The 144,179-nt window shown below is 43.5% G+C and overlaps 4 protein-coding genes across 6 annotated transcripts; 2 read left to right on the top strand and 2 right to left on the bottom strand.

The window, feature by feature from the left end:
* Nucleotides 1-29,451: 29,451 nt before the first annotated feature.
* LOC130483431 (smad nuclear-interacting protein 1-like) lies at nt 29,452-30,525 on the bottom strand. The gene is given in 1 exon segment (XM_056856191.1): nt 29,452-30,525. A coding segment is annotated over 1 exon segment (1,074 nt).
* Nucleotides 30,526-31,618: 1,093 nt separating this feature from the next.
* On the top strand, nt 31,619-46,058 carry AKIRIN2 (akirin 2). Its single transcript, XM_056856263.1, has 5 exons — nt 31,619-31,859; nt 41,394-41,534; nt 43,688-43,837; nt 45,063-45,134; nt 45,382-46,058. Exons 1-5 carry the CDS (start codon nt 31,646-31,648, stop codon nt 45,390-45,392), a joined length of 588 nt encoding a protein of 195 aa, XP_056712241.1. The 5' UTR covers nt 31,619-31,645; the 3' UTR covers nt 45,393-46,058.
* Nucleotides 46,059-50,215: 4,157 nt separating this feature from the next.
* Nucleotides 50,216-108,661, bottom strand: ORC3 (origin recognition complex subunit 3). Of its 2 annotated transcripts, none has more exons than XM_056856145.1 (20): nt 108,624-108,661; nt 108,209-108,260; nt 104,341-104,438; nt 102,980-103,124; nt 93,478-93,582; nt 91,801-91,955; nt 89,668-89,804; nt 86,695-86,854; nt 85,600-85,713; nt 76,461-76,594; nt 75,751-75,814; nt 66,163-66,279; nt 65,286-65,365; nt 62,626-62,759; nt 57,561-57,634; nt 56,324-56,421; nt 54,612-54,753; nt 51,857-51,973; nt 51,300-51,373; nt 50,216-50,370 (listed from the first exon to the last, which is right to left on the bottom strand). In XM_056856145.1, exons 1-20 carry the CDS (start codon nt 108,645-108,647, stop codon nt 50,265-50,267), a joined length of 2,130 nt encoding a protein of 709 aa, XP_056712123.1. In that variant the 5' UTR covers nt 108,648-108,661; the 3' UTR covers nt 50,216-50,264. The 2 variants fall into 2 exon arrangements, with proteins under 2 accessions (XP_056712123.1, XP_056712124.1); XM_056856146.1 differs by having other exon boundaries at nt 57,561-57,631.
* A 4,134-nt stretch (nt 108,662-112,795) lies between these two features.
* Nucleotides 112,796-139,803, top strand: RARS2 (arginyl-tRNA synthetase 2, mitochondrial). Of its 2 annotated transcripts, XM_056856400.1 has the most exons (19): nt 112,796-112,865; nt 114,387-114,486; nt 115,191-115,274; nt 118,121-118,218; nt 119,002-119,057; nt 121,593-121,676; nt 127,186-127,262; nt 129,076-129,234; nt 130,298-130,404; nt 130,597-130,689; nt 130,879-130,939; nt 131,670-131,746; nt 132,278-132,402; nt 133,503-133,570; nt 133,651-133,760; nt 134,610-134,708; nt 135,297-135,371; nt 136,671-136,734; nt 139,668-139,803. In XM_056856400.1, the coding sequence occupies exons 1-19, from the start codon at nt 112,810-112,812 to the stop codon at nt 139,752-139,754; spliced, it is 1,680 nt and encodes a 559-aa protein (XP_056712378.1). In that variant the 5' UTR covers nt 112,796-112,809; the 3' UTR covers nt 139,755-139,803. The 2 variants fall into 2 exon arrangements, with proteins under 2 accessions (XP_056712378.1, XP_056712379.1); XM_056856401.1 differs by lacking the exon at nt 112,796-112,865 and having other exon boundaries at nt 114,435-114,486; nt 118,125-118,218.
* Nucleotides 139,804-144,179: the final 4,376 nt, after the last annotated feature.

Raw genomic sequence — 144,179 nt, 5'->3', positions numbered from 1 at the left:
TATATATCTAGTTCTCAACATGGCCCCAACTGTGGATACTTACATCTGCAGATTGGAACCATGAACAGACAAGACAGATCTTTCTACAAGCCAGAGAAAAATCCTCCATTTGCAGAAAATCTGAAGGAAAAAAAATGGGGGGGTTGTCCCCCACCTACCCACCCAGGTAATAGAAGCAGTGCCTGTACCTTTAATAAAGGAAATCTCAGTGGCCACTGAGGAGATTGCCAGGTGGTGGGGGAAAGTGCCATCACGTCACATCTAACTTATGGAGACCCATGGTGTACAGGCACCAGTTGTTACTGTTATAGCCAAAGGGATTGCAGCAATTATACTTGGTTTCAAAGGTTATTAACCTGGGATGTAATGCAGGTTATTTTTGCAAGGCAGATAAGTCTCAAATGGAAAATCCAAAGCATGCATAAGCCTATTGGTGATAATTACCCCTCATGTATATTTAAGACTACCATCAATTGAAAAGGATATAATTCAGTAAGGGCAGGACTTTGTCCTCAGAGCAAAACCCCAAGGAGACTGCTAGGTCCTTATGCAAGGAATACATTGACAGGAATTCCTTTGAGGGGAAATTTCCTATGGCATTGTGTGGTTGCCCCAGGAACATTTTTGCTTTCACTGCTGTTGATTTGATTGTGGAGTACTTTATGGTGTAGATATAGTTATAATACTTGACACTTGTATAGAGCTTTACATACATTATATCTTTTACCTTTACAACAAGTAGTAATACCTAGGTCAACTCACAAGATCGCTAATGTGGTATACTGGTTAGAATGTTGGACTAAGATCCGAGAGACCCAGGTTTGAATCCCTGTTCTGCCATAGAAGCTTGCAGGTTGATCTTGGCCCAGTCACACACTCTCAGCTTGACCTACCTTACAAGGTTGTTGTGAGGATAAAATGGAGGAGAAGAGAACAATGTAAGCCACTTTGGGTCTCCAATGAAATAAATAAAAGTGCCCTTCATTCTACTACATGGAGGGAGGGCTTGCAAGGGACTCTTGAGGGGGTTGGTTCTCTATCAGGGATGGCTGGTCTATCCAGAGTCAAAGATGAAGGGCAGGTTTTGCCTTCAGGGCAACAATATCCAAGTGTAGTGCTCTCCTTTTCCCACAAGAGTAAATAAGCCAGTGGCTGTCATAGCGTGTCAGGGGCTTTCACCAGGAGCAGAAGAGCGGCACGGGTGTCAGGAGCTATTTAACCTTCTCCTTTCTAACATTTGTTCTTGCAAACTCCACTCTCCTAACTGCTCTTTCACCTGCAGGGGAGAATAGATATTGGGTCCCCACAGCTCTGCCCACACTGACAGGAAAGAAGCTGCGGGGTGATTTTGAGCAGGCAAACTGCTGGAAGGGAAAAGCAGCTCTCTCCCTCCACACAGTTCTGCCTTCCAAGGCAGCTTCTGAGGCTGCTTTTCATGTAAAAAAAAAAAAAAAAGGAAAAACAGAGACATGTAAGTGGGTGTAATGTGACGTTCAGCCCAGAGGAACAGTTTTAAGTATCTGGTTAAAAAAGGAAAAGTGAAGGTAGTCCCCTGTACTAGTAATGTGCAAGTGAGCCAGTGTGGTGTAGTGGTTAAGAGCGGTAATTTGGAGCGGTGGACTCTGATCTGGAGAACCGGGTTTGATTCCCCACTCCTGCACATGAGCAGCGGACGCTAATCTGGTGAACAAGGTTGGTTTCTCCACTCCTCCACAGGAAGCCAGCTGGGTGACCTTGGGCTAGTCACAGCTCTCTTAGAGATCTCTCAACCTCACCTACCTCACAGGGTGTCTGTTGTGGGGAGGGGAAGGGGAGGTGATTTAAGCCAGTTTGATTCTTCCTTAAGTGGTGGAGAAAGTCAGCATATAAAAACCAACTCCTCCTCCTCCTCTTCATTGCTGACCCATGGGGTGATGCCACATCACAACATTTACTAGGCAGACTGTGCCTACAGGGTGGTTTGCCTTCCCCAGTCATCTGCACTTTACCCCCAGCAAGCTGAGTACTCATTTTGAGGACCTCGGAAGGATGGAAGGCTGAGTCAACCTTGAGCCGGCTACCTGAAACCAACTTCCATCGGGATCCAACTCAGGTCATGAGCAGAGCTTGAACTGCAGTACTGCAGCTTACCAGTCTGCGCCACGGGGCTCACTCATAAGTATCTGGTTACTGATTTATTTATTTATACTTTTATGTGCTAGATTCGAGTTCAGTAGCAGCTTAGAGACCAACAAGATTTTTGTCGTACGAGCTTTTGTGAGTTAAGAGTGCCCTGGGCGCTCTGACTCTCAAAAGCTTGTATCCTGAAAATCTTGCTGGTCTCTAGGGTGCTACTGAACTCGAATCTGGCTCTTGTTAACTTCTGAAACTATATTTCATTTTTATGCGTTGTTTTATGATTAGAATTTTGAGAGTGTAAATGTTTATGAAAAGTTTGAACTAGTGGGGGAAGATGAGGCTGTTAATGAAATTAATTAATTTTTTTTAGCTCTTGATTTTTCACAACATCAGGGCCACTTATGTTAATGTGAATTTAATTTAGATCCAGATAATTAAACATTAATTTTCATTAATGTCCTCAAAGCCTGAGGCAAGAAACAGCTGCGTCATTTTCTCTCTACAGTCTGGAAACATCAATTAAAAAAAACACACACAGCAGGTTCAAATTAATTTATTTTCACCTCTCTTTACATCACCCTCATTAAAAGACAAGAGTCACAGCTAGCCAGAGTGGCCTATTCAAATAGCTCCAGCTTTTCTCCGCTGACACATTACTCAACTCTTCACGCCGAAATGTCTAATCACTGCATTCATTTAGTGCATATCCCAGACCGAGCCTAAATCTCCACTGATGAGCCAAAGTAACACAGTGTCCTGTACAACTACCATCAATTCCTCTTTCTAGCTAGCAATGTTTCATTGTTAGAGTATCAATATTACAAAAAAATAAATAAATTCACAGACCAGCAGACATAAAGAACAAGGTTACTGTTAAGAAAATGCTAATGATAGTAAGCTGTCCTCTATGTGATATTAAGATTTACTATATTGGTGAGGTCTGCATTATCTGTAGAGCATCTGTAGAGACCACGTTCTAGGAAGCTGCAAGAGTATTGCTCTTGTGGCTGAAAGCCTACCTGGATTTACTGCAGCCTTGGATGGGTATTTTATTTGGGCTGTTCATTTTCAGTTTGCTTTGTTCTTTAATAACTTTATTCTTTTTCTTTATTATAGCTTGTGTCCCTGTTTGGATTGGATCCAGATTTGAATCCCCACCCTGCCATGGCAGCTGGCTGGATGACCTTGGGCCAGGCACCCTCTCGCAGCCTAACCTACCTCACAGGGTTGTTGTGAGGATAAAATGGGGGAGAGGCAAAAACCGTAAGCCATTTTGGGTGGTCACTGGGGTGAAAGGTGGGGTATAAAGGAAATAAATGAAGTAAAATAAAATAATTGTTGTACTGTTTAATCATTTCCATTGATTTCAGTGGGAAACACATTTCTGGCTGTGTGTCTCCCATTCCCCATTCAATTGGGGTGATGTTCATAAGGATTGTACCCCTCGCTCACGGGATCCTCTGTGCCAAGTATCTGGCAGATATGAATAAGGCTTCCCATTTTTGAGGCAATCGTATTTCTTATTCAAATAGTAGACCCACTAGGGTTGCCAGTTCCCTCTTCCCTACCGGTGGGAGGATTTGGGGGCAGAGCTTGAGGAGGGCGGGGTTTGGGCAGGGGAGGGGACTTCTATGCCATCAAGTCCAATTGCCAAAGCGGCCATTTTCTCCAGGTGAACTGATCTCAATCAGCTGGAGATAAGTCGTAATAGCAGATCTCCAGCCACTACCTGGAGGTTGGCAACCCTAGCTATAGGAGTAAGATTTACATGGGGTTTTCCCATCACCCCACATTCCTCTTACAAGGAAGGGGAGTGGTTCTTGGACACCTGGTGTGTCTGATTTATTTTCAGGACAATGCATTTCATTGTTTGCCTATTTTGTGGGATATCTCCTTATTGTGAAGTATGCTCCACCAAAAAGGTGGGACTCAGTTCCTACAAATCTATTTAGACTCATGTGCCACTGATAATACAATGCAATGGTTATCGATCTAAGTATACGTAACATGCAAGTTAGCACATTAGAGGGGGGCATTGAGAATGGAAAGGCCACTGGTGGGTGGAGAAGTGCTTAACCCTTTCCCCACCTGCCATTTTTCTGTTCTAGATTACCCAGTCATTGACTCTCCCTCCCTCCCCCATATGATTTCAAGTTAACATGCACGGATAGCATGCTGAACGACCTGATTCAAGTTTTTTAAAAAGCCATGGGTAAAATTACAATCACTTTTGGAGGTCCCATTCCTTTCAAGCCCCTAAAAGACAAATATATAAGACCCACAAAGTAAAATTATTTCCAACTTTTTAAGAAAATGAAGGAAATTCCATGGGGCTGGTGGGTTTGTGTTAAGGGTTTTAAGGGATGAGAAAGTTCTTACCCACTCAGCAATGTCTTTCCTGGCTGGTTTGCAATGAATCATCACTGTTTATAGGACTCCAGCATGCAGGGAGCCCTGAGGCAATCTGCTTGGGAAGGATGTGAACGAGACAATTACATGGCATGGGTGCTTGAGGTACACCCTGCTTTAAAAATATTCGATTCCAAGGCTGAGAATTTTGTTCAGCCAAGAAATCGACATGTGGGCTTATCTACACCAGATATTTAAACTGGTTGGGGGGGCAGTCTTTGGAGACCCTAACACTTAGAGGGGTACATGCTAGGAGTTGCCCTCAAAAAACTCTTGGCACCCTTAAAAGGTAAAGGTAAAGGTCCCCTGTGCAAGCACCGGGTCATTCCTGACCCATGGGATGACGTCACATCCCGACGTTTACTAGGCATGATACAGGAGATTCTGTTGGTGCATTTATGATTTGGAAATAAGTCATCCAAACCCAAAAGGGTGTGGTAGCCAAGGTCACGGTGTCCTATGGATGAGTTAATTTACTTCATGCTAAACTGAACAGTATGCATATGCAAAGTTGTATATGGCACCTTATCTTTGGGGGATGGGGGAGGGAGAAAGAAACTGCATAACATTTCCACTGAGAAGTTCTGTTCATTCTTCCCAGTGATTGTTCCCTTACTCCAACCCAGTATTAAAGAAATAATAAGGTGGCAGAGAAAGTATTTCAGGTTTCTTTCTGCAAAGCACATGACGAGAAGAAAAATATCTTCATATTATCTTAAAATATCTTAAATAACTTACAGTGAGGGGGAAAAGTATTTGATCCCCTGCTAAATTTGCCCATTTGCCCTCTGACGAAGAAATGACCAGTCCATAATTTTAATGGTAGGTTTATTGTAGCTGTGAGAGACAGAATAACAACAGGAAAACTCCCAGAAACCCAGAAGACAAAAGTCAGAGATTGATGTGAATTATAATGAGTGAAATAAGTATTGATCCCCTATCAACCAGCCAGATTAGGGTTAGGGTTCTGCTGTCAACAGAAGCAATCAATCCATCAGATTCCAAACTAGCCACCATGACCAAGACCAAAGAGCTGTCCAAGGATGTCAGGGACAAGATTGTAGACCTGCACAAGGCTGGACTGGGCTACAAGACTATTGCCAAGCAGCTTGGTGAGAAGGTGACAACCCTAACCCTAACTGTCCACCTCCCTCGGTCTGGGGCTCCATGCAAGATCTCATCTTGTGGAGTTGCAATGATCATGAGAACGGTGATGAAGCAGCCCAGAACTACACGGGGGAAACTTGTCAATGATCTCAGGGCAGCTGGGACCATAGTCATCATGAAAACAGTTGGTAACACACTATGCCGTGAAGGACTGAGATCTTGCAGAGCCCGCAAGGTCCCCTTGCTCAAGACAGCACATGTACTGCTCAAGATCTGCAGTTTGCCAGTGCACATCTGAATGACCCAGAGGAGAACTGGGTGAAAGTGTTGTGGTCAGATGAGACCAAAATCGAGCTCTTTAGCATCAACTCAACTCGCCGTGTTTGGAGGAGGAGGAATGCTGCCTATGACCCCAAGAACACCATCCCCACCTTCAAACATGGAGGGGGACATATTATGCTTTGGCGGTGTTTTTCTGCTAAGGGGACAGGACACCTTCACCACATTGAAGGGACGATAGACGGGACCATGTATCGTCAAATCTTGGGTGAGCACCTCCTTCCCTCAGCCAGGGCATTGAAAATGGGTCGAGGATGGGTATTCCAGCATGACAATGACCCAAAACACATGGCCAAGGCAACAAAGGAGTGGCTCAAGAAGAAGCACATTAAGGTCCTGGAGTGGCCTAGCCAGTCTCCAAACCTTAATCCCATCGAAAATCTGTGGAGGGAGCTGAAGTTTCGAGTAGCTACACATCAGCCTCGAAATCTTACTGACTTGGAGAGGATCTGCAAAGAGGAGTGGGACAAAATACCTCCTGAGATGTGTGCAAACCTGGTGGCCACCTACAAGAAACGTCTGACCTCTGTAATTGCCAACAAGGTTTTTGCCACCAAGTACTAAGTCATCTTTTGCAAAGGGATCAAATACTTATTTCACTCATTATAATGCACATCAATCTCTGACTTTTGTTTTCTGGGTTTCTGGGGTTTTTCCTGTTGTTATTCTGTCTCTCACAGCTACAATAGACCTACCATTAAAATTGGACTGGTCATTTCTTCGTCAGAGGGCAAACGGACAAATTCAGCAGGGGATCAAATTTTTTTTTCCCTCACTGTACGGTTGCCTTCCCTTCCCCTCTCCACAACAAACACCTTGTGAGGTAGGTGGGGCTGAGAGAGTTCAGAGAGAACTGTGAATACCCCCAAGGTCCCCCAGCAGGCATCTTGTGGAAGAGTAGGGAAAGAAACTGCTCTTAACCATTACGCTACATTATTTATAGTCCACCTTTCTCACTGGGACTCAAGGCAGATTACACAGAGTGAGTCAATACAATCAACAGGATGGGACATTTAGTAAACAATGAAATAAAATTTGGGTTGAGAGAAACCGAAAAAACAGAACTGAAGCAAACATAGGCATTAACATGACACATAAAATGATGCAAGATTACACAGTAGGATCCAATTTACAGCAAACTGTACACAGTAGTACAGTCCACAGCCCCTAATAATTTGTCCAAGTAACTTTGTGAATAATTTTGTACAGTGCTATCCTGTTGCCCATGTAGAAAAGCCCTCTGGAATAATTCTGTTTTGCATAGTTTGCAGACAGCTATAGCATCATAGGCCTGCTGTTCTAGGGGAGGGGGGGTGTCAGAAGCATTAGTAAGTTTGCATGGATCACTGAACACATGGAAAGGTGATTCTGGGTAGAAACAAGTCCTTGAGCACACCTGCCATTGTCCTCTTGGATTCTGGCCAAGATCATCTCAATCTGGTTTAATAAGGAGGAAGGAATATGGAAAAAGAGCCGTGTGGCGCAGAGTGGTAAGCTGCAGTACTGCAGTCAAAAGCTCTGCTCACGACTTGAGTTCGATCCCAATGGAAGTTGGTTTCAGGTAGCCGGCTCAAGGTTGACGCAGCCTTCCATTCTTCCAAGGTTGGTAAAATGAGTACCCAGCTTGGGGAAAGGGAAGATGACTGAGGAAGGCACTGGCAAACCACCCCGCAAACAAAGTCTGCCTAGTAAATGTCAGGATGTGATGTCACCCCATGGGTCAGGAATGACCCGGTGCTTGCACAGGGGACCTTTACCTTTAATATGGAAATGGAACTTTGATGAATATGAAGTGATCTGCCATGAATTTCTCTGATAATCAGATAGACTATTGTTTGTATTTAATGGGCCATAAGAAGTTTCTCTCAAGGCATGTTCTGAGCTTTGAAAAGCTGCCTCGACCATTATAACCATGTTTCTTTTGTGCAATTTCAGGCAAAATGCCCAGAGCACTGAAGTGAAACCCAAACCACCGTCACTTTCACTCCTCCATCAATACACCGCCCATGGAGAAAAGCAAGAAGCCAGTGAATAGAAGGGAAGGGATTGACAGTACCGATTAAAGAAACAAGTTTCTTACAAGCTGGAAAAGCTATAGTTCATGTTACAAATGGATGTTCATAAATTGTTATCATGTAACTGAGCAAGCAGAAGACTTTGGAGAAAACGGGGGAGGCAAGAATGTGTGCAATGCAGATAATGTCATACACCGTCAGTTGCTTTGTCTTAAGTGATGGGGCAGTTGGGATAAAAAAACAATGCATCAGTCTTTTCCTGGCTAGGCAAAAGTACCTAATAGAACTGGAAAGAGCAACTCAGCATTTTCTTCAGTGTACAAGCAGTACCTGATGGGGTCATGGAGGTTGAGGAATGTTCTAAATGCAGTGCAGTATATCCGTAATGTCATGGTGAATACTCTTTTTCAGCGATGGGAAAAGTGGAACATTTTGTCCTGTTTTGTAGATTGTGAACATTCTTATCTGCAGCATTGTGGGAGAATTACAAAATGTCTGCATATATAAGGATGACTGACAGTGCAATCTTACCCATGTATACTCAGAAGAAAGTCTCATTGAGCTCGATGGGACTTACTCCCTAGAAAGTGGGTTTAGGATTGTGGCCTAACAGTGGACTTGGTCTGGAAGAACTCTGAAGAGGATTTTGCTGTAATTATTCCAAGTCCTAGGAACACTTACATATAAGTCATGTCGATTGAAACCAGTGAAACCTAACACCACGGTCACACAGCCCGGATAACCTAGAAGAACCAAGAAACCTAACACCTTTTTACACATTCAGCCTATTCTGTGGATCTGCTCATTTTTATGTGTTAATGGTGTTTGCATTTACTTTCCCTCATTTGAGTTTTTAAAAAAATGCTTAAAATATCCATATTTGTTTCTTCGTCAAGATTCCCTTGCACTCTGAAGGAGAAATAGGATCCACTTGCATATTCTTTACCTCTGCTGAAGTGCAGGAAAATGACTTCCCTTTGCCTAACTTTTAAGTTCTCCTTAAACTGGAGAAATTATGCAACTCCAGAAAAGAGTTAAAACTTAAGGGAAATGTTGAAAAAATAAGTAGGATCTGAGCAGAACTGACAGAAGAAAAGAAGACATTACACATGAGTAGAAGAGCAAAGACATCTAACAATCATGTCAAAACATGGGACATCAAACATGATATTAGGCTAGGGTTGCCTCTCAGTGGCTGGCGGGAGACTGAGAGGGTGGGGACATGGGGGTCACTGTCAGAGTGATGGTGTGACATCACTTCCAGGCCAAACTCTGCATCAACGCAAAGTTATAGGATTACTGGAAACTCTATGTTTTTATCATAGAATTTCTGGTGAATCTTAGAGTGTTGAGTCAACACAAAGGCATCATTTCTGGGTTTACCCTGGGTCATCATTTCTGGGCTTGCAGTTGCTCCAATAGTCATTTTCAGAGCATTTTTCCTTCCACCACCCTGCCACTCCCCTTATTGCACATAATGTAGAATCCAATCTATATATTCCCCCTCCCAATCAGCTCAACTTCTAAATATACACTAGGAGTGTGCACCAATTTTCCCCAGTATTTTTTGGATTCAGGTGTAATAGACCTAAATTTTTTCAGAAAACCTGAAAAAGCCGAATCCCCATACCACTATGGGGTTTCCCCCGACTTTTTTCGAATAGCCGAAAATGTTTGGGTCCATTAAACCCTGTGGGAAAACTTTGTGGGGCTCTGGGGCGGGGCAGTGTTTTAAGGTAGAACCACCACATTTTCAGCATAGCTGCAGGGGACTCTCCATACAAGAACTCCCACGTTTGGTGAAGATTGGGTCAGGGGATCCAATTTTTTGGGCCCCCAAAGAGGGTGTTCCCTATCCGTCCTCCATTAGAAACAATGGAGGAAAATTTGGGGGCCCATCAAATTGGACCCCCTGACCCAATCTTCACCAAACTCAGGGGTGCTTTTAAGGAGGGGCATCAGCAGCTATGTTGCAAATTTGGTGCCTCTACCTTAAAAATACCTCCCCCCAACATTCCCCCCATTAACTAACATAGGAGCCGTTCCCTTTCTCTTTTATAGGGAATGTCTCCATGTTCCCTTATCTTTCTGGGGCTCTGCTTTTCAAGGTAGAGACACCAAATTTTCAGCAGAGCTGCAGGTAGCTCTCTTTATGAGATCCCCCTTATTTAGATAAGATTGGGTCAAGGAATCCAATTTTATGGGCCCCCAAATGGAGGAAAACTGGGAACCTATAAAATTGGATCCCCTGACTCAAACTTAACCAAACTTGGAGACTCTTGTAAAATCTGGTGCCTCTACCTCAAAAAACAGCCCAGAAGAGCCCTGTAAAGACTCACCAAAGAGTGCAATGTGGCTGAAAAAAAATTCCTACCATTGCGAGAATGGTGGGGAAATTGGTCTCAGCTCGATTCTCTGGTCTAAAATTGCTAATATACACTATTATAAGAAAAACTTACAATTCAAAGGAGAGGGGACCCAGTGAAAATGGTCCACCCATGAAGGCTCATGGATTCAACAGTGTTCCAGAATGCTCTGGTGGATTTTAGGATTCCAAACACACTTTGTTGAGGCAGTTGTGGGAACATGGAATATGGAACTCCTAGAAGGTATCAACAAGATTGCCCCATCCTGAACCTCTCCTATCCTTGGATAAAACCCAGCCCCATGAGGAGCAGAGTGACCTAAAGAGGGCTGGGAGATGTCTAGAACAATACTCATGGAAAACTTGTACTGAATCCAACAGAGTGTGTCATAGAGCTCCTGGAAGACCTATGAAGCAGTGTTACTTCGCTGCTATCATTGCATCAGCCAATTCATGTCCATCCCAGTTGTTTAAGACATCTCGTTATCTACTCACTCCTAAATCTGAGAGCTTATTTTCTCAGGAACAGAAAATTAGTTGTGATGTCTTTGCAAAGCTGACAAAATCTCTCGAATACACTGTGACTTGAAGAAGAAGAGTTGTTTTTTATATGTCGACTTTCTCTACCACTTAAGGGAGACTCAAACCGGCTTACAATCACCTTCCCTTCCCCTCCCCACAACAGACACCCTGTGAGGTGAGGGAGGCTGAGAGAGTGTAACTTGCCCAAGGTCACCCAGCTGGCTTCATGTGTAGGAGTGGGGAAACAAATCCAGTTCACCAGATTAGCCTCCGCCACTCATGTGGAGGAGTGGGGAATCAAACCAGTTTTCCAGATCAGACTTCACCGCTCCAAACCACCGCTCTTAACCACTACACCACACTGGCTCATGCTGACTTGGATGCTGGTTGTAACCTGGATCACACAGCGTGTCATCTGGTCTGTTTATGGATCATTTTGACTCAGTGGTGGATGTGAACATAATCCTGGGATCTGTGAAGGCTTCCTCTTGTGTTCTAGATTCTTGTCTATCCTGGTTGCTAAAATCATGTAAAGTCCACATAAATGAGTCATTGACATCTATCATAAACCTGTTACTGACTCAGGACACCTTCCCTTGGCCACACAGAGGCAGGCATCCATCCCCTACATAGAAAACCATCCCTACGGGAAAGTGATATCGCCAACTATCGCTCTCTTTCTCATTTGTCCTTTCTAGGCAAGGTGATTGAGAGAGCAGAGGGTCCATCACGGTGCCAAAAACAATCTTATTGCAACAATTACTCTGCAGTCCCAAGCAGGTCTACTTAGAAGCTCTTCTCCTCTGCTTGCAGGAATCACTTGTACAATCTGCTGCTGTTGTCTCCTAATACTGTGGTATCTAGAACCCCAAAATGTAAAGCCTTCAGTGATTAAAGTGAGCAGAATTGATAGGAAAGGGCTAATAGGCTACTTCCATTCTGGGACACTTTAGTGCTCTTCAGTCATTCTCTTTCCTTAATTAGTTACAATCAGAATTGAAACTGGGTCGCCCATAATGGATTGAGTTCACTGGGTTGCCCATAATGGATTGAGTTCACTGCAGTCAGAGGAGATTTCTTGTGCTCCTAGTAATTTTCCCTTCAGCTCTTTGTTTTACAGCCTAATTACTACTTGTTCTCTTATGGCCCGGGCACTCATGAATTAATAGTTTTATGTTCTTTTTTGAAATTATGATAAACAATAAAAGGAGTAATAGTTTTAGCTGCAAAGTGAAAAACAGTACTTAATTTCCCAGCACTCCAAACAAGAACTGATAATTAATGACTGATTCAGGACTTCTGCAGCTGACTGTGAGAGAACAGGAAGTAATAAATTAAGCTGGGAGCAGAAGGAAAAGACAGCCTGACACTGAAATTGTGGGTGTTAAAAAAAACCCCACAAAGTGGATCTGGAAAAAAAAGACAAGAGAATAATTTGGAGGGGGGGGTGTTGATACTGGAATGCAATGGATTGCCAGCTATGTTACCTGGAAACACTGTTAAAATCAGTCAATGAACGATGACAATTCCATATTAAACAACAGTTATGGAAGCAGCCCATGGTCTCACTTTGTGGGGTCCCCTAAAGCCAAAGCCAACCATGTTCATTACAGAATGCTGAAGTAACACTATGGGAGTTTTAGGGAAAAAAATTTCCATTCACATATTTTCTATTCCTCACAAAAGCTCCACCAAAGAAAATATTGCATTGGAGGGATCACCTTTTAATCAAACCAGGGTATACTCATTATTAAAAGTGGGCCCAAGAATTGTTGACACATACACACTTTTTAAAAACATGCATTTAACTTCTGATGTCAATGCTCCTGTGCTATTATGCAATATCACACAAAACAGCACACGGGCAAAACAGAAGGCACAAAGTGGCAAAGAATAAATTTTACACTGGCTAATAATACCTCTTGTGTTTCACAGCAATGCCTCGCAGGAAGACTGCAGAACATGTCACACTATTGATTCGCCTTCTCCTATGTTGTCAGACTTGATTGTCTCAATATCTCCAAGGTTTGTCATGCTGGAACAATAGTGTAGCTCATCAGGATACTTTTTCAGACCAGGATAATATCTACAGATTGGGGCAGGGACACACAACAGTAAAATATAAGCATCCAAATGAAGGCTAACCCAAAGGGAGCCTATAAGCAAAGCGTTTTCTGCCAGAGATGGAAAAGCAATGCAATTCAGAAAACAGCTGTTTTAATTCTGGACTGTTTAAATAAATAAATTGGGTGGGCCAGGAAAATGTAGAGCTTTACCTTTCTTCATGATTCATCCTTTCAGGTGCAGACAAAAACTGCACTCTCTAGCCTGTTGTCTTTGTGGGTGATACCTTTTATTAAAGATGGTGACGCTGGCTTCTGAAATTTCCACCTTTCAGCTAAACTGGGTGTGGTGTATGCAATGATTGATTACAATCTTTAAGTGGGGAGAAATTGGAGCAATCTTGTATTACTGGCATGTTTTGTAGAGACCAAGTTGTCAGCTTCCTTTTCTTCCATTTGTAAAGACTCCTAAACAAGCAGGGGAAATTAGCAATTCGTGGTACTCTAGGGCCCTAATTTTCCCAAAGAGGTCCGCCATATCCTGATAAAATACTTTTGTATATCAACAATTTGTAAGAGTGTTGTAACTTTATATCAAAAGAACAGAAATGTGCTCTCATTCTCTCTCCTTGATCATCTGTTGTCAAGTTGGTTCATAAGTGCTTTATTGTACTAGTGTTACTATTGTAAAATCCAGTCCTGATAACTGTGTAGGGAAATCCCTGAATATCACAATTACAATGCTTTTTCTGTCGTCGTCCCCAGCTGCACCATTCTAGGAATGGATAAAATCTAAGCCCAAATCACACCAACTCTTCAGCTAGTACAACTAATTCAACTGCATTAACTTCTAAAATTCAGTTAACACTTGAAAATATTTGGTTCTGACAATTAAGTTGGTACTTCACTGTCTAGGATTCATTTCCTGGGCAACAGGAGAGGTAGCAAGAGAAGAGAGTGACTCAGCAGTTATGTGCCTGATGGGAACAGCATCCAACCAGAATGATTTGCTGATATTCTTGCTTAACAGGATTGTCTGACGATTCTGTACACGGCATTTCTACTTTCAGCTAATCAGGCTAAAGTTGGAAGGCACATGAATTACAATACCCACAGAAGCAAAACAAGTCTTGGTCTGGACAGTGCCTGGAAGGGAGATCCTCCTGGGATCTCTGTGTATTACCTGACAGCAAAAGGGTGGGATACAATTGTTATCATCAACATTAGCAGATTTCCGATTCTCTATAAGTACAGGTTCTGTTTTAATAAGCTATTTCTTTAACTGAGGCTGTGCCTGCTTGGGGGGGGGCAGCATGGTTTTAACTGTATTTGATTGTAGGTAGGCATGGTTGCACAAATAGGGGAGGGGGATTTACTGGCTAGCACTTTGCCTTCCCTGGCAAAGCCTTCCCTGGCAAAGTCTTCCCTGCTTTGTGGACTGGCGGGGACAGAGGTAGAGGCTTAATCCTCTTCCCTCAGCAATAGGGATTGTGCCTACCCTGTGGGGAAATAACACAAGCAAACATTTTGTGGCAGCTGATTTCCTGGAAGGGCTATTCAGATGGATGGGCAGGCATACAGGAAGAAACTGAGGCTTTGATCACCCTGCTCCAACACTAGACACACTCGTAAGGAACCAGATGGGATGCAGGAGACCATGAATCAGGATCGGATCTCTATAAGAGAGCGAACAACCGACTGAGGATCTGAGATTTTCCAGTGTTTTTAATTTCATGTAGAAGCAGGTTTGCATTTTCCTGCCGCTGTTTGAACATCCCTATAAAGGTGTGTGTGCGTGCGTGTTGATTGGCACACCAATGCATATACCTCTGTGGGTCCTAGGGTTGCCAGCCTCCAGATAGTAGCTGGAGATCACGTGCTATTACAACTGATCTCCAGCCGATAGAGATCAGTTCACCTGGAGAAAATGGCCGCTTTGGCAATTGGACTCTATGGCATTGAAGTCCCTCCCCAAACCCCACCCTCCTCAGGCCCTGCCCCCAAATCCTCCCACCGGTAGGGAAGAGGGAACTGGCAACCCTAGTGGGTCTAGTATTTGAATAAGAAATACGATTGCCTCCAAAATGGGAAGCCTTATTCATATCTGCCCCAAAAACCTCCCGCCAGTGGCGAAGAGGGACCTGGCAACCCTACCTATATTATTACTGCCTTTGCCCTTCCAAAAGAAGGGCTGCCAACATCCAAGTGAGGCCTCGGGTTCTCCTGGAATGACAACGTATCTTCAGGCTACAGTGAAAAGTTCCCCTGACAGGCTGGGGGCTCCTCCTCCCTCGAGGAGGTTGGGCCTGGCATGGTGGCATCATGCTGGCACACTGGCTTCTGATAAAAACTGGAAGTTGGGTTGACAACCTCCAGGATGGTGGCTGGGGATCTCCTGGGATTGGTCTCCAGGTGACAGAGATCAGTTCACGTGAAGTAAATGGCTGCTTTGGAAGGTAAACTCTATGGCTATTGTACCCCATGGAAGTCCCTCCCCACCCCAAACCCCACCCTCCTCAGGCTCCACCCCCACAATCTCCAGGTATTTCCCAACCCAGATCTGGCAATGCTAAGAAAGTGGCCTCTTTAGACACTCTAGAATTCACAAACGCTCTGTGGTAAAACCAGAGAGTTTTTGTAAATTCTAGAACATCCACAATGTCAAAATATTGTCGAAGGCTTTCACGGTCAGAGTTCATTAGTTCTTGTAGGTTATCTGGGCTGTGAAACCGTGGTCTTGGTATTTTCTTTCCTGACGTTTCGCCAGGAGCTGTGGCAGGCATCTTCAGAGGAGTAACACTGAAGGACAGTGTCTCTCAGTGTCAAGTGTGTAGGAAGAGTAATATATAGTCAGAAGGGGGTTGGGTTTGAGCTGAGTCATTGGTTCCACATTAACATACCACACCCTCATTAGCACATTATCTTGATTCTTACAGGACAATGATTTGCACATTACCTTTAATACTTTGCAGGACAGTGACTACAAGAAACAATCCACAATGTCACTTCTGTTTTTTTTTAACCAGAAGTGACATCAATGCACCAGTGCATGCTACCTTCCCCGCCCATTTCGTCCTGCCAGCACATCCTTCCATATCAAGCAACCTTTTTATTTTGCAAAACATCAGTCCGTTATCTGATAGTGCAGAATTTGGAAACTTGTCCCCCCAAAAAAACCACTTAAGACAAGCCTAGACTTTTCAGCAAAGAGAACTTGAGAATTTGGGAATGTTTTGCTGTGGTAAGATGGGCAACTTCATCTCATCAAACAATCCTACCCTATAACTCAGTCAGCAGAAGCCTGAATTTTTCTCTCATGTTGACCATATTTCCCAACCAAAGTAACCAATGTCTTCAAGAAAAGAGATCAAGCTTCTCTTCCTCAATTTTGCCTTTATCTCTTTATAAATCAAAGCATAGTCATTATATATAGATACCTCCAGCAGATAAATTATTGCACTCTCCTCATGATATTGGCTGCTTGATCTGATCAAAGTACAAGAGGAAGAGGAGGAGCCACCCCGCACAGTTTGTTCACTGCAAATCACCATTTCCCACAGCAGGTCTGGAAGGTGTCTGAGAATGATTTTGAATAGACAAATGGCAATGAGAGGGGAAGAGGGGCTTCGGCTCAGTGGTAGAGCATCTGCTTGGCATGCAGAAGGTCCCAGGTTCAATTCCTGGTATCTCGAGTTACAGGGACTAGGCAAGTAGGTGATGTGAAAGACCTCTGCCTGAGACCCTTGGAGAGCCGCTGCCAGTCTGAGTGGACAAAACTGACCCTGATGGACCAAGGGTCTGATTCATATAAGGCAGCTTCATGTGTTCATGTGACTAAAGAAGGCTTTCCCTGCCACTCTGCTACTCATGATTGCAGCCACCCAAGTTCCCCCCCCCCCATAAAACCTATTTGTGTTATGTCTCATTTGGCTCTAAGATTAGGGTTACCGACTCCACACTGGGAAATTCCTGGAGAATTTGGGGGTATATCCTGGGGAGGGTGAGGTTTGGGGAGTGGAGGGACCTCCGTGGGATTTAATGCCATACAGTCCGCTCTCCAAAGCTGTCATTGTCTACAAGGGAACTTCTCTCTTTAGTCTGAAGTTGAGCTATAATTGCTGGCTATATCCAGGGCCCACCTGGAGGGTGGCAACCCCACATAAAATGTATTGTTCCCAATCAGTACATTTCATGTATCTTTCGTGAGTACCACTAGAAATAAAGGCCCTGCATTCCTAAACCTGTTATGGCTTCCTCTTGAGCCACTCACCTTTTTTAGTAGCATGTAAAAGTTGGCATAAGGTATCATGAACAAAGCAGCACACATCCTGATGATTCAAGGTCTCTGAATAAGCAGATGAGAGGCTACAAACAACTTAGGAGTTTTTCTAAAGAAGAAGAGTTGGTTTTTATATGCCAACTTTCTCTACCACTTAAGGAAGAATCAAACTGGCTTACTATCACCTTCCCTTCCCCTCCCCACAACAGACACCCTGTGAGGTAGGTAGAGATGAGACAGTGTTACTAGACCAAGGTCACCCAGCTGGCTTCATGAGCAGGAGAGGGGAAGATCAGCTTTGAAACAGATTCCAACCAGCTCTCTGTCAACAACAGATTTCATAACAAGACAACAGTATAGTAGATAGAAACAATGCAAGCCACACCAATGTATCAATGATAGTTTTTTGGACCATGTGTATGCATGCTGGTTTTGTTTATCACTGCATATAGTACATGCCATGCTACCATTTAAACAAATAAGGCAGGTCTCTGCCCCAAGTAGTGTACCATCTCAGTAGAAATGGCAGTCACCCCTTTCTAGGGTTGCCAACCACCAGGTACTAGCTGGAGATCTCCTGCTATTACAACTGATCTCCAGCCGATAGAGATCAGTTCACCTGGAGAAAATGGCCACTTTGGCCACTGAACTCTATGGCATTGAAGTCCCTCCCCTCCTAAACCCCACCCTCCTCAGGCTCCACCCCAAAAACCTCCCACCAGTGGCGAAGTGGGACCTGGCAACCCTACCCCCTTCCCACCCCGCCTGTCGGCTCCTAGACCAGCTGGCCTGCCTTTGCCTTGCTCTGACTTGGCCGCTGGTTAGCTGTTTGGTGGCAGAGGGCGGGGCACCTGGGGCAGCCTCAGCTGTGCTGGGCCCGGGACTGCCCTGAGTCCCCTTGCAGCTCGGCAATGTGGGCCTCACTGCCCTTGCAGCGTCCAGTGTGGGCAGCAGGCTGTTTTCACCAGGCTGTGGCGACAGCTGTATCTCTACCACCCAACTTTGGGGTCCCTCACCGGTCTCTTCCTTTTCCCAATGGCCCCTGTGTGTGGGTCGCAGGGATCGGCTTGGCTGGGCTTGGCCAGCAGGTGAGCATTCATGGCGGCGACCATTTCGGCAGCTTCTCCAGTAGTGGCATCTTCGGCAGCATCCCCTCTACTCTCAAGGTGAGCTTCTGGGGCCAGGAGAAGCCCAGGACACTGCAGCTGGAGGCCGTCCTGGGACAACATGTGTGCACAACATGCATGTACATGCATACATCTCTTTCTAAGGAAGTACGGTAACAATGTGCCCCATGTTAAAAATAAAGGGGGAACTGAACCTGGGGAAACACATGTGCAAAAAATAATCAAGTGTACATCGTACAAGGATTGTACACATTCACTGTAATGTGTACAGAGGGCTTGTGAATAGTTTTTTGTTGTTATTATGTCTTGGTCTGAGGTGGTGCAAGTGGTCAGTCGGTCAAGTCTTTATTCGGTACATAACCAGCAAAGTTGCAAAAAGTCTAATACACAGGTATATCTAACCCGCCATCCAAATGCAATGGATGGGATATAAACCCACAATAAAATTTAAAGCTGACTATAAATATAAAATGCACGTATAAAGCCCAACAAATCACCTAAATAAAGTTATCTTTACTAGGTAGCCCTTCATTTAGGTCACCACTTTATCTTTGCAAATTTTAAGGGAAGGTGCAAGTGGTGGGAGCCAAGATCTATGACCCCCCCCCCCCAAAAAAAAGCCAGTGTTCCTCAGTGGATGCTGTTAGGAGATGGTCCCCTGAGAGCTATCTAGAACCCATCAAAGGTTGGAGGGGAAGGGGCAGGAGCTATTAAAGTGACTGAGAGATGGCGAATAAAAGCAGATGGACTTCTTGTGCTTGGCTGACACACTCTCTCCTTTCCCTCCCTTAAATTCACTATAGAATTGCTGTTAGCAGTGAAAATCATACAGAACTTCAAAATGTCATCTGACCCTTTAATCCATATATAGAAAATCTTTTTTTTTTGTCCACTTCAGGATGCACATGGTTATCACCCGAAAACAAATAAAGCAACCAAACGTCAAGCTACCCATGACCTAGAGAGGAAGTTTGTTCTGCTGCTTTCCTGAACAAACAGCTTTGGCATTTAGAAATGTCCTTCTCATCCTTTAACATTTACATAAAATCCATAGAAAAGCTCTATAGTGGTCATGTTTGACATGCTGTGGCAGCCTAAAGCTGCAGTCCGCCGGCCACAGCCTTTGGAGTTGTCCCATAAATCATGTCAATAGGATTATACTGGAAATAGGTAAGCTGCGGCTTGTTGGGCCTTCTGTATTTTCTTCACTATGATAGAAAGACAGGCAAATACAGACTAGCAAAAGGCCCATATTTGACAGGAGGAGAGAGATGGGAAGAGATAGAAATGCCTGTTGTTTCCCTTAACTTTGTAGCCTATCTGTATACAGGTGTATCTGTTTCACCACTTGGCCATATACTAAGAATCCAACAACTGTGGCTTTCCAATATTTGTACACAGGATAAAACATATGCACCATGTTCACACGTGGACTTGTACATGGGTATACATGTTTTGCCCCCTGCACTCATGAGGCACCTATTGCCAACTCTGTCTTAGGACACGGAGAAATTTGCATCTCACTCAGCAACCATTCAAGCTTCCTTAGGGGATGGATCTAAATTCCCACTTTGAATAAATATGCTAGACGAAAATGGCTACCTGCAGCCTCTTGATTGAAGAAGACAAATCATTTGGCATTTGAAGATGAGAAGGGAGCGTGTCTCCATGCTGACAGGGAGAAGATAGGGAGAAAAGTGTAGAACAAAAGTACCATCAGAAGATATACAACTGTGGATAGCAAACATTTATGCATCTGAAGAAATATGTGAACAGATGGGGCAATGATGGCATATGCAAAAATTGCAGGAAGAGGAACTTATTGGAGACCAAGTCCTATGATGAAAGGTTGAAGGATCTGGGTATGTTTCGCTTGGAGAGAAGATGACAGAGAGGTGATATAATAACCATCTTCAAGTACTTGAAGGGCTAGAGGATGGTGCAGAGTTGTTGGCCCAGAAGGTAGGATCAACCAATGGGTTGAAATTAAATCATAAGAGTTTCTGGCTGAACGTTAGGAAGAACTTTCTGACAGTTAGAGTGGAACAGGCTTCCTCGGGAGGTGGTGGGCTCTCCTTCTTTGGAGGTTTTTAAGCAGAGGCTAGATGGCCATCTGTCAGCAATGCTGATTCTGTGAAGTTAGGCAGATCATGAGAGGGAGGGCAGGAAGAGTTGCATTAGTGTTTGGTTCTCGTTGCCCTTTCTTACATGCCCATGGTAATGCTGATTGCCACTTTGGGGTCAGGAAGCAATTTTCCTCCAGGCCAGATGGGCCAGGGATCCTGGAGGTTTTTTTTTTTTTTTTTTTGCCATCTTCTGGGCATGTAGTAGGGATCACTGGGGGTGTGGGAGGAAGGTAGTTGTGAATTTCCTGCATTGTGCAGGGGGCTGGACTAGATTAACCTGGTGGTCCCTTCCAACTGTATGATTCTATTATTCTACTTCACTTTGGAAAGATGCAGAAGATGAGAGACTCAGTACAGGATGGAAAATGTATCGTGTACAGCCCAGTGAGAAGGATGGACATTACATGCCCTGTGATAGCATCTTGAGACTTTTAATTATTATTGTTTTTACCTGGCTAGTAAAACATTCATTCTAGCTTAATCACGGATCCAATTGGTTTGCTTGCCTTAGGACTGGGAGACAAGTTTCCTTAGAGCATAGGAGGCAACCTCCACCCTGCCCCTTCTGCAGATATGTTTTTTTTTTAATGTACAGAGAGACATATTACAAGCATTGCTTATAACCACCATTAAACAGATAATTTAGCATGAGGCCATAGGACCTTCATAATGAACAATGGAAAAATTAATGCAGGGCTCTCTAATTTTTCATCCTATGCTGCATATAAATACAGTATCATGCATTCAAATTGTCTCTCAAAATCTTTCCCAAGAAGCACCAGTGTGAGCAGAGGCCCAGGTGTACCTACATGCTCTATTCTTGCTACTGTTGTATTTTAGAGTGTTGGGTTACAGTGAAGGCTGCCTTGACTTGTCCCAGTGTAAAGATTAAATCCACTCTGGTCTAGAGAAGAGACATTAACGGAAAGGGACATGACTTCCCACTTACAAGGCCATAGCTGTGTCTACAAGCTTTTTTTCTTGTTACATGTTTAAACCTACTGAATGCCTCATTTGTGCATAAAAATGTTGGGGATGATTATTGAATACATTTTTTGCAACTGTCAAAAATACAAATGATACCAAGAAAGGCTACTATATCACGCTTTCCCAGTTATTCCTCCTCTTCTCCCAGTTTCCAAAAACAGAATTTAGTAGTTGTGGTCTAGTTTAGAGTTACAGATTACCACTAATTACAGAGAAAATGAATCAATTTTATTATTGATTTGAGCTAGAGTTCCCAAAGCCCTATAAGATCCAGTCTTCCTTTTCTAGGAGCAAATGCTACCAAAGCCCAATATTGTACTTCTGAGCTTTATCCTATTGATCATTGGCTTTAATCTACAAAGATTCAGAAGCACACTTTGGTTTCTCACAGAACTCCAGAATTAAAGCAAAACACACCAATGAATAACATCTGTACAAACCTAACCTGGAAGACCTACGCTCTCCTTAGAATGTGTAAGGACTCTCCAGTAGAGAATTCTAGTCCCCTCAGGCATCTACTGTTCCAATGTATTCTGTTTTGGCCAGAGTGATTGCTGTCAGACTAGTTTAGGTGTGTAGGATAGACATACCCTCCGGCTTCTTTACAAGAGATACTCCAACAAGGTTTTGTATTTCCTTCTTTTGTTGAAGGAAAGAATGTGCAGCTGCAACCCTCTTTTGTTTTATATAACGTTTACAAATGGTGATGCCTGCGAACCACCCAAATTACTTGCTTGGAAATTTGAATGTGCTCTACTTGTTTTGATCCGAGATGATCACCCAGATTCTCAAACTACCTGTATGTTCAAAATTTTAAAGCAAGGTGAATGTCAAGTTTGTGTCTTCTCTTTGAATCTGGGTAGTCGGTAGCATTTGCCATCGCAATATGAAGTCAATGTTGTCACAAACTCAGAATTTACTGTACTGCTGGCCAAGTCAGATCTGCCCCAATGTGAGGGGCAGGGGATGCACCAGTTGGATATGAGATGTATGTTGAATGTCTGCTGCTTTTGCATCTGTGCAGTTAGACAGCCTGCTGGCACTAGCAGCTGCTGTTGATGCATGATGAGTCGAGGTGTTGTGGTGCACGGCGTACACTGATGCTTACCTGTGCAATTTTGTGCTTTCCCCCATATGAAACCATAGTTCTCAAGTTGGAAGTATAAGAGCACACATGCACAAAAACATGTGTGATCTGCTTTACAACATTTAACAAACAGGCTTCACACCAGACTCAGGACACAAACTGGACACGCTAAGCCACATGGCTTCACTCTTGTCATTTGCGAAGCATGCAGAAGCATCCATTTAACATTCCCCAGAAAGCAGCCATTGGTACAGAACAATCACAGGGAATTGTTTGACACACCAAGAACAGGCAGAGGTACACAGCGGGTTGCATCAGACAGGGCATAGGGGGAAAATAGTGTTTGGCACCCTAAGGCAAGCAGGCAGAAGTAGGGTTGCCAGCTCCAGGTTGGGAAATATCTGGAGATTTTGGGGGTGGAGCCTGAGGAGGGTGGTGTTTGGGGAGGGGAGTGACTTCAATGCCATAGAGTCCAATTGCCAAAGCGGCCATTTTCTCCAGGTGAACTGATCTCTATTGAACTGATCAGTTGTAATAAATAGCAGAACTCCAGCTAGCACCTGGAGGTTGGCAATCCTAAGGCAGAAGGGCAACGTGAGCACCAAAACTTGCATATGCCCCCCCCCAATGTAGGCAGTGTCATACAAAATAGGGATGCGCAGTCAGAAGTGTGCTAATCTGGGTCTAATAAAATTATTTATGACATCTGGAAGGAATCAGAAACCTTTAGGTCTGACAGCTATTCTGGCAGCTGACTGCCTGGTTTCAGCTTCTCAGACAACAAGGGACAGAGGGACTGTGGTGGCAGGAGGAAATAGTCTTAACACTGGTAGATAAATGTGACAGGAATGTTGGGAAGAAGATCCGCCTGACTGGCATTTTTCTTCTCCATATTTCCACTAAGCATTGCAAAGTCTCATCGGCTGTGAGAACGCTTTCTGGTACTATTTAAACCATCTGTTTAGCCAAGCTATCCTGTTATAGGGATACATGTCAGACAGGCAGGGGAAAGGCTCTGCTTGAATCTTCTAAAAGTCCCTCCCTAACCATACTGGGCTGCATCCAGACTACATTTTTTTGCTAATGGAAGGTACTTCTGTCAGCAGAACAGAATTTTCCTGCCCCCCTTCCCACTGCAGCCCACTGATCTCCCTGCAACACTGCCCTTGGGACTCCTTGCATCAGAAAGGGGGAATTGGCAGAAATTACTCCTCCCTTTCCGTTAGTGGAAAATTTAGTCTGATTCCAACTCATCAGTCTGTCTGCATGTTCATCAGCATATCCGCTAGGAATATTCATTTGTTAGCTAATGCAAACCTGAACAATCAATGTCAGTAAAGGAAACTACTGACATTGGTTAATATTCATTATTCTGGTGCCCGGCTGTCTGCTTTAGAGAGCAAGCTGAGTTCAGACTTGAAGGGGCAGGACAATGAAATTGACTGGAACATTTGCGATTAACAAAGTAAAGCAGGTCTTACACCAGAAGTGGCTTTGCATAATATGTCAGTGTTTCCACCAATCACTGTGGGTTTGAGAAGGCCGTTCTTGATTCTTTATGTGAACAACGTCTCCAAGCCAGCATAAGTTAGTTTTGTTCTCAGAAAGACCATGGGTTTATATGTTCGTCTTTGGTCTCTGTGCAGCCTCACATTGGGACTGTGCCACCAGGTTTTTTCTAGCTTTTAGTCTATAGAGGGGGCGCCCCTCCCTCTGGAGCATGCACGCATGGCTTCCTGCCAAAACGTCACATGTCCCAAGGAGGAGCGCCCCTCTTCCCTCAGTTCCTTCTCTGCCACCGCTGCGAGAGGAGCTTTTCTAATGTCGTCATCTTTCTGATAGTTTGTCCTTCGTACATGAGTTTCTCAGCTCTCCCTCTCTGGACTGAGACAGCACTGGTTGGTCAAGTCCCAACGTATTATCACCTCACAGACTGTTTTCCTTGTTGTTTTTCCCCTCATTCATTCCTGGAACAGATAAGGCTAGCCCCCATGGCTTCTGAGGCCCTATTCAAAAAGTGAACCAAAAGCAATACAAAAATGACCCACTCAGACGAACATGACCTCTTGGGAGAAGGGCACAATGTTATAGCCTCAGCAAAGCAATACCATGCAAAATATAAAGGCTCTTAATTTATGAAGCATTGTCTTCGAACTCTCGGAGTTTCTGTTCAGTTCTCCAAGGAAAAGCTTCATGAGATTGCACTTTCAAAGACCAGGCTCTCAGATTTTCTAAATTATAGCTGTATCAAAATTCAGCCAAACCTCTGTGTACATAGCCAAACTGCTGAGGACATAATCATGTGCATTTTCTAATGCCACTGTATTAAGACCCCAGAGGCTGCTGTCTATCAGTATTCAACAGTAGTCTCCATGGGCTTATGTATTCCCAAAAGCTCTGCTACTTCCTGTGTGATTCGAACAAACTAATCAACTGTAGGACACTGTAGGACACTGCTGTTGCTGAAAAAATTGGGTGCATTGAACTGTAGTATCTTGCAGAGTGAATCATACACCACAGGGCTGGTATCTTCAAGATGTACAGCTTTAGAATCCATTTGGTTACAAAGAGCATGGTAAAGACTACAGTAGTTATAAACATTTGTAATTTTATCTCTTTTGGGGATGTCACCTTGTCGACCAGGAAATAGAGCACTGTCTTCTGACCTCCTTTGTTTAAAACAAATAAAGACAAGCAACCTCAGTTTGCCATGAGAGAAACTGTATCAATGTCACTTGGCTAAACCGTATTAATGTAACTTTGCTAAACATGTATTAATGTCTGTGAAGTCAGGAGGCTGAAGAAGGGTAGAACATGGTCTATAACACTGTATTAATGTCATTTGGCTAAACATTAAAACCATTTTCTTCACCCAAAGAAAACTGACAGCCAAAGCAGACTTTTTTCATCCACACAGCGCTTTTCTGAATCCCTTTCATCCTGATATATTTCATAGAATCATAGAGTTGGAAGGGACCACCAGGGTCTAGTCCAACCCCCTGCACAATGCAGGAAATAAACAACTACCTCCCCCCCCCTTGTTTATAAATATTTGAATTTATGGAATTGCACTTCTTGGGTTTAGCTGAGGACACAAAATCTGATGCAGAGATCATTTGGTGCCAGAAGTTATAAACATGTATTTGATATAAATCCAATTTGGAACTCATTACCTACAGTCTGAGCCCTCCATTGGCAGCATATGGGAGCACCAAGCCTATTGGGGCATTATGCACAACTTTTGCCAGGTTGGTTTGTGTTTGGATAATTTCTGTCAGCAGAAGATTACTATGGCTTCTTTGTGAAGAAAGTAACTGAGCCAGCACAACAGCAAGAAAGCCTCACGTATGCAGTCGTTTCCCCTGGTCTTCCCCCCTTCCCTGAATTTTACAGTGGTCTGGAAAACTCTGCTATGGCAGAACACATGAAGCTGCCTTATACTGAATCGGACCCTTGGTCCATCAGTCAGTATTGGCTACTTGGACCAGCAGCGGCTCTCCAGAGTCTCAGGCAGAAGAAGTCTTTCACATCACCTACTTGCCTAGTCCCTTTAACTGGAGATGCCAGGGATTGAACCTGGGTCCTTTTGCATGCCAAGCAGATGCTCTACCACTGAGCCAAGCAGATGCTCTACCCCTCCCCTTGTTGCTCATGTTTATGAAACTGGCAGTGCTTCCTCAAATATTAAATACTGATACAGGAAGAAAGGCACGGGCGTCTACTGCATTCAGAGTTCTCCCTTCACTGCTGCTATAGCCCTTTTCAGACCAGCTCGCCTAATCTACAAACAAATTCATCAGGGATTAAACTGATTTTCTGTTTACCAAAGACAATCCTATCTTGCTATTAATGATCAATCATCAGTTGCTTATGGCGTATACCTTAAGCATAGACTTTGCGAGTCCAGACTGTTCAATATTCCAGACTTCACTATTCTGCAAATGTCTAGTCTGTAATATGAAGTGTTGTGGCATAAACAGCCACTCCTTCCAACTTTAAGCCCTTGCCCCTAACCTCAGATAGATGGATAGAACTCTGCAGTAAAGAAGGGCATCTTGCAGAGGCTCTAAGGCACGGTCATCTACATTCAACAGATAAACCAGAATCTGCACCTATAGGTACTTAAAAATGATCAAGAGATGGATATTATCATCCAAAGCAAATTTTGAGGCTCCAGTAGAAAGGAAGAACTGATTATTTGTCTATCTGCAGTAAATAGTGACAGAGTTACATAAACTCTGCTGGATAAATAAGGTTCACTTGTAGGGTTGCCAGGTCCCTCTTTGCCACCAGTGGGAGGTTTTTGGGGCGGAGCCTGAGGAGGGCGGGGTTTGGGGAGGGAAGGGACTTTGATGCCATAGAGTCCAATTGCCAAATCAGCCATTTTCTCCAGGTAAACTGATCTCTATCGGCTGGAGATCAGTTGTAATAGCAGGAGATCTCCAGCTAGTATCTGGAGGTTGGCAACCCTACTCACTTGGGTGGGGCTATCATATAGGATTGTTATACTCTATGTTGCTGTATATCAAGATGAGAGAGAGAGAACCTGAGAAAGCATCAAATAGATAGATACTGGGAAAACATTTTCAATTATCATGCAAATACAATAAAATCATATATATAAACCTTGATGTTCCAAAGCAGGCCTGACCTCTAAGGAATCACTACACAATGAGGATGTATTTGAATACTTATGAAAGACTATTCCAAGTCCTGCTGCCCTGGAAAATAAACTTTTCCACCAATGAGGTTGCACAGAATCTCAAAAGGTATCAAGAAAAACCACAACACCTTTTTAGCAAACATTTACCCCTTCATATTTCATGTATTCCTCAAGAAAAAAATGGGATTGTCTCACCAATTCATTCTCCAGACAAGTTTTATTTTTACAATTAAAAGTTAATACTGGAACACTATTAGAATGAATAGGATAATAATAGTAGTACATGTTCAAGCATTTGGGATCACAGCAATTGCAAACTAGACTTTTCTGTCATAATGTGCCATCCGCTATCTCTATTGAAAAGTGTAACCGGGGTGTGTGTGTGTCAACTATATTCCAAGTGAATAACTTTGATTAGCAATTTATAAATGGATTCAGTTTTATATTCTTTACCTAGCGGTGAATACTTTCATAATGTGAAATTTAAATGCATTTTTAAAACTTGCAAGGCTTTGCTGAACAAATATTCTACTCTATTTATTCAAAAGGAAGATGGCCCTGAATGTAAGATCACCACATTAAACATGTTATATGCAAAAATTATTTTATAACTTGATATAACTGTACTTTGTATGAGAATGTAAGACAACCCTCTCTTTTTATGGCATAGCTGTGAAAAAGCCTAGACCTGCACTTGAGTAAATGCTGCATTTTGCCTGGAGCTTGGGTTGTCAACAACCAGGTAATAGCTGGAGATCTCCTGCTATTACAACTGATCTCTGATAGAGATCAGTTCCCCTGGAGAAAATGGGTGCTTTGGCAATTGGACTTTATGGCCTTGAAGTCCTGCCCCTCCCCAAACACCGCCCTCCTCAGGCTCCGCCCCAAATACCTCCCACCGGTGGCAGAGAGGGACCTATCAACCCTACCTGGAGGGATCATTTGAACCACCCATCCTGTTACCCATGCCCACTGGCTACTGAATATGTGGTATTAGCTTTGCATTGAGGTTTAATTCTTGTAACCTGCGCTGTCCTTGCAACATGCTAATGGCTACAAACAATGGCCCTTAGCTGTTCTCAAGAGAATCCCCTCTCAAGACATTCTTCATTCCCTCACAATAACACTGGTTAGAACCGGTGCACAGCCAAATGCCTACTTCTTAGTTCCCTGCTTTTTACCAACCGAGCTGGGGTCATCATACAAAGTTCAGAACATGGAGCCCTATTGACCTCAACAGCTGGTGTTGGATTTGTGTTTCTGTACAAGAAATAATGTTTGTCCAGTTACAGTAATCTGAAGCAATATTTAGATCAGTCATTTTTTCCAGTTGTGACTTAACACAGTAAATATTTATGGCAAAAGTTATTTTCCCTATATGCTGCTGCATAACTCTTCACTATTAGTATATTTTGTTATTTACAACATTTCCATCCTGTCTTTCTGCTCAACAAAAGCAGCTAACAGACACAGCCCATGACACTAGAGTAGCATAGTCTGGTGAGTAAGACCCTGCTCTTCCCCCTGCCCTTCAAACCTCACACACACCAGGAACGCATTTGCTTTCATTTAGGGCAAATCTCTTTCAGATTCACCATTTCTCCCCTGTGTGACACTGGGATAATTCTGCACCCCTTCATATAAAAATCAGTGAAACAGTGTACATGAATTGCTTTGAATGCTAAAGGAGCAAACCTAAGAAGGTCCTTTACTGAGGAGCTGCTAGGCCACATGGGCATCCAGAACTTTCCTTTCAATTAATAAGAGCCACCATAAAAACAGTGGTTTTCTTCGCTACCCAAAAGTCCAGCACCACAAAAGCCACATGTGTACGATGAGCTCCTGAAATACAAAGTCAAGAGACAGCAGACTTTAAGGCAGAGAGAGACAAATGGGCAGTGAGACTCCAGCACCACAATAAGGATGCAGATGCCAGATACTTAAAACACATCAACCTTATTAATGAGCAGTATTTAATTTAGAATGGCATTTTTATTTAGAATGTCTTTGAATTAGTATTGAGACAAATAACATTAGGCATAGAATTAAATTTAGAAGCAGTAAAAATCAAGTCATATAGAATTAGTGATATTGTACTATAGTTTCTGTAAAACAGATCCTGTTACTAGCAATTAATAGGTTATGGGTATAGGCACACTTTGGAAGGGTGGTTTGGCTGTATGTATGTCACTGTATGTATGTGGGTTTTTTTCTTTGTTATTTTTTTTTAAATAAAATTTATTATTAAAAAAATAAGGATGCAAGTGCTGCTGCAGGAAAAGTTCTGTCCACCTTTCTGGCCTGTTGTCTTGTTGATTCTTCATCCTCTTCTTTGTCGTCGTCCTCCGTCTTCTGGTCCACCTCTGAAGCATCCGATGATTCATGTAGGAGGACATACTCCCTGCTGCTGAACCCAAATTTCAGGACATCCTTTTCTTTTAGTTCATAGTAGTGCTGAGGTTCAATGCGCTGGTTGTTCAGAAATGTGCCATTGCCTGAGCCAAGATCAATGAGGTAGGGTTTTACTTTCCGACCTGTTGTGCCGTCAGGGCGAGTATACTCCACAAGCCAGTACTGAAAGACAGCATGCTGTTTGGAACAGGAGGGATGGTTAATAGGAATATCAGCAATGCATCTGTGTCTGCCCAGTAGACAGGTACTCTGCCTGTGAATGTACGTGACCGGAAGACCTTCATCATTCTTAAAAGGATAGAGGTGCCACCGTTTCTTTGGAATGCGTGCTTCAGGGGGCTCACTGTATTTGATCACCACTCCACGGAAAGTGTTGATGTCCTCCACAAGCACACTAGACCGTTCAAAGCTTGGTTTTTCTTTGTTCCCTGATTTTTTTTCTGTGTTCTTACTATCGGGTTTTCCTGTGTTTTGATTCTCCTCATCACCACTTGCTTCCATCTGCTGATGATGTTTACGCCGTAACTCATTATAAAACTCCCTTTGTACCTGCTGCTCCTGGAGATGATCAGCTTCCTTTTCGTGGCTACCAGGATATTCTCTATGGGGTTTCCGTCACCTTGAATGGTCTCAGTGTCTGTCTCTATCTCCACTTCTTCCCCATCTGTGCCCCGACTCAGAATGGTCCCGATGCTGACGTTCCTTATGTCTCCTTTGGGAGTGATCCTGTGGCTCCTGCTTTATTTTGCCTATCACCTGATGGGGGCTTCGACTCCCCTTGCATCTTTTATTCGAGGACTTGCTCTTCTTTGTGGAAGCCAGCCTTGCTTCCTCTGGCGGGCTAGGCGGCGAGTGGCTTCCGCGGGGGCTCCGATTCCTGCGCCGCCAGCACTCTAGTTCCTCCATAGTGCCACCGATTGCCGTCCTTGAGCTTCGCCTTCTGTCACTCGGTATTTCAGCACGATAACCATTTAAAGGTATACATTTTCTCTACATTTTGTGTAATATATTTAACAAAGTAGGAAACACAACCCAGAACAATAATACCATTCAGAAATGTTCTAATTGTTCTTCAGTACACTGAACAAAGAAATCCAGAGATGCTGAAAATAAATTCCTACATCTACCTCTCCTAACTCTGGAGTATAAATCTAGAAGTCATCCATTACCCATTCATTCATTCATAACGCTTCATAATCAGCTTCTGCCTTTCAGGTCCAACTGAATATAGACAACTTTACGTTCCCTCTTTCCCAAGCCCCACAGAACACTATAAGCAGTCACACTTTCTACAGACAACAGCTCTTTCCCTTACCTATCTCCTATGGTATAGTTGCATTCAAATAATAATAATTCCTTCATCCCGTCTAACTAGCATTTACAGTACAAACCCTGCTATAGGGAGTTTTAAATGCTACCTCGGAAGTCAAGTCTTCTGCGCGATGCATGTCGGGAAATGTGGTTTCACTCTCTCCCCCGCCCCCGGGCGCTTTTGTATCGATAAAGGCGAAGGCACCACAACTCCCCTGATCCCTTGCGGCAGCCACCACCCCCGTCCCGCGCAAGCGCGTTGGCGAGGGCTGCTTTTTGAATCCGCGGCGTTGTTATTGACGCCATATTGCTGGTGTGGAAGAGTCACAGAGGGACGCGGCGCCCGCTGCCCGCCGACGCCATCGCTCTTCATCGGCGGCCCGAGGCCGGGTAGCCTCCCATCCCGCCGCCCCCGCCGCCCCCCACACCCTCCCGGACACGGCCCGGGGAGGATTTGCCACGGACGGAGCCCCCAGAGCCCAGCCGGGGCCGGAGCTCCGGGCCGCTCCCTGGAGACTGAGGCGGCCGGCGAGGAGGAAACCCGAGGGCGGAGCGGTGGCGGCCCGGAGCCTGACGCGGCGCGCGAGCGGCTGAAGCGGCGCCCTCCCCGCCCCCACCCCCACCCCGAGGCCGGGTTCTTGGCGGAGAAGGCCGGGCCGGCGCCGCCGCCGCCCCCTCCCCCCTTCCTCCCCTCCTCCCCCCACTCGGCCCGGCCATGGCCTGCGGGGCCACTTTGAAACGGACTCTGGATTTCGACCCGCTGCTGAGCCCGGCCTCGCCGAAGCGGCGGCGCTGCGCCCCATTGTCCGCCTCGGCGGCGGCGGCCTCGTCCTCCTCCGCCTCCGCGGCCTCCTTCGCCTCGTCCCCGCAGAAGTACCTGCGCATGGAGCCCTCGCCTTTCGGGGAAGTGTCCACTCGCCTCACCACAGGTAAGGCAGAGGCTGAAGCGGGGGGGGGTGGAGGAGAGGCTGGAGGGGGGGCCGCCTTGGGTGGGGCCGGACGTGGAGGAGCCGGCGAAGGGGGGAGGGGAGGAAGGAAGGAAGGGAAGGAAGAAAGGCGGCCCGGGGCCGAGGCCTGGTGGGGGTTCCGGGGAAGGACGGGCCGCCGCCCACCCACCCCCCCCCTTTTCTTCCCCCTGTCGGGTCCGCCGAAGCCCTTCGCTTCGCTTCCGTCGCCACCTCTCTCTCCTCACCTCCCTCCCCCCCCCTCCCCCGGGCTGGCTTTCGCACAATGGAAATGGCCGCCTCGCCGCGGTGGGGGCGGGGAAGCGGCATATACGGGAGAGGCCGCTGAAAGGGGGCTGGTAATGGGGCTGAGCCGGTGGACGGGCGAAGGTGGGGGTGGGGTCTTTAGGAATGAATGCTTAACGAAATGAATGCTTGTTTCCCTTTAAAAAAAGGGGGTCTCTTGGGGCTCCGCCACACCTTTCTCACCGCCCCCCCCCACCAGAGAAAGAGGAGGCAATTACGGGGGGGGAGGAAGAAGAGAGAAAGAGGAACTGGAGCAATCTCCTCCGGGGAAGCCGGCATTTCGCATGGCCAATGTCTCCTCCTCTCTCTCTCCTCTCCCCCCCCCCACCCCACCCGATTGTCTGCTCTTCTTTCTCTTCCTCCCCGGCCCAGGCAATCGATTTGTTGCAGCCATTAACTCAGGGGCGTGAGTGCGTTGCTTAAGCCGAGACGGCAGTGCCGCCGCCGCCTCCTGCAACTCAAACACCGGGGGGGGGAGGGAGGGAGGGGGTGCGGAGCGGGGTCTGTCATCAATCACGCGCGGTAGGCCGCTTGGGCAGTGCCAAACAAAAGAATTGCCACCCCACCCCGAATTAAGGCCTAGTCTTCCAACACTACCCGCAGAGGTCAGCCCGGTAACAAAAACAGTTGGGACTTGATAAGGGAGCATATTGTTTGTGCGTTGAGTGATTTTAAGAAGTCGTCCATTACGATGAGGAAGCATTTTGTACGTTCATAACAGTTAAGAATAAACCAACATACCTTTTTCCGAGGACGCACTTAGCAATCTATAATATCGTTATCAGTGTGTACTGTATAAATGCTTTTGGCATTTCCGTGGTCAGTCCACAGAGTAGTTGATTGAAACAGGTCCAAGCTGGAGACTTAAGCGGCCTACCGTGCGTTAAGAATCCATAATCTTTTTGGTTTTGAGATTCATATTTCCTTTTTGCCATTTTCACCATTCTAGATTGAAATGTATTTAATTTCATGTTGATTATCCTCTTCAGTTGAACGTACGCTCATGTTCATAGGACTGTGGTCTTTAAATTACTTGTCATGATTATTTGTGGTAGGTAATGCAGCTTTTTAATTAGTTTCTCTTTCTCAAGTGATAAGAAATCTTGTTAATAGGAGTTTTGTACAACTAGTCTTCTACAAAATGGTTGTAGTTGTCACATGGCAAACAGTTGTTTGAATTGGTCCTTTGATCCCATATCTTACTAAACTTTACAGAATGCTCAACCTAATTTGAAGTTCACTAATTACAATATATTGAAATTAACATTATCTTTGAGGCCAGGCTGCATTTTTAAATGTTTGGTATCATGGCCTGATATGATACCATTAAAATCAACAGTGGTATAAAATGTGGACCCCAAGACTAGCCTGATCTCATCAGATCTCAGAAGCTAAGTAGGGTCTGCCCTGGTTAGTATTTGGATGGGCGACCTCCAAGGAATACCGGGATCGTGATGCTGAGGCAGGCAGTGGCAAACCACCTCCAAATGTCTCTTGCCTTGAAAACCCTACGGGGTTGCCATAAGTCAGCTGTGACTTGACTGCAAAAAAATAAATAAATGTGGAGGGTGTATCACCCCCTAAACACCTTTCTCATGAGTAAATTCTGCCAGTGGAGCATAATTGTGAGACTTCAGGATTATAGCATAGTATGAATAAAACAACTAAACATTGGTAGTATGAGGAAGGAAAGCTGAGTTATTTAAATGTTTTGTATTGGCTGAGAAGAAGAAACATCTGTACTGTGATTATTTTGTATAGATGTGAGTTGAAAAACCGATTCATTGATTTGATCTGCAGGTTATGGAGGTGTTGGTGGGTAGGAGTATTTCCTGGAGGCTCTTGAAGAATCCATGTTAAGTGTATAATTGCTTAAAGATGTGATGGGTCTGTCATGGATTCCAGTGTAATTAATATCCTTTTAAAGTAAAATATGGAGAACTTATTATGCCACATGAACACTATTGAAACTTCTATTAATTTCTAAAATGCTAATTGTAGTGCAGAAAATAAATCCAGACAAAGTGGAATCAGCTTTAAACTTAATTGGAAGGGGGATCTGAAGCAGCTAAGTTTCTTCAAAGGAAATCTCGACAATATGGATCTCTGAGTAAATATTTGCAACAATTTGAGCAGTCTGATAAAACAGTTATCAAGCCCCAAACTGTTAAATATTTCCCAAGACAACTGGTGCCACATGATGGTTTTTTGATTACTGGCCACTTGTGCAGAAATCCTGTAAATGTTTTAGCCTCGGTCTCATTTAACTAGTTAGTAAATTAAAGCATGGCAGTTGAGGCCTAAAATGTACTTAATATGCAAGAAGGCCCAGAAGCTGTCTAGTAGTGGACCTAGTATTGGGGAAAAATTTAAAGATCAATTGAGGTGTTTATGTGCATTGTTGAATGTCCAGTAACATTGGTTTCTTTGTGTGAAATGTACTGTTCCTTATATAGATATGATGCAAGGCTTGGCCACAGTGCTGTCACAATGTCATTTTGACTGCTTTTGGTATTAACAGTATTTACTCAAATTCAAGACTAGGTTTTTTCTTACGTATGCTATCAAAAAGGAGGGGGTTGTGTTCACATACAAGTACAATTATGTCAGGTATTTTGTGGGTATAATATTTTAAGGGAGTTGATCTTTCTTTGGGTTAATATAGTAATTGCTTTTACACTAATAAAACTCTAAATACAATGTATATAGCTATATAGAAGATCTGAGGATATCCTGTATACTGCCAGCATACTGCATAACTATATTGTTGGCCCTGTTTCTTGCCAGAGCTTCATCCCATTTAACTGCTGTAGTGCACGCATCACAGGGTCCCACTGGTGCATCCACCATCACTGCCAGTGCTGAGATTTGGTTACACATCTTAAGAACAAGTAAAATCTCCCAGAATTGATATGAAGACTGGCTTGTATGCCATCTAAAATTCTGCAGACAAAAGGGACAGGGAAACTACTAGATCCTCGGACTCCCCCACTCCCCCAGCAGCATTTTGGGGAGCATTTTGAACTGTAACAATGGGAGACAGGGAAGTCATGCTCTGTGGATGGAAATCCACCTGTAAAAATTTTATGTGGGATCCAAGCCTAATTCTAGAAACTTTTGTTCATTCTTGAAAACTGCTGTGCTGTTTCAACAAGTTAAGCCAATGGCATGGCTACTAATTAAAAATATATACTGAAGATCTGAGGATATCTTTTATGCTGCTAGTGCCCTGCATAATATTTTGGCTCTTGAGAAACAAGAGCATAGTTAGTATTTGTAAAGAAATGCTGTTGGTGGAGCAGCAAAGAATGTTCAAAACACATATTACATCAAATGGAAGCTTTATATTTGGACAGCTTGTATATTGCTTTTGGTAGTCTTGATGCTGACCTGGCTTTCTTTATTTCCTGTTGATTTTCTATGTATTCACATCTGAAGAAAATATTTCAAGAACTTGTAAGCCAGAAATCTAGCTACAATGCATAGAGCATTTATGTAGTCAGAGCTCACATTAAAAAGTTTTCCCTATTTTCTATATCAACTGTCAAAGTTATGGCTATATAGTTATTCTGTATTTACAGAACAGACTTAGAAGTATGCCAGACTTCGATAGCATTCTTGTACTGTGTATAGGCTTTCAAATAAAAATTATTTGATAAAGACAAAATCTATCATTGTAAGTCTCTGATTGTATATTTCTTAGCTGAGATGGCAAACCTGTCTTGGCTATGCTGGCTCAGACTCCCAGCCCCCCCCCCCAAAAAAAATGTGCAGGGGTGTCAGGGAGAAGGCAAGGCTAGGATCCTCCCTGATTACTATCTTTGAAAACTAGGCAAAAGTAAATGGATCAATTATCAAAGCAAGAATATTGCAGGACCTCTGTTATACTTGAGTTACCAGGCATGTTTCTGAGGTTGTATATTTCTAATACTATTACGCCCTTGCATGCATTTTACACTTGCATGTTTATCACCTGATTTGCGTATGGAAACAAGCCATTGCAAGTCTCAAAGCACATATAAAAGTGTATGGCTTCCAAACAGTCCTTTTCAGTGGAGCAAGTTCACAGATTCACCTGTCACTCATTAGAATTGGGCCTAGCATCCAGTATCCTGAAGTTTTATGATTTGAGCAAATAAAGTATCTTGGCCTCATCTCATATATTCAAAGCTAATGTGGCTGTGTCTTGTATTAAGTGTAGAAATTCCTGTACTTCAAAATAAAAATGTAAACAAAGTAATTGGTAGGAAGTATAGTTGCATTTCTATGGGAAAACAGTAACTATATCAGCAGCAAGAGTAGAAGGAGGGAAACGTTTTTGGCAATAACAGGGAAGAGCAGTGAACTGCAGGTCAATTGCCCTTTGCAAAAGCCTTATTCAAACCTATGTGGAAATAGTTTATATTCCCCAGTTACATATACTATACTAGTTTCCAACCCATCTTCAACATTAAGTTTCCAACCCATCTTCAACATGAGACCGCTTCTTTTTACAATAGGATTACATTTTTCTTCACTCCAGCCAAAAACTAATAAAAATAGTGGTTTCATTGGTATGGCCAACTTGCAAGTTTTTCCAGTTGGCCAGTGATCTATACCAAATCTTCTTAAACTGTGGGTCACAACCCCATATGGGGTCACATAACAATGTGGGGGTTGCGAAAAATTTGGCAACAGTAAAAGGTTTCTTTATGATTTGTTATCAGTAAATGTTTGATTTGTATACCTATTTTATATACCTATATACCTGGGGTCGCGTAAACATTTCTTGGGTGAAAAGAGGTCGCAAGTGGAAAAAGTTTAAGAAGCCCTGATCTATGCTATAACTAAAGTAACACCTCACAGATGTTACTCAGTGAAACTATGCAGGGATAATGAAGATTGGATGACATTGCAGCTACCTTGGAAATGCCAGTTCTTTAATCTTAACTATTACTCATTCAAGTACAGGCTGAAATTCGAGGTGACAAAGTAATTGCGATAATTTAGAATGGAAGTGGTGTGTCACCCTTATTGAAATGATGAACAATAAAAGATGGTGTAAACAATAATTGTTGTTTAATAGAGGTTATGTATTCATTGAACCAATATGGAGGTTGGAAGTAACAAATTATTCAGGAGTTGCTTAGGAGTTTTGCCATGGTGATTTCCTTGTGCTGGCTCTGGAATGGGAAAATCCTTAGGGGAGGCAAGATGACAGTTCTTTGTATTAGGCCTCATAATAGCAACTAATTGCTTCTTGGAGGCAGAATTCTTGGGACGCTCAAGTCACATTACCTCCCCCTTTAGATGTTTAGTTGCCAAATACAACTTAAAAGTGCTAACATGTTGGAAGAATGTTCTTATAGATGGGAAGATCTATAAAATTACTTTGATTATGAACTTTGTGACCACAAGGGTGGGCTTGCAACATTTTTGTCTGTTGCCCCACAGCCTAGCATCTCCAGCAACCTTGGTTCTGTACACGGTGCTGGTCTTATCACAGAATCTGAATAGCAACAGGTACTTTTTTATGTGGAGTATCTCTTGAGTTGGGAGCATGGTAAAATAAGGATTTCTTTTTGCATTGAGTGTCTGTTCAGTATTGGATGGGGAGGCCTGAATCTGGTACGCGCCCCCCCCCCCCCATTTTGGCAATATCTTGCTTAAAGTGACCAGATCTTACGTTCCAGGTTTGACCCAAACAGTAATTTTCACCAAAAATTGAAAAATTAGAATTACCGTATATACTCGAGTATAAGCCGAGTTTTTTAGCCATGATTTTTGGCTTAAAAAACTCACCTCGGCTTATACTCGGATCAATACGGTAATTTGCCTGCCAGGCCCTCTCCCAGCGCGCTCCCGCCGGCCAGCTGATGGGCAGGCTGTCCCGCCTTCCCCCCCACCCCACCCGATCACGCCTTCTGCGCGGCGGCGGCAGTTTCTCCCCCCCACCCGATCGCGCCTTCTGCTTGGTGGCAGCGGTTTCTTCCCCCCCCCACCTCCCCCCCGGGCCGGTCCTCCCGCTTGCCAGCTGACCCTGAGGGGCCTCCTGCGTGCAGGGAGGGGGCTGCCACCGCCTGCCCGCGCGCCTTCCCTGCGGGCCAGGAGCAGCCTGCGGGGCCTCCTGCGCGCAGGGAGAGGGCTGCCGCCACCGCCTGCCTGCGCGCCTGGAGCCCCGTCAGGTAAGCCTGCGGCGGGGGGAGGGGGTGCATTTTCCCGTCGGCTTATACGTGGGTGCCTAATTTCCCCCCATTTTGGGGGTGAAATTAGGCACCTCGGCTTATACTCGGGTCGGCTTATACCCGAGTATATATGGTAGATGTAGTACTTAGATTCAGATGCTATAATCTTGTGATACCATTGATTCCAACTTGGAGTTTTGTATTAGTATGAGAGCATGTCACTATTAATAGGCAAGTCTTTGTGACAGGTAAAGATGGATGAAAGCTGACTTTTTAGTGATAAAATTCTCTTTGGCTTTCGATTGACTGGTAACAAAAGTATTTTTAAATGATCATCTAAAAATGTCACCTTTTCATGAAAAATAAATTTTAATGAAAAAGACCCTTCTCTAAGGTAAAAGTGGGATCATGTTTATGGGTAGTTAGGTCCTGATAGTTTGAATCACTCAAAATTCCTTTAGATTCTAGGAAAGAATACAATTCTTTTCAACAGTACCTTATTCCCCACACATTGTTTTAAGAAATAAATTACACCAGATTATTATTTTTATAAAGATTATTTCTTATATTTGAGAATCCTGAGTATTTTGACTTCATGTTCTTGAGGTGCATGAAAGACAGTCTCTCTCTCTTTGTCTCTGTATTTTATGGTTAGTTTTACCCCCCCACACACACACACACACACATTTTTCTAACCAGGTTCCCTAGTCTCTCTCCCTCCCCCCCAGCAGCCCTGGGTGCATAGTCCTATCAGGATTCTGTGGATAAGTATTTGTGGAAAACGATCCTGGCACCTATCAAGAGTATTTGGAGTTGGAGAAGTTTGGGGGAGCGGTAGAGAAGTTGCCTGCATATGAAAGTGCTGGGTTTGAGCCCTTAACTGGGGATACATTTTTAGTGACTTTCAAAGTCAAACTGTAAAGACAATTACTGTATTTTCTGGTGTATAAGACTACTTTTTAACCCAGGAAAACCTTCTCAAAAGTCGGGGGTCGTCTTATACGCCGGGTGTCGTCTTATACGCCGGATGCTGAATTCCGAGCCGGACTGGAGAATCTGCCTGGGGAGCCGCCTCTGCTCTGTCCACGTCCACCGGAGGAGGGAGGGGAGGCGAGCCCGGCGAGGGCGCTCACTGCCCGGCTCGGAGTCGGAGCCAGGCGTGCCGGGGTGCACGGAGGGAAGTGCTCGGCTGCGCTCCAGCGGCAGCGCAAGGCAGGCAGGCGGCTGGCTGGCCGGGGCTGGGGTGGCCACTCTCTTCTCCCGGCACAGGGTGTTTTGGCTGCCGCCTAGCACACCCAACATGCCCCCTTTCCTCCCCAGCCTCTGCTTCAGCTTCTGTCTTTATGGGCTTCCCTCCCCTCCAAACCCTCCTTTAGCCCCGCCCTCCGCGGGCCATCGGCTCAGTCCTCCCCTCGCCTTTAGCCTCGCCCTTCTCGAGGGCCCTTACTCTCGCCCCCGTCCCCCTCTTCTTCCCCGCTCCCTTCTCCCCTCGCCGACTCCCCCCGAGAGCCACGTCCCGCTGCTTCAGGCTCCCACCCTCCCACCGGAGCCCGGGGCTGAGCCTTGGCTACAGCCGGCGTTTCTGGCTGCGGGGCTCCCGCTGCCCGGGGAGGCTCCCTCCCCGCTTCGCCTCCAGGATTTGCTCCGGCCGGGCCGGCACACACTCTTCCATGCCGGGAGGTCAGCCCCCGGCCTCCTCCTGTTCCTCCCACCAGCCCCGCCTCCCGGCGCGCTGCCAGCTCGTCCGGCTGCCCCCCCCCTCTTTCTCCCGCCCCAGTAAGTGGTGGTGTTTCCCCGGGGGTTGAGCCGCCCCAGGAGGACCGGGGGTGGCCGTGGGGTTGGGGCACAGTCCCGAGGGCCGGCCCCAGGCCGCGGACTCGGGTTGGGCCGCTCCAGGAGGTCTGGGGGCAGCCGCGGGGTTGGGGCGCAGTTCTGAGGGCCGACCCTAGGCCGCGGACTCGGGACAATTCCAAACTCTATATTTTAACTGTAAAAATGGGGGGTCGTCTTATATGCCCAGTCGTCTTGTACGCCGGAAAATACGGTAATTACCTGTTCCTAGTTGACAAGCAAGAATGTGCTCCAGGAGATCTTTGATTGTGTCTTCTCACTCTTAATCCATCCAGAGAGAAAAGCATTCAACCAGTTCAGCATCTAACCAGCATTCTCCCATTTGGGACCAATGTTATACTGTGCTGACTGCTTTGTTTGTTTGCTAGTTGGGATGGGAGAGAGAATTCAAATCTGCAAGGGATGCCACAGGTATTTGTTGCAGATAAATGTCCAGGTAGGCAGCACACTTGAACATACCATTGTTAAATTGAGGGTGGAACAGAGAGCAATAACACAAATGATGTGCAATTAAGGCAGTTACATATGCAGTGTGCAATGTTTCATATCTGTATTTTACTACATGGAGCGAGGTGTGTGCTACTCAGTGTGGAACATGGTGCTCAGTTTAATTAAGCCTATTATAGATATTAATACTCATACAACACACAGTGATTTCGAGAAGTGTTGCATGGGCAGCATATGTGTTTTTGCAGATAAGTGACCTGAACATTGAGTGCGAGCATACAGGATGGTGAGAAAACCTGCAAAATTAAAGGGCAGATTTTTAATATTTTTAAACATTGATCTCAGCTTTATAGTACTGCCATAACAATATGCTTTCAATCCCAGAGGCAGCATGAATGCTATGTCTCTAGCACTGTGTTGTGGAAAGTTACCATATAACTAGTGTCTCCCCTAAATTAATAGGGGGGAAGCAGAGGACACTAATGGCAACTTCTACTTCACTTCCTATCTTCTGGGAGTTTGAGTGGGGGAAAAGTGCTTAGGAGGGTAAATTTAACTTTAAGGTAACTGCCTAAAGCATATTTTAAATGTAACTGGCTAAAAATTTCCCTCAGGGTTTCAGAAAGCAATTATTATGTGCAGTCATGACGTATTGTAGTTGTATGAATTGTCACCAAGTAATGTTACATGCTAAGAGTTTGAAATGAGACTGCAATTAGTATAGAAATCTTTTGTTTCTGCCTTCTTCCAGAACAAATTCTGTACAATATAAAACAGGAGTACAAACGCATGCAGAAGAGGAGACACTTAGAAAACTTTCAGCAGACAGATCCCTGTTGTTCTACTGATGCACAGTCACAAGCATTTCTCCTTACTGGACCAGCTTTGCCAGGTGATTTTTTAAAACAATAAATCTGCATAACTTGATGCAGTTGGGTTCCAAATGGTTGAGATTGGCCTCTGTAAGTTTCACAACGTTTTATTGAAGAAGCATTTTTATTGCAGGAGGTGGAGGGGGGAATACTGTAATAGAACTAATATTCAGAAAAAGTTCTTAATGTGAACTTTTCCAGTTAAAAATATTGTCGAAGGCTTTCACGGTCAGAGTTCATTGGTTCTTGTAGGTTATCCGGGCTGTGTAACCGTGGTCTTGGAATTTTCTTTCCTGACGTTTCGCCAGCAATTGTGGCAGGCATCTTCAGAGTAGTAACACTGAAGGACAGACAAAGACAACATTCAACAATAGCCATACAGATTAGCTTTGGATTACACACATTAACAGATCACTTCAGGATACAATGGTTCCATATTAACATACCATATCCTCATTAGCACATTATCTTGATACTTACAGGACAATACTTTTGCAGGACAATACTCAGCTCAAACCCAACCCTTTCTGACTATATATTACTCTTCCTACACCCTTGACACTGAGAGACACTGTCCTTCAGTGTTACTACTCTGAAGATGCCTGCCACAGTTGCTGGCGAAACGTCAGGAAAGAAAATTCCAAGACCACGGTTACACAGCCCGGATAACCTACAAGAACCAATTTTCCAGTTAACCTTGCTCATAACAGTCAATTTATTAGGGCTGGGGAAGTTGTACCTCAAGTGAAGTGTAAAGTATGAGATGGTGTCATTCTAGTGTTCCATGTGGTATATGAGAAACATTACCTGAAAAACGGAACCTTGATTACTTTCTGTGAAGGTTCCTTCTGCTCTGAGGTAGAAGGGCATCTTGAAGCTGTGGGTGATTCGCATTGCATTCTCAGGGAGGCAAGACCAAGTCTTTACTGGGTGGGTATCCACCCAATGGCTCAGTTTTCTAACTTGACGTGCTTAAAAAGACAAGAGTGAAACAGAAAAAGGATAACAATGGATAAAGAAAAACTTGTAACAAATGGTAGAATTTTAGGCTTGAATGCTAGCAGGAACATAATGAACAAGGAATACTAGAAGAATTTCCTATAACTGTTGTTTTGCTGCTCTGGATATTCTTCGCACCTTTTTTCTGAGCCTCCTCAGAACAGGCTCTTGGGCGCGCTAGGGCCGGCTTCCTCCTCTGCCGCCTCTGAGACCGCAGCAGTGACTATTAGAGGGGCCAGGTGCCGTTTGCTCGACAGCTAAGACGAGGCCAAGGTCTGAATCCTATTCAGAGGAGAAGCCATCTTCTGTGTTCCTCAAGCTGCCATCTTGTGTGCTCTGCTTGACAAGGCCAGCAGAAATGCAGGCAGAGCTAGGAAAAGGCAGAGAAGCCAGGAGGCACGAAAAATGGAGGGAAATGTAGGACAGAGCAGGACAAAGGAATTAGAATGTAGAATGGATCTCTGCACAGAGAAGCGCTGTGAATATGCTCTCCCCATGAGGCAGGACGGAAAACTGAGCCAGTGGGTGAATTCCCACCTAGGAGACAGGAAGTAATGACTTGGTCCTGCCTCCCCGAGCATGCAATGGGAATCACCCATAACTTCAAAATGCCCTTCCCTCAGAGCAAGAACACACACTCTCTTCCTCTCTTTTGAAAGGCGGTGCTACCTCTAGTTTGTTCAGCTGTAGGCTACATGGAAGATGGCTGGATATTACGCGACAGCCCAGGACATTCTACAAACCTCCTGCCTTTGTGGCTTGTCACCTGTGGGTCTATACAAATGGTCTCTAATAAGCCATATTTTACATATTTGAAAACAAATTGATTTATCGGTGCTTTGTGTTTTACGCCTGCACATTTTTGATGGATTTAGCAATTTAATCTCTGCTGTTGCAAACATCTGTGCTACCAAATGTATTAAATTGATGGTATCCAGTTTAGAGGCCTTTGCTCAAAGGCCCTGAGTTAGAGAAAGGCAGTTGCGCTTAAGTCTCATTGGCATTAAGGAGACTTCAGTGTGACTTTTCTGGACTGAGACACAAGAACTCAAGCTAATGAAGTCTGATGTAAGGTTCTCAAAATGTCTGGAAGTATATTGTATACATTGAACAGGCATCTGACCAATTGTTATTAAGATATGCCTGAATTACCTCTATAAATGTTGATTCAAAGGTACTTCATCTGCAGCAGCATCACCACTGAAAAAAGAACAGCCCCTCTTTACTCTCAGACAAGTTGGAATGATCTGTGAACGCTTACTTAAAGAACGCGAAGAGAAAATTCGTGAAGAGTATGAAGAAATCCTGACCACAAAACTTGCAGGTATGATGAAATGTATAAAATCTTGAGAGCATAGATTGGTATCCTGGTAATTGCAGCTATCCTAGTTCTCTAGACCAAGAACCCATTTTCCTCCTTCCATTCTTAAGTTTGCTGTTGGGAATGTATACTGTTGTATGGGAAAAACAGCAAAGTGGGGATTAAGTTTTGAAACAAACTTGAAAAGGGAGCTTGTGTTCTGCCTTCTGGTCTTTATGCTTACCTACCTGTCCCTTAATTGTCATAATGCCACTTTTGTGGCAAATTACACAGTGGTTCTAATGCCACTAGACTCTAACGAACATTGTGACAGCGTAAACGGTGCCCACACACAGTTAAGCAGGGTTAGCCAGATGCCATTGCTGAGCAATGCACAAGAGGACTTGGAGCCAGTACTTTTTAAATCTGTGAGCAGAAGCATTGAGTTTATCCTAGTACTTTCCAAGGGCACAGCTGCTGAATGACCAGCAGTGCCTGGCACTGACAATGACATCACTGTCCTGCAGTGGCCACTCAGCTACTATTTACCTGCATGCAATAGCAGCGCAGGTGCTTCTGCTGCCACTTGGCCAAGGGTGCCAGATCTTCCTTCCACCACCATGAGTAGCTGGTAGTCTCTTGGGAAACCATATTTAGGGCTTCAGCTAAACATAGCTGTAAGCCATTTCTGTAATTATTGCATGCTGTAGATTGTGGTCCCCTAGTTTTTTGGTGTGTGAGCATCTTTAGAATTTTGAGAGGGGGTGGTGAGTGCCACTCCAAAATGGTTGCAACATGAGGCGGAACCAAATGGAAGACATCATCCCTTGCACCACCTAGGGAGAAAGAAATCCTGAAGGAGGAATGAAGTCACAAAGTTACACATTGACTAAGAAAAGCCCAGGTGCTGTAGGTCTTCCTTAACCTACAGTGGAAAATGTGTTTGAAAGATGGCAGTCAATAAGAAGTCCTGCCTTACAGTGGCTCTACCCACTTTCTGAAAAGTTTGGCAGGCATCCAAGGGAATTACAGATGGGCACCAGTGGTGCCTGTGGGTGTCATTTTAGGGAACCTGGCTGTAGATAGTTGGTTAGAGCCGATCAGTTCATTCTGCTGCCTTGTTCTGGTGCAAGGAACTCTTGTTAATGAGCTTGAGCTGAAAGAACAGACTAGTGTTACAAACTGATAGGATTCAGCCCACTGAATGTGATTTTTGTTTGGTTACTCATTTGGACTACTCTGATTACAGAACAGTATGACGCATTTGTGAAGTTCACGCATGACCAGATCATGCGACGATATGGAGAACAGCCTGCAAGTTGTAAGTATTTTGTTTTTACACTTGAATGTAAATGAAGGTTGCCAACAAGCTAGTGTTGCACAGCTTTTATGTAAATGCAGTAATTTCAGGCGAGGTGGGGGATTGTCCTGTAAAGCAGCATGTGTTAAGAAAATGTTTTGAATTGCCTTTGTCTATATAATATGGGTGGGTTGATTAGTAATTGTGTCCAGTCTCCAGTTACATTGTCAGCTGTTATCCCTGACTTGATTTTTATTTCTCTTTTCAGATGTTTCATGAATCATGTTTTCTGCATACGTGGGCAGCCCTGAAACCCTGTTCTATTGTTGCAAGCTGTACTTTAAAGACTTGCAACAATGCCATATTCCCCTTCTCCCCACATACACTGGTTACTTCAAGCTTTTGTCAGTGGCAACCACTCTTATGCAGCAACTGGTTTTGGAGTGCTCCCTGATGTCAGTACCACCTGGATGTGGACCTTTGCTACCTGTTAATACCAGTGGTCTCATTTGCTGTATCATTACAATTTGGCTTATGTTAATAAGTTTGAAAAGTAAAAGGATTAAAGCTGGTGTACTAGAACTCTGCCCTTCACTGGTTGTGTAAATAAAAGTGTAGAATGACACTTCTGACTGAAGTTAGTGTGGTTTTCATAACTGTGCACGGCAAAGCTGTATTCACAGTTAAATGCGAATGTAATTCTTGGACAACTTTTAAGAAAATAGCCCACAGTACTGCCTGTGAAATAGTGAAGGAGGGCGTTTCTGTATTCCATGACTTTTTGGGGGGCTAAGAATGGGTTTATATAATTTCTCATTTTTGTAGTTTTTATTTATTCTATCAGTCTTTAACAAATGTTTATTGCTGCAATTTTTCAGTGTATCATTGTTTTACTGCCCTTGTAGTACTGGAATTTAGTTGAAAGAATAAAACATTTACTTCTAACCTGTTTGTTTTTTTAATATGCAGGAGGCATTTTTGCCAGCATCTAAATGAAGGAAATATCCAGTAAATTTAAACATAACTATTATTACCAGATCAGAATTAAAAGCTGTCGAAACTGGAGATTAGGATTTTGCTGGAGCTGGCTGGCATGCTGATTCCTATGTAGAGACACATTTTTGTGTAATTGTCCAAGCTGTTTCAGTGTTTTTATAGGTAAATTGCTAGGCCTCTTTCTACAGAAATAAGATGAGAGCTAGGCTAACACCTATAATACAAAGTTGCAAGGATTTCAGAGGAGTCTGCATCATGGGGGGGGGGGCTTTCCCCTTCCCAGTTTAAGTACATCCAATAATTCACTGGCAGCACCGCATAGAACACAGTTCAAAGAACAGGAAGCAGTAGTTCCATTTATGATTCAATTGCTACTTCCAGTTGCATCAATATATCAATAACTGGAAAGCTATTTGATGTTTCTCCTACTCTTGCCACATGGAACATTCATAGCTGAATTTAGAAGCTCTGTAAACTTTAAATATCAAGTATCCTCTCAGACTACTTGAAAGGGAATTGATATCTTGAAATTGTTAGCCCTGTGATTATTGGGGAGGGGGGCAAAGGGGAATCAGACTTCTTATGAAGGTGTTCTTTTGCTTGAGCTTGTACTTTAAGGGCAAAGACAGAAATACCTGCTTGGTTGATTTGTCTTTTGCATAGATCCGTTGAAATTACTTTTTCTTGGCATTGTTGGTGTAATTTCATTGCTGAACCTTTCTGAACCTGAAAGCTAAACCATTGAAGTTATGGGAACCCTTTCTCCTGGCCTGTTCTTTTTGGATATACCCACTTTCTCTTGCTGTGTATCCAGTCATTCTGAACTAGGCATTTTGTTTCTTTCCACTGCTGCTGTAACTTACTGTCTTCGTTTTACTGTTTGAGCTGCAGTACAACAACAAAAGGTAGAATTTCCTGTTCATATGGAAAGGTGTTTTTTATAGCTAAATTTCAAAATGGGTTGTAGAGTACTTTTATATACTATTCATAGCAATACAAGAAATACACAAGTGGAGAACACGCAAGAACTTATGAGATCCCTTGATTTTCGCTTGTATCCCTTTCGTACACAATTTTTGTAATTATCTCTTTTGCTGCTTCCTTCTCTGCTTCCAACTAAACCTTTGCTCTGTTTTTTCAGTCATCAGTTCTACTTGTTAATTCATTTATACCCTAGTGGGAACCCAAAGCAGCTTACATCATTCTCCTTTCAGTTTTTATCCTCACAACAACCCCGTGAGGTAGAGTAGGCTGAGAGGGAGTGACTGGCCCAAGGTCACTCAAGCAAACTTTCAAGGCAGAGTGGGGATTCAAACCCAGTTCTCAGATCCTGGTCAGACACTTTAACCACTAAATAACATTCAGCTTGCACTCTTTCCCACTCTGCCTGGCAACCTCCCCCTGGGAAAAGTCTGGCCAAGTTGTAGACGTTATGGGGTAACAAGCTGCTCAGTTCTTTTGTATGGCAACAAACTACTTAGTGCAGGGGTGGGGAACCTTTTTTCCACCAAGGGCCATTTGAATATTTATAACATCATTCGCGGGCCATACAAAATTATCAACTTAAAAATTAGCCGACCAAGCCCCAAGCAGGCAGCTGCCCCGGATGACCCCCCCTCGCAAGCAGGCAGGCATCCAACCAGTGGTGCATTTGCCCACCTGGTGGCACAGGGTGGTCTGTTGCACTAGCCAGACGTAGCTGCACGCCGGAATTACTCCTGCTCTGCATGGTAGGGGCTGGATTCTACAGCCGACTCCTGCTACCTCCGCCTGCAGGGATGAAATGAGGACACACTGCCTAAGAACTTGCCCCACCCCCTGCACATTCTGGCCTTGCCTCCTTTAACCCCTCCATTACCACTTCCGCCCCCAGTCCTCTTGAAGTACAGAGGGAATATGTTTCTCCATGGCCCAGGTGTGAAAGGGTTAAGTTTCTTGGGCAGTCCTAGCAGCTCCATAGCTAACGACTCTTCTGCAAGGGGGAAAAAAGGTTCCTTTTCTCCACAAAACAAACTCACTTCTGCCTTGAATGGAGACTATTCCTGTCTGTGGGAGGGGGCGGATCACCAGTCTTAGAGCCTTCTGAGCTAGAGAGCTGCCAGGACCCACGAAGGGCCAGACCAAATGATTTTGCGGGCCTTAAAACGGCCCCCGAGTTTGATGTTCTTCACCCCTGACTTAGTGGTTGCTGCTGGGTGTGGCCTGATGAGTCCTTCCTGGGCAGGAAGGGAACAGTGGTGGACTGGCAGGCCAAAATAGCCATGGGAAAGGTCCCTAACGCCTTTCCTTTTACTGACAGAAACCAAAGCTTGAAGTCTGGCAATACCGTTGCCTAGCAAATCCCACAGTAGCCACTGAAAGCTCAGAGGGCATCAATTTCTTAAAGCTACAGATGCTGCTTCTGTGGGGTTTAATGTCCCCCCCCCCATATTTTTAGGCAAACTCGGCTTTTCTCAGCTTTGTAGAAAGATGTGGCTTAGACTGTTCAAGGTCACACTGGATTTAAGTATCCATAGAAGTGGCCAGGTCAAGAATTAGATATATTGTTTGCATAAGTTTTAATGTAGTAATACACTGAATGAAGTCACTAAGTTGATGTGATAACAAGGAAGACTATATATGTATGTGTGTTCGGGTAATAGACAAATGTTCTTCTCTAATCTGCCTTATTCATAGCCACTGTTTCCTGCTTGTCTTTTAGACAACTTTGAGTCATGCATATAAGGTATGAAAGAGGGGTTGTTGGAACCAAGGGTTCTGTTACACAAATAAGAACCTTCCGGGGGTGGATGCTCAACTCGTCAGTCAGTGGAATAGAAACCCTTGGATTCAACCCATAACTATTAAATCTTAGCTACCACTATTTACTTAGGTTCTATACAGCTATCAAATTACGCTCTATCATTTAGATCTATCACAAACATGTTAAACCACCCAAAATGCTACTCTTTCTCTGCAGTTTAATACTGTATAATGCTTGACTAGCAAGGCAAGAGCTTTAAACACATTAGGTTGGCAAAAGCAGCCTTAGTGGCAGCCTTAATGGAACACGCTGATCAGTTATCTTGTTCCCTCTCCCTTATTGCTACAGCTTTCCTTTTGCTACTGTTCTGCCTAGGTCCTATGACCCCTGACACAGGAGAAAGCAGGGAAGATCCTTGTGGGAAGGGATTGCTCAGCCCAACCCACTACTATAGAAATCTGGTGATTTAGTGGATTGCCTGGATAAAGTAAACTCAAGGCTCATTATATGCAAACATTTAAAATCAGCTACACTGTAAGTGTATGGCTACTTTCGTGCTTGCACTGTTAATTAGTAGACTGCATATTAGTACAGGCTCATAATTTACTGTTAGAATTGGATTTAAATCACAGAATGAAAAGGGGAATGTTAAAGTTCAGAACAAGAGAAGTGGGTAACATTTACACAGACATATTCAGTGTATGTGGCAAAGGCTTAATACAAGTAGATAAAGTTTTGAAATTACAAGAATAAGGGTATGCGTAGTCCCTCAGTTTTGCCAATTTCCCAGTATCCATCTTTTATACTGATTTAAATATATCCATCAGAAGAGTATACAAGCTATCAGCAGCACAATTTGTTACTTGCCTTCAAGACAACTTTTTAAAAAGTGCTGGGTTGAATCTAATGAAGCACCAATATAGGTCTTGCCTGTCTCCCTTACTTCATGAACCCCTAAAAGCTTATACTTGAAGTTATAGGAACAGCATGGACAAAAGGACAGAATACAAAAAGAATGAGGGCAAAGGTTAGCAGCTATAAATCTCCCTCCTTTCTATGGCTACTTACAGCTAAGGAATACCACTAATGTGTTGTCTTCCCTTTTCCCAGTGAACATTGGCCTACAGCACACGAAGTCTTTATAAGCAACTTAGTATTGTTCAGATCAAGAAGTTCATGTGGGTATTAGAGGAAAGCAATAACACTGTCTGAGAATGTCAAAGACTTAAGTATCAACTAAGTTATTTCCCTGAAAACTCACTTTTGTGTGTTAACACAAAGAAACGAAAACCAGAAAGGTAGCGTGCATGTACTTTTACTGTCAATGTTAGTATTTCTACCATAGGAACATTGATACAATTGTCACGCCATCCAAAGTCTTGTGTTGAGACTTCCTCTCTGTAGAGCACATATCAGCAGCTTCCCCACGTCAGCCTTGCCACATGATCAGTTTTCTGCTTGGTTGGCTTTATGAATCCCAAGAACTCTAATTCCGAGACTGCTCTAATGAAACGAGCACTTGGGAGTGCTAGTCAAGGAAAGTACATTTTCCCCCACCAAAGAAAGAAATACACTGACTGAACATGTAGTATTTCCCGCCCCCCCCCCCAAGAGAGAGTGAATTCTGATAACCCACAGAAGTGCTGCTATTCATGTACAATAGAGGCAGCTATACAAAATATATTGTAGTATCCATATAATCAACCTGCAACATGTGATGTGGCTAGTACTCCAAACTGGGTGAAGAATTCTTGATCTGCTTGTAGTAACAGCTCCCCTTAAAAACACACACACTCCTAAATCATCTTGTTCAAGCATATTTCAGCACAAGTGATGAAATAATAGAATTTAAGCCCTATACTGAGAGCCAGTCTGACGTAGTGGTTAAGATGTCAGACTAGGATACGGGAAATGCAAGTTCACATCCCCACTCTGCCACTGAAACTTGCTGGGTGATCTTGGGCCAGTCACACACACTCAGCCTCAAACCTGGCAAGTATTTGGATGGGAGACCTCCAAGGAATACTAGGGGCACGAGGCGGAGGCAGGCAATGGCAAACTACCTCTGAAAGTCTCTTGCCTTGAAAACCCTGTGACTTGATGGGGGAAATCTAAAAAAAAATACAGATGGGGTTTTTTTAGTTTATCTTACTCTCTGGGACTTCTAGCACACCGAGCAGCAACTTCAAATATAATCCGTTTTGAAAGGAAGCATGAACTTTTATAGACCCAAGAACTCTGCATATGATATACCTCCTGCCAATTCAAAATGAAGATGAAACTGAGTTATTCCGGTTTATGGTCATCCCAGTTTTATTCCTTCAGAAGATTCTCTTAAGTGTTTTGCTAAATAGTATATTTAGTCAGGCACCAAGGACATTCCTGTTGGTTTGTAGCTAGTTGAGGGTTTCGGTTTATTTTTAAATCAAAAGAATCAAAAAGGATACTGGATAATTTCTTCCATCTGATCCTTGTCAGTGGAATTCTGATCTGCAGCAGCTGTTACAACTGTTGAAAAAGCCTGAAAAAACACTACAGTTAACTGCATTACAGGATCAGCATCTAGCAATATTTATATAAAACCCACTTGCTTTTGCATGTACTATGGATGCTATATATCCTATGAATAGTCCACTAGTGGGAGGCAGGCTAGTCCAGTTCCCTTCCTTCCAGAAGCCTCCCTGACAATGCCTTTTCATAGGGCTGCTAGTGGAAGAGGGAGGCACGGAGTTCCGCTCCTGCCAGCAGAACATCCATAAGATCCAACCTGTTGTGATAAGTTTATGGTTAGTGATTCTAAGCCTTTTAAAAATAACCTGGTTGGTTATCTACAAGGTTTAATTCAAGAAGAGTAATGACGCTAGTAAAAAGATACAAGTACTAGCTAAAAAGTTTATACGGATTTTGATTTACAAACCCAGAACAAAAAATAAGATTGCTGACAAATTCTACCAGCACTTGTCATTCAGCAAAGCAATGAGTCAAGAGATTCATGTTTACATACCTCTAACCAGTCAACAAGGTTAATTAACCTGCCGCACTCCAAATGAAGTTTGTATGCTATACAGATATCAGGAGCTGTGTTAGAAATGCATCCTGTATCACTTTCCAAGGCTTCATTCTGGCAAATAAATTCACAATGAGAAAACAGTTGAGTTTACATTTCATTTATATGCTAATGATGTCATCTCACCTCTGACATCACAGAAATAGGGCAGCAGATGGGCTGGAAATATATTTTCCAGAGATTTATGAACTGAAGCTCATGGTGGTAAGACCAGTCATTTCCTGCTACCTCTCACTGCCTCTCTTTGTGGAGTCCTGTTAGTTGACAAAGCAGGTCCTAGCCCTGTCTTGTCTGTTATTAGTCTGGCCAGCTATCCTATGATCATACATGTACCACACATACCTTCACAACCGGCAGCTACCATGTGAAATGTATCACCAGTCCTAACTTCCCAACAGAGAACTGAATCTTGCCTGTAAGGATGAGAGATGCGGCACACCGAGACCTGGTGCAGACACTACCCAAGTATGCATGTGGTCTGGGAAACATGCAGAGAACGTAGAGCAATGGGACCGAGGGGAAAAGACTTATTCTGGGCAATAAGGCAGCAGCCCACTCTGAGATGACGCTATGGGGAAGCTTTTCGTATAGCGGGGCCTTGAGCCAAGAGACCTGTTCTTGTCTTAGGTATAAGAAGGCTACAAGCTCTACAAGAGGTAGCAACATGCCCCTCGCCCAAACAATACAGACAGTCCTTATGTTCATCATTTTGAGCCATCTTAGTCCCACAGGACGAACACTTCTTAAACAGAGCCATATTCTGAAGTGCCTAAAAAAGAAAACTCTCAACACAGAAAAATGAGCAGCTCTCCATGCGTCCTCTCCACAGCGGCGAAGAAAGAACTGAGGGATGGCTGCTCCCGTCACGTGGTCATTTTGGCGGGAAGAGCCATTGACGGAGGGGGGAGGGAGAAGCTTTCCATGTAGAGTTCTCCACAGCTGGCTTGCGCATGCGCAGTTCCCATGTGGGACTGCAGAGACCATGACGATGAACTTACCATAATGTTAATCATGGGATGGTTCTGTGTTGCCTGAATTTATGTAGTTATAGCTACATATTTATCAAGAGGACTTTTATATTTGTTATATAATTCATGAAGAGAACAGACTGTACTGAACTCATGCTAAGAAAAATTACTTCTTTCCTTCAAATACAAACAGGGAACCACTGAGAGACCACTACTTTTAGATACCCAAAATGTCTGCCCAAAGATCATAAGGAATTCATCAGCTATGCAAGAGCTAGGAGTAGTTTTTTTCATCAAATATACTGAAAATTAAATTAAGCTTGTTTTCCCCATCTTTCTTGGGCCTGTATAAAATCAGATAACTGTGTAAGAAGATTGAACAAACAGACACACATTTTTCCCAAGCTCGCTTTTGTTGATTTATATTTTGCTGTTTGATTCAGTGCAATAAATATAATTAGATTGGCTGTGACAGTAAACTAGAATACCACCCTTCTTCTGCTAAAGTTTCTGGGACAACACAAAGAGAAACTCTTAAATAAAACTACCCAAGTGCCTCTCTTGCATACGGAAAACAATGAGAACACATGAAGCTGCCTTAAACTAAACCAGACCATGGATCCATCAAGATCAGTATCTCCACTCGCTAGCAGTGGCTCTTCAGGGCCTTGGTTGGAGGTCTTTCATATAATTTACTCCCTGATCTTTTTTTAAACTGGAGATTCCAGAAATTGAACCTGAGGCTTCCTGTATGCAAAGCAGTTATTCCAGCACTGAGCCACTGCCCCTCCCCAAACAGAATAGACGGAAGCAATGGACCATTCAGCATCTTATATAGCTGTAATGTTTCTTTATATCTAAAAAGACTGCCAATGGCAGGCTCTTAAGAGATTATAAGGCAAAGCACAGTTCTTGTACAATCAAAGTGATGGGAGTGACCATGGGACTGAATGATCCCAATTCTAAAATTAACCATGTTTTAATAACTCTTTTTTAACCTTGTGATTCGGCGAAGGAGGGCTGTTTGTTAGAGATTTGCCCCCTTGTTTCCTGGCTAAGATGCTGAGAGATAGCCAACCCCACCTACTCCAAGGCCTCTAATTGTCTTTAACAGGGAATTGCTCCTGGCCTTCCGCAAAACTGAACCAATCAAGAAGGCTCTAATGCACAGGCAATAGGGTTGCACTGCACAAAATGGTTTTACAAACTTACTTGCCTAAATGATTAAGGATTGTGGTCTATACAGCTGTGTTTAGCTTATTTTAAGTAGGATACTATTTATGTAAATTCTGTACTGCTTAATGTGTCATGTGAATACTTATGCTAAGCTTCAATTCTTTCTGGTGGTTCCCGATTTCTAAAATCCCAATGGATTAGTCACTGAATGAACCGTTTTTTGTGACTGCACTGTACTCCACGTATAATCCACCTGGAGTCCCTGTAAGAAAGGTGGACTATAAATAAATAAATAAGATTCTCAAGACCCAAACCTAACACGCACAGCTCCACGATGTTTACATCACTGTGAAACACATACACTCCATACCTTGTAATTGGCCTTCATCGACAGACAAAATACCATACTTAGCCACATTTCAAGCATTGAGATGCTGAGGAACCAAAAGGAGGAAGTCGATGAAGGGCAGCTTGGACAAATGTGGAAAACACACTGAAATGGGATCAAGGCAGGCCATCGGCATAGTCCCCAACTGTCTATTTCTCACCTTCAGGTAGAAATATGGATCATTGAGAGCAGTATGAACAGCAACACGTGGAGCAGCATTTAAATGCTCACGGAGGGTACTGGCCATGCTGAAGTACATCACCTCATACAAAGTCTGTATCTCTGGAGGTGCAAGATAACATCTGAAAAAGTAACATGGAAAGACATAGAAAGGGGTTGATGTTAACACCCACTACAATCAGAAACCTCAACAAATGACAAGTTTGCATATTTAGCATTGAGATTTAATTATCATGGAGCACCCTGCGTTGGATGTCTAAACGGAACGGGTTCTATCCAATGTTTCTCTACTACCAGAGAAGGGACACTTTGTCCAGTGGAGGAGGATGTCAAATAAGTATTTGCTACATGCCACTGGGTATCTCATTTTATAAAAAATGAGAAGCAACGAGATGACTGACTTTACTTTCCACATATATCCCATGTATATGTAGTCTTTTCAGATACTTTTAATGCTTCCTATGCATTTACAGCAAATATCCCTGTGTTTGTAAAAGTGTGGCATAATCCTCAACCTCGCCAAAATGTTACTAATTTGGCTACAGGGGTTTACCTCTTTCTTGCCCTATTTAACTTCCGCCATCTTCCCTGCCTTCCTTCCTTCTGTTTTACCTTTAAAAAACTTTCCTTATATCTCAGTCCCCCATGCCATGGCTATGCCGCTGGTGACCTTGGGGTGCGCCCTAGAGGAGATCCTATCTTGGGCATACTATCAGTAGATGTCTGGGATTCTACCAAGATTTCTTTGTTAGGAGAGCAGTCTTAGCTGCCGACCCACCATTTTGTTTTGGCAGGAAGAAAAATACTGAACGGGAAAGAGAAACAGCAGAGGTTTGAGAGGAGAGAGGGTGAAAACTGGCTCAGAGATGGGATTGGGAATGAAAGTAAGAATTTTAAGAAGGAACAAAGAAAGGTAGGTTTCCTAAATAAAGAAAAGAGATATTTGCAGCAGAGTGCTGCTTTGCTTCTGCTCTCCCTGTGCTAGGCAGGAAACAAACTGGGAAGTGGGTGATTCCAGCCCAGGAGACAGTAAATTGAAATTTGATCCTGCCTCTCTGAGTGACCAGTGTGGGGATCACCCAATGTTGCAAGATGCCCTCCTCCTCAGAGCGAGAATAAGCCACATTTAGGGCTAACTTCCAGGGATACCACAACTGCATTCCACAAAGCTGCTTTCCCATCACAACCAATACTGTCAGAATGTGTTACTTCCTTCTACTTCCTTTGAACTACTTTATGCCATCCTGCCCAACTGCTATTTGATATCATTCTCACTTCCTTGTGCTCTATGTTAAGTTCAGATTAAGAAAGCAAACGCTACCATTTCACAAGATTATCTTCTATCTCTTTGGAAGAGAGGGACAATTTTTCTGCAAAAATGGCTCACAGATGCAGCTTTTTACCTACAGTTTTCAATATAGCTGAACAACATTCTGTCTGAACCAGAGGGCTTATCTGTGCTAGCTGCAGCAAAGAATCCTGTAGCACCTGGAAGATTAACAGGTGTGTTGTGAAAGAAGCTTTCATGGACTGGAGTTGGGTCAGATGCTTGAGAGTTACATTCAGTTGGCGGATATGTTACACATACGCACACAAAGCCACAAACAGAAGAACCAAGGTTGGATGGAGTGGCATTTGAACTGATGTGCTACTCTGCATTTTACTTGCTTTGTGCCACTGCACAATGTTTACCTCACAAGACTGTCTATAAAGTCAGCAACTTCAAAACGCAGCATTTCAAACTTTGTTAGTTTCTTGAGTCTCCTCGATTCCTTCATCTCCAATAAAGTCTAAAAGAAGGAAACAGGCATTTCCAAGTTATTTTCTTTAGGAAATCTGCTGGCAATGCTATAATGAGGTTATCGGAGTCCCCCCCCCCCACAAATGAAAATGAAAGGACTTTTGTAACAGCTTTCACAGGCAACTAGTTAAAACAGAATTAGCTGTAATGACCAAAATGTATTCTACTCTTCCACTGGTAAGGCTGCTGTTTTACAACTATCACAGTGATTGTGGCAAAGGAAAGATATCCCACTTCATGATCTCTGAACATAAGAATGCCAGAGGACCCTTTTTGTGGTTTCTAAAACAATTTCTCACACAATTCTAGTACAACATTAGATAATATGTTAATCAGGGTATACAAGCAATTTTTTTTGGCAAATCTGATTTGCTCTGAATGCAACCCTGATTTGCAATTGGATTGGCTGAGGCAAAGAAACACCTCTTCTCCAATAGCCTTAGGAACTGTGCTTGCTGTCCATTACCGCTATCACTGCTGTACCTTTGTAGCCAGACTTGTATTAATATGAGATTTAATCAGAGGGCTGGATCCAAACTAAGCTTTTTACTAATGGGGGGGGGGGGGTCCATTAATCCCCACTTCCACCGAAGGCCCTTGGATTTGCCCTTAACGCAGTTCCTGGGGGGGGGGGGGTCCCCTTGCCCCCTCAGCAGTATTTCAGGAAGCTCAGTGAGCTGCAGTGGGATGAGAAAGGAAGAAAGATTCCATTCCACAAGTAAACTCCAATCAGCTTAACAGAACACATATCTTCACACAAAGATTAATTTCTATTTGCTTTGGGAGCTTGTGGCAAAAGGGATAGAGAGAGCAGGAAAAATTATCTGCGTCAAGCAAAACCCCAAATCTGCACTCAGAATGACTTAAATGGTGCCGTTATCCAGTTTTGCATAACCTTGCATGTGGACGTTCAGAGAATCTAGAATATGCTGAAAACAAAAGGCTTGGTAAAAAACCAACTAAATCACTGGCTGTGGGGAAGGGGCTCTCTGTACTGTGCCAGGTTGGGCCTTCAAGAATAAACTGCTCATAGTGAGACATCTCTTCCCAGCTGGTTTGGTTCCCAAACTGCCTTTTCATATGCTCAGTCATCTAACCACACAATGACTGATTTTAAACTGGCCTGACCTTTTGGAGACGATAGAGGTCTGTCTTCTTCTGAATTTCTTTTAGTGATGACACAGTCTCATCTTGAGCATCTGCTGCTGCCACAATGAAAATAACAGTCAGGTTCAATTACAAAAATCCTGGGAGTACTGTTAGCAGCCGCTGCTGATTCACAGTGTGTTTGGCAGGCAACATACATTGTAGCACCCAAACAATACTGGCAAGGATCCAAACCTGTTACTGCATGAGTGGAAGTGCACACAAGGTTTAGGCCGGGGAACGCCACAAATTTGCCCATCCCACCTTCCTGCTGCAGCGCCCTGTGCTGAACCCCATACTGTTCCCAGAGGTTCCCTGACCCTCAGGAGTGGTTTTCCAAGGGTGTGCACCACCTGTCCATGCAAGTGCCCCTTTCCTCCTATTAGCATAGCAAAGCAAATGAGTGCTTCACCGAAGTCCCTCAGATATGCTAGGAAGCATCTTGTGCAATCAGAACAACATTATCTTTCCAGTTCAGCATTCCTGTTTCATTCATCTACGTGGTTTATGTTTTTGTAAGCACGGTACCTTGAGGTGACCAGCATCAGCAAGAAATTTATTAGAAACAGCAATTTAGCCAGAGGCCATTATGTTACATGAAGAACGCAAATTAAAAATGCAGCACATTAAATATATTTTACAGCTCAATCAAAACTGCAAGTAATGATTTCAAGGCTGAAACATCTGAGGAAGTGAATTCTAATTTCATTAAGCAGTTGTTGATATATATACTAAACCTGATGCACATGAGCCCAACCTTGTCGGAACCCGTTCCAAACAAAATAGTCAAGCCCTGTATATTCTGCATTTTGTTGCAAGTGGGAATCAACAGCATATCTTATTGCAAAGATCCATGTTTTCCATTTCCAGAAACAGGAATAAGATCTAAAAATTTTATCACTGGTGTTTAACAGGCATCATATGGGGGGCTATCCAAGCACTGCTAGTTTGCCATGTGTGAACGCTGACCTAAAATGCAGACTCTACACCAAAGACACACGGGAATCAGCCTAGACACCTCAAAATTTATGCTTGCTCAGTTCTAGATGCATCATTTTGAAAAGGTACCAATATTCTTCCTAAGTACACAAAAATGTATGATCCCAAAGTTAACCTGTATTTGATTGTTTTGGTCACCATAAGTCAGCTAAGATGGTTTGTCTTGGGGTCCCAACTTGACTTTATTCATTCTGACTGCTGTGAGTGCATAAGTTTGCAGAAATGCATGGATTTGTTTATATTAACAACTTCAGTGTGTTGAGGATGCATACTGCAGATTTCTCTGTGAGACAGCCTTGGGGCAATCCCAAGGTCTTTTGATGTTGCTTGTGTCCTACATCTATTTAGAGAGGTTCTGCTTATCTTCCCCTCATATAGATGGGTTATCTCATTTGTAAAAATGGGGTTCACTTCCAATTTGTTAGCCATTATGGCGTAGAGGGCCAGATGCGAAGCAGCACAAATGTAGCTCATGTCTGAGCTGTAAGCAATCTGTATAGATCTAGTTAAAACAATGTGTTGTAAATTATATCCTGCCTTATCTTATAGGCAGTGCTGTAAGCACCTTCTTTTCATATTGTAATCTTAAACTGTCTGCCTCGGGATGAAGTACACCACTTTTTAAAAGTCTTATAACTTGCCAAAAAAGGGGTGGTGACAGCCATGTTGCTGTAAGTCCACCCACAAATGATCTTTTTAGTAAAATAAAACCAACCACACAGCCAACTGTTTGTACAGTTTTGTGATTATTTATGAATTACTTCTCTAAGGCTGAAATTTGGTAAACCTTCAGGACTGGATGTTGCAGAGGGCATGCATATGGACGATCGTGACACAGTTCTTTCCCACACTCCCTTTTTTCCCTGCTCTCCTCTAAGACCTCAGAAATGCTGATTTAGGCAGGCACAGGACTCATGTGGCACAAGAGGATACTGCAAGGGGGGAATCAGGTGAAAACATTACTCTGATCCACCATTATCCCTACCAGATCATTACCCATGCGGGATCAGACTAATGGCCCATCTAGTCAAGCATTCAGTTTCCAGCAATGGCCAGTCAGATGTCACAGGGCCCACAGATGCCAGTGCCTCATCCTGCTGACTGCTACCCAGCATCGGACAATCAGAGGCATGGAATTCACTTTTTCTAAAAATTGCCGCTGCCCACACCGAGTAAACATTTTCATCAAGATGTCCACCACAACTCTAAGGGTTGGTCTTTTTTTTTTGTCTGTTATGCCTGCTCAGACTCATCGCCAGAGATGTGAAATGAAGACATTTTGCCTCAATATACATTTGCTCATACTGAATTTCATCTGATGATTTCTCTTCAGCAAGGTTAATCATTCTAGCATTTAACAATTCTAACAAGTTGTCTGCAAATTTATCCATGGCAGATATTAAGCTAGCTAGTCTGTAGTTTCCTGGATACCCCTGGGGTCCTTTTTAAATAAACAGTGTAATGTTAACTTCAATCTTTTGGCAAGGAGGTTAAGATTAATGACAAATTACACATATTTTTAAAAGATCGGCAATTTCCTTTTTTTAGTTAAGTACTCTTAAGTATATACTATCAGGACCCGATGATTTGTTCACTTATTTGTCAATCAGCCTAGAATGTCTTCTTTGGACACCTCTATTTGACTCAGTCTTTCATATACCCTGCCTGCGAAATTTGTTTCAGAACAGTTATCCGCCCAACAGATAGGACAGACGCAAAGAATTTGTTCAGTTTATCCATAATATACAGACGACTTCAGTAATGCTCTCCCATCACACCATATGTGAACCAGCGTGGTGCAGTGGTTAAGAGCAGCAGACTCTAATCTGGAGAAACGGGTTTGTTTCCCCACTCGTACATATGCAGCCTACTGACAAGGTTGCCCCTCATCTACCTCTCCCACTCCAGGACAAAATCCAGCCTCCTGGTTTACCATGGAGCTGGGTCACCTCAAGAGAGCCCAAAGATGTCTTTGAACTATGCTGGCAGAAAACTTGTACTGATTCTGACAGATCATGCTGTAGAGCCTACTGGAAGACCTATAAAGCACTGGTGACAGCCACAAAGAATGTTACTTCTCTGCTATCGGTGCATCAGTTAGTTCAAGACCTCCCCAATTGTTTTAAGGTAAGTTGACATCTGCTTACTCCTAAATCTGAGCCCTTTATTATCTCAGGAATTAGTTGTGATACTTTTGCAGAGTTTTTTGGTGATAAAATATCATGAATATGCTGTGATCTGGAAGCCAGTTGTAACACAGGTCAGACAGAAGAAATATCGTACATATAATCTGGTCTATTTATGGACCATTTTGACCCAGTTTCCACAATGAAGGTTAGCAGGATCCTGGGATCTGTTAAGGCCATTACTTGTGCCCTGGATCACTGCCTACTGCCCATCTAAAATCATGCAAGGACCACATCAATGAGCCCCTGGTGTTTATCATATATCAATAACTAATTCAGGGCACCTTCCTGAACCACTCAAAGAGGCAGTTTTCTGTTCACAACTTAAAAAACCAACCTCACAAAAGAATGATGTGGCCAATTATTGCCTGGTCTCTAATCTGCCCTTTCTAGGCAAAGTGATTGAGAGAGCAGATCTACTTCTTGTTTTCTTCGATAACTCATCTGTTCTTAATTCATTTCAGTCTGTCTTCAGGCTGAGCTTTGGGTCAGAGATGGCCCTGGTAGCTTTAGTTGATGACCTCTGTCTGAATGCAGACCAAGGCCATGCTTCTTTATTGCTCTTACTGGATTTATCTGCAGACTCTGATACAGTGGACCATGCCATTTTGTGAAGGCATTTGGAGGAAGCAGTAAGTATCAGAGGATGTGCTTTGGACTCCTTCAAATAATTTATCATGGATTGTACTCAAAGGTTAGGACCAGTTACCAGTGCAGGACATATCCTGTGGGGTTCTACAGAGTGCAATCCTATCCCACATGCTATTCAATCTAGTATTCAAATGGCTAAGAGTGAAAAATGGAAGCTAAATAATGACAAGACAGAGGTAATGGTGGTTGGGAAGGCAAAGATCTTCAAGAAATTGTGCTTCCCACCTTTGATGGGGTTCAGCTGATTTTTGCTGACTCTGGTTAAGAACCTAGGGAGTCACTGGATCCAACATTATTCCTGGAGAAGAAAGTTAATGCAGCTGCAAAAATGCTTTCTTTCAATTCAGGTTAGCCTGGAAGATGGCCCCCTATCTTGACTTGGCTGATCTGGCCACCTGTATCCACACCATGGTGACATTAAGACTAGATTACTACATAGGTCTCCATTTAAAGTCAACTCGGAGACTCCAGTTAGTGAAGAATACTGCAGTTCAGCTATTATCAGGAGTTACATGGAACATGCACATTACTCCCAATCTACATTCACTCCACTGGCTGCCTATCTGTTACCGGATTTAATTCAAGGCACTGGCTACCGCATACAAAGTCCTTCATGGCCTTGGACCCTCATATCTGCAAGACCGCCTCTCTTCCTATGCTCTGCCATTATAGCTTTGCTCTTTGAGAAGAGTCATCTGCAAGCACCACCCTAAAAATGGGCAAGCACACATTGTTGGTTGTGGCCCCGGCCTTATGAAATGACCTGCCTAAGGTCAGGAAGGCTCTCACTCTCCTGCCATTCTATGAACTATGCAAAACTAAATTATTCAGGAGGACATTCTTACACAGGTAATAGGGCTTTACTATAACAGAACAGTTCAGAAAGATGCTTTAAAGAAGGGAAATGTTTCCTTTTGAAAGTTTCAAGAGACTCCTTAAAAAGGGAAAGGTTCTATACCTGTCCTTTTGTGTGCCATACCACAACATAGTTCATTCTTTAACACTACCTAGGTCCCTCTTGCTATTCTAAGTCCAAGAATCTTAAGTAACCCAGATAATTACAAAAATCTAATATTTTCCTCATATTATTTACTTCTTCTCAAAAAGGCAGTTCCTATAAAAGTTCCTAAAAAAGAGGATATTTTCCAAGTTGATCAATCTTTTCTCTATGGATGTCTGAAGTTGTAACAAGCTTGCATATTGCAAAGTACCTTCAAGATTCTTAAATTGACCCAGGTATTCTTCTAGTTTCTCTGTACAGCTTGCAAGGCATTTTGCAGAAGAGGATGTAATAATCTCCACACATTTTTTAAGAATGGCCACCAGCTCATCCTTAGCCAGCATCCTGGGTGGGGGGAACGAAACCAACATTACATAATTCATTATAAAAACAAAAAAAAGGGACTACTGAAGTGCTAAGCAGGATAAATTCTGTATTGTACTGTTTACACTAGAACAGTGGTTCTCAACCTGGGGGTCGGGACCCCCAAGGGGGTCGCGAAGTGTTTTCTGGGGGGTCGCCGCCACTGTCCTGGGACAGCCCCCATCCCGGGCTGTCCAGGACTAACCCAGACGCCCTGTAACCCTGATCCGTCCGCGAGGGCAGGGAAGACCCCAAGCAGAGAGGTGAGGAACTGGCCGACCGACAGCCAGAAGGAGCCGGGCTGCAGAGATGCGGCGGCATGCCGCCGCACATCAGCTGTAGCCCCGCTGCCCAGCTGAGATGCGGGTAGGCCAGCCCTGGGCACGGTCGCACCTGTGCCGGGCGGATGATGCGGCAGGATGTGTGGGAGGCCGAGGAAGCTCCCCTGGCTCGGCCAGTTCAGGTCTCAGAGGAGAAGAGGGCGGTCCCCCTTGAGGCCGCTACAGCCACGTTGTTTTTACTTTTAGCCATGCTCGGGTGGGGCGGGAGCTTCAGCCTGGAATCCAAGTGCGCATGTCTGTAGTGTGGCTTCGCTTTTCTGCCCTGAGTCATCAGTTCCGCTCTGCCCTGAGTCATCAGTTCCGCTCTGGCAAGGCCAAGGGGGAGAGAGTCAAGGTGCATGCGCAGTTCGGGATTTCCCCCTCGAGCGCGCAGGTTCGGTGAGGCGCAGAAGGAGCGGTGACTGGCGGAGGGGAGAAAAAGGCGCGAAAAGTCCGATTGGGATAAGCGGCCCTCGGCTCTTTCCTGGCCCTTCGCTCTCGTGAGGTGATTAAATGGAGCTCCGCTTTGAGGGATAACTGCAGTTCTGTGCACAAGCAGTGTCCCAGTCACAAGAGAGGGGGTTTCCTCGCGAGGGCCCGGCCTCCTTGGAAGAGTTTTTGGGGAGAGAGGGGAGGACAAGGAACGCAGTGCATGCTCAGAGGCACTCTTTCCTCCATGCCAGGAAAGGTTGCCACGCCACACAGTCACAGCCGCTGCGCAACAGGTGGTAGTACCGTTTGCTTGTTTGTTTTAAACTTTAAAATTTAAAGTAATTATATATATGGATACCCGGGACTGCCAAAAAAACAAATGTGTTTTCTTTATCCTATTGTAAATGTCATTTATGCAGATTTATGCAAATGTGACGAGGGTCGCAGGTTAATTGGCAATTGTAAAAGGGGGTCGCGACTCGAAAAAGGTTGAGAACCACTGCACTAGAACAATATTCTATTTAACTACAACTTCAAGTCATCCTCTTCCATAAAAAATAATGCACATTCTAATCTGGGACAAAGCTCGTTTATAACTACCTGCAGAATACATTTGACATGCATGTACAGATTCACTTCATGCTGCACCTGTGTCCATTTCAATTTTTCACTACTCAATTTCTTTCAGATCACCAAAATGTAACAAATGACAAAGGGAGCTTTAAAAAAATCGTAATAATATTTTTTCACTTTTATCTAGGAACTTTATCCATTAATGAAAATTGCATGAAGAAGTAAAAGAACACACACACATATACACCACAGATACCTGGTCTAAACTTCCAGAATTGAGCCTGTCTTTCCCATGATGCTGTTACCTTTAAAGGTACCCTGTGTTAGGCAAAGCTGATGCCTACATTTTATTTATTTACAATATCTATACCTTGCTTTTCTGTCCCCATCAGGGTCACCAAATCAGCAAAAAGATGAAAAACATACATTGAAAAACATCTAAAAATCCATTAAAACCAAACAAAAATACATCATTAAAACCAAAGCCAAAAATATGTCAAACAATTACTAGGGCTAGCTAGATGCAAGTGTGAATGCTGGCTGGAATCCCTTCATTCCTTAATCTTTACCAGCTTTGGTGATCTTTCAAGTCCTGTTAAACCCTCAGTCTCTCCTATCCCTTGTTATTCCTCATCCCCTGTTTCAATAACCCTCAGCCTGTTACCCTTTAGTTCCTGTAATCCTTTTCATCCCTCAAACCCTACATACTAACTCTGTGAAAGGAACATACCACAGGGAGTGTGTGCAAGCCTGTGGCCTTCTAAGTTAGTAAGGAAAGACAGTGATCTCAACCATTTAGGCTATTAATGGCATGTATCTCTAAATGATCAAAACTCAACTCAACCAAAAGGTGAGATCTAGAGAGGAAAGCCTTATACACACACACACACACACACACAATAGTGAAAGCCAGTGTGGTGTATCATATACAAAGCCAAACTAGACTGGATTTTGGGTGCATAAAAAAACCATTTGGTCCTATTTTCCTGCTAGTCACCCTTCCTTAACGAACACAACTCTTAATTTAAAAACATGTTAGTTTTTACCCACAAGAAATAATGTAGTCAGTTACCAAAAAGAAAAAAGACCCGTCCCTGTTTGGCAACATTCTTAAAAGCTACAAATTCTTTTTGAGAAGAAGACAGAGGCATTTTACACAAGGAGAAAATGGAAAGAAGGCTACCTCACCAGCTGAATGGCTGACTCGTAGTCTTCTGTCTCCCACACTTTCCTCTCCAAACATGCACAATGCAGCTCTCTAATCTGTCAAGGAAAGCAAATGCCTTACAATTAATAAACAGATTATGCTTCACGATTATTCTTGGACTTCTTCCCTGAAGGACTGGGTGCCTTCAGCGCTGCCTGCAGACAGCCATTTGGGGGGAAGTGGGGGAGAACAGCAGCTTAGATTCCACAACTTAGGGCAGTGCATCAACGCAGAAGAGCCAGAACCTAAACAGTAGTAGCTTAATACGGTCAAAATTAAATACCATTTAATTTTAGAAAGATTTTAAAAAACTTAGTGCCTGTCAGGTATCCCAATGCCTTCGTGTTTGGTGACCAAAACACGAGAAGGCTGGAGCAGATTGTTTCTCATAAAGCAATTAAGTAGAATACTTCTTGCAGGTTTCTTCCCCCCCCCCCCCCTTATATCTTCATGAGTAAATAAGCACATGAAGACTTTTTACCCAAGAAGTTTCAGAGAAGGGCTTTGAATATCGTGAGGGGAGGGAAAAGGAATACCACAGATCCTCCCAGTTCTGGGTAAGAACACACATACATACACCATTTATAAAAAAACAGGTGAAGGCGATTATTTGCAGCCTAAGAGCCAGTTTCTAAGAGAAGCCAAATATAATGTTAATAAGCAAAAGTTATAAAGATAAGTTGATGCACATTATATACTGGGTGATAAAAGCATTAGAACATGGAGGGCAAAAATAAATTTGATGTAATAGTAATTGACACAGGTGCAAACACAGTGAAGCAGCAGTGTCATGACCACAAGCACAACTAAAAATAGTTGAGGTGTGAAAATATGAAACACGAGAGACACATACCTGTTTGCCTAAAGGGTACTTCGGAAGAGAAGATGTGAAAGCATGAAGACACCGTAAGATAGGGAAGTAATTCTCATGGTAAGTGTGCAGGTTTTGCAGCAGCGCTTGTGTTTCTTCCTAAAATGACAACAATATTGCTAGGAATATTCTCTGCAGCAATGCCAAGGATTTCTCTCTCTTCCTTTTTTTTTTTTTTTTAAAGGTCCTTGTCCTCAACAGAAAAAATGTTGAACATTTGTCAGTAGCATAATACTAAAGGGAAAATAATCAACTTTATGAACTCAAGTTTCATGATTTTGATCCTTGATTTTGATTAGAGACTACCAGTCTGGGAGCCTCCCAAGGTTTGGCTTTCAGCAACGGACACATAAAATGTTATGCTTTGAAGGACAAAAACTCTGTGGCATAGAAGGCATCTACGGCATCCTCGTCCTGTGTCTCTCTTTATGTGGCAGACCAGAAATTCTTAAAGAACATGAGTGAAGTTGCCAACAGGTGTGGAAAAAAATGTCCTGTCAGTCAATTTGACAACAGGCATGATGGGATGTTATTTACCTCCATGCCATGAAAATCTTTTAACTGCTCATTTTCACACATTAAACTTCTATTAAAGGGACAGGACATTTTTTTCCAGGGCAGCTGGCAACCCTAAGCATGAGCAAACCATGTTCCTATTGATTTGTACATAAAATCTATCAAATACATGGAACGTAATATCTATAAATTAGCTGTGATCCATCCATTTGCTCAGGGTAGCAAAGATGAACAATTTGCCCAGCTGGACTACTTAATATTTCAGCAAAGCCATTACAGAAAGGCAATGTTCATGATTAAAAGTAAAAAGTCAGAGGGACGGCCATGTTAGTTTCCTGCAGCTGAACATAAGGTACCATAAGGCTTATTTTGGAAAAGCATATTTGTTTCTAGCTCCTTTTTCTTCTTTTAGAAATTAAAGAAGCGTTTTCATCTAAATTGTAAGTACTCTGAACTGGCTTCAATAACTGTGGAAAATGGCAGCCTAGTTTATCACTGCTAAAAAAAAGTTAAGTTATGCAACATGCTTAAGTTCCCATGATGCTCAAGAACACACAAGTGCTGGTTTGGATCAAACTCACTGTGATCCCTTTATCAGAAATTTAAATCTTATTTACCAATCAACTATTTTCAATGCAATGGGTTTTATTAAACATCTAAGAAGCACTGAACAGTACCATGTAGATATTTGTTAAATTAAGCAGAGGGTATTATCACTTAACTCTTCTATAAAGAACACTATGGGAAGGATCTAGGACCTCCAAGCACAGCTCTGTTCATACAATGGGTTCTCCTTCCTTCCTTCCTTCCTTCCTTCCTTCCTTCCTTCCTTCCTTCCTTCCTTCCTTCCTTCCTTCCTGATGCATCTTCTCTGTCTGTATGCTCATTGAAAAAAATATCCTGAGGACCAGAAGACCCACCAGAATGACCATGTGTGTGGTACGGTGTTCTCCATCTGCAGTGGGGAATTAGGGGAAGGCTGACTCCGCCCTCCACCCCCCAAGTCTTCTGGTCCTGGAAAGTGGTCTCTGAGTCTTGCACTATAGCTCGGATCCAAAGGTCTCTTTGGCCAGTAGAAGGCACTTCTACAAGTGCACCAAGGCTCTTCTGTCCCCTTTCCAACTGCTGTCCCCAGCCCCCTCCCCCAAAAGCTGCTCCTGAGAATCAAGGCATTCTCTGGAGCACCAAGTGACACAGTATGAGATTGTACAAGAGGGCACCCTTGGAACCAAGCCACTGGTTAAATAAACTGTAAAGGAAAAAGGAGAGATAAATAACCCTACTATGGCAAAACCCTGGGCAGCTGTATATTTTAGAACAGGCCCACCCCTGTTCCAGCATGGGACTGACGTATGATCAAGTCCTTTCCTTAAGGATGGTATGGAAAGAAAGCCACCGATGTACACTCACAGAATTTGTTCAGCGCTGTCAAGTTACTGTAAACCTTAAAAGAGTTTTTGTGATGGTGGCTTAAGGAGATATTCTTTTCACATACACAGAGATATAAAGACTTCCCTTTTTTCCCACCTGGGGACAGTGGAGTGCAGGATTTGGGTTTGCAGGAGGATAGAAGTACAGAGGTCATTCAGAAGTATATAGGTATAAGTCCCTTGGGACAGATGGTGTCCACCCAAGAGCATTTAAAGTACTAGCTGGGGGGTTGGCAGAACCATTATCCATTATCTTCAAGGATTTTTGGAGGAGGGGTGATGTACCAGATGACTGGAGAGGGTGAATGTTGTCTCGATTTTTTAAAAGGGGAGGGAAGATGATTTGGGGAACTACAGGCCAGTTAGTTTAACCTCTGTCCCAGAGAAAACCTTGGGGCAGCTTTTAAAAGGGCTCATTTTAAGGCATCTAGAGGATAACCTGCTGATAAGAAGTCTGCATGAATTTGTCTCTAATAGGTCATGTCAGGCTAATCTCACTTCCTTTTTTGATTGGGTGACAGGTTTGGTAATCATGGGATATCGTATATTTGAATTTTACTAAGGCATTTGATGTTTTGATTGGGAAGTTAGAGGGCTGTGGATTAGATTTTAGGATGGTAAGTGTATAAGGAATTGGTTGAACAATTGCACCCAAAGAATGGTAGCTATTGGCTCCTTGTCTGATTAGAGCAGCCCACTGACACCTTTTCTGGTGCCTGCCAGTAGTTTCTTTAGGAAGTGGGTGGGGCCAGGTAGGGCTTTTGCCCAGCAAGGCTTCTGATTGGCGGTGCAGATTTTTACAAGTGTTGCTTTGGCAGCAGCTGCCACCACAGCACAAGAATCTACACTGTGTTACTGAGGTTAAGCTGTGGCAATCATTTTGTGGCTCCCCCTTCTATGGCAGCCATTTTGTTGCTGTGCTCAGCATGCCGTGTCAGAATTTCAAATGTGCCCACAAGCTCAGGAAAGCAAAAGGCTGGGATGGGGGGCAACATGAGGCAGACTGCTCAGTTAGCCAGAACACAGAGAAGGCAAAGAGGGGCAGGATCTCATGCGTGGAAGTTTAGCAGTTTTGGAAAACTAAGAACTACTGAATTAATTCTGAACAGGGCAATTTTGCCCTGTTGCCCCTCATCACTGCAGCCAGGTTGTGTTTCTGTTTATGTATGTAGATCCCAAGACCTCTAGCATCAGCTTTTCAGGCATTTCAAGACGGCTGGCAGAAGGGAGCGAACAGGAAGGATCCAGAGCTGTGAGCGGACTTTCACTTCGCTGGATCCAACCCAGAACCACACTGCAATCTCTTCCCTCAATAAATTCTAGCACCCTGAGTTAGACAATACATAAAGGAAGTCATCCTAATCTTGTGAAAGATTTAATAGCCATTGTGCTGTTCTGATCAATTCTGGGACAATAAGCAAAAGGTGGGAAGAGAGGCTTAAGTTTAAGAATATCTAAAAGAAATGCCATTCCAAATGGCTCCAGATTTTGCAGCAATCCTGAAAAACCTTCAAACTTGCACTGAGAATTCATGTTGAATTATTCTAAAAACTAACTGGGCTAAAATGCATGGTCTTATGTGAATGAAGGCAAAATCAATTCTATTTGATTTCATTTCTAGTACAGCTCTTTGTAAGAGACATCTAAATAATCTATTTAGATTTATCAGTGGAGTAAGCAGCAGATAAACATGTTATATTAGCCACTTCATTTGTTTTCTAGATCATAAATGAAATATATTTTCTCCTTACTAAAATGTGCCTCAGAGTTATACATGGAACAATGAAAAAGAACGTGCACAGACATTAAACCCTTAATGTCCTTCTGCCTACCAGAGAGCACAGACTACATAAATCTTTGGCAGAGACTGAACCCTGTTAGTGCTATAGCAAAATGTCTAGGAAACACTCCTTGTAACTCATTGTGAAGAGGCTAGCCTTCAGAAGGCAGTAAATTGATTTCATTCTAGCAGAACTATCTAATCTGAGGTTATGTCCACCTACCACACAAATTTTACTTTGGATACCTTCACCCCTTGCAGATTTCAAAAGGACATCTACTTGTTATGTCAGTTCCTCTAAATTTTGTGGATACATCTGACAGACAATTTTGTGCTTTGGTCTTCCATTTGATACTGCTAGGCTATTTTTGACAGGTTTTTGTATTACGCTCCACTGTTATTACTACACCGAAATAAAATGTTCCAATTCCCGGTGAACCAAGATTTAATTCAATTTTATGATCGCTTTATCTAAGAAATGATTGAAGCAACGCAGCACTGAATCATCAGAGCTTTTACCCACTATTGTTCGCTGTTCTCCTGTCTCTTGGAAGATTAATGCTTTCCAGCACATCAAGATGAACTCAAGTCTCTGTGGACTTTAGAAGGCTGATCTTTCAAGAATAATCCTTCACTTTTCAGACAGAAGAATAGCATTTTAATGCATACTGGATTTAAGCCTTTTTGGACATTCTAAATAATTTGGGGAGTTTTCCCCCCACACACTGGCTTTACAAATTCCCATTTGTTCCACGGAAAGGCATACAAATGGAAATGCTCAATTAGAAAATAAACTTGCAAATATGGCTGCGCTTTCTCCACCTTCAGCAGCCAGTTAATTCATGCTTTGCTCTTTACTTTGCTATCATACATTTTTTAAAATCGTATCATCAGCAACTAAGTCTGCAACTATATGCTTACTTGGGAGTAAGTGTAGCTCAATTTAGTGGGATTGACTCTGGCGCAAAATGCATAGGATTCAGATGCAAGCGCACAATCCTAAACGTGTTCGACCAAATCTCAGTGAATTTGGTAGTACCACAGTACTACCACTTACTTTTGTTGGCAAGAATCTAAGTATGTTCGGTCCAATCTATCAAGGGAAACAAACCCCTACCAGGAATTTTCAGAAGTTAGTTATATGCTGCATTAGGCACTGCAGCTGTTTTCTCGATTGGAATTTTAAATAATTTCATCAGTATCAGCAGCTCGCATTGTGATTATGCCCCTCTTGCCTGTATATGTTTCTTGTTCTCACTTGTTTTTGCCTCTAGTGCCACCACTGTCACCCCCTCCTATACACACTCATTCCTTCCTCTGTCTTTCACTGAGATATCAAGCATGCACCTTTCCAAAACAAAGACTTCCTTCACTTAAGCTTTGTTATCAAAAACACACATTTCAGACCTTTTTCAATCGCTCCTACTTTTTTTAGCTTTCAAGTGCACAAACTGGGAGTGATCCAAAGAGATCCTAGACGAGAGGAAGGTGTCTGATATCAGCTGATCCTTCCCCTCCATTTACAGGCGTCTGGGCTGGCTTGAATGCTGTTGTGGAGGATTCCCATAACTTTCAGAAACAGCTTTTCAAGGGTTGCAGCCCAGAGGAAGAAGCAACAAAACCCGATTTTGCAAGCAGAACCCATTACCTTGGAACCAAACATAACCTTGAGCAAGCAGAAGAAAAAGGTGAATGTGATTTTCATTTTATGCTCCCTCTCGCTGCAACACCCACCCCCTTTCCCCCTGCCATTCCAACGTTTCCTGGAACCCTCAGGGGCGGTGGGGAGGAGGGGCCAGGGTAGGAAAGGCAAGTTCTTCATGCATGGCTAGTTCTTAATTATCAGCATACCAGAGAAAACAAAGGAGAAACAGTCCTTCTGGCTCTCTATGCCTTACTGCCTTTTCAGACTATTTATTTAAAACATTTATTAGCTGCCTTTCTTCCATACAGAGCTCAAGACAGCTTACAATAAAGACAAAATACATTAAAAAACAAAATTTAAAGCCACTGTTTAGGACTACTTGAAAATTAAGCAAATGAGGTCCTAAATAAAGCAATTTTCATCACCCACCTAAAGATCAAAAGGGGGACAGGCACACCTCCCTGGGGAGACTGTTCCATAAGTGTGGGGCTGCCAACTGAGAAGCCCCTTTCTCATGTACCCACCAAATAAGCTCCTTTGATTGATGGGACAGTCAGGAGAGCCTCTCCCTGTGATCTTAATTCCCAGAAAGGAGCATATGGAAGAAGATGGTTCTTCAGACACTCCAGTCCCAAGTCATGTAGGGCTTTAAAAGGTCAAAGACAACACCTTGACTTGAGCTAGGGAGCGGATTGGTAGTCAGTGTAATTGCTGTAGTATTAGGGGCACATGGTCCTGATAGTTGGCCCCAACCAGCAATCTAGCCACAACAATCTAGCGGCAGTTTCCAAACACTCTTCAAGGATAACCCCAAGTAGAACACATTGCAATAGTCCAGTCTAGACTACCGTATATACCCGTGTATAAGCCGACCCGCGTATAAGCCGAGGTGCCTAATTTCTCCCCAAAAATGGGGAAAAATTAGGCACCCGCGTATAAGCCGAGGGTCGGCTTATAACCCCTCCCCCCCCTCCAGCAGGCTTACCTTATCCAGAGGCAGGAGGTGGCGGCAGGGGGCCCCCAGTGGCCCGGGAGGCCCCGCAGGCCGCTCCTAGGCCGCTCCAGGCCTGGCGAAGGCTGTGGCGCCCCCCCCCCCCGTGGCCCAGGAGGCCTTCCCAGGCCAGTCCTGGCCGGGGGAGCCGCGCACGCCTGGCGGGAGCGGCGGCGCGCCCCTGCAGCGGCTGCAGGAGGCCCTCCGAGGCCGGTGCCGGCTAGGAGGAGCCGGGCGCGCCCGGCAGCGATCGCGCCCGGCCCTGCAAAGGCCCTCCCAGGCCGGTGCCGGCCAGGAGGAGCCGGGCGCGCCCGGCAACGATCGCGCCCGGCCCTGCAAAGGCCCTCCCAGGCCGGTGCCGGCTAGGAGGAGCCGGGCGCGCCCCTGCAGCGGCTGCAGGAGGCCCTCCGAGGCCGGTGCCGGCCAGGAGGAGCCGGGCGCGCCCGGCAGCGATCGCGCCCGGCCCTGCAGGAGGCCCTCCGAGGCCGGTGCCGGCCTGGAGGAGCCGGGCGCGCCCGGCAGCGATCGCGCCTGGCAGCGATCGCGCCTGGCCCTGCAGGAGGCCCTCCCAGGGCGCTCCTCGCCGGGGGAAGCCGCGCTGGCCTGGCGGCGATGGCGGCGGAGGTAAGTTCCCCCCTCCCTCCTCCCCTACCCTACCGTATTGAACCGCGTATAAGCCGAGGCCGACTTTTTCAGCCCTTTTTTGAGGCTGAAAAACTTGGCTTATACGCGCGTATATACGGTACTCATCCAATGGAACAAACCATGTTTTAATAATATCTCTGGATACCTTCTATTTTGATGAAGTTTTTCCAGGTGGCACAGGCAGAATTCAAAATATAAGTGATTTGTACAAAAGAAGTTTAATTAATTTCTCCCATACTTTTGGAACAGATTTAAAAGTTTTCCACAGTTATTATGTTCTAATTCCTAAGCAACTTCAATTGGTTAAAATCCCATTAACAGGAATACCTGGTTCAAGGACTACTTTTAGACAGCTCTTCCAGCGCAATAACATTAACTGTATTTACATCCTGTCCTACCTCACATGAATGCACAGTGATATACCTGGGTGAGATATCCCATTTTATCCTCAAACAACTAAGCTGACGGAATGCCCCTGGCCCAATCAAGCTTCAAAACTGAGTAGGGATCTGAACCCAGGTCTCTCCAGTCCCAGTCTAATAGTATCTCGTATACTACACGGCTCTAGTGCAAGAAAACTGCTACTTGTGCAAGATGCTCTTCCACGGCTGCATGACACAAAATAATCACAGGATCCAATCCTTCGGTATTTCTCTTCATTAGAAATTTTTTAGCAAATAAATTAATTTCTTACTCTAAGAAACCAGAAAAATATTTGTAAGAAAGCAAACTATATAGCAAAAATAAATAAAAATAATAATCATGTAATAGGTTCACAGTTCAGAAAATTCATAGTTCATCAGTATTCTAATTAGAAGTAGCCCCTAAAGGACAACTCAGTGTTCTAACAAAAATTCTGCTACAAAGGTTCCAAGAGTCTGTTTGGGGAATATTCTTCTCTCTCAAGTAAGATGCAGGCCCTATGGATACCTGTTCCTCCTTTTCCTCATGCGGAAGATAACAAAGGATCCCATGTGCAATGAGGGAAATGGAGATAACATATACCCCCATCTCAGTCTTTGGAGAAACATTAGCCAAACACCCGTTAAGTGCAGTTAATCACTGTATTTTCTTTCCATACAGCAGAAAATTCCTACCTTGTTAATTGTCTCTGAAGCTGTTATATTTACCGTATATACTCGTGTATAAGCCGAGTTTTTCAGCCCAAAAAAAGGGCTGAGAAACCCCAACTCAGCTTACACATGGGTCAATACGGTACTTAGAAGGGAGGGGGAAACTTACCACCGCCACCGCCTGCCCGCACGCCTGTCAGATAGAGCTTCTGACAGCTCCGTCCCCAAACAAGATGGTTTCCCCGCAAACAAGGAGTTCTCCATGCACTCCTCCCCCCCTCCCCCCGTTTTGCACATGAGCTCCGGCCAGGGATTTACAATTGTATTGGGACCAGCCCATGTAAATCTCCGATCTGATATCGGGTCCCACGCACAAAGCCGAGAGCTCGGCCATCTCCTCCATTGATTGCTCACAATTGTTTCTGTTTCAGTTTTACTTAAGTTGTTACCGGCAGGAAACGACTACATTGTCTCTTTGTTCCTATAACCCTATTGTATCAGCCATACTCCCCGTCATGTATTCCAGCCTTGCTTGTCTCTTTACTGAAATCACTGACTTTCGGAATAAATCCTTGAATCGCTGCTCTATCTGGATTTGAGTTTTATTGCCTGAAAAGCCATGCATTTGCTGAAGCCTGACAGCGCCTTCTCTGCGGCCTGGGAGCGGCTGCGGGGCCTCCTGCGCGCAGGGAGGGGGCCGCCGCCTGCCCGCGTGCCTTGCCTGCAGGCCAGGAGTGGCCTGCGGGGCCTGCTGCACGCAGGGAGGGGGCCGCCGCCGCCTGCCTGCGCGCCTGGAGCCCGGTCAGGTAAGCCTGCGGGGGGGGGGGTGCATTTTCCCCTCGGCTTATACACAGGTGCCTATGTGAAACATTTTAAATCCTACTCTGGGGTTTCAGACAGGGATTATTTCATGGGGGAAAAAACACTAGCAAGTTTGTTTTTGCGGTGTTATTCTTAAAAAACCCTCCAACATGGAATATTTACCCCAAAACTGTGGTGAAATAGTCAGATAATATCTTTTTTATACACGCAGATTCAGGTGTAAACGATCTGAGTCATATACAGAGCATTAACGTGGTAAGATAAACAATTTTTAAGCCTGTACGCAAATGTCTCACACAAATACCTATGCACTTACATTTTGAATTCTAGGTTTTGGCTAACATTATTAAATGTAACACAGAACTACTATGTAGTGTGTTAGAATGATGCAGCAGGACCTAGGAGACCCAAGTTCAAATCTCCACCTGCTATGAAAGTTAATGGGTGACCTTGGGACTTTCAATCTCTCTCAGCCTAACTTACCTCATAGGGATATCCTTGTGAAGATAAAATGGAAGAGGGGAGAACCATGTACGTACGCCACACTGAATATTTTGGAGAAAAAGCAGGATAAAAATGTACTGAATAATTCTGTAACTAGAGATAATCTTTATATTTCAGTGTCATGTAATCTGGAAGACACATCTTATATTTTTTAAATAAGTTACCTTTAAACTTGCATCATCTGTCAGCAGAACTGTCTGCTTCTTTGATGTCTGGCTTTCTACAAACCTGAACAAAGAGGGGAGGAATGAATTTTCAAATGTAGAACAGTACAACATTGTTTTAAACCATAAATTGCCTCAAAAATCAGTTGACTATGATATTTTGAATCACTGGGAATCTTTATGCTTATGTACTAGGTATGCTGCATTTCAAATTGATTTCTCTACTTGTTCCATGGGTATTTTTTGGTTAAGCAGGACATTATATTTTCTAAGTTGGATTAATATCTACATTTTGTACTCCAGATAAAAACATTTAAGGTACACAACGTTACATTTGCTTATTTTGCATAGCTTATAACATTAGATTTCTGCAAAATAATTTGAGGAAGGTCTGGAAATTCAGACAGGGAAAAAGGAAACTCCATTCACAGAACAGATCATTAGTGCTTTCCACTTCTCGTTGCAGTGCTCTGTACCTACTGAAAAGCTACTTGGGAGTATGTGGGATCCCCAAGAAATGGCAGGGAGAGTGGAGCTGAAGAGGAGAAACCACTGAGATCAAGGTGCTCCCTCCCCCAATATGCAAGTGGCTGACATGCCAGGGGAAGGGGAGGTAACACAGCAGCTTATTCAACTACAGTTCATACATGGCCATATACATAGTTGAATGTCAAGAGAATTTCATGCATGAAATAATTTTCTTCTTTTACCTTCTAAAAGATGGCAATCTTCGAATGTTTTCACACTGACCATGAGACAAAAATGTTACTCTCTTCCTAGATTCTTGGATATCACAGCACAGCACACTGAGTGGTTGGGAATAATAATGCTCCAAAAGAGACAGCTGCAAAAGACAAGGGTATGGAAGTGTATATAATGGCCTTTAAAATCTCCAAGGCCTCATTTTGAAAACAAGCCAAATATCATTAAGACAGTCTTAAAATGAATCCATTACACTGAATTACAACTAAGCTAAAACCATGCAGTTTAATGTTTAATATGGCTGTGAACCAGGTTGCAGAATCATATGCTTCCTCTATAAATAATAAAAAAGCAATGTAATATGTTATTCACTATAGTCAGCCAACCTTTTTTCATTCCCTTTCTTCCCTCACGATACGTAATCGACATTTGATCCACTGCTGATCCAACTTATTTACTCCAAAGAATCAGATACTGATTCGCAGCAAGATAAACTGATGCTCAGCAACTCAGCCTACTAGAGTATATATAATTGATTACAAACACAGATCACACATCCATAGTACATGCACTAAGACTGCAGAGTTAAGAGAACAAAACCACCTATCATCTGGAGTCTATGTAATTGTTGAAAGATTGCTCTATAAATCTTTTTTTTTAAAAACACTACATAATTTGTCTTAGTATATGACGTCCTATTATTTCTATTCACTCTCTCTTCTGAGAGTATAAATCAGCCAAGCCTTGGTTGCCAAGCAACCTTTGCTCATTTCAGTATTGAAATTCCAGGCAGAGTTCTCATTTAACTATACCCTAACAATATGCTAAAGGTGCAACAGCTTCACTGTACGCACAGAGCTCCATTGCCCAGAAGAGCTTCTCCATTCATTTACTTTTGGGAAGCAAAACTACATGGGCACATGTTCACCCACTGCCTCCACTGAAACAAATGGTGTGGCCTTGAGAGCAAAGAACTCTGTGTGTGCATGGCCAAAGTATGGGAGACAGCACTGAAGTCAGCAATACCCTGAACAGAGACTGCCGCCAGCAATATTCATCAGCTGCCTACAAATTGGGGGGGGGGGGGGCACCGCTCTGACATGCAGTGTGATCCTGCATCTCCCATTCGATGCAGAAAAACAGTGTTGCACTTACCTGTATCTGCTGTTCATCTAGTGGTCCTCCGTGCAGGCACACATGGGTACTGCGCGTGCGCAGGCCAGCAGCGGATCTTTCTGACAAGCTTCTGGAAAGGTCTGATATAGGAGCGCGAAGCCACCCCCCCACCCCCCTCTGTCTCAGTCCGAGCCAACGACTCTTCCTGCCCAACTGGACCCGTGACGAGGGGGAGGGGGAGCGCTCCTCCCTCAGTTCTCAATCTGCCATCGCGGAGCAGCCACTCTGATGAGTGACAACCCACAGCAGGGACGGAGGGAGGGATGTGTGCCTGCACGGAGGACCACTACATGAACAACAGTTACAGGTAAGCGCAACACTGTTTTTCATCTTCGTAGCCTCCGTGCAGTCCCACATGGGAGAATAGCAAGCGATCTTACCATGGAGGTGGGACTGTGGCTGCTTAACGAAACAGTGCGTGCAATATGGCTTGTCCTACAGCCACATCCAACTCTGCGTCCACGTCCATAGAGTAATGTCGTATGAAGGTCTGCAGAGACGACCACGTCGCTGCTTTACAGATGTCCTTCAAATCAACCTATGCTGCAAAAGCAGCCGAGGAGGCTTGTGACCTAGTGGAGTGGGCCCTAATGGGAAAAGGGCACTCTAAACGGGACTCCTTGTATGCTAATCTGATAGCGGAGGAAACCCATCTGGATATGGTTTGTGGGGATGCTTTCTTCCCCTTATTCGTACCTTTGAAACAAAAAAAAAGATTGTTATCTATCCTGAAGCCTAGAGTTCTGTTTAAATAAAAAAGCAAGGCTCTCCTAACATCTAGGTTATGGAGAGTCCTATCCGTATCAGACTGTAGATTTTGGAAAAAAACAGGAAGAACGATGTCTTGAGAGACATGAAATTTAGACACCACCTTAGGAAGTCTAAACTAGGCCTAAGCACTACTCTGTCTGAGTGGAATTTTGTGAATGGGAGGTCATGTCTCAAAACGCTGATATCACTCACCCTTCGGGCTGAAGTGACGGCCACCAAGAAGGCTGTCTTATAAGCCAAGTATGACAGATCGCAGGTTGCCATGGATTCGAATGGAGGCCTAACCAACCTGGCTAACACTAGGGATAGGCTCCATTGAGGAACTGGAGGAGGAGTGGGCGGAAACAAATTGTTCAGGCCCTTCAGAAAACGTTTGCTATGAGGATTAAAGAATAAAGAAAATGAGTCAACACCATAATGGAAAGCCGAAATGGCAGCCAAATGTACTTTAATAGAAGAGTTAGCAAGCCCGCCATTCTTCAACATTAGTAAATATTCAAAAACCTTTGGTAACGGACAAGATTCTGGTGCGAGACCCAAAGAACTAGTCCAAATAGCAAATTTTTTCCATTTGGAATTGTATGAGGCTCTAGTAGAGGGATGTCGAGCCACAAGTAAAACATCAACCACTTCCGATGACCAAATGTTTAAGGCATTATCTACCATGCTGCCAGTCGCAGGGTGGTAAACCTGACCGATTAACAGTAGGTCCGCTACGTCTGGGAATAGTTTGAGCTGACCCTTGGAGAGAGACCAAAGAGTGGGAAACCATGGCCTTTTCGGACAATAAGGGGCGATCAGGATGGCATGTTTCCCCTCTACAGCCATCTTGCCTATCACCTTGGCTAGCAGGGGAAAGGGCAGGAAGGCATAAAAAAGACCCTGCCAGGTGAGCTGAAATGCACCCCCTAGGCATCCTGGGTCCTTGGCAGCTCTTGCACAAAAGGAGGCACATTTTGCATTTTGTGCTCTTGCACAAAAGGAGGCACATTTTGCAAACAGGTCCAGAGATGGGGGATCCCATTCCTCGAAGATTTGGTAGAGGAGGTCCCCTCTGATGGACCATTCGTGAACATCTGAGCCCTCCCTGCTGAGGGCATCTGCAGTAACGTTGTCGCATCCTGCTATATGTATGGCCGAGAGTGTGACTTGATGTGCTATGGCCCACTCCCATACTAGGCATGCCTCCCTGCACAGGGCCCGTGACTCTGTTGCCTCCTTGTTCGTTTAAATAATATTTTGCTGCCATGTTGTCTGTTGCAATAAGAATCCTGGATCCAGAGACGATGCCTGCGAAGGAAGCAAGGGCATGTCTGATTGCCCGCATTTCAAGCACATTAATATGTAAAGTACCATCTGATTGGGACCAAGTTCCCCTAACCGTGGTCTCCCCGAAATAAGCCCCCCATCCCTCGAGGGACGCATCAGTAAAAATCTGGTAGTCGTGTTGGTGCACCCCAAATGGGATTCTCTTGGTGAGATTGCCCTCTAAGGACCACCACTTTAAGGATGACAACACAGTCCTGGGAATAGACATACGTTTCCACTGGGGATCCACATTCAAAGTAAAATTGTCCAAAAACCATGATTGTAAAGGTCTCATTCTAAGTCTAGCGTGTGCAACCACCAAAGTAGTGGATGCCATGTAGCCTAGGAGTTTCTGGATACGTACAGCAGGCTGTAATCTACAGGAAGTAAAACTATGAACCATCTTTTGAAAAGTCCTTGATATAGGGAGGAAGGCCCTGCCCGAAATGGCGTCCAAATCTGCTCCAATGAAGGAGACTTGTTGGCTGGGTTGAAGCTGGGATTTTTTCTGATTAACGATCATACCCAGAGCCTTCAAAGTTGATGTTACTAGGGATATTTTAGACTCTAGGTCAGAGGAGGAAATCCCTGTGATCAACCAATCATCTAGGTAAGGGTACACACTACAGCCCTGTTCAGCTAAGTGTGCAATGATGACGGACACGCATTTGGAAAAGACCCTCGGGGCAGTAGCCAGTCCAAAAGGGAGGACATTATACTGAAAATGTCGGCCAGCACAAGAGAATCATAGAAAACGTCTACATGATGGGCAAATAGAAATGTGGAAGTAGGCTTCTTTTAAGTCTACAACCACAAACCACATCCTCTGCGAGAGTAGAGGACTGATGTCCTGAAGAGACAACATGCGAAATTTGCACACTGATGTGCTTGTTAAGGTTCCTCAAATCAAGGATAGGACGTTTCCCCCCTTTTTTTATTGACAAGGAAATATTTCGAATAAAAACCATTGTGCAAGTCCAAAGGCGGGACCTCAGAGATCGCCCCCTTTGATAAAAGGTCTTCAACCTCATGGACCAATTGTGGGGGATCCTGTCCCCTTCGGGAGGAGAGCCACAGGGAGGAGACGATTTAAACTCCAAAAAATAACCGTTGTTTATTATAGTCAGAACCCAACTATCAGTGAAAATTGCAAACCAAGAACTATAAAAACCGTGTAACCTTTCAAAGAATAACAGTGAACCCTGTGGACTCCTCACAAACCATCAGGCTTGGACTTTTCTGCCCTGATTCCTGTCAGAAGGGAATTGGCCTTCCTTTCTGCCTTTGGCTTTTGAAGGGAACCTCTTATGATTGGGTTGGGAGTAGAAAGGCCTAAAATTTTGCTGTTGTTGTTGTTGGGGCCTCTGTGAGGAGTGTTATCTATAATTTCTCCCTGTATACTGTTGAAATCCCTGTCTAGGGAAATATCTTTGTCTGTAAGACGTAGAAGGCCCTGTTTGGGTGATACCCAAGGAGCGGGCGGTGATACGGTTGGTGCGAACCTTGTGCAGAATATCATCTGTTTGCTCATTAAAGAGGCCCCCTTCGTCGAAGGGCAGATCCTCAATTCTGGTCTTAATCTCTGCTGCCAGTTGAGAGGATCACAACCAGGAATGCCTTATTCCTGAGCCCATGGCTCTAGTGGTGGCATCCACCATGTGCTGGGCTGCATAGAGTTGGTTCCTACCCAACCTGATGCCCTCCGCCTGCAAGACTCTTCCTATTGTCTTTTTGTCATCAGGCAGGAAGTCTAACAGTTGGGCAATCCTATCCCAAAGGAAGACCTGGTACCTGAACATTAGAGCAGAAAAATTAGCAACCCTAAAGCCTAATGCTGCAGATGCATAAACTTTCCTGCCCAGAGCATCCAATTTCTTTCCCTCCTTGTCTGAAGGGGCAGATTGGGATCCTGCCTTGCCCTTAGAAGGGAGGACCTCAGGCACCAAGGAGTTAGTTGGGGGGTGCCTATACAAGAACTCTGCATCTTTTTCTGCGACCCTGTACAGATTCTCAACCTTTTCAACAGATGCTACAATAGACGCGGGTCTCGCCCAATTACTTGCGGCGATATCCTTCAGCCCCTTAACTAAGGGCAACTGTATAGGACCAGAGTCTGGTGAATACAGGATGTCCATGATCGAATCCGATGGCTTAGGATCCTAAGAAAAAACCTCTATCCCCAGCGACTTGGCCAGTCTCAGGAGTTGTTCGGTATAAGAACGAATGTCCTCAGTTGGGGAAAAAGGGGAAAGATCCCCTACTGTCTCATCCGGAGGTGGAAGTGAGGTGGATTCTGATTCCCTCTCGGAGTCGATGTCTTCTTCCATACCCGCAGGTAAGTCATGGGTCGAGGAGTGGAGAGGATGAGATGTCGACGATTCCTTAGTTAATGGCTTTGAAGGTAGGTAGTTGTAATTTCCCTCTTTTCTGTGGTTGTCTTGGGTGCAGCATTGCCAAGAATGCGAGCGGCCGCAGCAGGTATGACCCGATTGGCAATCATTGAAATGGGAGTGAGGCATTCTGCCATCATCTGGCATCAGCAGGATTTCAATAACGTCCTCATCTGAGGAAGCCGAGAAATAGATATCCCCCATCAACGGCAAAGGGGTCCGAGGCCGCTTGGTGGGATGAACTTCTGCATGACGTGGAGAAGAGCATCGGGGTCGAGGAGACGCTGAGATACGGTATCGAGGAGTGCCCTGGCGTGGAGACCCAGAGGAATCCCGATGTCTCGGCGAGGGGGAATGGCGACGACGCCGACACGCAGGGGATCTATAGCTGTCAACCTCTAGGGGGCGGAGCCGATGTGGACGCCGAATGACGCCGAGTCCCTTCCGAGGGGAGGGCTCGTGTCTGGGCTTCGGAGCTGCAGGCAATTTTTCCGATTGAGCATCCTTCGAAGTCGAAACGTGTTTTGACTTCTTTTTACCCTTTTTGGCTGGAGGTTCTGAAGCCGCCCTCACTTGCGAGGGAGCTGGACCTTCGACGGATTTTGGTGCGGGAGTTGGGACCGAGGCAATGGAAGGGGAGCAATCATTCTTTGACTGGTCTCCCGGAGGGTTAAGTGCCATCAGGGAATTTTCCCAAAGCGCTGCCTTTAATCGTGAAGCTCGCTCCTGTCTCGCTTTAGGAGTAAATAGTAGGCAGGCCTTACATGATGCGGGGATGTGGCCCTCTCCGAAGCAAAGGAGAGATTCCCGGTGTTCATCGTTCTGGGCCATTTTCATTCCACATTTCCCACATTTTTTAAATAAGGCCATAGTGTTCTCCATCATATATGAAGAACTACACAACTTTAATTGAGTTAAAAACACAAACGATCTCTTCCCTCAGGAACTTCAAAGCTAAGAAAAAAACGTCCTCAGTCCGTGGCGGAAGAAAGAGAACTGAGGGAGGAGCGCGCTCCCTCCCCCTCGTCACGGGTCTAATTGGGCGGGAAGAGCCGTTGGCTCAGACCGTGACAGAGGGGGTGGCTTCGAGCTCCTATATCAGACCTTTCCAGAAGCTTGTCAGAAAGATCAGCGGCTGGCCTGCGCACACGCAGTACCCATGTGGGACTGCACGGAGGCCACGAAGATGAACTAAGACTTATTTCGGGTTCAGCGAGAATCTTTCCCAAACAAAGAAACACTGGAATGCATTCTTAGGATATTTCAAGATATTTCTGGTAGGGCAGTAATATACCGTATTTTTCCGCTCCATAACACGCACCTGACCATAACTGCATCTAGTTTTTAGAGGAGGAAAACAAGAAAAAATCTTGTTTTCCTCCTCTAAAAACTTGTCTTATGGAGTGAATGCCCCAGGGAGACCAGGTCTACCCATTGGTTTGCATGGCAGTAGACCTGGCCTCCTGTCTCAGTCAGGAGGCCAGGTCTACTGCCATGCAAACCAATGGGCAGCCTGACTGTGTCCGGGAGAGGGGGGGCGGCAGGGAAGGCGAGCCTGGCCCTCTCCGGGGCCAGGATCGCACGGGAGAGGGGGCGGCGGCAGGGAAAGCAAGGGGAGGGGGCTGTGAGCTCAGTGGCAGAGCCTCTGCTGGGCATGCAGGAGGTCCCAGGTTCAGTCCCCGGCGCCTCCGCTCCCACCCGCCCCTGGCCCAGGCGAGCCGGGATCCGGCCCGTGTGCGCCCGGGGAAGGAGAAGGAAAGGCTTCAAATGGCGCGCGGGGCCAGATCCAGCCTGTGTGCGCCCAGGGAAGGAGGAGGGAAGGCTGCAGGCTGGCGCGCCAGGCCGGATCCGGCCCGTGTGCGCCCGGGGAGGGAGGAGGGAAAGTGGCCCCATGTGTGCCTGGTAAGGGAGAGGGGAGGGCTTCTGGCTGGTGCGCGTGGTCGGATCTGGCCCGTGTGTGCCCAGGGAGGGAGGGAGGGGGGAAGGCTCAAGAACGGGGGAAGAGAGGAGGGGGCATCAACCGGTGCCTCCGCCAGCCCAGCCCCCCCCCACTCGCTGCACAGAGGCCGGGTGGGGCGGGTGGAGAGCGAGACCACATCTCGCCACCGGGACGATCCGCCAGGCCCTCCCTCCTTCCCTTCTGCTCGCCAGGCCTCCGTTCAGCGGGGATCGCCGAGGGGGAAGTGGGAGAGGGAAGAAAGGAAGGCCGGGGGTGGGGGTTGGGGTAGGCCTGAGGGGGAGACATCGCCTTTGCCCGCGGGGGGAGGAGGGATGGTGGGGGAGATGGTGGGGGAGGGGAAGCTGGGGCAGGGGGGAGGGGAGCCCCTTCTGGGGAGACCCTCCTTCCTTCCCGCCCGGCAAAGGAAGCCAGGCCGCGGGTCCACTTACCTCCTGTGCCGGCCGCCCAGGAGCCCAGCAGGAGCCGCCCCAGCACCACCATCTTCGACCCCCCCCCTCGCACTTCCCGGTCCTGAAGCTCACCCCCACCCAACAGCTGAGCCTCGGGACCGGGAAGCGCGGGGGGGGGGAGGTTAAAGACTCACCGCCCCCTTCCTGGAACTCCCGGGAAGGGGGGCGGTGGGTCTTTAAACTGCTCTGCGCTGCCTCCCCAGGCAGCGCAGAGCAGTTTAACCCCCCCTTGCCGGCTCTGTGCGCCCCGCCCGCCTCCCAGCTGGGAGGCGGGCGGGACGCACGGCTCGCGTCGTTCCAGCGCGCCTAGAGCGCCTAGAGCGAATGTACACAGAGCCGGCTGTGCGCGTCGTTCCAGCGGGCCCAGCCAGCTCTGTGCACATTCGCTCCATAACACGCACTGACATTTTCCGCCTCAAAAGCGAGGGGGAAAAGTACGTGTTATGGAGCGAAAAATACGGTAACTGCTGAGAAAGGATGGCCTTCATTAACCTGAAGTCTAACTTCTCTAGCCTATTACTATTACTTCCATTCTCACCATTTATCTATTAACAACCAGTGAGATTTCTGTTGTGTGGTTTCTGAATTCTTCTCAGCCTCCAAGAACTTAATTTCCCTTCCCCAAATACCTGATTTTTTGTGCCAACACCTGGGAAGGATTTTCCAACACCACCAGTGATTGGAAAATATAACTGAATTGCCCAGTTCTCATGATCATCACGAGAGGTAGCAAACCTATGTCTAGAATGTACCACTGCAATCCAGAAACAGGTTTGTTGCCAACTCTGCTGTTTGCGACTGTAGGGAGATCTGAAGTGACTAGAAGCATTTTCATTCAAAAATGAAAGGCTAAAAACGCTAAATGGAAGACTAAAAATAAAGAGGAAGGGTTCTGGTCCTAGCCTTTCCCCCGCTACACCAATTTTCAGTGTGCAGGGAAGTGGTTTGTATGGAGAAGCATCAACTGCAGATGGAAACCTGCAGCCCATAGTCCAAAAAGAGATTAGCATCTTACCTGCTGTTTAGGAAACTAGGCCAAAGTTCATTACCACAGTAACTTTCAAAGTTAGCAACTCTTTTTGCCACTGCTTACCTGAAATCCCTTGATGAAGTTCTGAACAGAGAAATCGTGGTACAAAAATATGTTTTTTAGCACTTGTAGAACTTTCTCACCAAGTTTAAAGGGAAATTGGCTTGTCAGAAGAAGCTGCAGCAGAGAAAGGAAAAATAAACATTTGTTTATTAAAATAAGATCAAGTGTGTTTGAAGGTTAATTTTTCAAGCTGTTTTCCAGGGAATCCTGGGATTCTTCAGAAGCATGAACTATTCTTACTTTTCATTGATGCTCAGTAACGGAAAAAGTTTCCCTGAATTTCATCACTACTCCTTTGCAAATGTACAGCTGTGGGGGAGTCCTGAGAGGGTTTTAGAACATGCTCTGAGCTCACGTGGAGAGCAACGAAGAGGCCTAAGAGACCTGGCTAGAACTCTGAAAGTGTGCAACTAAGAATCTTCAAAACACATAGGGGGTTAACAATAAACACAATTCAATGCAGAACATGTTCCCTGAAGTAAACAGGTTAAAAACCAGTGTCAGGACATAAGCAAGAATAGTAGATAACATTATTTATACTTTATTGGTTACAAAATATATACAACTGGAAATGTATAATTTAAATAACTAACCTGCCCCAACTCATGGTTTCAGGCCGGGTAACATCTGGCATAATCCAACCACAATTAAGCATTTTAAATTCCATCAGTACTAACAGAAGGAAGATAAGCAATTCTCTTGCTAAATCAATAAGATTTTAAGGAGCATAAGACATTAACAAAATTCCCTTTTTCTGATTTTCACATAATAGGTTGGATTTCAGTAAAGGATTAGCACAAATGATTAACAATAACAAAACCATTTACTTCCACTATTAATCTAGCTGTTTTTATCATAGGCATTCATTCTATCAAGATATAATTAATACTTCATCGAACATAAGGGCAACCACTATTTCCTAAATGCAAACTCAACAGTAATTTGATTAACTGGGAGTCTCTGAAATGACTGGATGTTTATGGTGCCCACTCAAATCTAGCAACAATGCCCCACAGATTTTAATCCCTGCACCACTGCAATACTTTCAGCAATCAACAGATAAAATGCTTTGAAATAAGGCAGATATTTCTCTACCTTGTCAATAACGGTACTCAAGTGGTCTTTGCAGGAAAGAGACTGGAAGAGTTCTATGCATAACAAAGAGGAAACTGAGTGAGGGAGTAACTTGTGGATGATCATTGGAGAAGTGGCAATTCCAAAAATGAGTATCAGAGGAAATTCACGAATACACTGACTAAGGTAAGAAAAAACAGAAGGAAAAATAATAATAAAGTAAGCTCATTTGTATGTAACAAACTGATGGCAATAAATTTCCATCATATCACCAGATCAAAGAATTTAGCAACACTAATGAAATGAGCAAGCTTACAAGCATAATTTTACAATCCAAAGAGGAAAATCCCAGCAGCACCCTCTCTTTCCGGTAACCTTTAAATCTTTTTTAACAACATCATTTAGACCCAACAGCTTGAAAGTTAAGAAGCCAAATGCCATCCATCAGCTACACAGTTGCTTGACAACCCTATACCCACCCACCATCTGCATCTTTTTTTGCAATCCCAGGCCAGGAGGTTTATCAAGTGTCTTCTGAGCTGCCATAACATGGGTGTAAGTTGCACTGGCCTGGTCTACCTGAATGGTATATTTAAACAATACCAGTCTGTATCAAAGTACGTAGTTCTGAAGACTTAAGGATACTTAAGTTTTCTTAACAGGGGCATCAACCTTTGATGACCTCCCCTCCCCCACTGCAGCACAATGAAGTCTTCCCACTGAAATTTTGTTCCTGGAACTCAGTGCACCCTCATCATAGATGACAAAGTGGGTTGGGGGGGAGGAATTGGTGGAAACTGCCACTGCTATCTTAAGAAAAATTAAGTATCCTGACATCTATTGGAATCTGTGGTTGGCTACAAGCCACTATTTCTGAATAATACTAATCACGATGTGGTTTCTGAGTTGAACTAGTTTTATAAAGCAATAATAGCTACTAAAATTATGCAGACTCTGTAGCAAAAGAACAAGTAAATCATACTCAGTATGAAGAGTGAAATTCTTTGATCAGCGTACATTATGTACAGATAAACATTTTCTACAGGTTTTCTTACTGTGTTTACCTCAGTGCACAACTAGGGGGTCATCTTATATTTGCATACAAGTTACAGACATGTTCAGTAAAAAATAATTTTTGGTAAATGACTTTTAAGGAGGAGTTGTCTTACATTCAGGGTCACCTTCCTTTCGAGTAAATATGGTATCTGATTATTTAATTTTGTTTCTACTACTAGGAGAGGTGAAGTTGTCTACCTAGCCCTGAAACTCAACTCCTTACCCTCTGTGTCTCACATTTCATCCACTTTTGCCCACATACTGCCAGGGACTTGGTTTTTTGTTTTTAAAACACCACAAAAACAAAAAGCCAAAGTCCTTACAACACCGATTTTTGTACCCAGTAGCAACCTCTATGCATGAGTGGTAAGAGTGTTGTCTGTTGAGGTACTGGTTGAACAAACTGCCAGCTGGAAAATTTGTTTTAGTTTTCCAATTTGCAAAATATGTACAAGTTTTACTTTCTCGGTTGTATACTCCATGTCCCATCCATGGAAGAGAGATACTGGACAGATGCCCAGAAAAATCTCTGAACAAGCTGATCTAGTAGTTCACAGTTTTGATAAATATATTTCTATGGGAAATTTCTTCTAGGCTCAGAAATCGTTCAAATTGGAAGGTTTTGGTATGTGGGTTTCATATAATTGGACCTATATAAGATAGCGACACTTAAATATCCCTGAATATCTCAGAAGTGGGATGCATGAGACTATCTGATCTTTCTGAAAGTGCTTTGGTGAGAATCTCAGAAACTGTATTTTATCTTTAAACAGGAAAAGGGATATGGAATTAATTACATGTATGTATTTCTGTTTCTCATTTCATTTATATATGCAAGTATATTTTGTATGACTAGGGTTGCCAACCTCCAGATGATGGCTGGAGATCTCCTGTTATTACAACTGATCTCCAGGAGACAGAGATCAGTTGCCCTGGAGAAAATGACCACTTAGGCAATTGGATTCTATGGCACTGAAGTCACTTCCCTCCCCAAACCCTGACCTCTTCAGCCTCCACCCCCAAAATCTCCAGGTATTTCCAAAACCTGAGCTGGCAACCCTATGTATGACAGTGATTCTTTCATATTTACTCATTTTAAGAATGATTACATTGAATTTAAATAAAAATCTTAAAAGATACAAGGTTTTCACCTGACACCACGAAATAAACAAACTGCCAACTTCTCTTCAGTCAGAGGGCTGTAGCCTATACTGGGTATCAAAGAGAATAGCCATCTTGATATGGCTTTGTGATTTAGTGGTTAATGAGACCTTTCTTTTCTATGAATCTGTTTTTAAAAGGAATGCTTCCCTTAAAGGGGGGGGGCGGTCACCTGCTACAGTGTGGAATCACAAATTTGCAAACGATACAATACTTTTTTCCCTTAGGGAAATTTACTGCCCAGCTACACAACTTATTTTGTATGATCGTGCGAAGACAAAAGCAAGTGCAACCCAAGGTACCCAAGTGCAACCCGCCTTATAACTGTCAGGCAAAAAACACTTTAAATGCTATGATTGGCAGATTTTTCTCATATAGAAACCCTTTAGCTATTTACTTATTTCTACATCATGTTTCAGCAAGTTTGTTATTAAACTGAAGCCACGGTTGCTCAGAAACATAAGGTTTTTTTTTAAACCTTTACAACAAACATTTTTTACTTAAGTCCTATGTGCATTTACTGGAGAATGTCCTACTGAGTAGCTTACCTTCCACAAAACATGCATACAACTGGGATATAAATCTACTTCTGCAGTTTAATTGCACATGTCCCTTTATTCCCTGAATACAATTTAACTTCAGAGACCAACAGAGTAGCCCCCTGAGTATATGTGCTAACTGCAAAAACAGTGAAGACAAATGAAAATTTTCAATATTTCCTGCAGAGAATGGACTGGAAACAGAATAGGTTGCATTTGTAACCTCCCTTCATATTACCTGATGATAATTATGAAGTCCTGCAGAACTTTGGTTGTGAAACTTTCCATGTCCTTGAAAATAACTACAACTGGAGGTGGCTCCCAATGCCTGGATAAGATTGCTGGGTTTTCGCATGGTGTGTCAGTATCTTTTTTCTTCATGTTATTGAGTATATGTGGAAAAAGAAGTTGGAAAAAGAAGAAATTCAAATATGCCGCCTAATGCATTTTGTTGTGAAACTAGCCCCACAAAGACCCACATACCTCAGCCTCATCCTCTTTTAGACAGGCTGTCTGTCCAGTCAGAGATGCTAACTAGGGATGTGCACTGGATATGCCAAACTGAAAAAAAGAGGCACCATTTTAATAGAGCTGAAAGGCAAAGCCGAAAAAAGCCTATTTTTTCGGATCCTCTGATTTTTCAGGTCCATTATCTTTGGTGCCTCTCCTAACAAGAACCCCCAAGTTTGGTGAAGATTGGGTCAGGGGGTCCAATTTTATGGGCCCCCAAATGCAGGAAAACTGGGTGCCTATAAAATTGGACCCCTGACTCAAACTTAACCTAACTCGGGGGCTCTCAAAAGGAGAGGCACCTGCAGCTACACTGAAAATTTGGTGCCTCTACCTCAAAAAATGCCCCCCGAGCCCCGCAAAGACTTCCTGAAGAGTGCATTATTGCTGAAAAAAATTCCTACCATTGCGAGAATGATGAGAAAATTTGTCTCAGCTCAATTCTCTGGTCTAAAATTGCTTGACTGATCTTATTTACCCCCTCAAACACATGTACATAGCCACAGAAAAAAATGCCTGATAAAATATTATCTGGTTTAATGGTTCCATAAAAACCAACAAGCACCAAAATACCCATCACTAATATATCTAATTCCCAACATTACCAAGTCTGTGGATATTTAAATCCAGAGATTGGAACCATGAACAGACAAGCCAGATCTTTCTACAAACCCAAAAAATGACCCAGGTTTGCAGAAAAATCTGAAATGCCCTCAAATAACAGAAACAGTGCCTATAGCTTTAAGACACAAGTGTCCTCAGTGGACATTTTTAGGCAGCCATACAGTACTGCCAAACTTCAAGCCTTGGTTTCTATTACTAAAAGGCAGGAGAAAATGACTGGACCCTTTCCAGAGTGTTTGGACCTTTGAGGAAGGACTCATTGGAGCCAGGTCCACCAAAATCCACCAGGCAACTGCTACCACTCAACTTGAACAATTCACCCACACCCAGCTGCTTGCTACAAAAGCCAGTGGTGTATGGTTAAAGTTTCAGGATCTAGGAGACCTAGGTTTGAAACCACTCTGCCATGAAAGGTCACAGGGAAGTAACCTTGTGCCAGTCACATGCTCCCAGCCTAACTTATCTCACAGGGTTGTTAGAACAAAATGGAGGAGAGGAGAATGATGTGAGCTGCTTTGTATGCCCATTGTGGAAAAAGGCAGTCTATAAATGAAATAATAAATACAGCTGAAGAGTGGGGCAGATAAAAGGTAGATTGGTGGGTGGGAATGAGAGGAGGGAGGGAAAAGTAAGGTTAAGGGGTTTCCGGGAAGAAGGAAATAATGTGGGGGAGGGGATACAGGGAAATTGACCATGCAACTGGAACCAGCCTTGTGGGCCACCACTCAACTGGGCAAGGGAAAGCTGAAGACAACAGAACAGATAAAGTAGGTTGCCTGGTGGGTGGGAAGGAAGCAGGAACAGGGTAGATACTATGGGGGCTTTCAGAGAAGGGAAAGAGGAATTAGTGGGGGAGGGGAAGTGAGATGCCCCGTGCAAGTTCTTGCAGGTTCCCTCGTTGTCCCTACTGTTGTATAAAAAACCCACTCAAAATTAATTTTACTGCAAGTAATTTCTTCTGCTTTCCAGACTAATGCAGACATTTTCACTTCTCTATGTATCTGCCCAGCCAAACATTTATCTTTGTTAGTTGGTACGACAAACCACCTCAATCTACAGGACAATGTCATAAACAAATCCATTAAAATTAAATTAAGTAAAAATCTTAATGTATTCTAGTAATCTGTGCATTGCACCAAAATACATTACTATCTGGGAGCAAAGAAGGAAGAGTTTTGGAGTGGATAACAAACCTAGAAACAGTTATGCTATAGAAAAGGGACATTCTGAGGCTTACCTTTGTTACATTCCTGTACCAATCAGTAAGAGATGCCGCAGAGAAGCGCATCCGGTTTGGGGAAGCCTTAGAACACTCTCCCTCTTCAGATGAGTCTGCATCTATTTGGCAGCCCATCAGCTGAGCCATCAGCTTCTGCAGCAGGTGTTTTATGTCTTTATAACAAAAATGCATAAAAGCCGTAACAGGCTACATTTTTGCACATTTTATTCAAACCTGCATTTTCTCTAAATATAACCCAATTTTACTGTTTGTTTATATTACGCTGCAAATGTGGATCTCTGAAAACAAAACAAACTCAAATTCTGCACTATGGTAATTTAAAATCTGCACCAATGAAAATATGTTTTTTCCCCCAATATGAATTACTCACATTTAGCAAACATGCATAAAGTTTGCTTAATTTATAACACCAACATTCAGTGGTAGAATCTATGATTTCATGTACAAAATCCCGGGGTCATTCTGAGGTATCTCTGGTTGATGAAAAAGGCAATGAATGAGCCACCAATCAGGCTTCTCTCAAGAGAAGACAGTGGAGTAGTGCAGGAAATCAGGAGAACTTCAGGGGGCACTGCCAAACTGGGAACATGGTCACATATGAAACAATGTCCTGTCCTTCCCAATCCCTCTCTCTTGGGGAAAAAAATCTCCTTTATAGTTAAGCAGCACTCTGATTGAGTATTCTGTCTTCTCAGAGTATTCTCACTGCCAACCAGTCTGTGTAGTGAGATGCAGAAATTATCTGCTGATTTACTTTCTTGTTTAGTGGCAAGTTAAGCAAAAAGATTTAATTTCTAAGAATGAACTGAAATTAACCTACTAGTCAGCTCAATTTGCTACATAAATATATTATGCATTTTTTCGTGCTGTCAGCTTAAAAACTAGAAGACGAGGAATTATAGGGTTAAGAACACACATGAAATTATAAGAATGCATTTAATTCCACTGCTAGGCATTTTGTGCAAAATGAGTGAACACTCATGTATTAGGCTGAAGGCATATTGAGAAAGGCCAGGATAACATTTTCAAAGTCATGTTTTAATTTTAAATAGCTTTGATTCTAACAAATACAAAAAAGCTGCAGAGTTAATTGTTACAGATATAGGGATATGGTTGACATATGACTTATTGTTACAGGTATGAGGCCTTGGGCTAGACTCTTCCCCAATAATTAAACTTAAACAAGTAATCCATTTCACATTCCTTGCAAACCAGTTTACAGTTGGGGACTGAAACCTAAATTATGGTTTGTTCTTTTCCCTTTAAGCCTGTATTTCAAAATAAAGTTTAATCCTGCTTTGCAAGTTTGAAGATCCCCCCCACCCAAACTCCTGGTTCATTGCCATGATGACAAATCATAGTATGTTGTTACATGTGAACCATGCAGTGGACATTTATGAATGGTTTCTCTGAAGAAGAAAAAATCCCACACTGGGATTAAGAAACAGCAAGTTGAAAGCAATTTTTAAAAGCTATATACCAAGTTTGTTTTTTCAAGTGCAAGGGGCTCACAGGAAACAGACCAGCTTTTCCATATCCATTGAACTAATCAAGTTGGACTGTTAAATACACATTGTGGGAAACAACCCTTGATTGTCAAAGCTAATGACTAAAAGTATACTTGTATTGTAGATGCTGCCCATCAGAGTCTTTTCAAGTTAGCATAACATTTACCTGGGCATTCCTTGGACCTCAGCGACACCACAAAAGGAGTAACATCCTCCTGGAGAGCTTCTGAAAGACTTTTAAATGTCAGGTCATGGTCAGTAACATTCACACCTAAGGGAACGACAGGTAAAAATTGTGATGTTTAAGCTGGCAATAGCAACACCAAAATTTGCACACCAGACAGCTCCAACCAGACAAAGTGAAACTGTGTTCACTGCACACATACACTTTACAGATGAGGCCTAACAGCCACTTCTTAGGTTGCTTTTTCTGTAATGAAGACCTGTGTTATAAATTATGTATATTCTTGGTCAGCGGTTAGTTTCATCGCAGGGCAACTACGAAGGGCACAACTCTATTCACATGTCTATCTTGCCTCTTTGATTGGTAGTAGACTGGCAATTAGAGATGTGCATTCAGGTGTATTGGAGGCAAAAAATACCCAAAAAATACCTACTGGTATATTTTGGGTATTTTTTCAGCCAAATACACACCAGAGAATCCCCCCATACAGCTGGTTATCCCAATTAAAAAAAAAAAATTCAGGATTATTCAGGAATGCCAAATAGCTGCTGTTAAAGGGGTACAAAGGTGCCACTTTCCCACCATTGGAGGTTTCCAGGGCAACAGGAGAGAGGGGGGAATTAGGCATTTCCATTAGGCAAATAGGAGAGGACATTAGGAGAGCTGTGATGTTCTGTTTGCCCAGTCGGAGCAGTTATTTCACAGGGTTCTTTGGCTTTAAATATGAAATCCAACAACCTTGTTTCCCCTCCCCCCATAAGCAGACCTCCCAAGGAAAGGGGGGGAGAAGGCAGTGGCGGCAAATAGGATTGCAGGTTAGGGGGAGCAGTGCTCTTTGCTCAATCACAGTTGTTTCATGGTTGGTTTTCTTTCAAATTCTTCTGGCATGGACAAAGAATGTAAAAGCATGCCCTGGGGATAGCTAGACTTCATTTGGGCAGGAAAATGCCCGCTTTTGGCTCAAGACGGAGGGGAGGGGGAGCGCTCCAAGCGCTCTAAAGCTTTCAGAAGCTTGGAAATCCTACCTCCACAGCTGGCCTGCACCTGTGCAGTCCCATGCAGGACTGCACTGAAGACACAATGATGACAAAGAGTTAGGCAGGGTAAGGATCACCAAACCAGCTACCACCAGGCTCAGCTCCACACCAAGGTTCTCAACAAGATACACACAACGAACAACATCTCTGCTGCCATTGAGAAACTGTCACCAGAGTGAGTAGGCAGGGACATCTCCATGGGCTTCATGGAGACTCATGGCAGCGCAAACATTAAGGCAGCAGCACAGGCATTAGGCGTCAGGCACAATACTGCATGTCTACCTTCTCCACCTCATCGTTAAGGATTCCTTGGGTCTTGGGTTCTGCAGAGAATCCCAGGCTGGGACGCTGATACCTGTGATTTCTGGCATCTCCTCCAGGCATGCTGGCATCTCACAGGTCACGCGCAGTGAAGGATATCCATCAGCTGCATGAGAAGTAGGTGTTGGCAGGCATGCCACATCACTGCCTGAACAGTGACATCAGCACTCGAGAGCTCTACCCACGCCATGCTTGAGCATTTGGTAGACTAGGAGAGAATGCCGACCACCTTGATCTCTCAGATTGAGATTGTGTGGGAGGAGACCCAGCTCAACCAGGACGAGTGATGGACTATCACTCAGACTGTGGAGATCCTTAAGCCCTTTAAGGACTTCACACAGTTGCTCTTGTCTGACATGGCAAACCTGGCTCTGATCATTCCCATGATCCAAATGTCTCATGAGAAGATAGATGGCCGCCTTTCTGGAGCCAGCTGCAGGATGTGCAGACTCGGTTCCAGCAGTACATGTGCTGGTGCAGAGCCTGCAAGGAGGCATCAAGTCCCGCCATCTGTCTCTCCCCTAGCAGAAAGTCTACATGTTGGAGACCATGTGTGACCTGCATATCAATGGCAGGATTGCTTGGTGGGCTGGGTACTTGCACTGCTCTGTTGTTTTGTGCTGGCCAATGGCCGTTAACAATCAATGTAAGCATGTTGTCGAAGGCTTTCACGGTCAGAGTTCATTGGTTCTTGTAGGTTATCCGGGCTGTGTAACCGTGGTCTTGGAATTTTCTTTCCTGACGTTTCGCCAGCAACTGTGGCAGGCATCTTCAGAGTAGTAACACTGAAGGACAGTGTCTCTCAGTGTCAAGGGTGTAGAAAGAGTAATATATAGTCAGAAAGGGGTTGGGTTTGAGCTGAGTATTGTCCTGCAAAAGTATTGTCCTGTAAGTATCAAGATAATGTGCTAATGAGGGTATGGTATGTTAATATGGAACCATTGTATCCTGAAGCGATCTGTTAATGTGTGTAATCCAAAACTAATCTGTATGGCTATTGTTGAATGTTGTCTTTGTCTGGAGGTGTTTCAGGGCAGGAAGCCAAGCCTTATTCATTCTTAAACTCTCCTCTTTTCTGTTAAAGTTGTGCTGATGTTTGTGAATTTCAATGGCTTCTCTGTGCAATCTGACAAAATAGTTGGTAGAATTGTCCAGTCTTTCAGTGTCTTGGAATAAGACCCTGTGTCCTGTTTGTGTCAGTCCATGTTCAGCCACTGCTGATTTCTCAGGTTGGCCAAGTCTGCAGTATCTTTCATGTTCTTTTATCCTTGTTTGTATGCTGCGTTTTGTGGTCCCGATGTAAACTTCTCCACAGCTGCAAGGTATACGATATACTCCTGCAGAGGTGAGGGGGTCTCTTTTGTCTTTTGCTGATCGTAGCATTTGTTGTATTTTCTTGGTGGGTTTAAACACTGTTTGTAGGTTATGTTTTTTCAAAAGTTTCTCCATCCTATCAGTGACTCCTTTAATAAATGGCAAGAATACCTTTCCTATGGGAGACTGTTTTTCTTGAGTTTTCTGATTTTTGTTTGGTTCAATGGCCCTTTGGTTCCATATTAACATACCATACCATACCCTCATTAGCACATTATCTTGATACTTACAGGACAATACTTTTGCAGGACAATACTCAGCTCAAACCCAACCCCTTTCTGACTATATATTACTCTTTCTACACCCTTGACACTGAGAGACACTGTCCTTCAGTGTTACTACTCTGAAGATGCCTGCCACAGTTGCTGGCGAAACGTCAGGAAAGAAAATTCCAAGACCACGGTTACACAGCCCGGATAACCTACAAGAACCAATGTAAGCATGCTTGGTGGGCTGACCAGCTCATTCACTGGAGAGTTGAGGTCTTCCTAAGTCAAGCAACTGCACAGCACTGAACAATACTAAGCAGTGATATTTCACCTGATAAAGAAGGCTATAACATAATAGCCACAATCAGTTATTAGGCAGTATCCTAACCTTAGGCTGGGGAAAGGTCCTCCAACCTAAAAAGCCTTGTTCCAACTTAAATGTCTCTTCTGTTGGAGGAAGAACCTTTTAAGCTGGAGGAAGGAACCCAACTTTGCTTAGGGCAGTGGCAGGATAAGCACCTGGATAACATAAGTTTTATGTTGTTTAAATTAACAGCCTACATGCTTAGTTATATTTTTGATACATTATGTGATCACCAACAGACCACAATTCCCTACTACAAGAATCTTGTATCCTGCTCTCTTTGTAATATATTTGCTGGTGATCACACAAGATGCAAAAATATACCACAGTATTACAGAAGGGTTTTTAACCTAATTTTCTAGGAAGTTACAGAGCTAATACATCTTACAGTATTGTCACACAGATCTCAGAAATGGGAGATAAATCCTCCACAATGCTGTAGATCAAGTAAATCCCATTGTTGCATCTCTTATCACTAGAGATACCAACCTCCAGGTTGTGGCTGGAGACTTCCCGCTATTACATCTGATCTCCAGGTGATAGAGATCAGTTCACCTGGAGAAAATGGCCACTTTGGAAGGTGGACTCTAGGGCATTATACCCCATTGAAGTCCCTCCTCTCACCCAACCCAGCCCTCCTCGGGCTCCACCCACAAAATCTCCAGGTATTTCCCAATCCAGAGCTGGCAACCCCTAAGGTCTGTAGAACAGTCAATGATATTCTGATGCAGCCATATTGAACTTGCCTAAATTCAAAAGCACTAAACCTCTCCATAAATGACAAAGTCAACATCAGGCAGGGCAGGGCTTGTTTCTTCCTGTTGACCAAGGAAGGGAAGGTACCATTTGGGGAAACAAGATAGAGGTGTCTGCTTAATCAGGCATGGTTTGCTAATCAGAAATTTGCACACAACATGGACCAGTAGGTGCAATATGGCACAAAGCCTCAGGGAGCTCAAAATCCATGGAAGTTTGGGATGAGGACCAGAAAAGCAGGCTGGGATGGAACTGCACATGAATCTAAAACATGTGACAATACAGCAGATTCCACCACTGAAAGTCTGTAATGTACTAACCTCTTTGTAATTTGCTGAAAGGTCAGGACTGTGATGTTGCTACACTATTTCATGAAAGCAAAATAGTATTTCTGATTGCATATGACACAAGTGAGGTCTCATTTTCATTTCTTGTATAGTTAAACCTTTGGTGTATTTGGAGGGCGGATGTCCAGATCACCTACAGCCCTTGGCTGAGTCACTCCAGTGTTTTGCATTAGTAGCAGTACATTAGGATAGACTACCTAGAATTAGATCTACACTGCACACACACACAATTAACACTGGAGAAAGTTTTTTAAATCCAATTACTGTTTTTTGTTTGTTTTTTCCCTTCAGTTAAGGACAGACTGTAGATAAAACCACATTTATATTTCTCATACATCATAATTTGTAGGGTTTAAAAAATAGTTTATAGATTTTCCTACTTCTTAAGGAACAGAAATGAAAAGAAATTTTACCATGTATATCAGAAGTAAAAGGAAGATAAGCTGTTGGCAGACCGATAATTAAAGACAGCATTTTTTACAATGCTACCATCCTAAAATGTTTCACATCCTCTGAAGAAATTAATTGATGTCAAGTTACAAGCAAAGTCAACAACAATAGGTGAAGGGCAAAAACTTGTAAAGGAAAAAAAATGCTTAAAGGATCATTCACCACCTACAATTAATCTACAATGATGGATATGGCGAGGAAAGGAATACCAGGAAATTACCATGCCACTCACTGACAGTCTATCCCTAATGGCGACAGAGGCTACTGTGATAGACAGAAGGTAGAGGCTAGGACAACGTAATGTTCAAAATGGTACCCTCTTGGCCAAGATAAACAGCAAGGAAGTGAGCAAGTGCTTATTACTTTATTAGCTACTGTTTCGGCTATTGCAAAGAAGAAACCCTTTATTTTCTTCCAAAGGCCATTTCAGCTTGAGAGGAAACTTCTGCAACGGCATTACCTCAGTAACACATGTGAACTACCCATCAGTTGAAAGGGCTGGAGGGCATAGGTTAAATCTACCCATAAACACAAAAAGTGGAGGAGTTGCAAATGTTAAAAGAATAAGAACAGCAAAGGAACTATGAGGCTTATCGCACCAACAATTTACAGAATATTATCATCGTGCTGTGTGTTTTGGATGCGTATTCTTCATTTTCGATCGCACCGTGCCTGTTAAGACTGCTCCCAAGACGGTTTATCGTCATATCGCAAGGAGGAGCATGGGGGAGCACTGCGTCATGTCTACATCGCTGATGCTTCCCCGCCTCCCCTCCCCTTTTTTTCACGCATGCGCAATATCATTGATCCGAAGGAGCGCTGTACGCCATTAAGAATTGCCTCATTTGCATGGCAGGGAAACCCTAATCACAACCTATGCAGGCATTCCCCCCCGCCCAAAAAACCCAAAATGAGCCGTTCCTTGCACAGTGCTAATCACAGAGCTGCCGTCTTTTCAGGCGTTGGTCCAACGATCTTGCATTTTTTCGTTGGGATGAGCACAATAAACAAAAAACTTTGAGAGCAGGGAGGCATGCTCAACCCCAGTAGCGGGAAAAAGGGAGGAACAGGCGGGGATAAACTTTGTGTCAGCAGAAGAGCCCTGACGTGTGTGTGTGCAGGCGCTCTCTCTATCCCTCAGTCTCTCTCCCTTCCTCCTCCTCCTGCTTCCCCCTCCCCTATCTGCCGCTCGCAGCAATTTCGCTACTTTTCCAGCCCTCGCCCTCCTCTGCATTCCTTCCCTCTCAAGCCCACGAACCGTTTAAAAAATCCACTTCAAGGACATTCCATGTGAGGGAAATGTTTGCTTGGGACCCTGCACAAATAAAAATGGTTGATCTAATGTTCCAACGTTCCAGTATTCCTTTGTAAGACTACAAGCACTTGGGGGGGGGGGGATTAAGGAACAATAATGATTGGTGGATGCAAACAGGAGGGGAGGGGGAAGGTGGGATGGGAGGAGAAAGGCTTTTCATTGGGTGTTGCAAAACGAGGGGAGGAGAACTGAATAACGTATGTAACTGAACGCACCCCTTGGATTGCCGGTTTTGAAACGACATAACAAAATACATCGTGGTATAGGCGTTTTGGGGAAAAACAGATGTCTGGCACTTCCAAAGCATTTCCAAGCCGAAATGGGAGGTCTGAGGTGCGATCTAACCTGGATAACACGTTTTTTTAAACATAGTATATACTGAGTGCGTTAGGCCCCTATGTTCATTGTTTGGATCCAAAGACTTCTACAAGTAGTATTGTATGTTCGAGGGAGATCTGGGCTTGTGTTGACTTGCAGCCCTTTGTGTCACACTCCTCTTAAAACTGAGGGAATTTTCAAAAGCAAATTGACATACTGCATGAGAGATCTGCAATTTAAGGAGAAAAAGTTTTTTTTAAAAAACCCAACAGGTATGCTTCCAAGCCCTTTGGCATGTCTTAAATAGCTCTTTGGATTGGACTTGATGACTTGAGCAAAGAAAAAAAGTTCATTGTACACAAAGATACTGATGGTTATGATATTGCTGTGCTTGGAACTGGTAAACACAAAGACAAATTACAAAGGTCGGATTTCAGGATGTCACATGCAGCATAGAGGTTTAGATCCTGCCTAGATTTCCACAGGCTGTGGGGGGGGGGGGGAACAATTTTCACCAATTCCCCTCAGCTGTTGCCGGTCGCCTCTCATTCCCCATATGCAGCATTTTAGGGTGTGAGCTGGGCTGCAGTGGAAGGGAAGAATAATCAGAAATCCCCCTCAATGTCCGTGGAAATCTAGGCATGATCCAAGCCACAGAGACATTCCTTTTGTTGTCCCCAGATATGCTGCCTCTCCAGACATAAAACCTATGTATATTCTGGAAAGAAATGCAAATAATTTTATTTGGACAAGCATTTATGGACAATAAGGATGTTTTTTCAATAGATGAACCTACTATTTGACTAAATAATCTGATGTCTAATATTTAGAGAGACAGAAAGAGAAATTCCCCTCCCACTTTCTTCCTACATTTTTTACAGAACAACAGGAAGTAGAAGGAAAGCTCTGGGGATTAAATGGATTAGAAAATAAAGACAATCCAATAATGAAATGCTGTAGAGAGTTAGCCCCATAAGGCAAGCACTTCAGACTGTATTGGCAAGCACCATGACGACACAATATGTAATTGTAACGTTTTAGTTTTTTCAGCACAGACTAAGATTCAGCAGGAATACTGCTTTTAGTTTTTAAAACAGATTTTTAAAAGGCTTAACCAATCAGAAAGCAGCAAAAACAAAATAACAGTAATATTTATAATGGAAGTTTAAATCAGTCCATAAAAGCAAAAGCTGAAAAGGTATGATATTCAGATTCTCAATATGGATGCAGCTTTTAAAAGTAGCATCTGATCACTATTCTGCACAAAACAGTACTCAAATAAAAAGTAATTTAAAATTAATCTATAATCAGCTGAACTCTGTCCCATTTTGTGCATCTAAGACTCATCTGGGCACACAGCCTTCCTTGATTTGCACCTCTAACTGCACTCCCCTGCGCTGATTCCAGCACCACTTAAGGGTTTCCCAACATTCAAAAGATAGGCTTCAATGGATGGGAAGGAGCATTATGAGAAGTAGGGGCTGAAAACTTTTCGTGTGCACCCTGAATTTTGAATGCAATTTGGATCCTGCTCAATGGAATCAAATTCTAAGAAGAAACGGCAAAAAATGGTTGTTGTGACTTATTTAAGGAAGTCTTAATATATGAGTCTTATGACTTTAATCAATCAAATCTGCATAAATTTGGATATTAATAATACCAATAGGTCTGAAGGAAAAGAGCATTGTTCCTTATTTTCAGATAACATGTAAATGTACTGTTAACAGGCACAACATTAAAAGAGGCATTCCCTCCCATGGACATGAGAAGATGATAGCCTTTTCTAAGATAGTGCTCACCACCCATAAATGTACAAGTACTCATTGGCAACCAAATTAGCTGGGGGGGGGGAGGGACCTATTTTAATAGATTACACTAATCCACCTAAGCATTAAGGCCTACCAAAAATTAATATTGAGGCTGATTTCCCATCTGTAAAAATACAGTCATGGAATATGTTACCATGATAGCTACGGGAGTCAACAGGATAACAACCAGTTGAAGTACAACATTTGTTAAATCTGATTAAGGTATAATAATCAGTTCTACTTACTGCAGGCTAGGGATCTTCTCTACTTTCATATCCAGCCCTACTATTTTACTTAAGGGGGAAGATATTGCTATGTTTTCGTAATGTAACACTGCCACCTGTTGCTTATAACCAAACACACAAGATGCTCACACTGTGTACTGTGAAAATGGCAGATAAGTTAAGGCTACTTACTGATTCCCAGTACAGAACAAACTGGGTATGATAATGGGAGGTCTTGTTTAAACTCAGATTTACCCCAATCATGTAGAAAGGTGAAAGGGCAATTTTAACAGCAAAAAGTGTGTCAGTGGGAAGTGAAGCCCCGTTTGCCTCCTTGCAGCCTCTCCCCCACTCTTCCCCTAGCCAAGGTCACTTCCAGTACCTATGTGAGGGGGCAGTTCTGGGTATAAGTAGTCAGACTTGCCACCAACTTACCTAGTTTGGTCCTTCCTATTTCTGAATCTCATGATCCCTGGCTCCAATAAGGATTTCACTCAGGGTTTTTTTGTATCTCACAGTCGAATTCATACCCCAGTGATGTCAGTTACTGTTAAATACATTGTGCGCTTCCGAATCATGGCGACCCTATGAATAAATGTTCTCCAAAATGTCCTATCTTTAACAGCCTTGCTCAGTTCTTGCAAACTGAGGGCTGTGGCTTCCTTTATAGACTCAATCCATCTCTTGTCGGGATTTCCTCTTTTCCTGCTGCCCTCAACTTTTCATAGTATGATTGTCTTTTCCAGTGACTCTTGTCTTCTCATAATGTGACCAAATTACAATAGCCTCAGTTTAGTCATTTCAGCTTCTAGGGTCAGGCTTGATTTGATCTATAACCCACTGATTTGTTTTTTGGCAGTCCACGGTATCGGTAGCAGTCTCCACCAACACTACATTTCAAAGGAATCTACTTTCTTCTTATCAGTTAAATACATTAAAAACCCAGAAAAAGCAGTGTTACCTAAAACAAGAGCAGCAGCAGGAATTTCATTTGACTTCATCCGACAAGCCCATTCTGTTTTCTTCTCCTTGAAGTCTGAATGTGATTGTCTTATAAATCTTATGAGGTTATCACACAGTTTTTTATTCAAGTCCTCTTGCAATTGCTATTAAAAATATGCAGAACTTATGGTTAGACAACTAAGAAAAATATGCATATGTTCTTCAGTGTATTCTTAAACAGCCTAAAAACAACAATAATTGTGTGGTTTGGCACATAATTGTTTGGTTTGCCAGATAATTGTTTACACAGATAGAATTTATTATGTAGCTGAAATAAACACTTTCCCCTAGTTTCCCTAGAGATTTTGATCAAATGTCAGCAATTCATGGTCACTGTATCACTGTCTAAGTTTTTTGTCCAATAAGCAGTACAGCCCTGTAAAAAAATCAAACACTCAAAAAAGAGAAATATTCAATTATGGCAGAAAAGCAAAGGAGGAGTTCTATTCCAGAAAGAACATGTATTTGATCCCCCCAGAAGTTTTGAGGAAATAAATTCCACATCAGCTTCTTTCACAAGAAGGCTGAGGTGACACCTTAAATTCTAGTATATTTGAATGCTCCCCTAGCAGACAGATAATAAAATAAGTAACAGATGAAACAATGACCCAGTGAGATCCATTTTGTAGCACTAACACACACAAAAGCCATCTTATCAGGCATAAGCCGATGGCCAGGTAACAAGACTCTCTGAACCGCACCATTGCTCTATGGCCTCCAGATCTGCTATTTGCTTTCTTGCACAAGTTTGTTCCTCACAAACTATAGACAGATAACCCACAGCAGATAGTTAATACGTAGAAATCACTGGGAAAAGTTAAAAGCTGCTTCACCTACTACATTCCAAATTTAAAAAAATGAAACACCTTCATTATGCTTTGCTCAGAACATTTCCAAGATAGCACTGATAAAGTCAGTCGTATGCTTAGAATTAAAATGAATAAACAGCAGAACGCCAAATAATTATGCAATTGAACATTTACCAATGTGCAAAATATACTATACAATTAAGAAACTAAAGTACAAAAACATACATAACACAGTGAGTAAATAATCACTTTTACCTTTGATTTTGTGCTCTTTGGCTTTTATGGGGTACAGACTTGGACATTCCCCATTTGGACTTTTGTTCATTCGTGTTTATTTACTCACTATGTTATGTATGTTTTTGTACTTTAGTTGCTTAATTGTATAGTATATTTTGCACATTGGTAAACTGTTCAATTGCATAATTATTTGGCGTTCTGCTGTTTATTCATTTTGACTATCAGGCACAGCAATGTTTTGTCATTGCTTAGAATTAAAAGCAGCAGCACTCACCTCTGTTTCAGATTTAACTCGTTTCCACAATGACTGACAAGTATCGAATCGCAGCTCACTGTCCTCTGATTCATTATTATCTTCACAAAAATAGTCAGCTAGAAAAACAAGCAATAAAAAAGATGGCCGTCATGCTCAATATTTATAAAACGGCTTCTTGGATACAGCATTGCGATGCCTGTTTCCAGTTTCAGTTCAAAAAGCTAATTCTTACTTTAAGGACCTTTGGAGCTAGGGTTCTTGAAAGACTGCCTCCTCGTGGCATGTCCAGTTAAGATCTTTTTCCCAAGCTCTAATCTCTGTGCCCCCATCTGCAAAGGTGAGATGGGTGGCAACCAGAGACAGGGCATTTTTTAAAGTGGTGGTGCCTCACCTTTGAGATGTCCACCACATTTAGGCACCAGGCCAAAACAATTTTACTCAGACATCTAACTGAAGGGTTCACTCTTTTTAAAGCTGTTTTAATCGATTATGCCTAGCCTGAAGACTGTTTTATGGAAATCAAATTACACTACTTATTGAGGTTTTACTGCTTGTTTTAATATTGATCATTTTACATTTATTGTTTTTTTAATATTGATCATTTTACATTTGTTTTTTTAATCATTTATTGTATTGTTCCTTTTTTCATTTCAAGCTCATCCAACCAAAGATCTTGAGCGCAACATACAATTCTTATTGTATTGTTTTGAATTTCTATACTATATTGTTTTGAATTTCTTCCATTCTCAAGTCTCAACTGGAGAGGTGGTATTTTTCTAAACAAGCAAACATAATCCTCTCAAATAAAAAAGAGGAAAATGCAATAGACCACTGAACAGGTTTTGGGGAGGTGGGGGAGTAGAATATACTGTATATACTCGGGTATAGGCCGAGTTTTTCAGCCCCCAAAAAAGGCCTGAAAAATCCCAACTCGGCCTATATGCGGGTCAATACAGTAGGTGGAGGGAGGGGGGAAACTTGCCGCTGCCGCCTCCAGCGCGCCTTCCCCCGGGCCAGGAGCGGCCTGCTGGGCCTCCTGCGCACCGGGGGGGCCCCCCGCCGCCGCCAGCTGATCGCCGCCTCTCCCGGTAAATAGGGGTTTCAGGGGCTCTTCCCCCTCCCCCCCTAGGGTGGCGTTGGGTCGGGGTGGGTCTGGAGGGCCCGGGAGGCCGGGCGGGCAACCCGGGGGTTGTATAAGCTGACCCTCGGCTTATACGCGGGTGCCTAATTTTCCCCCATTTTGGGGGTGAAATTAGGCACCTCGGCTTATACGTGGGTGGGCTTATACGCGAGTATATACAGTAAACATTTTAGTTGCTACCTGAATTTTTCTACTAGAGAAGTACCAGTAAACTAGTGTTGCAGCTGCTGCCAGGAAAAGTCTGAAGTAAACAAAACACCCACAAACGGTGTCCAAATACATGAAATGTTACCAGCCTCCTTTACTCTGTTATACAAACTAGCAGCTGCCGTTTCCTATGTTTTCCTTTAGGGGAGAGAGTGTTATGTGGAGTTTCATTAATTTGTCTGAATTTGTAAACTGCATTCATCCTTGTAGCTATGGTTCAGACCGAATCTCCAACCCTGAAACCAGAACTTCCCTCAAAGGCTTGGTACAAAAGATTAAGCCCAAGGCATGACCCTTGCAGACTCGATTAAGAGCCTAGTGGGTCATGCGAGATCCAACTTTACAGCTGAAGAGGGAAGTTAATGCAACTACGCACACACAAAACTTTCTTCCAAATCAGTTTATCCCAGAAGATAGCCCCCTACCTTGGCTGATCTGGCCACCTAGATCCACACCATGGTGACATCACGACTAGATGCACTCTATAAATGCCTTCTCTCAAATCAACTCAGAGACTCTGGTTTATGCAGAATGCTGACACTCAGCTATTATCAGAAGCTAGGCAGAACATGCATGTTAATCCCATTCCACAGTCACTGATTGGCTGTCAATCAGTTACCGGGTTCAATTCAAAGTACTGGCTATCACATACAAAGCCCTCCATGGCCTTGAACCCTCATCTCTGTGGTACCGCCTCTCCCCCTATGCTCCACCACGGCAGCTTCACTCATCCCAGCAGGGCTTTCTGCAGTTGCCACCCTGCAAATGGGCAAGATCAGCAACTGCCCATACACATCCATTCTCTGTTGTGGCCTCCACTTTATGAAATGGCCTGCCTGAGGAGGTCAGAAAAGCTCCCATGCTCCTGGCATTCCACAAACTATGCAAAACAATTATTCAGGAGGGCATTCTTCCACAGGTAATGGGGGCTGTACTATTACAGAATGGCTCAGAAAGAAGCTTTAAAAAAGGGAACGTGAGCTACATCATTGGGCTACCTGTTGCTGTATGTTTAATCCTACTATGTAATTTCTGCATCATTTAACATGCTGCGCTTTGTTTCAGATTTCAATCCTAATCCTATTTACATTGTTTACTGGATGACCCATCCTGTTGATTGTATTGAGCAACATTGTGTAATCTGTCTTGAGTCTCAGTGAAAACTATGGACTATAAATAATGTAAATAAATAAAAAACTATGGGAAAGGTGTGGCATATGTATTCAAACAGTTCAATCAACCCCATTCAACTGAATACATCAGAAGTGCTTGCCCATCAGCCATCCTTCCACACTGCTACCTGAAGAGCTTCGAAATGAGACATGTGCTAAGACCAAATGAAAACAACATTTTACAGGTATCAGAACATTAACAGTCCTTTATTCAACTGTATCAAAGTTATTCTCTGCAGTTATGGTGCATTTCCTCTTGAAAACAAGAACTACAGTTTATTGTTATTATTATAAGGAACAGTTCCTTGAAATAACAATCAGGTGGCAAGCCTACTTTCACCTAGTCCCCTGAAATTAGTTCTACATTCCTCTACCACCTTATATACCAGGTTATATCCCCGTTAGGGTAATTCCTATACCACTGCGAAAGAAATGGCATTTATTTATTTACAGAATTTGTATGCCACCTTTCTGCCCTTACAAGGTCCACCAAGGTGGCCAACAATTTAAAACATACATAATAAAACCATATGGCTTCTCCCCCTTAGCAACATGCCATGGGTTCTCGAGAGCTAAAGAAATACTTAAAAACAATTGATCTGGGATACAGCTCTTCAGGCTGACAGAGCTCGGGCACACTTCTATCTAGTGGAAGGAAATCATAGCCAAAATTTTGTTATATTAAATCGAGGTGACTGGAACTGGGAAGGAACAAATAGTCACACTGGCATATGTCCAACTATTTGTGATGTGGAAGGCATGGGGACTTCTCCAGCATCCCTCTCCATTCCTGCAGCCCCTTCTGATCCCCAGAAAGATCATTTTTAGGCTTACAGGATCCATGCAGAGGGGCATCAGTGCAGGTCAGTGGGCTAGAGCGAGGAGGGTCAACGGGATGAAAACAATCCCATTCCTCAGTAGAACTGCACTTGTGGGAGAAGAAAAAGCAGAGTGGTAGGATACACACCCACTCCCACAGACCCACATAGAAACCTCCCTTCACAAGTATCCATGACAAAAAAATCTGTATAAAGGAGACTGTTAATCTTGCCTTCAAAAGAACAGAGACTTTAATAGAAATCAATCATTCATAGGGTTGAAGCCAGAGAAGTGAGTTTTTCAATATTATGACTACACTGAAAACGGTTAAATGTTACATTGTGCATGTATAGCATAACCCAATCTTTTCAACAGCAGATTAAATGGCACAACCATTATTTTCCAGACACCTTCAGAGATATAATATTATCTGCTATACAAGGGTGTCTAGAAGACATATAGGAGGCATCATTATGTAAAACAACATGGTTAACAGGACAGGAAATCTTGAATAAATAAGATTTATTGCATAGTCATGCATACTAACCTGTTGAAGATATCTTCCTCTTCTTAGAATTTGGCTTGAACACAAAGCAGCCCTACAAGTAAGTAAGAAAGACAGGAACCATGGACAATACTGAATGTTTTATTAAGATTCTATACTCCTAACATAAACAATTTAAGGACACCAAAATTATTTTACATTTAATCCCACATTAAACAACCATTTATTAAGCCTGATTTGATGGTCGTTATTGGCCGGGTTGGGCTCGCGCGTGCGTGCTCAGTGGAACTCCTTGCTCGTTTTCGCTCCCCCCCCCCCATTCCCAGTGGCGGACTGGGTCTAAACATATCGGTTGCCAGGGGACAAAGGGGGGGGGGCCCGCAGCAACACAAAATCAAAATATGGCTCGCTCGCGCGTGGCCGCCGGGCCTAATACTCCGCCCCCTTCCTGACTCACCTTGGAGACCGAACACGTGCTCATGGCCAAAGCTCGAGCCCGGTCACAAAGCAGCTTTCCCTGACTACAGTCCACGCACGGACCCGAGAGGCGCCTTTCCGCCGTCCCCTTGCTCCAACAAAGCGCATGCGCACTACCGGAGCCCAATCAGGGGACGCTATCGGTGCGCGACTCTTGTCGCACACCGATAGCGTCCCCTTCGGAAAAGGGTTCGACTCAGCCCCGTTTGTCCCGCCCCAAAACCCAAACCCCGCCCCCGGTCGCCACCCTGCGCGAATCCTTCCGCACGTGGTAGAAATCCGACCAACGGGCGGGTGTCTCCGCCCCTTGTGGGCTGGTCCATGAACAGAGTGTTCCGGGGGTGTGTGTGTGTGACGGATTCAAGAGAAGGGCAGAGGTTGTAGTGCTGCCATGGCGGCAAGTCGCTTTCGAAGGAGCATTGCTGCTCAGGTAGTGTGTTTTTCCCTAATCGATAACGTTCAGCCTCTGGGAATTGCAGCCGACTTCTCCTTCACCCCAGTTGCAGTTGGTCTCGTCCCGCGCTTTGCTTAGAACCTCGGGAGAGCTTTCCTCTTTCCCGTCGCAGAGTGGCTGGAGGGTGGGAAAGAGAAGGAGGGGGGGCGGCTTGAAGAAGTAGATCGGCTAAGCTGGAGCTACATTTAATGTGCTATAGTACGATCATCAACATGAGCTTGTTGTGTGTGTGAAGCGCCGTCAAGCCGCTTCCGACTCATGGCGACCCTATGAATGAAAGTCCCCCAAAACGTCCTATCTTTGACAGCCTTGCTCAGACCTTGCAAATCGAAGGCTGTGGCTTCCTTCATTGAGTCCATCCATCTCTTGTTGGGTCTTCCTCTTTTCCTGCTGCCCTCAGCTTTTCCTAGCATGGCTGTCTTTTCCAGTAGTAGAAAAGGGCAAGAGTCCAGTAGCACCTTAAAGACTAACAAAAATATTTTCTGGTAGGGTAGGAGCTTTCGTGAGCCACAGCTCACTTCTTCAGCTGTATCTGAAGAAGTGAGCTGTGGCTTACGAAAGCTCCTACCCTACCAGAAAATATTTTTGTTAGTCTTTAAGGTGCTACTGGACTCTTGCCCTTTTCTACTACTGCAGACAGACTAACACGGGTACCCACTGTGAATTGTCTTTTCCAGTGACTCTTGTCGTCTCATGACGTGACCAAAATACGACAGCCTCAGTTTAGTCATTTTAGCTTCTAGGGTCAGTTCAGGCTTGATTTGATCTATAACCCACTGATTTGTTTTTTTGGCAGTCCACGGTATCCGTAACACTCTCCTCCAACACCACATTTCAAAGGAATCTATTTTCTTCCTGTCAGCTTTCTTCACTTTCCAGCTTTCACACCCGTACATAGTACATGAGCTTGTTATCTGCTGGGAAAAGAGCAGTGCATTTCGGACTGGGGTAAAAGTGCTGTGCACGGGCATCGTTTATTCATCATTGGTTTATGTGGTTTCCTGGAGCTGGTTGTTAAGATTGCAGCCCTTTGTACACGTGTCTAGGAGCAAGCCCCGTTGAATGCAGTCAGCCTTCTGAGTAGGCGTGCGTTGGGTCAGGATACAGACGGGCCAAGATCTGAATTTACAGTGCAATCCAAATGGCGTAACCCTGCTGTTTAGGGTGTGAATTGTCATTTGGACCCGGCTTTCAGTCGTTCTAACACTGCAACCAGTAGCTTACGTAGTTAAGACTAACATCTCACAAATAAAAGTGGTCAGTTCAAATAAATGTACCGGTTTCAAATGGCAGTTTAAACTGGCCTTGGAAATTATGGGACTGAGATGCTGAAACTCCTCCTGTCTGTTCCATAACCAGGAAGGAAACTACCTGCAGAGCAGCCTTTAATATACCAGGCAGAGGTTATTACCATCCAGAGTGTAGAGCTTTATGTTACAAAGTCATGAATGACAATCGAAAACCCAAGAGTACAAAGAAGAGTTATAGTCTTTCCATGAGACTTATTAGGTGCTATATGTATGAACTGACTTAATTTTTAAAACTTAATATGTATGAGCTGATGTAATTTTTAAAACCCCATCCTTCTCCCCAATGGGGACTCAAAGCAGTGTCCTCTCTGCTGTTTTATCCTCACAACAATGCTGCCAGGTAGGTTAGGATGAGAGAAGGAGACAGACTGCCCAAGATCACCCAGCAAGCTTCCATGGCAGAAAGGGGGTTCAAACCTGGGTCTCCCATATCCTCGTCTGATGCTCTAACCTCTACAATATGTTGCCTGACTAACTTCCCTTGTAGGGTAGTTTCATTAAAAGAAGATAGAGCATGTTGCAATTAAAAATGCCTTCTACGTAACATGGCTGTTCTGGAGGGTGTGCATGCATTTGCATGGTTGGTGTGGTGTTTCTGTGACCCTCTCTGGTCAGAATAAAATCCGGGGCATACCCAGATGGGAATGATGTCTAGGAGCTCCAGTTTTTCATCTTCGACTTGTTTTCTCACTTCTTAATAGACCTAACCTTGCCAGATTTAATTCATACATCAGTAACTTCCAGGTTTGCTTGCTTTTTTATGTGGGGCTGTCTTTAAAGACAACTTGGAAGCTTCAGCTGTTATCTGGGGTGGAATGACACAAACACAACTAGTTCTGAACTGTATTGCTTCTGCCAAGGAGCTCCGGGGAGTATGTATTAGCCTCCTTGTTTCCACTTAACGTTCACAACATTCCTTTGAAGTAGGTTAAACTGAAAGAGAAATTACTGGCCCAGTGTCACCCAGCAAGCTTCATGGCAAAGTGGGGATTTGACTGTGGACCTCCCAGATCTCTTTCTAGCCATCACAGTGCACTGGCTGTCTTTAAAGCCAATCATGACCAGGGACCCACATACTTGGAAGATCCTCTTCTCCAGCCCACACACTAGTTAAGGTCCAGCCATTGGCAATGTCATTTGTCAAGTAAAGTCAGAGTGTACCAGAATGAGAGCTTTCTCAGTTTCCACTCCATCTCTTTGGGATTGTGTTACAGAGGAAATTGGAAAAGCCAATTTGCTTTAATATTTTCACAAGGGATGCAAGATATTCCCTCTTCAGTTGAATTGTAATTGAGTTCTTTTTATTCTGCAGAGATATTAGTTGTTAGACATTCAGTGTAAGTGACATTTGTTTGTGGAGGGGTACGAAATTGGTGGCAAGCTCTTCGACAACCTACACCTGTTCATTGAAACTGGCTTGTACACTTGTGCTTTCATAGAAGAAGGTCGGTTTTTACACCCTGCTTTTTTTACCTTTAAGGTGTCTCAAAGTGGCTTACAAACACCTTCCTTTCCCTTCCCCACAACAGACACCTTGTGAGATAGGTAGGACTGAGAGAGTTCAGAGAGAACTGTGACTAGCCCAAGGTCACCCAGCAGGTTCCATGTAGAGGAGTGGGGAAGCAAACCCACTCTTAACCACTACACCACGCTGGCTCTCCATAGGCTCTATTCGTACATTGCAATGAATAGGTGGGGTGGAGCTTGCTGCTGTGATACTGTTCCCTCATTCATTCTACCCACATTGAATTCAGTTTTTGAAATTTTGTCTGGGCTGATGCTGTTATTGATGGGTTTTGTTGCACTGTCTACTGTTCCACTGATTGTTCCTCATTATCTTGTAAGTTGCGTTGAACTTGGGAAAGGCTGCTTAATAAATGAGCTGCCTTTCTGTTCCCATCTACTGATGAGTTCTGTGTAATTGAACACACTTCCCTGTTTCTTTTCCAACAAAAGCTTGGTCTGTTTATCCATTGTATACATTTGAAAGTTGCTTTTCAGCACTAAAAAGTTCTCAAAAAAAAACATACAAAACTGAAGAACAAATTTACATTCATCGCCATTCCTACTCCTCTGGAGCATCAGTTGGTATGGCTGGCTTTTCAACCATCCCACCCTCCTGACTCCATTTTAATTGAAAGGGCACTCCATATGCAAAGAAGAATATATGTGGGGCTGTCCGTTCCAATGAAATCTCAGAGCGGGGTGGCGGCACGCCATGTGCACTGCATGAATGTGTGTAAATAGTTGAGAATTGTAAGCTTCAGGAGCTTATACAACAGTTTTGTTATGATGGAACATTACATTTTGTATCAAGACATTATTGTTGGCTTTCATTTATTGTTTTCCTCTTAACTAAATTTGGTCTTTTTTTTCAAATCTAGCTTTCGAATGTACTAGAGATGCCACCAGATAACTTGATAAAGTCAATACATGCTATTCCAGTATCAAAAAAGAGGTAGAGCATTTTATATTCTAATTATTTGAATTGCTTAACAACCCTTTGCATTCTTACTATAGGAGGAATTCTGGATTCCATAGAACTAGTATGAACTAAATTATAAAAGGTCAAGGCACTGCTAATGTTGTCGTTAATCAAAGTCTTTAGACCTAGAATGAGTGCTTTAATTTTTAAATGGAACAGGTTACAAATAAACGCTGGGCATTTTGATATGCAAACTCTACTGCCTAGACAACTGGCAGTGTAACCCTAAGCAGTGTTATACCCTTCTGAGCACACTGAGCTCAATGGACTTAGAAGGTGTAACTCTGTTTAGGATTGCAGCATAAGGCCCTGGTTCCATGCAGCATTAAGCACATGGGAAGCCCAATCCAAAGGGAGGGGGATAGATAGGCAACGGCCAGGAACAGCACAGCCGTGCCATCTGAGAGGCTTCCCGGCCAGTAAAAACAGGAATAAAAAGCCTTAAAATCAAATCCCTGTGAAACTCCTCCATGGAGTTTCACAGGGTCACACCAGCTATTTTGTTGGCGTAGCTCCGCCACAGCTTAAAGGGGTGCTCTCAGGCTGAAAGGGCTGTGGAGGCTGACTAACATCAGCTCTGCCCTTGGGAACACCCCTCCCCTGGACTATGGCCTCTTATGTTGGGATAAAACTGCCGGGGAGGCAGTGCCGAGGCCTGCCCTGCTGCACTGTTCCCGGGGACTGACGTAAGTCCCCCTGCGCCAGCCACTTTGCACTGCGCAGTTGTCACGGACGCCGGCATAGGAGGCATGCCAGCTTCTCTGCAGCTCCGTTCCCCCTTTCGGATCGCATGGCAAAGCCCACTGAAATCAAGGGGCTCAGACACAACTAACTCCCCATGGAATGAACTTTTGCGATTGCACTCTGATGCATATTTCTTTCAGAGTACGCTTCAGTCAATGTGGCAAGGCTTCCTTCTGAGTAAGCTCGCATAGGACCAGGATCGAAATAATAATATTTGATGCTGCCTAAGAGAGAAGTGGGGAGATGTGCAACTCCCACCCATGTGTTACTCTGGAAACATGGGGGGAGCACAAATCAGTTGCACATCTGTTGGTACTTCCATTCCATGCGTGAATGGCCCCCTAATTTAAAACCACACTGCCGAAATTCTTTGCTCCCACCCCAACAACTCCCCAATTCTTATCCCATTAGGCTCGTATATACCCCAACTCATGGGATACCCCGACCCTCAGTACCCATGTAAACATCATGCAGGACAAAGTTCAGGCTCACTTGCTCCCTCACGGCATCTTTACCGTTCACCCCACACACACACACATAGTATAGTTGATGGTGGGAGGGTGCTGAGCATTATCACTTGCATACAAAGGTCCCACAAGATCCTCTGGTTTTTCTGAACGTTCTGAGGGATGAGCTTGTTGCAGGTATTTCTAGTCACACTTAATGGGGCTCTCAGATGACTGGTCTCCTCGTGCAGAGGAACTGCGGGTTCTGAACCATTTCCTTTAATTGTGCTATTTCCCCCCCTAGGCAAGCCGCTGATTTCCAGTTCATTGTGAGTTCTGTGCTTGGTGCCAGCAAGCAGTCTAAGTCAGATATTCAGCTTCAGACCCAGAGGCTGGCAGAGCAGGTAGGCAGACAACTACTTCATGGAGCCAATAATATGAAGAGAACATTGCTTTAAGCCTAGTTTTACATGTTGCCTTTTCCTTCTTGTGCTTTTAAAATGCACAGAGCCAAGCACGCACTTTTGTAAGATGAGAATGGTTAGGTCCAAGTCTTGCAGCTAAGCTTCACAATTGATACATCTCAAATTGGTATCTGGGCCGCCTGCATGTCACATGATTGCACATCCGTGACTATTTTCTGGGCAGTTACCTGTATATGTTTTAGGGTTGCCAATAGTGTAATATGGCCTGAGCAGTACCAAATTATTCATATGCTGTTGCTAAACAAGATTGTGCTGATTTGTGTGTGATCTGCAGGCATGCTCAGAGTGTGGCCTAAACGGCTGATTGCTGTGCTCGTTGTGAAAATTGTGTTATCTAACTACTAAAAAGCACCATATTTATCCAGTAGTGTTAAAGTTATTGTGTAAAGCGCACACCATTCTCTTTTTTTCAGCTGCACAATTCTGAAATGCAACATCAAAGTCCTTCTAAATGTTCTCAAAATATAATAAAACCTACTGGTACTGGAGAAATTGATATAGTCACTGTAATGCATAAAAATTGCTTTCACAAACATTTTGCGAGGCCTTACTGTACTAATAGCTACCCTTGATTTGCTTATTTATGGTCTAATCCACTGTCATTGGTGTTTTTTAAATTTTAGCTAAAATGTGATAATGTTGTGAGTGAAATCAGCACAGGCCAAGGAAGGATAAACTTCACAATAAATCGAGAATTATTAGCAAAGGTAAGAGCTGATATTTCACACTTGTTAAAGCAGTGAAAATATAATTACCAGATATTAAGAAAAGCACAGAAGTCTGTACTAAGTCAAAATCTAGCGTTAGTGCAGATGCCATTTTATGACACAGTTTGGTCAGAAAGAGATGAATAAGGTGTCTGATATACAGAACACATAACATATGCTGGAAGTAGTAGCTTTCTTGATTTGCCATCGCCCCCTTCCCCCCACACGCACATATTGAAAAATGGTTTTGTGGGAAGGAAAAAAAGGATATTTGACATCCTGATCCTAATGCATTTACTTGGAAGAAAAATCCTGCTGTTTTAAATGACTATTCATAAATGTGCTTACAGATGTAGCGTTGTTATTTATTTATAGCCTGTCTTTCTTCATGAAACTGAATGCAGATTGCAAAATATTTTTAAAAAACAGATTTAGAAAACAATTCAAGAGTTAAACTGTCTAGGGCATGACATGCCGGAAACAATGCAGAAAGTGGATTGCAAAAGTAGAAGACAATGCAGTGAAAGCAAGATACATACAATAAACATTGCAATAGACCAGGGGTGCTGAACTCATTTGTTGTGAGAGCCGGATATGACATAAACATCACTTGGTCGGGCCGGGTCATGCCTCGCCAACCCAGATCAGGAGCAGTGTGTGTGGTTGCCTTGGCTGGCAAGCCAGCAGCAGGCTTGCCAGCCCAGGTCAGGACTTGCGGGGAGGTGGCTGGCAAGCCCACAGAGGTCTTGCCAGCCCAGATCAAGAGTAGTGGGGATGGCTGCCATGGCTGGTTCACAGGCTGGATAAGAGCTCTCAAGGGGCCAGATCTGGTCTGCGGGCCTTATGTTTGACACCCCTGCAATAGACTATAAGCCTATTCTGTTATAAAAGTGCTCTCTGGAATTGTTCCATTATGCTACAGTTCTAATCCCTTTATAAAAATGCCCTCCTGAACACTTCTGTTGTACACATTCTATGGAATGATAGATGTGTGGGAGCCTTCCTGGCCTGTTCAGGAAGGCCATTCCGTAAGATGGGGGTATAACAGAAAATTTATATGAAGGGGTCTAGAGCAGATAAGTCAGCTAACAAGTTGCTGCGCTGGACTTGCTGTGCAACAGCTCTCTGTTACCTTGCCCAGAAAGAGCAAAATTGAGAGTAGGAGATAATTAGCCAAATCATTCTTTAGTAATTTTTTTTCTAAAGTCATGGATGGATGACCGCTTCTTTTGCCTCTCTCTACAGAGAAAATATCCCAAAGTTCCTACCCACTTGTTGGCTGGAAGTAGAACATGTACAACAGTGATCCCTAATGTGGTGTCTGTAGGCACTAGGGGTGTGCACAATTGTTTTTTGGGATTTTTAGGGTTCAGGTTTATCAAACCTTGAAATTTTTGAAAAATCTGGACAACCCGGCTGTTTTGAAAATTTCCAGGTTAATAAACCTGAATCCAAAAAATCCCCCCCCCCAAATCCCACATGTTTCAGATCCACCCTACTGACGTTCTCGAAACCTCAGAGAAGGTTAGGAGGGGAATCTGAAAGCAATTCACACTGTGCCGCTTTTCTGGACTCTGGAGAAGCAGCGTGGCATGGATTTCTGTCAGTTGCGCCCCGCCTGCCTTCTCTGGGGGCGGGGCGGAACTGACAGAAATCCAGGCTGAGCTTGAGCTCTCCCCGTGTGGTTCCCCCCTCGCTGCCCCCTTACTTACCTGCACTTAGCTTTGGTGCGGCAGGTTCCACGCTGAAGCTAAGTGCAGGTAAGTGAGGGGGAAGGCCAAAAATGGTGGTGGGGCCATAGCGGACCCGAATAATCCCAAATAAATTCTGCATTATTTGGGATCTGTTTTTTCAGCCCCCATTTCTTGCCACCGTTTTTTTGCCAGTAACCCCTCCCCCAAATACCGAAAAGGTATTTTTTGGCAGGGGGAGTGATTCAGCATATTGATATTTACACCCCAGGTTGGCACCATGTCACCTACCAGTGGGTAGTCTGGGGCCCATTTGTTGCTGCAACAAAGCATGTCTTCTCTCAAATCCTAGAAGCAATCCTGGCTTTCTTCTACCTCAGTGGAGCAGGAGATGCGTCCAAAGAACACAGGAAACATCGTTTTTGTGTCTGCAGGGAACACCTATTTCAGAAACTGCAGTCTCCTGACACTTTTTGATTATCCTCAGCAGTTTTGAAATTGCCTCGTGTGGCAGCCATTTTGTGGTGGTGCCCGCTCCCTGTTGTCAAAATTTCTAAAGTGCCTAACAGCTTAGTAAGCTTGGAAACCTCTGACATAACACATTTTCTTTGTGAGCAGATGGAAGTTTTAACTAAACTACTGCTTGCACTGGAATATAGTTTTTAAAAATCCTAATTTTCAACATGCTGCAGTTCTGTTGTGACCGTTGTGACTATTTGTGTTTACAACACTCCCAGAAGTGTGTTGCTAATTTGTTCGGTCAATACCTGATTTATTCTTCCATATCAAAGATTGGCTGAGTGACTTCAGAAACCAAATTTGTTAGTCTGTAAACCCTTTAAGGACATTGGTGACCTGCTCTGCTTTCACTGAAGCCTGGAGGTCAAGCTTCCAGAACTTTGTTTTCAGTTCATTAAACTGAGCAGAGTTCAAGGCATGTCCACATAACATAAAACAAGACATGAGGATATCATGGCAAAAGAAGAATGAGGGACTACTTGGAGCTACCCCTCTGGAATCTGATAAAAACTGGTTGCCTTTTTGGAAAGACAGAAAGGCACAAAAATGGTATTGCAGGGTACTGATATTTCTTAGTTGCTCTTTATTATTATAAATTACCTTCTTTCTCTGTATATTATTTTTTGGTTTATTAAGTCAGTGTTGCAGCAAGTGTTTGAGGATGGCTCAGAGTATGGAATAAAGAGTGAACTTTTCTCAGGATTGCCAAGAAAAAAAATTCTAATTGAGTTTAGGTGAGTACAGAGGCTTGGTTATTTTGAAGCACTTTACTAAAATGCCATAGATGTCTTAGGAATTCATGGCTTTGCAGACCCCCTTGGCTATAAACTAACATGGATCCAGTTAATTCCTCCTGGTAAAGCAACACTTAGTGAAAGGGAATCGTTGGCTTGGATCCTGAGCTCTACGAGCTAAGCTGTATTTGCAGGACAGAACTTTCCCTCCTTTCTCTTCCCATTGTAGCCTGCTGTGTTCCTGAAAACACAGTTCCTGGAAGTTAGTGGACCTTTGGGAACAGTGTGGGAGCGCCATGAGGGTCTGCAGTGGGACAGGGGAACTAGCAAAAGTCTTGTGCACGCAGGTGTGCTTCCTGTGTGAGAACAAGGAGACTTGGGGCCCCGCTTCATTTGTGACTCTGTGTTCGTTTTCCTGCTGTGTGGAACCTTACTCGTTTGGTAGCTTTGTGCTCTGAAGGGACCTTTTCGTAAGGTCAGGACTGTCTGCTTTTGTCCATTGATGCCTAGAAAATGATACCTAGCTTGTTCTGTAGGGGCTGGTGATTAGTGGTCTTGCCTCGCAGCAGAAGGTTGGGGTTGGATTTTTAGTCCCTTCCGTGTCTTTGTAATCATATGAATTCTTTTAACTATTTAATGTCAGTTTTTTCAGTGCTTTGAATATACATGAAGTACCCCAGTTCCCCCATCCTCCATCGCACACAGGCAATCCTTCTTTTTCTCTCCCCCCTTCGAACTGTGGAGTGGACTTACATTTGCTAATTCAAGAAATATTTGTTGCAGTTCACCCAACATTGCAAAGAAGTTTCACGTAGGACACTTGCGTTCCACTATAATTGGTAAGCTATAACTGAACTGTAGTTGAAACGTTCCCTAATGTTGGCCCTCTTAGAGCCCGTGCATGTGACCAGACTTCTTGTAATGGCTGTATTTTGGGTGGGCTGTCCTCTGGTTCTGGATATGGATATTTTCTTTAATGGTACAACTCCTAGCCAATAGGCTGTGAGCTATTGGCTAGGAGTTGTACCATTAAAGAAAATATCCATATCCAGAACCAGAGGACAGCCCACCCAAAATACAGCCATTACAAGAAGTCTGGTAACGGATGGGCACTAAACGGATGGGCAGAATTTTAAAAATTATTTTATATAATTTATTTAATTATATATATGTTATTTAAATTATCCTTGTGTCTCTTAAATTCAAATAAGCCCAAAATAAATTTCACTACTGGAACTGTGATAGTTGGATCACAACCACCCAGCAGAAATTGTAGATTATTAGCTTCAGCGTTGTCTATATCAGGAACTAATGGATTGATCAGCTGTGTTCTTAAGTGCCTATATCTTCTACAATAAAATAAGCCATGCTGCATGGTTTTGATATAACATGTTCCACATCCACTTGCTAAAAAAGCTCTTCTGTAAACTGGGATGGTTAAGAAATCAATATACGGAAAACGAGAATTTGAATATGTAAACCAAAAAAAAGCAGGAGAGCGCACATGGCTGGCACAGAGAGCAGTGCTGTTTAGGCTCCACTGGATCAATCTTTTTTTCACTAGAGAGCAGGCTGTAGAAAAAGACATAGTTGACAAAAGTCCCTTCCTAGCCTCTGGAGTTTAGCATCTACATACCCAAACCAGTGATTAAGATATCAGTCCTTGGATAAGAAACTTAGAAGGCTACCCTCAGGAAGAGCAAGGAGAAATTTTAATCAATCGCTGAAAATTAAAGCCCACACTTCTGCCTCCTGGGAACAAATCCCCAACTCGTTTCTAATAGCAATCCCTGCCACGCAGTAAGGAGCACCCATTAACTTTCTTAGCAACCTATGCAGAATAGCATCAAGTTGCTGGGTCTGGATATGGATATTCTGCTCTGACTGTTGCAATAGGCCCATAGAATGGCTTGAAAGTATGTGAAATCTGATGAAAATGAACAAATTAGAGCGACCTGTAAGTTTTGAGATTAATGGAGGAAAAGCTGGGTCTAAATGTAATAAAATAATGTCCTGCGCTGGATCCAGTACGAGAAAGAGTGGCCAACTAGTATTAATCAAACAATGTTGATTGCCCATGGACAGATCTAGGCTCCTCCTTAGACTATGAGAAGACTTCTTTCAGAGTAATTTATAGAATCATAGAGTTGGAAGGGACCACCAGGGTCATCTAGTCCAACCCCCTGCACAATGCAGGAAATGCAAAACTACCTCCCCCACACACGCCCAGTGCCCAGAAGATGGCCAAGATGCCCCCCCCCTCATGTAAGAGGTTGGTTGATCAAAGATTGGAACAGCTAGGCTTTACTTCTGCTTTTTTATTTTCTGTGGAGAATGATGAAGTAGCATTTGCATGGGTCAAAAAGCAGTTATTAAAGTTCAATTTTAGAAGTACAAATCTGCGAGCAAGAAGAGTGTGTTCTCTTTCCTATAATAAACCTCTAGTAACCATTCCAGAATATTTAAAATCTTTTGACTATTTCCTGATTAAATGCTGTACCATCACCTGAATTAAAAGGCTTGTTTGCAGGAGTCCCTTTTTCAGAATGTTGGTGCTTTTGTTACACAGGGAAGACAGTTTCCTTGGCTCGCTCAGTCTTTGAATGCCCTTTATTTAGTGAAGATAGAGAGAGATAAATTACCCCTTTGTTAAAGAAGGATGAGTTTATGAGCAATTATCAAAGTTTCTCTTTTCCTTTGTGGGATAAGGATCTGAATACTACTAAGTCCTTGGCCTCTTATCTTTTAGTAATTCAGTATAATATAAAAATTAAAATAACTTTTATAATTAGGGCGGACTTAGAAGGGAAAAAAGGAAACTTTTTTAAAAAAAAGTATGGTTAGGCTGAAGGCTATGGCTAGTAAAGCCTTACCATTTAAAGAAGGAAGGGTTGTCCATGGCTGTGGAAAAATTTAAACCAAAGTTGAAGTCCCAAGTAGACCGCACTGATGCTGCATGCTTACAATGAAAGTGTTGCTGCCCAAGAATGGAACTTGCACAATTTTGGTTCAGTGGCTAGCTACTTAACATATTCCTGCTTAACTCTTGGGTGGCCATTCCCCTGTTTGTGATAGGGGAATAAAATGCTTCACAACAATTAGAGGAATGAAATTATTGGACAGAGTGTGAGAAATATGGAGAACTGTTTTAATGGTGATATTCTTTCAGCATATTTTCGTAGTAACAAAAAATCGAGGAACAACCTTCCTTGAAAACTTGTTCAAACTGGTTCTTTAGAGTTTTGGTAAGGGAATTCATTTTATAGAATCCTTCCAGTTTGGGATTTAATGGGGGAAAACCTGGGTTATGCAAAAACATTTTTTAAATGCCCTTTTGGAAGAGCTGTATGAATCATTAAGTATTTTAATTTCAGGAAATTTCATAGCAAATCTCAAAGAGGCTATTGGACATCATGTTACAAGAATGAATTACCTTGGAGACTGGGGCATGCAATTTGGTAAGTGTCCCCATCCCTCTGGTCGTATATACTATAATGTACATCTAGGCTTCTGAAACTTTAACTCAGTGAGCCTTTTTATATTTTAAGAAAATTGTGGATGTTCATAAATGGTACCAGACAGGAGTCTACAGCATTTTTTATTAAAATATTGCCAGCGAGGTGTGGTTAAGAAGAGCGGCTTGGAGTGGTGGACTCTGAACTGGACAACCGGGTTTGATTCCCCACTCCTCTGCATGAGTGGTGGACGCTAATCTGGTGAACTGGGTTTGTTTCCCCACTCCTACACATGAAGCCAGCTGGGTGACCTTGGGCTAGTCACGGTTCTCTCAGCCTCACCCTACCTCACAGGGTGTCTGTTGTGGGGAAGGGAAGGTGATTGTAAGCTGGTTTGATTCTTAAGTGGTAGAGAAAGTCAGCATATAAAAACCAACTCTTCTTCTTCTACATATTCCTGTGGAAATAATGTTTGACATATGAAAGAAAAGAGGATCAACTTTTTCCCCCAGTCTTGGATAAGTTCCCTGCCAGAAGATGGTTCTGACTTTGCACAGGCACCCTATTGAATAAGTCTTTATATTAGGTCAGTAGAAAAAACAATAGTTTTGGAAGATCTCCAAGGAGGCAGAAGACCCATGATAGGAAAGTGAGAGGTTGTATAGTGAAGTAATTATTTGAACTAAGACTTGGGAGACATTGTCAAATCCCACTCAGTTATGCAGGTAATTGGGTAACTTTGGGTTGGTTGCTCTGTCAGCCTAACCTATCTCACAGGGCAGTTGTGAGGATAAAATAAAGAAGAGAACCATGAACTCCTCAGAGGAAGGGTGGGATTAAAATATGAGAGATTCTGTCTCCTTAAAAAGAGGTCTTCCTGGGGATGTCTATAGAAATATCAGTGAGATGGGAAGAGTTGCAACTAAAAATCTCCTAAAGAAAATGTTCACTGTCTTCTTGCAGGGCATTAGACACTATAATCTACCAGCAGATATGTTTTGGGGTGACTGATGATGCAATTAGGCTGAGGAGAGTGACTGTGATCCACGGTCACTCAGTGAGGGTTCCAACTGAGTGGGGATTTGAACTCAGTTCTCCCCAGTCGTACTCTGTGCTATACCAATGTAACGGTAGAAAACAAGGCTGAGTGAAACTGAATGGCATTATAAGCATCAAAGGCGATACCCATGATTTCAGGAGGCTGTTGTCTGCCTTGCGCATTACATTTTTAATGGTTGCAGTTTTTGTGACGGGTGGGATATACATAAGTAAAGCAAATGCCTCTGTCAAGAAGGCTGTTGTTTCTGCCGACAGAGTTAGCGGTGACATGACGACGAGGCAGCAAAACAAAAAGCAGCGCTTCAGGCTCATGCCCCCTTCTTTGGACCAGATTCCAGAAGGATAGCTATGTTGGTCTGTTGCGGCAAAAAAACATGCATTGTCATACATCTGTGCGCCAACTACAGTTAGCGGGCGGCCATCTGTTGGCTATCCCACCACTTAGGATGGGCCGCCTGGCAGTAGCCAGAGCCCAGGGCTTTTCTGTCGTGGTTCTGGCTTTGTGGAATTGCTCCCTGAAGAGGGGAGAAGGGGGGCCCCTCCTTGGAGATCTTCAGGAAGTGCTGCAAGGCCTGCCTGTTTGCCAGGAATTTTGAGGGGGTTTGAATGGTAGTCATCTTTTAAGTGTGGGGGGTTGGGGTTGGGGTTTGCTATTTTATTTTTGGTTTTAACTGCAAATGTTCCAACCATTATTGTGGGCCACCTTGAACCACAAGGAAAGGTGGGATATAAATATTTTAATAAACAAATTAATAAGCATTTAGCCATGGCACATTAAATGGTGTAGTAACTACCTAGTTGGAGCATACTTACAGTGATAGGCAGCAATACAGTAGTAAATGCCACAGCCCCTATCCCTTAACCAATGCGACTTTCTGAACTATTTCATTCCAGCAGTCAGGCAATGGCTTAAGATCTCTAAACCAGGGGTGGGGAACCTTTTTTCTGCCAAGGGCCATTAGGATATTTATAACATCATTCACGGGCCATACAAAATTATCAACTTAAAAATTAGCCTACTGTATTTGGTCAAACATTTAGCCAAGAGGCACGACCGGAGACGGCTCCGAGTGTCTGCCACACAGAGCGACTCACTTTTGAGCTCTGCTGTCCCTAGCTGGGCCCAAGAGATTCAGGCAGGGCAGCATCCTTCTGAGCTAGAGATCTGCCAGGACCCATGAAGGGCCAGACCAAATGATTTCGTGGGCCTCATATGGCCCCTGGGCCTGACGTTCCCCACCCCTGCTCTAAACCATCACCAGGGGATATGGATAGAGAGATGTAAAGCTGGGTGTCATCCACATATTGATGACGTCCACAATATTGATGATGCCCACATATTGATGATGTCCACAATATGTCATCCACATATTGATGACGTCCAATTCCAAAGCGACAAATAATTTCTCCTATAGGCTTTACGTAGAGGTTGAATAACATGGGGAGACAAGACAACTCTCAAACTGAAGATGGCTGATCTTCAATGACAACCCTTAAGTCTGATCTATGAGGAACAATTTAAACCAGTCGAAGGAACATCCCTTGATATACCTGCTTCTGCTTCCAAATGCCTCAATAGGATGACATGATCTACTGTACCAAAGGCTGCAGATAGATCCAGGAGGAGCAACAATGAAGTCTAGCCTTTGTCTACATTCAGGCAGAGGTCATCAACTAAGGCTATTGGAGCTCTCTTTGTCCTGTAGCCTGGCCTGAAACAAGACTGAAAAGGGTCCAGAGCTTGTGATGTATCCAGGAAGACCGGGAGTTGGTTGGCTACTGCTGTCACCATTACTTTGACTAGAAAGGGTAGATTAGAGCAATGCTCTGATTCAAGACAAGTTGGTGCAATTAAGCCTGAGTTAAATCAAATGTTCTTTTTGAAAAAAATCACAAGCCAAAGTATGGAAGGAACAGGAATCCCATGTTCCTTCCCATTCCAGCAACCCCTTCTGACTCCCAGAAAGATCATTCCTGGGTTTCAGGCTCCACATGTAGGAATAGCCTCATGGTGTGGGGGAGCTCCAGTGAGGAGAGAGAAGGGCCTGTCTGACATTGTGAAAAGGACAGGAGTCAAGACCCTTCAGCATTATTCATTTTGGTTAGGCAGCAGCTTTTATAAAAGTAAGCGCATGGGGTCAGATGATTACAGTGCAGTTTTACAATAGCAATTCTTCCCAGATGCTCTGCTGTAATTAATGATCTGTCAGGGTTTCTATTATAGCAGCCATTGCATGGATGGCTTTAGATTGCGATTTCAGAAGGATATACCCACTTAACCATAAAGCGATTATTTTCCTCTAGACACTAATCTGAATGGAGCTGAGTACTATTGTTCTTTTCTTCTATGGGTGTTGATTTGTGGAACTCCCACTTTATTGCAGCTGCTTTGTAGTTTAGATCAGGGGTGTCAAACTCATTTCTTAGGAGGGCCAGATATGACATAAATGTCATTTGGTCGGGCCAGGCCATGTGTTCCATAAAATTTAATGCCAGGTATAGAATCAGTGCTCTGTAACTGGAATGACAACAAGTGGAATGGCATTCTCTTGGAGTGGCAGAAGTGTTCTGGGACTGGAATGACAGGTCGCAGAGTGGAATGACGGTCCCTAGCAATAGAATCTGCTCTGGGACTGGAATTACAAGTCGCAGAGTGGAATAACAGCCCCAGGGAGTGCTGATTCTATTGCTAAGGACCATCATTCCACTCTGACCTGTCTTTCCAGTTCCAGTCCCTGTCATTGTGCTACACCCAGGGGCTGTCATTCCACTCTGTGGCCTGTCATTCCAGTCCCAGAGCATTGATTCTATTCCTGGGGACCGGCATTCCACTCTGGGGGGCTGTCATTGCAATCTCTGAATACTCTGTCTGGGCCCAGAGACCTTAATGGAGGTTAACCATAGCTTTTTTTTGCATATTTTCAGCCATCGAGTAAACCAAGGGTCCCCAATCTTGTTGAACATGTGAGCACTTTTAGAATTTTGAGAAGAGGTAGTGGGTACAACAACAAAATGGCTACTGTGGGGACATGGCCCAATAACAAAAAAATGGAAGGTTATCAAAGTGTTAGGAGGTTTTAAGCCAAGAACACTCCTATGATGTAGTCAGTTGTTGCTCCTTGCAGACACAAAGGTGATGCCTCCTGGGCTTTTCTGAAGTACTTGCTTCTGCAGTAAAGTAGAGGAAAGCCAGGAATGGCTCTTTGCTTTGGGAAAGAAATGGGCACTAGGAAATACTTTGGCAGGCTTCATGTGTCAGCAAGTGTCAGCTGAACTCCCATCAAAGGTGGAAAGCACAATGTCCTTCAAGACATCTGCCTTCCTAACCAGCATCACTTCCATCTTGTCTGGGTTCAGTTTCAATTTATTTGATTTCAGCCATTTTACCATGATTTCAACCATGGCACCCATGGGCACCATGCTGAGAATGACTGGAGTAAACTAATAAATATCTAAGGTGAGAAACTCAAATCAAGGTCTGCTAGCCACGTTCTCCACTGATAATCCAAATTCCAGCAACGTTCATTTCTAGGGTTGTCAGAAAGTCTCTTGTCGGGGCTCTGACCAGGGCCAGACCTTCTTAATGTCAGCAAAGTTGCTGTGTTATGTCCTTCAGACCATCCATTATGAGCAATTTCCAATAGCTTACTTCTGGATGATTCACCCTGTATCTTCCTTTCACGTCTCATCTTCCAGGAAGTATTCCATAAAATGGAATTGGTTGTGATGTCTGAACCAGGCAGTTTTGTCTCTTGATTGTAAGCTAGGAATCTAAACCACAGTTCGAGAATGGTTTAGAATTCTGTTTTGTAAAGAAGAAACAAACCAGAATTTGTTAAAATGTCAACTGTCTCTAAACTTCCTTACAGGCTTGTGAAGATAACAGTGTGAGACAGGACAACATATTACACCGTCAGCTCCATTTAGGAGCGTCCTTTGCGTCTGCCAGTGTGCAAACAATTTCTTGGGCAAAGCACCAGAATTATTAGCAGAATTACTAGAGCGCCAGCATGGTGTGGTGGTTAAGAGCGGTGGACTCTAATCTGGAGAACCGGGTTTGATTCCCCACTCTAATGGACTCTAATGTGGTGAACTGGGTTTGTTTCCTGACTCCTTCACATGAAGCATGCTGGGTGACCTTGGGCTAATCACAGTTCTCTTAGAGCTCTCTCAGCCACACGTACCTTGTGGGGAGGGGAAGGGAAGGAGATTGTAAGCCGGTTTGATTCTCCTTAAAAGGTAGAGAAAATCGGCATTAAAACCAACTCTTCTTCTTCTACTACTTTTGTAGCAAATGCAGATGTGTTCGTAGCTATACTAGCCTTGACATTTTACTGCCTAAGAAACTAAGGTTTTATTGTTTTTTTGAAAAGGATTGTATTCTCAAACTACCAGTCACTCTAGTTGATTTTTGTAACAATTACTATATTGGCTATTAAATAACTTATTTCAGGTTTGTTGGGAGCTGGCTTCCAGCAGTTTGGCTCTGAAGAGAAATTAAAATCAAACCCTCTGCAGCATCTGGTTGAGGTATGTTGATGAATAACATAACTGAAGCGCTTTCAAACCAATCATTTTGTATTCATAAGCTTTACAGTCTGAAAACAATTGGGAGGTGTGTTTGTGTGTTTTTAAAAAAATGTATATCACTAATCCTCTAACTCCAAGCAAAACTTTAAAAAACACCATTAAAGAAAGGAATCTTTAGAATTGCTATGGCGTGTATTTATTACACATAGTATTTCTCTGCCACTTAATAACACCATCTCTGCCAAATTTGGAAAAGGGATTTTTAGATGGTCAGGTTATTTTGTGTTATATTGTTATTTGTCAGCATTTACTAAAGCATAAAGGGCCCTGAGTTAAATTTGCAGGAAGTGGGAGGGGTGATAGGATTTTTATGTTGTAAATCTCATAGTTTAAGTACTCATGTAATAAGTGAGATAGAAACAGAGAATAAATGTGAGAGAGAGAGAAAGAAAGGGACCGAGAAAGGGAAGAACTGTAGAAAGAAGAGAAATAGAAAAAGGCCAAAACAAGAAGCTTAAAAATCTTCGAAGCAGGTGACACATTTCTGTGAATCATCTTAGCTCAGTCTTTCTCAATACTTAGGCAGAATAAGAACTCTATTTTAACTAAGTTTTCATCCAATATTAATCTTATGTATAGGCCATTTGAACTGTATGTGGTCTGAATTGGCAGCTTGCCTTCATAGTTTTTATATCAATGAAGTAGGAGGGGGGGAACCTCTTCGGAGTATATAATATTTCTAAAATTATTTCCTTAAACTGAATAAGTAAAGAATCTAACCTTTGGATCTTAATGACACTTGAGGGGGTGGTTGGGGGTTAAATCTGTGATCTGTTGGATGGATGCCCCTGGGACGCAGCAGAAAAAGCTGTTCCCGGGAGGAGACATCGAGTATGCCCAGTGAAACGAATCCTACCCGAGATGCCACAATGCAGTCTGCATCAATGTAGGATGAACATGTAGTAGAGGAATAACAGAATTACTTCATAACCCTGGGATAGGCTTAGTGGTGCAGCAGCAATGCCTGTTTTTTTCACTTCTAGGAAAATGGCAGCTTTAAATAACCTGCAGGGATCATGGCAGGATTATGCAAAAATGTATCTTTTATTTATGATGTATTTCAAAACTCAGATATTTGCAGTTTTTAAAATCTAACATTTCTCTGTTTCTGAAACTGGAATCCCTGGGTATATCTGTACTGTTTTATACTGCTTCAGTTGACATGTCTTTCCAGAGAACATGAGAATAATGTTTTCAGGAGGAGCTAAGAATTTTCTGTTAGACAACCTTGTCCTACCTCTTCACCCTACCTTACTAGTAATTTAAATCTTTAGTGTAGACTTGCCCTCTGTTTCTAGAGGACCAGAGCCTAGATACTACAACATATTCATATGTCATCCTAGAGATCCTGTCCCTGCATAGTTAAAGCTTGCTCAAGCTGCCACACTAGAACTGTGTTGATTTCATTTTGAATGTAAATAAACGCTTCCATTTTATCATCAGCTTTTTAAAAGGCGGTTTCGTTTTGGTGATTCACTAACAATCTGTGCAGACCTAGTCATTTTATCTCAAACACATGAAGATCCTTTGTAGTGAATCAGTCCCGTCGACATCCAGAGCTGTCGTCTCTGGATGCAACCTCTCCAATGTCCCAAGCAGGGTTTTTTTCCAGACCTGTTAACTAAAATCAGCATCAGAGAGATGTTATGGATTGAACCTGGGACTTCAACCATTGAACTCCAGTCCTTTCCTTCTCGGGATGGTAGGTCAGAGGGATAAGTGACCTGCTTGTTTCATTGATCTTGTGTGTTAGGTCTACATAGAGGCTAACAAAGCAGCAGAAGAAGATGAAACCATTAAAAGGATGGCACAAGATTTCTTTAGAAGGCTGGAGGCACGTGAGGAAGAAGTGTTGTCTTTGTGGCAACGTTTTAGAGATGTCAGCATTCAAGAATATGTCAAGATGTACAAGGTACTGGTTTGAACTTTTCTTTTGTGCTTGTAAACTGTTTGTATTCAGGGGACAGTGAACCTTTTAGTATTGAACGAACAGTATTACATATTATCACCCAAACAGGTCTACCCGAGTCAGGACCACACTGTGCCTTTGCATCACCTAACTATCATGAAACAAACGCATGTGGTTTGGTTATTTCAGTATTTGGGATATAGCCTGTGTATACCAAGGTTCCGATTCAGATCCACACTCGGGGGAAAAAGAGGGGGAAAAGATTCTTAAACAGGTTTTTATTTTAGAGACAGAAGCCAAATTAATTTATGCAATTTGGTAAAGGGGAATAAAACTGCAGAAAGGAAAAGTGTCAAGTGAATGGAATACAAAACCTTTCCCTAGCAAAACTGCCTACCTACTGTGGAATAAAACTAAAAGAGGGTGGGAGAGTCATACGAGCCTGCTCTTGGAGAGAAGGGGGATTTTGTCCTCAGTGGGAGAAATCTGGGGTTTTGTCTTCTTTGTGGGCTGAGCAGTATAACACAACCACCCTTTGCTTGCTGTTGGAAGCCACTGCCAGTAGGCAGAAGAGGCTGCCTAAAATTCTGAATCCATTTCCCCCCTCGCCCCCCCCCCGCCAATGTTCTGAATGTCCACCCAATATTTGTAACTTGCTACTGGGGTTTGTGTGTGTGATTTGGCCCCTGTTAAGAATAAGTGCTAAAGTTGCAGTGCTGACAAAGATCCACACTTGGATGCTCATTCAGTGAATATTTTCCCCCTCTTCGTGGCCTAGCCACAAAGGAGATTGTGCATTCAACTGACAATGGCTTTCCCTGCATGCCTGACTTTTAATCTATTTTCCCATGCTCAGTCTGCTTGGCTTAATTCAGAGTTCCACATGTGTCAGAAAACAATTTAATAAATTAGGGGAAGAAACCTGGATGTAAGATAGATATTATATTGAAATGTATTGTTATGTAAGATGTAATAAAGCTTTAAAAAATTAAAAATAAATACATTAAGAGTTGGTTGTGCCTTACTCTGATGCTGATTTTCCTTTTATCTTGGTGCAACCATTCAGCGTCTGGGAGTGTACTTTGATGAATATTCTGGAGAATCGTTTTATCAGGAGAAGTGTCAAGAAGTTCTAAATATGTTGGACACAAAAGGTCTCCTCAAGAAAACTGAGTAGGTACTAGTGGCTTTGTTCACAACTTTTGAACCATATGCCATTATCTAGTAAATATTTACAAAAGTGAGATCCATGAAGACTTGTTGTATGTACTATTGACAAACAAGAGTGGCTATAGAAATAAATATTACATGCATGCATTTTCAGTTGCTTGTCACATGCTGTTTGATTGTTTTCAACATTTTTAGGGAAGGCACAGGAATAGTTTACCTTTCTGAAAAAGGAGATCAGCCATATTCTGCTGTAATGCGTAGTGATGGAACCTCTCTCTACATAACAAGGCAGGTATCTCGCTATGCAACAGTTCTTAACATGTTTTGCCTCTCTAGGGGACTATAATCTTTGTTAGTAGAATATGGAAGAATATTATGACTGATGATGACACAGATCAATCTGCAGCAACTATTCCAAATCATTAAAGTACATTTTACTTTGGAAAATAATCCAGATGTTTTATATTTCTTTTCCAGAGACCTTGCTGCTGCTATAGATAGAATGGATAAGTGTAATCCTGATACTATGATATATGTTGTAAGTAATTCTGGATCCCGTACAGATGACTTTGTTCTTAATATTGTCGAAGGCTTTCACGGTCAGAGTTCATTGGTTCTTGTAGGTTATCCGGGCTGTGTGACCGTGGTCTTGGTATTTTCTTTCCTGACGTTTCGCCAGCAGCTGTGGCAGGCATCTTCAGAGGAGTAACACTGAAGGACAGTGTGTCTCAGTGTCAAGTGTGTAGGAAGAATAATATATAGTCAGAAGGGGGTTGAGTTTGAGCTGAGTCATTGTCCTGCAAAGTTTTAAAGGTAATGTGCTAATCATTGTCCTATAAGTATCAAGATAATGTGCTAATGAGGGTGTGGTATGTTAATGTGGAACCATTGTATCCTGAAGTGATCTGACTTTGTTCTTATTTAGTGGCTGAGATTTTAATGTTTCCTTATTAGCAAGCCAACAGTTTGCCACTGCAAGCAAACTCCCCAGAGAGGCTGGTGGTAGACTGTTTTTATGATGATTGATTTTTATAATAGAAATAAAGGGCTGTTTTTATGTCATTAAGACTGACATTCACTTATATGATATTTGTATGTTGATATATATTTTTGTGTCGTGTTGTTGTGGCTTGTCAGTCTTGAAAGAAAAGTCCAGATTTTAGGGCATACGTTTTCTCCCTTAGATATGAAAAATGTATGTGAATTTGAGTATCTGTCTTATTGAGGTATATTTAATTCCTATTCCTTTGATGTATTTTTTCTTCAAGACAGATAAAAACCAAATCTCTCATTTTCAACAACTGTTCCAAATACTGAAGTTATTGGGTCACAAATGGGCAGAAAGGTTGGTGTGTTCTTTCCAAGATTATCTGTTTTTCTTTTATTGGCGTAATGATCTTTTCAAGATGGTAGGGGAAAATAAAATCTGGTCCAGCAGTCTCCTAAATGTAGAGATGGACAGTTGTTCATTGTGAAAGGTGACACAAGCAATGCTATAACACTACAATTTTCATACATAGGCTTACACTTATTTATATGCAGTTTTAGCATTTGCCTCCATGTTAAAGTATGAATAAAATAAAATAAAGCTAAGCCTCAGGCCCTGGCATAAACAAAAGGTTTAATAAATGTGGGGCACGAGGCACTGCTCTCAATCGTGAATGTTACTAATGGCATTTATTCCCATTGTGCTTAAATATTAATAACTGGTTTATCTTGATGAGCAGAGGATTAGTTCCTAAAATGTACCCTTTTGTATCATACATACTATAAACAAAATCTTGTTTCAAGGGATGTATTTCTAATTCCTACAGCTGAATAAGTGACAGCAAATCAGGGCTGGAAATGAATGGTGCCATTGCTGTCTTTGCTGTAGGTGCCTGCATGTGCCATTTGGAAGAGTTCAAGGGATGAAAACACGAAAAGGAGAGGTGGTTTTCCTTGAGGATGTTTTGGATGAAGCTTCCTCCATGGTGTTAGAAAGAATGGCTTCTACAAAAAGTTAAGTGATTGATCTCTTTGTTGGCATTACCATTTGAACAAGGATTAGGTTAAGGTTTTGCCTTTTTCCCCAGATGTGGCATTTCCACCTCTTTTTATGTACTCTGACTCAATTAATGAACTCTACTTCACTGTAAACTGTAGTTTGCTTGTAATGTACAAACTGGCAACCTGCGGCTTGTGTATCTCCTTAAAACCAGGTTTGCTAACTACTGTCTGAAGCTGGGTTGCGGTCATAGTTCAGAGGGAAAGTGCCAACCAAGTGGTCCCTTCCATTTGTTCATAGATTCCATTAGTGGAAGGGCAACTTTGGAGCCAATTCCTGATGGATATAATGGCAAAAAATGCTTTGCGCTAAATCAGAAGTAACTAATCACAGCATGTGAAGAAAATGGAGATAATGAGGAGGAAAAGAGCACATGCACAGGATTGGCATTTGAATTTAGCATCTGTTTCCCTACACTCTGGGGTTTAGTTTGCCAGATAAGTATTCACAAGCAACTGACAGCCACATACTTTGGTTATTTTTTAAAAAATATTCCGAATAATTGAAGAACTAATTCTTCCCAGCCAAATGCAGATATTATTTGCCATTACATTTTTTAATTGCAAACCATCCATCTGTTGGTGGATTCTTCTCCATGCCCAGGACTCCCTTGGATTCTAACCTGTATCCTAGAACAGAAACTCTTTTTAACACTGCATTCCTATGCAAAATTGTTCCAGTTGCTCAGAATGTGAGTAGCTTAGAATAGATTAACTGCATAGATTGGCACTATAAGAGATGAGAAGCAAAAACAGGACGGGATTCATTATTGGCAGCCCCATGACCCCAAGTCCATCTCTTGGCAATCACAGATCTGCCTTTAAAACATCTTAAACTAATTATATTTTGGAACTTTGAAAGGTTCAGTGCAGACATAATGTTCCCGATCTCTTAACTATGGGGATATTATGTTTCTGCAGCACTAACTCATCTAGCTGTACCACTTGAGAAATAAGTGTTTATTACTTTCCCTCTGCCAGTAGCATCTGTTCTATCATCCATCAATTGCATTATTTTTGAGATAATGTCATTTTTTTGCCTGTTATCTCTTCAGCAACCAAAGAACTGGTCAACCCTCTTGAGACGGCTCAAAGAGTTGGACTTGCGGCACTAATAATTCAGGTTTGTTCATGCTATCGTCTCCCCCCCCTTTAAATTCTGTGAAGTGACACTGATCAAAAGGCTACATGATGTTGTTTCAGGACTTCAGGGCTCTCTTATCAACCGACTATCAGTTTAGCTGGGATCGTGTTCTTCAAAGCCAAGGTGACACTGGTGTCTTCATACAGTATACACATGCCAGACTTCACAGGTAAAAGGCCCAACTGTGAGCAGATTTGTATTAGTTTATCCTAATTTGAATTAGCTTTGAGCATTTTACAGTAAGAGTGGTTCAGCAGTGGAACCGGCTTCCTAGGGAAGTGGTGAGCTTCCCCTCACTGGCAGTCTTCAAGCAGTGGCTGGACAAACACTTGTCAGGGATGCTTTAGGCTGATCCTGCATTGAGCAGAGGGTTGGACTAGATGGCCTGTATGGCCCCTTCCAACTATATAACTATGGTTTTCACATAGGCCTTTTTATGTTACAGAGTGCATTCAGTGAATTATTTAAAATACACCCCCCCCCCAAAGATAGAAAGCATATAATTAGTTTAGAGATGTTTCAGTACTCGGTACAGAATTCAGGCTATCTTGAAGAATTACATTACTCTTAAAAAGTAGAGTAAATCTAGTTAATTCTCATTCTTTCTATATATAACATTGGGCAGGAGCCAGGTGGAGATCTTGGGAAACATTCATTTGAAGCTCTTCTACACCTACCTTTCCACCTTACCAAGTCTTCTAGGTGGCTAGCTTTGGTGGATAGTTTTGTAATGACCATTGCAATTTTCCTGTGTCAGGGACAACCTTCCCACACTCTCTTTTTCCTGCTTGAAAGCCAACGAAAAGGGTATGTGTTCTGCAAATCCCCCCTTGGCCACTGAACTGTTCTCTAGGCTGGCACAAAGTGGTGTATATGCAATGTCTAATACTTTTTGCTTTGTTTCATGAGATGAAAACATTAATTAAAAATGTGATGTTACTTTCTCTCTTATTTAAGGATCTTTATTGATACTTATTTGATTGTTTAAGTATATCTGATGCAGAATTATTATTTTTAGCCTAGAAGAGATGTTTGGAAAAGTTAGTCAAGTCTCCCACATTAACCCTGCATGTTTACAAGACCCACAAGCTATTTCCGTAATACAGCATCTTCTCAGGTATGTTGGATGTGCAGTGCAATCTTAAACAGAGTGATTGCAGTGTAAGCCTATTGATTCAGATGAATTTAGACTGAAGTAACTCCGCCAAGGATTGCACGGTTAGCATGCATCCCTGTAATGTATTTAAAGCAAGTAATATATTTAAAGCAAGGATTGTAATAAATGGAATTTGGTGGGATGGGCGCTATGAATCCCAGTGGAGTGTATCAAACTACTGACAATGAGTTTAACTAACACAGTTCTGTTATTTAAAGCCAAAAGGATGACCTTAAGTTGCACTTGGGAGTCTGAATCTATACAACTTATTAAGTTAAGCATATCTTCAATTGGGTCTAAGTGTCCTTAACTTTTCCTTGAAAATCCTGGGGAATGTAGTTCCCAGTGGTGAGGAGAGAGATTTCTAAGATTGTCAACCCACTCACTAAAGTCTAATTCCTGGCATTCTTTGAAGGAGCCAGTGGTGTTTAAACTGGTATACAGCTAGTAAGTTTTATAGCCCTAAGTATGCCCTGACAGTGCCAGTCTTCGATGAAGCTCTCTTGATCTTTGAAGAATGGTCAACTGTTCCTTTCCCCCTCCCTTCAGATATGATGAGATTCTTTATCAGTCTTCTCAAGATCTTCAGCCCAAGCACATTGTTCTCTATCTTCTTGCACTCAGGTGAGAGAATCTTACCTTTTTAACCAGAGTTCAGGTCCTATTTTTAAGAACTCATCCTCAACAACCTGAGTAGTTTGTGTAATTAAATTTGTGAGCAGATTCAGAAGGAAGGATGACCTTGTTTAAGGACCTTTAGAGGTTTTCTTTCTTCCTTTTTGTTTTTATGGACAGCCACTACATTTTTATTGGAAAAACATGCCACTATGTAGGATTGAAGAAGTATACACTCTGTCAATCAGAAAAGCTTAAGATATTCTACCTTTTATTTATTTACCAGTAATTTATTGAATTTCTAAACTGTCTTGAATGCTTTAGCAGAAAGGCATTATGCAATTTTTAAAAACAAGACTAAAAAGTAAAAGATTCCATCAGCAGATCAACCCATCTGCAAATTTCTCTCAAGCTTTTCCTTTCTCAGATTTAATGAGTCATTCCTTCCCTGTTCTGTTGTTTCAGTACATGTTTATAGAACCTCAACCCACCTCAGCAAGAAAAAACAGATACTCTTCTAGTTTTTCTATGGCTTTTTAAAAAGGGTCGGTTAAGTCCGTTTTCTGGTGAAGACATTTCGCCTAGAGGTGCCTTGTGAAATGATTTTTCTCTAGTTACTGAGACCAATAGTACATAGTCTTTGGTTCAACTATATAACATCCAAGAGATCTGAGATTGGATCAGTAGATTTGATTTTCTTTAAAAGCAGCCATGGGTGAAGATGGGACTTTGGGGTAGGGGGTTAACACTCCTATCCTTTGCTATTTCCCATATAGAAATTGCCTCCCTCACCCCAGGTGCTGTTAATAGAGAACGGTGTTCCCTGGGGTGTGGGAGTGCTGTAATCTCCCTGGGCCCCCTTTAAAGAACAACCAAAGGCTTGAGGGAATCCCATAAAGGATTCCCAGCATTTCATCTAGTCAAGCCCTGAAGTGCACTTGTCCTTTAGATCCATTTGATTTTTATTCAGAAAATGAGCGTACAGAAACCTCATTCTCCTTGGCATTGCCTGGGTATATTAGCAACTTAAAAAAAACATTTTTCTTTACTAATTGGTTCTTAAGCAAACAGCTTGGTGAAAGTCAAAGCAGTCCAAGAGCCAAAGGCCTTGAGTTACTTCTCATAACATTCTGTTTCCTGGTGGCAGCTGCATTTTTGCAGTGAGCGTTTCTCGGGTGGCCAGTTTCTAAATACGTTTAATCAGAAGTAAATCACATTGAACTTAAGTTGGCCTCCCTCCCTAGCCAGTGCAGTAAAGATTGCAGCCTTTAAATGGTTTCAGTTTTAACCTCACTGTTTCTGTTTCAGCCATTTAGCAGCTGTGGCTCATAAAGTGCTACCTGTGAAAGGCAGTGTTCCGGAATTAGCAGAGGTAAAGTAAACAGGTGTTGTTTGACTATAAATTTTTCTTGAATGGTATAACCTGACAATGAGTTTGCATCTTACAAAATCTGCAAACTGTAATTGGAGCACATTCAGTTGGATTTTTTTCACCTTTCTTTTTGTTGCAGCCTACAGAATTTTTTTCTGGGAAGAAGGGAGGGTCAACAATAATGAACAACAAGAGAACAAAATGGGGGTCTGAAGTGGGAGAGGGGAAATCAGCGGAAATCTCCTCCCTCCTTCCTTTTTCACTGATGGTGGAATTTCCCTTCCCTGTTATCTGTCTATTTTGCTTTTTCTTTCTTTCCCTATAATAATTTATTAATACCGTCACTGACCAGCAAAAACAAACAGATAATAAGAAAACCACAATCTTTCTTTGTTTTACTATTAAGTAATGAGTTCCTCTATCTGCCAGTATATGTGCGCATAGGTGTGTTAAACCCATGAGATAATTGTGCTTCTGTGGCTACTTCCTGCTCTCAGTACCATTCCATAAAGTTGTTCATTTCTCTTTCATTTGCTGTTTGGTCTTTTCCAATTATGACCCCTCTCCTTTTGGTCTTCCAGAGGAGGTTTAGAGGTCACTTTTCAATGGACATATTTAGGCAAGTGCATCAGGCCACGTTCTCTTAGAGAGTTCTGTGATGAGGCAGCTTTGACATCTGGCTGAGGGCTGCCTGGAGATTTAACTGAAATGAATTTATTATTGGTTGGTGGTATTTACTCGATGTCAATTTCTGGTGATTTTATTGTATATGTTACCACATATGACACTTGTCAACAGTCATGAATTTTTGAGAAAGACCGTGTATAAATATGTACTTATGCATGTATGTATACACATACATTTTTATAAATGGTTTACTAGTAAAATATTTGCAATAATGGCCATTTGTTTGAGGCTAATAATCTATGCAGCCAAGAACCACCACCAATGACAGGAAGAGAACTTGACATTTCAAGCTATAAACAAATCATAGGCTTTACTTTTGTGCAGAGTTCCTGTCCCCTTTGTCTATGTAGATGACAGCTTGTTGCCTTGGTGGCTGAGTCCTTGGGACAACTCATGTTGCCTTGTGCCAAGGTGCTGGATTAGATGGGGTTTTGTCCCCCTGTGATTTTATAGTAATGTGAATGCCTAGCTCAGTAGTAGGAGACAAGACAGACTTATGTGGATCCACCTTGTGATATCTCCCCTTTAAAAATACATGACTTTTATTATGCTTTTTTCAATTGTTCCTGGATTGATGGAAATCGATTTAATCTACAATGTTAACAAAATTTGAAAAGAAAACCACAACAGCTATTATTGCTACTGCAAATAACCTGAGCCTAAAAATTACATATTACGTGTATGAATAAAATTTACATAAACGTCATATAACTTGGTGTGTCCCCCTTAATATTTTGAACAATAAAGTATTTCTGTTACTCTTATCCTGTCAGGGTATGACATAATTTTCTTTCTTTCCCTGTTTAATCCCCATCCAAAATTTAGTTGAGGACAGACGATAACAAGCACATCTGTTCTTCCTCCCTCTACCCGCTCATTTTCTGTCTCAAGTGCCATTCTCGTAACACCACCTGCGCTCCAAGCTGTGCCAAACTGAGGCAGAGTCACAAATCTTGGAGGTGGAAAGCTGGTCTGTCGATCCAATTAAAGAAATTTTAATTGATTGATCATCTGCTGACTCAGCCAATTGGTTAAAAGACAGTTTACATTTATATGCATTTTCACATCCCCAGAATTTCATTAAGGTTCTTTTCTGAGACATTGGTGCCAGTGATAATAAACAATATCTGCTACTCCTTGTTAGAAAAGGAAGCCTGTCTTCAGTATTTATCTCCTTTATAGCCCAGCTAACAGAGAATCTTCCCTTTTGTGCAGAGCAAGCTGGGTACTCATTTTACCGACCTCGGAAGGGTGGAAGGCTGAGTCAGCCTTGAGCCGACCCCGTAAACAAAGTCTGCCTAGTAAACGTTGAGATGTGACGCCACCCCATGGGTCAGGAATGACCCGGTGCTTGCACAGGGGACCTTTACCTTTTTACAGAGAATCAGTTTGTACCTGTTTAATCAGCCGAAACAGAGGTTGTAAGCTTTGAATCAGTTTAATGTCTGCTTAGTCCTGGGAGTTATCATCTGTTGATTAAGTTTCTTGCAACTCCAATGAAATAACACACATCATGCTGTCACCTAGTAGTGGCTCCCCCTCCCCACTTCTTTGGAGGAGCCGAAAGACGCACACTGCATTTGCTTTTGATGGTTTCATTACAGAGGTCAAAGGTGGGGACAGCCTCAAGTAACTGTCCTATCTTTGGAACAAAAGCTTTGGGTCCATTACAAATGAATTGCCTCCAACATGCAAACAAAAGCAGCATGAGATACATAATTGGGAGAGGGGGAGGAAGCATCTTTGTTTTCTTGATGCATATCATTGACTAGATCCATGCTAGGGCTGCATTTAAGATGGGCCCACTTCATAGATTGTAATTCTGTATTAACACGCAAGTACCATAATCCCTGAAAGTCAGCACGACAGTCCTGCACACAGCAGTTCATGTTACACTAAATGTGCATTTTTCCAGAGTTGGAAGCAGCATTCAGTGCAGAGACGTGAGTGGGCTACTTCTACACAGTGTATTACCTACTTCTGGTTATTTTTAAGGATAGTAAGAGTTCAGAATACCAACACACATGCGTGTATGTGCTTCTTGTGTACCATACAGTTTGTCAAGACTAACAGTATGGTTCTTGGTGCAAACTGAACATTCACTCCTGTTCTAACATTAGCACCTCCGAAGTGTTGTTCAAAACCCACTCTTATCTGCCTGTTGTTATTTCCTTGAAGCTGCTTTTAAAAGGAGATGATGATAAAAAAAACAACTATCTTGATTGCTTTCCCCATTTGTTTTGCAGGCAAGGCTCTGTCTGTTCCAGGCTGCGCGCTCCGTTCTGGCTAATGGAATGAAACTTCTAGGAATCACACCTGTAACTAAAATGTAACAAGAAGACTTTTTCAATGTCTACCTAAAATATACGTGTTTCAAAGACCAGACGTCGTTGTCCCATGTTGTCTTCTCTCTTGTTCAGTGTTAAAGGATTACTTAAAAGGTTTAAAGAATCACTGTGTGCCAAAATCCCTCTGGTTATGCCACTAAACAAATCCTGGGACATATTAATACTCTACTAAGGCTGCCAGTGCTGTGATGCTATCATACTATTCTATGGTCTTGGCGGTGCCCATTCTGTGGAATGCCTGCCTGAAAAGAAACCTGATTTCGAAGGATGGTCAGCTGTTCTCTTTCAGATATAAGCTTGTCAGTCTTAAGATCTTCAGCTTAGGCACACTGCTAGCTGTCGTCTGACTTCTAAGAGATGCTGTAGGATGGAGTTACTCAGGAGGGCCTTTGATGGCAGTTAGAAGTGACTTACATCATGATGCTCTGAATGTTTTGTTTTTTTAAATTTTGCTGCAAGGCACTGTGGCTCACTTTGTCAGAGGAAATCAGCAAACAGGGATTTTCAGGCCTTCTACCTATTCAGTAGGGTTTCCTACCGGCTTCCCTTGTATGTGTTACACGCAGACCTGTTCTTTCCTTGTTATGTTATGGGAAGGAAAGAGAGCCCACAGCAGTCCCCCATACCAGAAACTGACTGCTGGAACAAAATGAAGGTTTGTTACTACTGCAGGGAATTCCTGTTGATTACCCCCTTCTCACTTCAAGCCTACCAGGCTTAATAGCCTGCCTCTTATGTTGGCAAGCGGTTCATAACAGAAGCTTCCCACAAATGGCAGCAAGTCTTTTCCATTCTTCTAATAGGGTGTCAGGCTGTTATCTCGGTTTAGATGTTTCCTTTCATTTCTCTGCTGAACTGTCCAGACTCAAGGACGGCTACACATACCAAAGCCTGGGAACGCCACTCCTGGGAAATAATGCTCTGTTTATGCTTTGTAATCTCCCGCCGTTTCTCTGCCTTATATTTCCAAATAACGGGCAAGACAAGCCATAGCTGTCATCTTGCCTTCCATGCACTGTATTGCCTATTTGACCAGTAAAGCCATCTGCTTGGAATCTGATTGTCTCTGTGGTGATTTCTGGTTCGATGGGTCAAGAGCTCACATTATGACAGCTATCCCTTCTTCATCGATTCTTTAGTCAGGCTGGAGCCCTGGAGGGTTCGCCTGCCACTCGGATGGGAGCTAGGAGGGCGCTCTCCGAGTGAACCGTGACTACTGCTTCTTGGAACCCTGGAGTCCTCCTCAGAGGATCCTACCCTCCTACGGGACATAGTAGCTGAACTCTTTAGGACTAATCCAGAGGTTTGCCGCTTGAGTGGACTGGCCCAGACACAGTGGCGATCTCTAGTGAGGGTTCTCTGGATGTTAACGTCGGAGGATACTAATGCTTGTTTAGACCTCCAGGATTTTGATCAGTTTCTGGATGATGCCCGGCTGACAACTGAGGACTTACAAATACTAACCGGTTTATTGGATAAGCTTATTGCCCGTGAGACTCTCTCATCCACGGCTCTAAGGCGTCCTGTCGCCTTGGGGGAAGGTACCATGGCGGGAGCCGCACCGGCAGGTTTTTCTTTGGTACCCAATGCAGCTGACTGTCAAGCTGAAGCCAAGAGGATCGCTATCCAGACAGCCCTCCTCTTTGCGGATTGTACAAAGGATACCACGATAGCCACCTTGGCTCAACGTTTGACCCCGACGTTCGGGGCCGATGCACCCGCGGTCGCGGTCCGAGTGCAACTATTGTTAGGTGGGGAGCCCGACCCCCTACTCACGCTCCTGGAAACGGAACTTTTACCGCACATTACCGCAGCTGCCGCTCTGAGACTTGAAAGCGCACAGGCTCTCGCGGATAGGGAAGCTGCTGAAGCGGCTAAGGCGGAAGCCGAGGCTCAAGCCGCAAGGGACAAAGAGCAGCAGTTGGCTGCGGATCGGGCGCGGACAGGCGGCCGCCCCAAAGACTCCGGACGGAGCGGTCCTCCATTGGGTCTGTCGTTTTCCCCGGTATTTGCCCCGTCGCGCACGACCCACCGCGCACGCCGCCTCGCAGAACGATGCCAAGACTCCGAGGAGTCTGAGGAAGAGGACTTGTATGGGGACAGTTCTCAATGGGCCACAAGTTTTCGGACAAGCAAACCTCATCGTACAGGTGGCCCGGGTGAGGACGTTCACCTGTTACGAGCTCAGAATCGGGAGCTATCTGGCCGTGTACATCAACTCCAGGAGCTAATGGAACGCTTGCTTCAGGACAACAGGCAGTTACAGCAGGCCCTGACAACCCCGGCACAACCCGTTCCACAGGGGGCCGCAGTACCGGTTCAACAGGGAGTGCCAGCCCAGCCACCCGCTAATGTGCCTGTTCAACCCCTGGTTCCCGGAGGTCCCGTTTTACCTGCACCCAGGGCACCCGTGCAACCGGGCCAACCCATGCCCGGTCCTTGGAAACAACTCAAATTGAAAACTACTTACGATGGATCTCTCGAAACCCTGCCCTGTTTCTTGCATCAGGTAGACAGCTATATGCGAGAACAAGGACAGTTCTTCCCTACAGAGGACAGCCGGGTTCGCTATGTGGCTTCCCTTTTGACAGGTAAAGCAGCCGACTGGATGGTCCTCCAGTTCGACACCCGATCCCGCTCTATCCGTTCCCTCAACAATTTCATGACTGCCTTACGGAGGAGGTTTGAGGATCCCTTTCTGGGGGAACGAGCCAAAGCGGAGCTTCTACAACTAAGACAAGGCTCTACTCCAGTTCGAGAGTTTGCCGATGAATTCCAGAGACTAGCAAGCAGAATTGTGGGCTGGCCCGAAGCCACCCTAATTCACCATTTCAGGGAAGCCTTACACCCTGACATTCTGAACTGGTCGTATATGCAGGGTGATCCCGACACCCTCGAGGATTGGATTCTATTAGCCGAGGAGGTGGAAAGCCGCCGGCGCTTTATTTCCCTTGTCCGCCAAAGAAACAAGGAGAAAAGCGTCCAAAAACCCCAGCCCAAGGCACCACTCCCCAATCCACGGAAGCCCGCGCGTCCACCCCAGGATCGCGAAACACGGTTTCAAAGAGGAGCTTGCCTCACTTGTGGGGAACTGGGCCACTTTGCGGCAGTCTGCCCACATCGCCCTGAACCCTTTCGCCCCAGCATGGCAACCCGAGCTCGAGGACGACCTCAACGCAGAGGCACCGCGGCCACCCGCAGCGCAGCGCCGGGGAGACCCACACCCTCTGCACTTCACGTTGAGGACTCATCTAACCTTCCTACATCGAGTGACCCCGCCGGGTCCCGGATTACAAATGCCCCATTGGGGGACAACTCTCCTTCTTCTGACGAAGAGAACCCATGGGATCCTCCAGCTTTGAACCTGGAAAAACCCCTTGATTTGTCAAAAAACGGCTCCAGTCTGTGGTGAGTGGAGCGTCTCCACAGACCCCTGCAGAATCTCCTGCTAAACCGAAAGCTCCCACCAAGGTGAAGGAAGTGGAAACCACCGTTTATGTGGACGCAGTTTTACAACACTATAAAGGTGGTCCCCAACTACCCGTTAAGGCACTCATTGACTCCGGTTGCGGTCGCACTCTAATCAATGAGGCCACTTTTGCAGCACTCAAAGTCAAATCTGAGGCTTTACCAGCCCCCGTCCAATTTGCCCAAATGGACGGAAGCCATTTCAAGGGGGGCCCAGTTGATCATCGCACTACAGGGGTGGCGATGGGTATTGGCTCCCACTGGGAGCAAATAGACTTTACCATAGCCCCTATCCTATTTGAAGTGGTCCTGGGAATTAACTGGATTAAAGGTCATAGTCCCAGTATAGACTGGGAGACGAACACTATCTCCTTTGCCAACCCCAATTGCGATCAGCATTGACAGCAAGTTGCGGTGCTGTCTCCACCCGCTCCAGCATTAACCTCCGATGTCCCATCACCGCCGTCCCTACCTGATGTATACCAGGACTTTGCGGATGTCTTTAACATTAAAGAATGTGATGCCTTACCCCCCCACCGGGCCACTGACTGTGCAATTGAGGTGGTGAAGGACTGCACATTAACCAAGAGTAAGATTTACCCTATGAGCGCTTCTGAGCGCACTGTACTACGGGACTTTTTGGACAAAAACCTTGCCAGAGGGTTCATTCGCCCATCGAATGCTCCCAACTCAGCCCCCGCATTTTTCGTCCGAAAGAAGGAGGGCGACCTGCGCCTATGCATCGACTTCCGAAAGCTCAATGCAGTTACCCAAGCCAACGCCTACCCTATACCGCTGATTTCAGATATTTTGGGGCAGTTGCAGGAGGGACGTATATTCTCCAAGTTGGACTTAGTAGAAGCCTACTACCGCGTCCGTATCCGCGAGGGAGACGAACCCCTCACTGCCTTCTCTAGCTGTTTTGGAATGTTTGAATTCCTT

Source organism: Euleptes europaea, chromosome 10, assembly GCF_029931775.1.
Source record: "Euleptes europaea isolate rEulEur1 chromosome 10, rEulEur1.hap1, whole genome shotgun sequence".
In the NCBI taxonomy this organism is placed as follows: domain Eukaryota; kingdom Metazoa; phylum Chordata; class Lepidosauria; order Squamata; family Sphaerodactylidae; genus Euleptes; species Euleptes europaea.
This window is presented reverse-complemented; position numbering and strand designations above follow the sequence as displayed.

Coding starts and splice junctions, on each gene's coding strand:
- RARS2 (XM_056856400.1), top strand. CDS start 112,810: ATGCCACCAGATAACTTGATAAAGTCAATACATGCTATTCCAGTATCA. Junction 115,275..118,120: donor ATCGAGAATTATTAGCAAAG/GTAAGAGCTGAT, acceptor TGGTTTATTAAG/TCAGTGTTGCAGCAAGTGTT. Junction 130,940..131,669: donor CTGATACTATGATATATGTT/GTAAGTAATTCT, acceptor TTTTTCTTCAAG/ACAGATAAAAACCAAATCTC.
- ORC3 (XM_056856145.1), bottom strand. CDS start 108,647: ATGAGCACGTGTTCGGTCTCCAAG. Junction 57,635..62,625: donor TCAATTTAAGAATCTTGAAG/GTACTTTGCAAT, acceptor TTGTGGCAGCAG/CAGATGCTCAAGATGAGACT. Junction 51,374..51,856: donor ACCTTGTTGACTGGTTAGAG/GTATGTAAACAT, acceptor GTGTTTTTTCAG/GCTTTTTCAACAGTTGTAAC.
- AKIRIN2 (XM_056856263.1), top strand. CDS start 31,646: ATGGCCTGCGGGGCCACTTTGAAACGGACTCTGGATTTCGACCCGCTG. Junction 41,535..43,687: donor TACTGGACCAGCTTTGCCAG/GTGATTTTTTAA, acceptor GTTGATTCAAAG/GTACTTCATCTGCAGCAGCA. Junction 43,838..45,062: donor CCTGACCACAAAACTTGCAG/GTATGATGAAAT, acceptor CTCTGATTACAG/AACAGTATGACGCATTTGTG.